This window comes from Staurois parvus, unplaced genomic scaffold (genome assembly GCF_062004578.1).
Source record: "Staurois parvus isolate SC_StPar_1 unplaced genomic scaffold, SC_StPar_1.0 ptg000721l, whole genome shotgun sequence".
NCBI lineage: Eukaryota > Metazoa > Chordata > Amphibia > Anura > Ranidae > Staurois > Staurois parvus.
This window is the reverse complement of record NW_028318517.1, coordinates 3,248,436-3,387,213: the sequence shown is the minus strand read 5'-3', so window position 1 is coordinate 3,387,213 and position 138,778 is coordinate 3,248,436. Positions and strand designations below refer to the sequence as shown.

At 46.5% G+C, this 138,778-nt stretch overlaps 4 protein-coding genes across 4 annotated transcripts; 2 read left to right on the top strand and 2 right to left on the bottom strand.

Annotated features, from left to right (window-relative positions):
• Positions 1-10,729: 10,729 nt before the first annotated feature.
• On the top strand, positions 10,730-15,057 carry LOC149445448 (uncharacterized). The gene has a single exon (XM_089653865.1). The coding sequence runs from the start codon at positions 11,485-11,487 to the stop codon at positions 14,200-14,202; it is 2,718 nt and encodes a 905-aa protein (XP_089509991.1). The 5' UTR covers positions 10,730-11,484; the 3' UTR covers positions 14,203-15,057.
• Positions 15,058-28,349: 13,292 nt separating this feature from the next.
• LOC149445445 (uncharacterized) lies at positions 28,350-88,200 on the top strand. The gene is given in 5 exon segments (XM_089653842.1): positions 28,350-28,374; positions 31,286-32,178; positions 42,738-43,576; positions 43,578-44,174; positions 85,963-88,200. Coding segments are annotated over 5 exon segments (3,567 nt in total). The 3' UTR covers positions 87,176-88,200.
• LOC149445447 (uncharacterized) lies at positions 52,772-55,151 on the bottom strand. Its single transcript, XM_089653859.1, has one exon. It carries the CDS (start codon positions 55,139-55,141, stop codon positions 54,185-54,187), a length of 957 nt encoding a protein of 318 aa, XP_089509985.1. The 5' UTR covers positions 55,142-55,151; the 3' UTR covers positions 52,772-54,184.
• Positions 63,048-76,903, bottom strand: LOC149445446 (uncharacterized). Its single transcript, XM_089653822.1, has 5 exons — positions 76,868-76,903; positions 65,437-65,643; positions 65,123-65,347; positions 64,837-65,043; positions 63,048-63,119 (listed from the first exon to the last, which is right to left on the bottom strand). Exons 1-5 carry the CDS (start codon positions 76,901-76,903, stop codon positions 63,048-63,050), a joined length of 747 nt encoding a protein of 248 aa, XP_089509948.1.
• Positions 88,201-138,778: the final 50,578 nt, after the last annotated feature.

Sequence of the window (138,778 nt, the reverse complement as noted above, 5' to 3'; positions counted from 1 at the left end):
TCCCTCCACTCTGCTGACATCCCCCCTGCGGCTGTCCCTCCACTCTGCTCACATCCCCCCTGCGGCTCTCCCTCCACTCTGCTCACATCCCCCGAGGCTCTCCCTTTACTCTGCTCACATCCCCCCTGCGGCTCTCCTCCGCTCTGCTCACATCCCCCATGCGGCTCTCCCTCCGCTCTGCTCACATCCCCCCTGCGGCTCTCCCTCCGCTCTGCTCACATCCCCCCTGAGGCTCTCCCTTTACTCTGCTCACATCCCCCCTGCGGCTCTCCTCCGCTCTGCTCACATCCCCCCTGCGGCTCTCCCTCCGCTCTGCTCACATCCCCCCTGCGGCTCTCCCTCCGCTCTGCTCACATCCTCCATGCGGCTCTCCCTCCGCTCTGCTCACATCCCCCCTGCGGCTCTCCCTCCGCCCTGCTCACATCCTCCATGCGGCTCTCCCTCCACCCTGCTCACATCCCCCCTGCGGCTCTCCCTGCACCCTGCTCACATCCCCCCTGCGGCTCTCCCTCCACTCTGCTGACATCCCCCCTGCGGCTCTCCCTCCACTCTGCTCACATCCCCCTGTGGCTCTCCCTCCACTCTGCTCACATCCCCCCTGAGGCTCTCCCTTTACTCTGCTCACATCCCCCCTGCGTCTCTCCCTCCACTCTGCTGACATCCCCCCTGCGGCTCTCCCTCCACTCTGCTCACATCCCCCTGCGGCTCTCCCTCCACTCTGCTCACATCCCCCCTACGGCTCTCCCTCCGCTCTGCTCACATCCCCCGAGGCTCTCCCTGCGCTCTGCTCACATCCCCCCTGCGGCTCTCCCTCCACTCTGCTCACATCCTCCCTGCGGCTCTCCCTGCACCCTGCTCACATCCCTCCTGCGGCTCTCCCTGCACCCTGCTAACATCCCCCCTGCGTCTCTCCCTGCACCCTGCTCACATCCCCCCTGAGGCTCTCAGTGCACTCTGCTCACATCCCCCCTGCGGCTCTCCCTCCGCTCTGCTCACATCCCCCCTGCGGCTCTCCCTCCGCTCTGCTCACATCCCCCCCTGCGGCTCTCCCTCCGCTCTGCTTACATCCCCCCTGCGGCTCTCCCTCTACTCTGCTCACATCCTCCACTGCGGCTCTCCCTCCGCTCTGCTCACATCCCCCCTGCGGCTCTCCCTCCGCTCTGCTCACATCCCCCTGCGGCTCTCCCTCCGCTCTGCTCACATCCCCCCTGCGGCTCTCCCTCCGCTCTGCTCACATCCCCCCTGCGGCTCTCCTTCCGCTCTGCTCACATCCCCCTGAGGCTCTCCCTCCGCTCTGCTCACATCCTCCACGCAGGCTCTCATCCACTCTGCTCACATCCCCCTCCACTCTGCTCACATCCCCCCTGCAGCTCTCCCTCCACTCTGCTCACATCCTCCACGCGGCTCTCCCTGCGCTCTGCTCACATCCCTCCTGCGGCTCTCCCTCCGCGCTCTGCTCACATCCAGCCCAGTGCATTGGAGAGCCTCTCCAGCACAACAAACACAGCTTTCTCCTTGCTCTGTTGCTGCAGGCGCCTTGGTCACTTGTCATCCTCTGCATCCGTGTCCTCGGATGAGAAGGCAAACTGCCTCCCATGCAGGGGAGACTCCAGCTCAGTCACCAACTCCATGACTCCTCCTGCTCCACCTGGGACATTCAATCTGCTTTCTCCAGCTGTTGCTATTGGGGAGGGATGGACTCCGATCCCTCACTCACCGTATCCCTGGGTGTAGATACTCCCGCCGGACCATACCAGCCGGTGCTCCTGTGGCAGGGTCAGATGACTCCTCAGATGAAAGGGTCTCCTGTGCCTGGCCTCTCGCTGCCGCCAAGGCTTTCTCCTGCACTTGCTTCACCCGGTCCTCATTAACATACTTCTCCCTTAGTATGCAGCTTGCTGCTTTCAGCGTGGAGACAAGGTCACTCTGCACACGGACCGCCCGCTCCATGCTCTCCAACTCTGGCTTCCTACTTTTCCTCTTTGTGCTCCAAAAATGATCAAAAGAGGCCTTAAACCTCTTCAGCTCAAGTTTCATTTGAGCCAACTTCTCCTCCTCCTCAGAAATTTTCCTCACATGCATAGTAATATGTCCCTGATAGGCTGTATAGGTCTCACCAGGCTTAGGGCCCTTTCCCAAGTCCTCTGTAGATGTCCCAGGACTGGTACTCGGCACCCCATGACTTCCACCGCCACCCGGGTCACGGCCGGGCTCCGCCATCTTTTTTGGATAGGCTCCAAAATTGAGCCCCAGGCTCCAGATAAGGCCTGTGGAGATCAGGACAGTCCACACACAGCAGTCTGTAACAACCACGCCCACTTCCTCCTAACAAGGTCCAGCTGTAGGTAGGTGGAGGAACCCTAGAAGGGTGTGATTGCTAAGATGCTCCTCAACTCTAATAAGTGCACCAGATTGTATATAAGATTTGTATCTGCCAGTGTGTGTGGTCAGCCATCTAGATTGGAGTGGAGTCTCCCTCTGGTGGTGGCCAAAACATAGTGTGGGCTGTGGAAGTACATCACTGCTGGTCTTATATATGGATTTATATATTCAGAGTTAAGTCCCCTTTATTCCCTCGTACCCCAAGTCACTGCCACACGTGCATGCCTCGGTTAGCTAGTCACTGTAGGCGTGGCGTGTGAGGAACCCATGACAAATTCCAACATATAAAAACCATATTTGTGGCTTAGGTAGAAGGCCAGGAAAATGCAGGAAATGGTTATGTGGTGCTGGAGTGCGACAGTCGAACAGTTTTTGGTACTGTCGCTATTGGACTCACGCGCTGGTGTCGGAAATCCAATCCCCGACTTGGTGTTTCAAGTCGGTCTTGGTCCAATTGACCCTGAGGGGTGTTCCTGTTCCTGCCCACAGGATGTTCTGGGTGCTGACCTGCCCAAGGTCAATCGGACCAAGACCGGCCTGAAACACCAAGTCGGGGATTGGATTTCCAAATCGAGCGCATCAGTCCGATTGCAACAGTACAAAACACTGTTTGCCTTTCGCACTCCAGCGCCACCTAACCATTTCCTGCATTTTCCTGGCCTTCTACCTAAGACACAAATATGGTTGTTATATGTTGGTGCGACCCACAGGGTGCCCCATCAAAAGGAAGTATTTTCATCTCTCTGCAACTAATATTTTAGCTGTTCTCAGCGATGAAACATTTCCTTTGATGTGTATATATATTATATTTGAGCTCCCGATGTCAGGGAGACAATCTGTCTACAGCCATTTCCATTGAACCGGTTTTCCCAGAAGGTGACAAAATCTTATTAGCCCCCCAGGTGCCACTTCCAGAGGAAGCCAGGCTTTTTAGATGTTAATTGATGACCATCTGTCTGAGTACCTATGACTGAATATTTCTTTAATAATAAAGACTGAGCTAAATTTACATTGTCATATTCTCTACAGGTCACATCTTATCTACTCAAATCTGTACATTCATGTCACATGTACGTCACAGCCACCACCTTTCCTATTCCCCCGTCTCTCCGAAAGAGAACCTAGCCAGGAATATGAATGGCCCAGTCATGTGAGGAATGAAGCCAAGATTCAGCAATACAAATTCAAACCTAGTTCTCTTCATGCACCAAACCTTCCAACTCACCTATTGTGCTGGGCACACTTCTGGCATTGGGGAACAAACACTTTCATTCACTGGCACCTTGTTCATTCACTGACACCTTGTTCATTCACTGACACCTTGTTCCTTCACCAACGCCTTGTTCATTCGCCGACACCTTGTTCATTCGCCGACACCTTGTTCATTCGCTGACACCTTGTTCACACGGATTTTGTGTATTTTTTATTTTCATACAAATGGTACCAATTCCACTGGTTGTTTGTAACATGGGAACCTTCTTACCATCTACCATAGCCCTCCCCCCATCTTTCCCCATTCCACCCCCCACTAAGTACTGACCCGTCTGATCTGTCTACCCCGTTATAATCGAATTCTCCCTCCCCCCTCCATCCTAGTTTATATACTCCTCCAGCCTTCCCAAAAACCCCTCCCCCAGCACAGCAGACCCCCTTCACTGTAGGTGCAAGCCATCCATAGTACATAGGCTGCACCCCAATGAAAAGTCAGCCCAGTGCTCTAGGTCAGGACTCCATTTTTATTCTTCTCCTGCCATCAATGGCCATCCCGGTCCCACACTTCATCCATGTCTTTGGTGACCTCTGATCTCCTTATGAACTGTTTCTTCCATGATGAAGATCAGCCATGGAGTATATCTGAGGTGTATATCAGGGTGTGCTTCTTCCCCACATGAGAGCTGGGATGTCCAGCAACATTCATCTAGAAAACATTTCCCACACTCAAGGCACTAATAGACCTTGAGGGTTGTGTGGGATCCCTGATGTACAGGAAGACAGGACTTCAGTGAGGAACATTTCCCTCACTCAAAGCAGGAACACTGCTACTCCCCTGTGTGTGATCTCTGATGTCTGTAAAGATTGGACTTTTCTGCAAAACATTTTCCGCACTCAGGACAGGAATACGGCTTCTCCCCCGTGTGATATCTCTGATGTGAGTGAAGAGTGGACTTCTGTGAAAAACTTTTCCCACACTCAGGACAGAAATATGGCATCTCTCCCGTGTGAGATCTCTGATGTGTGAAAAGATGGGACATCTGTGAAAAACTTTTACCACACTCAGGACAGGAATACGGCTTCTCTCCCGTGTGAGATCTCTGATGTCTGTAAAGATGGGACTTCCTTGAAAAACATTTCCCGCACTCAGGACAGGAATACGGCTTCTCCCCCGTGTGAGATCTTTTATGCCTATTAAGATTGGATTTAAAGTTGAAACATTTCTCACACTCAGTACAGGAGAAACTCTTCCCTGTTGGAAGGTCGGCCCGGTCCTGCACAGTATGAGGTTCCTCAGGATACGAGGAATCCGATGGTCCATCTACACTGGGTGGTGCCGGATGGACATTGGAGGGAGCCGGGTTTTCTCCTGGACTATACTGTGTGATGTCCTCATCTTCTACTTTCCAGTCTGGAGACAAAGTGAGACAATCCTCGGAGGTTTTCCTCATCTCCCGGCCATGGACTAAAATACAAAGACAAAGAGGATTACTAGACAGGAGCTGATTGGTTCCCCCAAACCAGGACTCCGCCCACATCAGGCAGCTTGGTCTCTGGAGCTTACAATTCCACCCTCAAGGGAACTAGGAAATGGCTCCTCTGATCTCCTACCAGGTCATTTCTTTATTCATGGACCTTAGTCAGAGAGTGAGTGTAATATTAATTTTTTAATATCCAAACTTTAATTCGGTCTTTAGTAGTTTTTGAAATATATGCTGGCAGAATATATATTCCCTCTTAATTGGATGTGAATGTGAGGTTTTGCATTTCAGTGGTCAGATGTGAATTATTTGTGTTTGAGCTAAGGGTAATCAGTAGAGGTTTAAAGTCATGTTTTCTTTTAAAATACTCATGTAATGTATACCATATTGTGAATTCTTTTAATGAGTCTGAGAGTTTAAATTGTAGTCATAAATCATGGATTTTGACAGTTGTATGTAATATAAGAACTTCAGAAACCTTTTTCATAGTTTGTATGTCAATCATGATAATGACTTGGTGGTTTGAATGGGAACACATGTTTCTATTCAAGTTGGGAATGATTATGGGAGTAGTTTAGAAGCCCGCGAATTTGAAACAAAGCTTAATGGGAGGACCTAATTTCTCATGCATTTTAAGTATGCAGCTTTTCAAAGAACGAAGCAGAAGCTTCTCAGATAGACTACACTTCACTTCATTCACTCACACACAGAGACATTCTTTTCACACACTCTTACTCAAAGCACATGCTTGGACAAAGAACAAAAGAATAGCACATGGTCATTTCTTAAACTAGGCCAAGAAAACTTCTATCTAAGCTATGCAAAGGAACTACATTATTTCCTAATATCCAAGGCAATTTATTCTTTATTTTTATTTCATTTTAAGCTACATATATCTGAATTTACTGTTTTTTATTGACTTTGTATTTTTGGTGTGTGATCAAATAAAGTCACACTGCTCATACTGACCTGGTTTTCATAAGGATTTCTTCCCACAACCATCTACAAGAACCTAGAAATATTAATAGAGTTTTTTCATAACTCTGGAAATCTAACATTATTGGCGAGTGCCAGCCATTCGATTTTTCCACGTTTTTTAAATTTTTCCTCGCTTCTTCAGAGGGGATTGAGATGAACTATTTCTATTGATTAAGCTTCGGAAAGATTGCAGAACCTGGAACGGAAAACGTTGGTTGTGGAGATCTGAGGATTCAAGTGGTGACCAGAAAAGTCTCTAAGTCAGGACAAAAGAGGAACTTTACTACATTCGGTGAGTAGAAAAATGGAATTTATTGATTCATTAGCTAATGAAAGTAAATTGGAATTTCAAGGTTTAGCTAGCCATGCTTCTGATACTGGTTTATGGAAAGCTATGTATGATCAATGTATGCAGGCTAATGTTGATATTGATAGCTCTAGATTTACGTTTAATAAGATGAAAAGAAAATTGCGTAACATTGTGAAGCTAGTTAGAGTTTTCAATTCTATGGTGTTTGAATTGCCAGAGAAAAATGTGGTTTGTGTTGTTAAGACAGATAGCAAAAATGTCTTACAGAGTACAGACATGCAGGATACTGTTGAATCCAATTGTGCAAACTGTGAAACTTTTTGTACCTATATTGAACATCTTGAGCAAGAAATTGAATCTCAAAATGTTGCAATATTAAAAAATAAGCAAATAGCTGTGGTGTCTAAGAAAAAACAATCAGAAACGGCCCAGGCCTCATTTATCCCGGACTCACCCAGGGGTGATGAGGAAGGCAGTGAGACTACTGTTCAGAGACAGAAATTACTTGCTAGAGCATCTAAGTTGAAGTTACAGATTCAGGATCAGTTAATGAAAATATTGAAGGATATACCAGCATATAACATGAGAGAAAATTATTTCCATAATTCCGATGTTTTTGAGAATTTTTGTGATAGGTTTCAATTAACTGATGAGCAAAGAAATCGCATTTTTGGGTTGTGGATCCCCAGTTTTATGGCTCGTAGGTTAGTCAAGACTCCTTTCATGAATGAGGATGATATAGAAATTCATAGCAATGCTACTGATAGACTACGACAGTTATTACTGTTCACAACAGGAGAGGAGACACCTAGTTTGGAAATTTTAGACTCCTTAAGAGCTACTATTAATGATGACCCTTATGATTTTAGGATTAGATATTCTAAGGCATACAGGATGATTTTTAATTTACAAGATGAGACCCCTGCTATGGTCAAGGATTTTGTAAAAAAATTTAAGTACCTTGATCCAGCATCTTTATTGATTGCTAATGAAAAGGATAATTTGGATGACGCTGCCTATATTATTGACAAAATTAGGAGACAATTAAAGCTAAATAATGTAAGACCAAAAATTGCTTTAATTGAGAATAATTATCCTAAGACTGACAGTCAGGATAAATTCAAGACAGGAAATGCTGCCCCCCGCAGGAATGACAGAGTAAGACAAGGGAATCAAAGACCACTCACTTGTTACTATTGTGCAAAACCAGGGCATTTGAAATGGCAGTGTAGGAAGTTTTTGAAAGACATTCAGATGAGAAATTTGGGTAAAGAAAATGGACTTATTTCTCCTGAACCGTCTGCTCCAATTCGTTCACAGGAAGTTAAGTCATCTTCACCCTACGCTCCTCTGATCAGAGAGATTAGTGAAATGTCAATTAGTAATGGAGGAAATGTGAACAACTCACATTCATCCAATACTTCAAGACAGCCACTATTACCTTCACCATGACTAGCAAAAGAAAAGGAAGTTGAACTCCATTGTCTGGAATATGTAGCTCCAATTTTCTTGGATAAGTGTGGCCGCCCTTATGTAAAAGCTAAAATTAATGGACAGAAATCTTCAATTCTTTTGGATAGTGGAGCTCAAATAAGTGTTTTAGGCATGAAAATACCAATTCCATCTAATGCAACAGTATGCACAGTTGTAGGTTTCAATGGAAAAGGTGATGTTCAAGCTAAAAAATGTAAAAATGTGTCTTTTGAAATACCAGGATGTTCGCAAATGGAGATAGACTTTTTGTATTGTCAAGGATCAGAGAACATTATTGGTGCTGATGTTTTGTCTCAAAGAGGGTGGATACTTGATTTAGCCAATGGCATTGTTTGGCAGGGCTCTGCTAATCGTAAGCCTATGGTAATTGACCCAGCAGATTATTGTGAAGTCGTTAGCATCTGTTTGACAGAAGCAATTGATGCTGACTATAAATGGCCAGATACTGGAGATAATCTGGAATTGAAACAGTTAGTACAACTACACAAAAAACTGTGGAGTCAAGGTAAAAATGAAGCTGGACTGTTCAAAAATATTGAAGTTAATATTCAAGGCAAAGACCATCCCCCATTAAAACAATACAAGTTGCCGCCAGAATCTAATGAACCTGTATCAGTAATCATACAAGAATTTTTGGAACAGGGTATCATCAGGAAAGCTAATTCAGTTACTAATAATCCTTTGTGGGTAGTGGCAAAGCGTGATGACCCTAGTGCATATAGATTATTGATAGATCTAAGAATGCTAAACAAATACACTCCAAGTTGTACACCCATTGTGGCAGAAACTCCAGACATCATGTCACAAATAAATGCCAATGCGAAAGTGTTCTCTGTTCTTGACATTGCAAATGGATTTTTTAGTATTAAATTGGCTGAGAGTTGCCAATACAAGTTTTCATTTGTCCACAAAAATGTGCAATATTGTCTCAAACGTCTTCCAAAAGGATATCATTCTGCTAAGTATATCTTACATCAGGCATTAGCAAATGTTTTGTCTAAATTTTCTAGACCTGATTGTTTAATACAATATGTGGATAATATTTTGCTTATGACGAATTCTGACACTGAACACAGGACTCTCTTAGCAGAATTGTTTACACTTCTGCAAGATGAAGGTCTCAAGCTGAATACACGCAAAGTTCAGCTCATGAAAAATGAAGTAAAATTTCTTGGAGTTTTGATTGGTCCAGGAAAGAGACAGCCTTTACAGGAAAGAATTGAGTCTATTGCGTCACTTCCTGTACCAACAACGTTCAAAGCACTGAGACAGTTTTTGGGTTTGGTAAATTTCTCTAGAGATTTTATCGAATCATTTGCAGAAAAAGCCAAACCATTGTATGATTTGTTGAAGTACAATGAGGAAAATGTATTTGGTCCCTGGACAGAAATACAGCAAAAAGCTTTTGAGATGTTGAAAAATGATTTGCAAACAGCTCCAGCTTTGGCTACTGTTGATAAGCAAGCACCATTTGCTTTGCAAGTGCATGCTTCAGAAACTGCAATCTCAGCTGTCTTGATTCAGAAACAGGGAGGAGTCTGGAGAAGTCTTGGATACTTCTCACGTCTGCTTACTCCAGTAGAGAAAGGTTTTGATGATTGTGTCAGACAACTTGTGGGAGTACATTATGCAGTAAAAGCAACAGAGCATATTGTAGGATTCAACAAAATTATTCTACAAACTCCACATAGCACATTGAAGTTTCTTTTTGAGAAAAATGTTCCGGGAGTTTCCAACCAAAGATTTTCTCAATGGTTGTTGGCTCTATCACCTAAACAAATACAGGTTGAACATAATGCCAAATATGTCCTACCTCAGTTGATGGAATACAACGGGTTAGAACATGAATGTCTATGTGAAGTCCAAGAAACTTCCTCTCCTCTTTTCCGTAGAGAGGCAGAGAAAATTGATGAACCTGTATTTGTTGATGGTTCTAGATACTGTATGTCAGGTAATTATTACAGTGGATATTCAATTTGGTATCCAGAGTGTAATTATTCCATACAGCACAAATTGCCAGGACATTTTTCAGCTCAAAGGGCAGAACTTGAAGCAGTAAAAACTGTGTTGACATTAGACAAGGAAGAGAACAGAAGTCCATTAGTGATCTACAGTGACAGTTCATATGTTGTACGTTCCCTGACAGATTATTTACCAATTTGGAAACGTAGAGGTTTTGTAGATGCATCTAACAAAGTCCTAGTGCACAAAGAGACACTTGAATCAATTTTTAAGCTAGCAGAGGAAAATCCTATTGCCTATGCAATTGTAAAAATTCCATCTCATAGGAAGGACAATGATGAGATGAGTGTAGGCAATAGAACAGCTGATCTCTTAGCCAAGGAAGCAGCTTTACATGGAGTACCAGTGATTCAGTCTGAACCAGTCTCAGTTAATGTTGTTAGGAAGACAGACACACAGATTCCCTCCTTTGCAGAAGAACAGAAAAGGGATCCATCTCTTTCTGCTTCTCAGGTTGATCCAAAATTTCCCTTTGTATGTGAATACGGAATTTTGTTTCATGACTTAAACGGGTTTCTGCGTCCTGTTATACCGCAGCATCTACAGGTAGAATTTACAAAGTACAATCACGAAAGCCTAGGTCACATAGGTAAACAAAGATTGCTTGAAATACTCAAGGAAAAATTTTACTGGGACACAATGGAAGAAACAGTAGACAGTGTAGTTCAATCTTGTCTAATCTGTGCTCAAGTAAATCCTCGACCAAAGGGTCAAAAACCTCCATTACAAAGAACTCCTCCAGCAGATGGACCATGGTCCACATTACAACTAGACTATATAGGACCATTACCTACAGGTAAAAATGGGTACAGGTATGCTTTAGTTGTAGTTGATGTTTTCTCGAAATGGATTGAAATCTTGCCTGTTCGCAAAGATGATGCATTAACAACTGCTAAAATGCTAATTAATCATGTTTTTCCAGTCTGGGGTATGCCAACAAACCTCAGTAGTGACAGAGGAACCCACTTCACAGGTAAAATAATGCAGGCAATGTGTAAAATCTTGGGTATACAACAGAGATTTCATGTGCCCTATCATCCACAATCTGCAGGTATTGTGGAAAGAATGAATAGGACTGTCAAATCAAGGATTGCAAAAATGTTATTAGACAGAGGAAATACTTGGGTTGATGCTGTACCATTGGTTCTGATGAGTGTCAGAAGTACAACATCTTCTGCAACACAGTATTCTCCTTTTGAGTTAATGACAGGAAGGAAAATGCGTATTGTTTTTCCCCATGAACCGTTTTTGTCAACGCCGCAAAAAGAGGCAATAGAAAAAACAAAGTGGTTACAGATGTTGCAAGACAATCTGAACACTATTGTACCACATGCAGCTACTCGCATGCAAAAAATGGTTCCTCCACATTCTTCTAAGTTCGAAAAAGGAGGACAAGTAATGGTAAAAACTTTCAGAAAAACTGGACCATGGCAAAGCAATTGGGAAGGTCCATTTGATATTTTGGATGTTCAAGGAGTAATGGTACAAGTGCAAAGACCTCTTAATTCAGTAAAAAATGCGCGCAGACAACAAACAATGTGGGTGCACAGTGACCAATGCAAATTGTTTATACCGAGATAATGATACTGCATTTCTTTTGCAGACATGGATTTCAATAATCCGGAAGAAACAAAGCATCGCAGATTTCAAAGAAAAATAAACATTGCAACAAAAGAACATAAGGAAAATCAAAGCAGTAGAAAGAAAAGACTTATTACAGGATTGATCTTTTTCTTAGTGACAATGACAATATTAGTAATCTACAACATAAACTTTTCCAGCAATGCAGAAGTTAACAAGACTGAAGCCCTACATAAGAAAAACACTACACTTATTAGGAACAAAAGATTTTTTCCTAAAGACAGTAACATTAATACAGCTGAAGACTTGCTAGGATATATGTGCATAGGTTATGGAAGAACTTGTTGTTCGGAATTGTATTTCGTTCATAATAATGATATTGAAGTTAGAGCTAAAATAGAGTCTAAATCAAAATTTGTTAAAATGCAAGGATCTTATAGGATCAATAACGAAACTAGTAACTTTGAATGTAATTTATCCGATATGGGATACTGGTTAATAGTTTTAAAGGGAAATGAACCTACTATTTGGTCAGGAGATATTTCCATAGACATGTTAAATACTGGAAATATAGGAAGTTCTAAAACAGATATTTGGTATCAATTACAAAGTTATTCACACTTTCTTGATCCTGAACATTTGAATATAAATGGTAATGAAAAAGAGGACATAGTGAAAATATGGGATTTCCAAGTGACAAGAGCTTTGGTTCAAACTAAAGTCAAAGTAATTGTTACTGTGGTAGATTTGATTGTCCCAGAGATAAAAATATCTCCTCAATCATTAAGACTTGTAGAAGGAAAGGATAATCTGAATTTGATGTGTAATATACAAATACACCTACCTCAAAATTCATTATTAACTTGGAAAAGGAATGGTGAATTTTTGGGAAGTTTTCTTCATGATAAAACTGATGTTATCCATAAAAGTATTTTTGGTAATTTGAACTGGGATAATGATAACTTTGTGTATCATCAAAACACTATATCTATTAATGATACAGGTATATATGAATGCTGCATATCAATAGAAAATTATCCGAAGAAATGTGTAAATACAAATGTAATTGTACTATCCCCTAAAAGAACACAGTGTACGGATAAGAAATTTATTCCAGCCAGTCCCTTCCAAATTAACCATTTCCAAACCAGACTTCTGTTGAGAGAAGGAAAGTTTGTTATTATATTGTGGAACTTTAACATTTCAGAATGGAAAATCTCAACAAGGTTTCCACAATGTAAAGAACATCTGGTTAACATGGAATTAGGTATTGAAAGATGGTTTGGTACTGATATTAGGAATCCTCACAGGAATAAACGTGGTATAGTTGAAGGTATTTTAGGAGGAATTGGTACTATTGGTAGTATTACAAATAGCATGGACATTAGTACATTAAAGTCTGATCTCGAGACAGCCGGTTTAGTGGGAAGCAATAGTATTAAAGTACAAAGAAACTTGAATCAAATATTGGAAAATATGGTGATTAAAACAGCCAATATTATGGGTCCATCTATATTACACTTAGAGAATATTACTCTTAATTTAATGACTAGTGAACAGCATTCCCATATAGCCAGAGCATGTTTAGAAATTCAGATGGAATATTCCACAAATTTTAAAATAATAGCTCAAGCTTTTCAAAGTGGAATAACTCCTATAGGTATTGTACAAAATTTACCAAGAGAGTATGTATATGCCATAAACCATACTGATCTGTGGGTAAATAAGTGGATTGGATGTTATCAGAACATATGCTATAGTTCTTCAATGATTCCTGTAGCAGGAAAAGAACAAATGTTGGTTCCAATCACTGTCTTGGGATTACCAGTTAGCAACACACAGTTACTATATTATCATCTGCAATATACAGATTTTGCATTTATTGATAATAATTTTGAGTTAGAACAATTAGATCTGTCTTCATGTTTACAATTTCAGTCTAAAGTGATTTGTCTACCTAATCAAGACAAAGGTATATTTCATTCTTGTTACCATAACCATACTCTATGTTCAGCAAGGATAGAAAAGGTTAAAACCACTTCTGAGTTAATCTCAATTGTAGATAAAAAGAAAGTTTGTTTTCAAGTTATGTCTGACTCAGAAAGGGTTCAATCCTTCTTCTCTTCGTGTACACATACAGAAAACTTAAGTCGAGGTTTGTTCTGTATAGAAGGAGATATTTCAGCAATAAGTGTTAATGGGATGAGAATGAATTTAACAAACATGCTTATGAAAAATATAAGTGCTCTTCCCATACAGTACAATATATCTCAAGTGGATGAATTCCCATGGAGAGATTGGGCAAATGTTATTCAAAAAGATGAAGGTTTACTGATAGCATTATCAGATGAACTTCAAAAAGCAGAAATATTATTTAAACATGAACAAGGGAATTTAAAAGATATAGAACATGAATGGTCTGAATTTTCAGGTCATTCTTGGTGGTCAAAATTTAAACGTACTGTATCAATGTTGGGAAAAACTTCAATTGCATCTGCAGCAGGAAATATTTTATTACATCCTGTAATAATTATTTTTATTATTATCGTATTATGTATTATATTTCAATTATGTTTGATGTGTAAAATGAACAGTTTCTATAAGCGAATTAGAAGTGAAATTAGGAAAGGAGATAATCTATTACAAGATATACTTCAGAGGAAACTACTTTCTGGTTATGCTGACTCAGTTACAAATAATGATACATTTGAGATTACTAAATCAAAACCTGAGTGTTTGTGATATAAATGATGTGTGCTTGTTATAAATTAATATGAATTTCATATTTCAGAGGGGAATGTAATATTAATTTTTTAATATCCAAACTTTAATTCGGTCTTTAGTAGTTTTTGAAATATATGCTGGCAGAATATATCCCCTATTAATTGGATGTGAATGTGAGGTTTTGTATTAGAGTGGTCAGATGTGAATTATTTGTGTTTGAGTCTAGGTAATCAGTAGAGGTTTAAAGTCATGTTTTCTTTTAAAATACTCATGTAATGTATACCATACTGTGAATTCGTTTAATGAGTCTGAGAGTTTAAATTGTAGTCATAAATCATGGATTTTGACAGTTGTATGTAATATAAGAACTTCAGAAACCTTTCTCATAATCTGTATGTCAATCATGATAATGACTTGGTGGTTTGAATGGGAACATCTGTTTCTATTCAAACTAGGAGTTGATTATGGGAGTGGTTTAGAAGCCCGCGAATTTGAAACAAAGCTTAATGGGAGGATCTAATTTCTCATGCATTTTAAGTATGCAGCTTTTCAAACAACGAGGCAGAAGTTTCTCAGATAGACTACACTTCACTTCATTCACTCACACACACAGAGACATTCTTTTCACACACTCTTACTCAAAGCACATGCTTGGACAAAGAACAAAAGAAATTGAATCTCACATGGTCATTTCTTAAACTAGGCCAAGAAAACTTCTATCTAAGCTATGCAAAGGAACTACATTATTTCCTAATATCCAAGGCAATTTATTCTTTATTTTTATTTCATTTTAAGCTACATATGTCTGAATTTACTGTTTTTTATTGACTTTGTATTTTTGGTGTGTGATCAAATAAAGTCACACTGCTCATACTGACCTGGTTTTCATAAGGATTTCTTCCCACAACCATCTACAAGAACCTAGAAATATTAATAGAGTTTTTTCATAACTCTGGAAATCTAACAGTCCTCTTTTGGGAGATCCTAAAACGGTTACAAACGTTCCTAATCTGCGCTCTCCCCGGAACCCTCGGTTCATCTTAATGCCTTTGCAGCCCCCAGGCCTCACAAGTTCCCAATATAAATGGTCACACATTCCATACCCTGGACTTTGTCTGCCCTTGTAGTACATAGCTGGGGGGAGATCTAGAGGAGATTGTCCAATCAGATTGTATAGGAAGGTATTATAATGAGGGAGGTGTGGTCCAGAGCGGTGAACACGCCCTGTCACACCCCCTTCTGTGATGCAACAAGGAAGTGAAGGCTTCTGGGAAGTGGCCTACAGGAAGTGAATGCTGAGAAATCATGGACAGGAAATGATGCAATCTGAAAATCCGTTCCAACGATCCAATAAACTGACAGACAAGTGATGGTCCTGTGGATGAGGGGAGAGGAAAGCCCATCGGGACGGCCGGGCCAGAGACGGCATCAGAGAACGCTTCTGTGTATTATGGGAAGGGAAATTCTGCCCGAAAAGGGGAACTTCTCCTTTAAGTATGGACCAAACTGGTCACGTCTGGGTGAATGACGGTCCATTCATTCAACAATTTATAGACTCAGCCAATCACAGGGCAGGACTCCATTGTTATTCTTCTCCTGCCAGCAATGGCCAACCCGGTCCCACACTTCATCCATGTCTTTGGGGACCTCTGATCTCCTAATGAACTGTTTCTTCCATGATGAAGATCAGCCATGGAGTATATCTGAGGTGTATATCAGGGTGTGCTTCTTCCCCACATGAGAGCTGGGATGTCCAGCAACATTCATCTAGAAGAAATTTCCCGCACTCAAGGCACTAATACACCTCCAGGGTTGTGTGGGACCCCTGATGTACAGGAAGACAGGACTTCAGTGAGGAACATTTCCCTCACTCAGGACAGGAAAGTGGCTTCTCCTCCGTGTGAGATTTCTTATGCCTGGAAAGATTGAAGCTCCTTGAAAAACATTTCCCAAACTCAGGATAGGAATACGGCTTCTCCCCGTGTGAGATCTCTGATGTGTAACAAGTGCTGATTTATATATGAAACATTTCCTGCACACAGAACAGGAATACAGCTTTTCCCCGTGTGAGATCTCTGATGTGTGTACAGATCAGACTTCTGTGAAAAACATTTACCACACTGAGAACAGGAAAGTGGCTACTCCCCCGTGTGAGATCTCTGATGTTTAGAAAGACTGGACTTGTCTGAAAAACATTTCCCGCACTCAGGACAGGAATACGGCTTATCCCCCATGTGAGATCTCTGATGTTTGTAAAGACTAGACTTGTCTGAAAAACATTTCCCGCACTCAGGACAGGAATACGGCTTCTCCCCTGTGTGAGATCTCTGATGTACATAAAGATTAGACTTCTGTGTAAAGCATTTCCCGCACTCAGGACAGGAAAAAGGCTTTTCACCCGTGTGAGATCTCTGATGTCTGGAAAGAATGGACTTGCTTGAAAAGCATTTCCAGCACTGAGAACAGGAATACGGCTTCTCCCCCGTGTGAGATCTCTGATGTCTGTAAAGACTGGATTTTTGTGAAAAACATTTCCCACACTCAGGACAGGAATATGCCTTTTCCCCCGTGTGAGATCTCTGATGTGTGTAAAGACTGGACTTCTGTGAAAAACATTTCCCACACTCAGGACAGGAATGTGGCTTCTCCTCCGTGTGAGATCTTTTATGCACATTAAGATGGGATTTAGAACTGAAACATTTCCTGCACCCAGGACAGGAATAAGGCTTCTCCCCTGTGCGAGATCTTTTATGCACATTAAGATGGTATGTAGAATGGAAACATTTCCCGCACTCAGTACAGGAGAAGCTCTTCTCTGTTGGAAGGCCGGCCCGGTCCCGCACAGTCTGAGGTTCCTCAGGATACGAGGAATCCGATGGTCCATCTACACTGGGTGGTGCCGGATGGACATTGGAGGGAGCCGGGTTTTCTCCTGGACTATACTGTGTGATGTCCTCATCTTCTACTTTCCAGTCTGGAGACAAAGTGAGACAATCCTCGGAGGTTTTCCTCATCTCCCGGCCATGGACTAAAATACAAAGACAAAGAGGATTACTAGACAGGAGCTGATTGGTTCCCCCAAACCAGGACTCCGCCCACATCAGGCAGCTTGGTCTCTGAGGAGTTTACAATTCCACCCTCAAGGGAACTAGGAAATGGCTCCTCTGATCTCCTACCAGGTCATTTCTTTATTCATGGACCTTAGTCAGAGAGTGAGGAAACAACCAGAACTGATACATAAATTGTGTCTGCAGCACAGAGAAGGAAGATTATCCGAGAGAAATCCAGGAATACAGGACGGGGAACACAGCTCAGGAAAGTGACCAGGGGATTACAGGCTGATATCACCCAGTCCCCGCCCTACTCTGGACCAATCAGTGAGCAGTATGGGTGGAGGAATGGATTTAGTGTTCATGACCCACCTGTGCTGATCTCTGTAGGAGTGTCCTCCTCTATAAATGTCCCCGTTATTCCATCCTCCTCCATAGACTGCTGATCATCCCTCACATACGCCTCTTCTTCTTCTGCTTTCACCTCAAATTCTATATCGATTGGATCTCCACTCTAAATCAAGGAAATGAGAGAAAATATCATCTGTAAAATATGAGCTTTATGATTGTGACATCACACACAAAATCCACACATTGTCTCTACAAGTCCATCTTATAGATGCTCCATCCCACCAGCCAGGCCCAGACTGGGCCAAAAAAATTGTCCCAGGCATTTTAGACTGAGCAGCCCAGTGTAATCCTCCGCACAATGTAGAAAAAGAAAACTTTCCACCCACATATCTCCATCTCTGAGGCACAACACTGCCGGGGGGTGTAGGTGAGGCAGACACAGGAGGAGAGGGAGGGAGGAGGAGGAACAGAACCAGCTCTCTCTCTCAACCCCTGTCCATGTGGGAAAAGGGGTGGAATGTCATTGATGGCTCTGGGCTGTAAGAGAGAGACTCTCTCAGCTCAGAGCCCTGCAGCCACTGGGCAGCCGCAGTCCAGCCTCCTGGGGCCACTAACAATGGAATCAGAGCAGCAAGGTTACCCTGCCCCCTGGCTCAGTCCCCCATGGCTCCAGAGCTGTCTGCCTCACTCCCTCTCCACACATCACAGGGTACTAAGGAAATGCAGCAGAGTTCCCAGAGTTCTGGCCCTGTCCGGAAGCCCCTGTCCACCAGGCAAATACCCAGTGTGCCCTATGGCCAGTCTGGACCTGACACAAACCTTGTAATGGTGAGGGATGGTGTGACCCCCCTGTGTGGAATCCTGGGAATACAGAGGACAGGGACATCTCTCTGGTAGATATTTGTAGCTGGATGACTCCACCATGGTGTCCTGGTACAGATCTTTGTGTTTTTCTGGAATCTCTGACTCCTCCATCACCCATTCCTCATCCTCCTCTTCTTCTATTTCTTCTATTTTCTCAGCTTTAGGATCTCTCAGGTTTCCACTCTGAATATATAATAAAAATGACATCAATGGTAACAATGCAGATAATGTACAGATCCTAATGATACTATCAGTGATTGTTCCTCATCTACCTGATGATGGTGAGGGATGGTGTGACCTTCCTGTGTGGAATCCCGGGAATACAGAGGACGGGGACATCTCTCTGGTGGGTTCCCATGACTGGATCCATCTGTAGGAAACACACACACTGACTGAATCCATTGTTTCTATGTGTTTATCAGATGATGGGGGATCTAGGTGGATCCTCCGTACTGCTCTCTCCTTTACAATAAAGTCTCCTCTTACCCGGTGATGTGAGGGGCGGCTGATTGTCCATCATGACGTCCTTGTAGAGATCCTTGTGTCCTTCTAAATACTCCCACTCCTCCATGGAGAAATAGACAGTGACACCCTGACACCTTATAGGAACCTGACACACACAATGATACAGTCACCATCCAGACACATCCCTTGTCTGTTACTGGAGAATGTCCCAGAATTCCCGGCACCGCTCACCTCTCCTGTCAGCAGCTCAGTGATCTCTCTGGTGACTTCTAGAATCTTCTGCATGTTGTGTCTCTCAGTGTTTAGGGAGTCACATGGAGGCACTGTGATGGTCATATGATCACCTGACTTCAGAAGAGGAAATCTCTGAGGAACCAATAGGAATATCATGTTAGACTCCCAGAATCCTCCTCACCTCTCCGGTCAGGTCTGTGTTTTATTATTAGAGATAAGAGTGATGTCATGTGACCTCCCAGAATCCTCCTCACCTCTCCGGTCAGGTCTGTGTTTTATTAATCGAGATAAGAGTGATGTCATGTGACCTCCCAGAATCCTCCTCACCTCTCCGGTCAGGTCTGTGTTTTATTAATAGAGATGAGAGTGATGTCATGTGACCTCCCAGAATCCTCCTCACCTCTCCGGTCAGGTCTGTGTGTTATTAATAGAGATAAGAGTGATGTCATGTGACCTCCCAGAATCCTCCTCACCTCTCCGGTCAGCAGGTAGATGATCTCCAGGGTGAGGTTTAGTATCTTCTCAGTCATGTGACTCCGGTCCTCCTCCATCCTCATTGGTGCCATCATGTGATCTATACAGGTCTCCTTGTAGACGGATAACTTTGGGAAATGAAAGTAAGAATGATTTGGATGGTATTGGTCACACAATAATAGGATGTGGATGTGAGGGGGGAATAGGAGGGTTGCTGGACAACCACTTGTTTCATTTTGGATAGAGTAAGGGAGGGTTATAACCTCTGTCAGTTGTTTTTGCCATCTGTGTCCCATTGGGGATATTTCCCTTCACTTCCTGTCCCATAGCCAAAACAAGTGAGAGGAAATCCCCACCAAAAGTGAGGGAATTTTGGTGTCACCAGAACTAGTTTCCCCATTGGACGATATACCCTCTATTAGTGTTCTGATGTCAACCCAAAATTTGGGGCTCTCTTTCACTCTTGGTTATAATGGTCACCGGGACAAATGGGGGCACAAACCGCAATAAAAACTGACAGATGCTCTAATTCCTCTCTAATCTAAACCTAAAAAAAAAAGTTTTACCTTTAGTTATACCTTAAGAACTACCGCCCCCCACGGGAACACGTTTACTTTAGACTGTTTAGTGTTTACACCCCAGAACTCTCTTAGTCTGCTGGATCAGAAATCCCCTTTTCTCTGTTGTGTTTGTTTTGTCTCTGAACTGGTTTTGATGAGTTTTAGATCTGCAGACAAGGAATGATAAATGGTTACATAGTCGGTAAGGTTGACTAAAGACACCCGTCCCTCCAGTTCAGCCGCAGTGTGTGTATCTGCGTGTCTATGGCACCATCCTCTTCCATATCCCTTTACATTGTGTTCCCTAAGAAAGGTTTGTGAATGTATCTACACTCCCCGCTGACACACCAACTGTGGAAGGGAGTTCCACATCCTTACCACTCTAACAGTAAAGAACCTAACACACAGTTTAACCACTTGACCTCCAGAAGGTATTACCTCTTCATGACCAGGTTATATTTTGCTGTTCAGCACTGAACTACTTTAACGGCAAATTGCTCGGTCATGCAACACTGAACCCAAATGCAATTGATATAATTTTTTCACACAAATGGAGCTTTCTTTTGGTGGTATTTGATCACCACTGGGGGTTTTTATGTATGTAACACACTGCATTGTTACTAATTGCAGATTGTTAAATGGCCACAAGATGGCTGTGCTCTGCAGTTCAGCTGACACAGGAAATTGTACAGCAACGCTGAGAATGCTGGGACTTGTATGCTGCAAGCAGGATTTCTTCATTCAGTTCAGCTGACATAGAACTACAGATCCCAAGTCAGTAAGTAAAGGGGCTGGAGTGTATAAAAGGAGAAAAGCCCAGGAGGAGAGGAGAAGAGAGGCAGGGTGCGTGTGAGAACAGAGTGCCGATCCAGGAGGCTTCAGGCTGGATCAGACTGAATCAGAGGATGGAGAAGGGAATTTCCAGATTGTTGATTGTTCAGAGAGGCAGGATAGTCAATCCTGCATGTAGGTGGATCGGGTCATCGTCATCGGCACTGCTATCTCCATGGGAAGACAGCCAGAAAAGGGCCCCCCAGCAACAAGGACATCATTTCACACCACTACCTCAAAGGATTGGGTGAGAGAGTTCCTAACCCACACCACACCACCATGTGATACAGGTTCCATAGATGTTGCTGGTTACTAAAGTCCAGGATTCTTACAATGCAGACTGTCACATAGAGACACAGTCTCTGTAGCCCAATCAGTGCTGCGGCCTATCTACACCAGAAGCCCATTGAAGTATCACACACAGTATATCAGCCCTAATAGATTCTGTTGTCTGATTGGCAGGAACTGGAAAAAGGTAAAATCATATTACCTCCGGCCTGTTCTACACAAAGTTCCACCAGCCAAGTCTCACACTAAAGGGACATACTTCTGCTGAAGTCTGCTCTCACCCTCCTCAGTTTGAGTAACCTCCATACCCAAGTAAACTCCTAGCTTGTTGCCTTTATTGAAGGGGAACTCTGCTTGCTGTGTCCTCATCACCAGGGAAGGGACATTTTCTCATGAAGAAAAGGGATGACCCCTCCACTGTACACCAACGTAAAGAGCTCCACCAAAGCCAGCAGAAGAGTCTTTCCTGCATTGTGTGATGGGGTTTATATGGGACTTTCTGCTTGTTGAAACCCTCAGAGAGTTAAGCACTGGTTCTGTTTACTGGGAGCCCACAAGGGAGCGAGCCTAACATTCCTAATCTCCCCTTTTCTGCCTGTTTGGGGAACGTTCTCTGGGTAGGAGAGAAACAATTAAACTCTGAGTCCTGGAGGACAATTCAGTCTATTTAACGTGGTATTGTGCTGTAATATGTTGTTTATTTCTCCTGAACGGTTCATAGTTTCTCACATCAGTCATCGATTCTTTGTGTGTATATTGCTGCTAATCTGACTCTAATACAGACTGATTTACTATTCATTCAATGCTATGTGATTATTGTGTGTTATAGCCAGGGGGGACACCTGACCAAGGTATTACAATGGTGTCAGCAGGGGATGTGCTCCAGCCAGGGCTCAGAAGTGAACAGGGAACCTAAAATACTCAGCGACTCTTGAGGGGGTAGCGCTACATATAAATGAGAAAGACCAAAATAAAAAAAAACAATATTTTCTACTTTCTGTTATTAAAAATATCTGATCAAATTTCTTCATAAATTTAGGCCAAAATGTATTCCACTACTTGTCTTTGGAAAACAATCCCCAGTAAGTGTATATTAATTGTTTTTTGTGAAAGTTATAGAGTCTACAAACTACGGGATATATACTAGAATCTACGCAGCTTTTAAGCAGCTCTGACTTTCCTACTGCCCATCACATTTCAAGCTAAAATGCCAGGACACCAAACACCTCCCAAATGACATCTTGTTTGGAAAGTAGACAGTCTAAGGTATGTGCAGGGGGTATGTTGAATCCATGGAAGATTTTATTTTTTGCCACAAGTTTTTGAAATATGACAATTTTTTTTTCTTTACAAAAGTTGTCACTTTAATGAGATATTTTGCACATATACCATTAGTATATGTGGAATTACACCCCAAAACAGGTACAGCCTATCCACATACAGGGGCCTAAAATCCAATCATCACCTGCAGGCTTTCAAGGGGCCTTAATTATGCATTGGATGTCCTGACTACCTATCACAGTTTTGGAGACTCTAAAATGCTCCGATAGAACAAGCACCCCCAAATGACCCCTTTTTTCCTTTTTGGAAAGTAGACACTCCAAGGTATTTAACCAGCGGCATGCTGAGTATTTTGCAGATCTCATTTTATTGTCACAAGGTTTTGAGGAATGAAAGATGAAAATAAAAAAATATATTTTTTTTCTTCATTTTCCAAAAGCCTGGGAGGTGTAGACTTCAACTACTGAATGATGAAGCCATTTTTAACCACCTGCAGAGCTAGACATTGGTACAAAAAAGTGTCTATATATTTATGTCAATTGGCTCTATACAATGCTTTTGTTATTTACAAAGCTACTGGAAGAACTGGATCCTTCCTAAAATATCAGGAAGAGATCATCACGGCCTTTTAGTATCCAGAAGGCACTGTGGCCCCAAAGCCCAAATCCAGATGCAGTTAGCCGGATGCATGAGAGGCATTTTCCTGTTGTCCTCCCACCTACCTCAACACAAAAGTCACCCCAAAAATTATGTGTCTGTGGTAAACATGGAATAAGGGGAGGAAATCCAGAGTACAGCATGGCACAGTGTAGGGGGCCACACAATTCAGCACAGGACAGGTCTCTAAAGATCATAGGTAGTCAGGAAAAAAAAATATATATTTTTTTAATTAATGTTATATTGTTACTTTGTTATTGTTAACTATTTGCTTTGCAGGAACACCAGTCAGCTGCAGCATTGATCGGTGTATTCTGACGCTGACACAGATAGGCCTTTCAACAACACCAGAGGCCATGTAAATTTGGACCGTTGTGTCTGAATGGAAGACAGGATAAATACATCACATTTGTCCTTCCATTTTACTCGAGTAGTTCTTCAATCAAAAGCAGAATTCTTCCCCTCTCTAAGTGGGGTGTTACCAAGCCACTGGGGAAAGCCTTTGTGATTAGATCGCATGGTGCCATAGCAGCCTATTTCTTGAAGGAACAAATGTCTAAAAAGTTGCATGCTAGCATAGAGGTTGTCCACATACAAATGGTACCCCATATTCAACAAGGGTGACAAGTCCCACACTATCTTACCACTGCTCTCCATGTAGTCTGGACATCGGGGGCCATTGCAGCAAAGAACACGGACATATGATGAATCGGGTCTGTGGACCAATATGAGCACAATTCATTCTTTGTAAGGGCCATGTCAAGGGTTAGGCCAAAAAAAGCTTTAAATTCAGAAACCGTGACAGGTTTGAACTCGAATAGGCTGGAAAACTTTGAATTTGCGTTGGCAGAGATGTATTGTATTATGGTATAAAGATTGCTGTTGTCCACAATCAAATTGTAGAGATCTTCAGTGAAAAACAGCTAAAAAAAATCAAGGGGCGTTGTTAAGTTTGCTGTTTCCACCTGAACCCTGGGCAGTGAATGGGGGGATGATGGATGCTGCTGAATCTGGGGGAAGCCAATTAAGGTTTGCAGGCACCTCTGGATGGACAGCATGGGCTCTACAGGCCTGTGCTTGAATTCTTGGTGGATGCAGTTGCATAATGCTACGAGTGCTAGCCACCTCACCAGCTTATACTGCACTTGGGACTCACCACATCACCATGAAATACTGCAGTGCTGATGTATAAAAGGCTAGGAAGTACTAGGACTCTGGTGCTTGTCAATCCACCAAAAGGTAGTGCAATGCTAGTACTGTCACTGTGCTGCATATGAGAATAATCCTGCATTTCTAGCACCTCAGCAACCTGGGAATGGGGTTGGGTGTGCCTGATCTTAGCAGGGACCTCTTCACCATCATCAGAGCTACCTGCTGGGGTGCCACTGCTCTCTACAGGTCCATAATCTGAGCCTGATTCTGATAGTGAGGCTTCCCCTTCACTCTCATCTGTCATGCTGGGAATCCCGTACGCCTCCCTAGGGAACCTTTTTTTGGACACTAAATTTACAGGTACTTAGTGGTGACTATGGGAAAAAGAGCTCCTGGCTAGCAATCAGGGACTGCTTGTGTGCTAGAATTAAAATGATCTGCTAGTGGTAGGAGAGATCAGGCTCAGATGTTGCTGACACTGTGTTTTGCAGACAATGTATCAGAGATGGCAGTGATCTGAAAAATTATACTGACATTGCATTTGTTGGGGGGGGCTAAACGCAAGTGGTGGCAGTGATTGGGGCTGATCCTGCTAACACTGCATTTATGGGGACACATTCCATCGGGAGATCCATGTGCTCAAATCCCAACAGCTAGTGCATGCATTTATCCATCAGGTGCTAAAGGGGTGTAACCACATATTAACACCAGAAATACTGAGACCCCTCTGTACTCTGGTATATACCCTTCCCAGCAGACTATGCAATAAATAGGGACATTTAGTTCACACATATTACAATACATGCTTAAACTGGCCAACTGTGTCAAAGTGATCCCTCTATGGCCAGTCCTACACAATGGGGAGAGCTACAAGGTTCAGGTCTGGCTACTGACCCAACAATACAACAAACAAGAGATCCATGTGCTCATATCCCAACAGCTAGTGCATGCACTAGCTGTTTGGATTTGAGCACACACTAGCTGTTTGGATTTGAGCACATGGATCTCTTGTTTGTTGTAATGTTGGGTCAGTAGCCAAACCTGAACCTTGTAGCTCTCCCCCCATTGTGTCTTTTCCCCTATGTTAGCATTGTGTCCACAGTAGCACTTGCGTAGGCAGAGCAGAGTAGGACTGGCCATAGAGGGATCACTTTGACGCAGTTGGCAGCTTAAGCATGTATTGTAATATGTGTGAACTAAATATCCCTATTTATTGCATAGTCTGCTTGAAGGGTATATAGCAGTGTGCAGAGGGGCCTCAGAATTTCTACCATTCCATCGGGGACACTAGTATAGTTCTGACCGTGACCAGGATACCAGTCCAGAGAAACACTATACTAGTGATCAGCGATTTATAGTGTGACTGTGATAATGTGGCAGCCAATCAGAGACTGACAGTAACTGACACTGACTGGGGGGGACACTAACTGATGTCACTAGTGATACTAATACAGAGATCTGTAATAATACTGTACACTGTCACTGTACTAATGACACTGGCTGGGTGATGGGTGATCAGGAATGCAATCAAGGGGTTCACTGTGTGCCTAACAAGTGTATGTGTGCTGATTGTACTCCCAGACTGGATGGATTTTCTTCCTGATCTCAGCTCTGACCGGTAAGTGAGATCAGGGAGAAGAAGCAGCCAGATCTTCATGTGTGATCACTAACACCCTGATCTCTGTGCTGTGGTTGGCCACAGTTATCAACAGGTTCACAGCCACAATCATTGGCTGCAAGCCTGACAACAAACTCATGCTGTGTCCAACCACAGCATGAGCAGCAAGGGGGGGCGTGCACTCCTGTAAACCAGGAAGATGCTGGCAGGCAAATGGATAAACACTATTTCCTTTGTAAGTGTCAGCGCTGCTGCAGCACATTCTGTACATGACAGAGATGTCCCTCCACAGGGGGGATTAGGACACCTCACAAGATTAGGACACCTCCCAGGATTAGGACACTCCCATGATTAGGACAACCCCCATGATTAGGACACCCCCCAGGATTAGAACAGGACAGACGTGACTATGGAGGAAGAGGACGGACATGACTATGGAGGAAGAGGACGGACATGACTATGGAGGAAGAGGAAGGACGTGACTATGGAGGAAGAGGACGGACGTGACTATGGAGGAAGAGGACAGACGTGACTATGGAGGAAGAGGACGAACGTGACTATGGAGGAAGAGGACGGACGTGACTATGGAGGAAGAGGACGGACGTGACTATGGAGGAAGAGGACGGACGTGACTATGGAGGAAGAGGACGGATGTGACTATGGAGGAAGAGGACAGACGTGACTATGGGGGAAGAGGACAGACGTGACTATGGGGGAAGAGGACAGACGTGACTATGGAGGAAGAGGACGGACGTGACTATGGAGGAAGAGGACGGATGTGACTATGGAGGAAGAGGACAGACGTGACTATGGAGGAAGAGGACAGACGTGACTATGGAGGAAGAGGACGGACGTGACTATGGAGGAAGAGGACAGACGTGACTATGGGGGAAGAGGACAGACGTGACTATGGGGGAAGAGGACAGACGTGACTATGGAGGAAGAGGACAGACGTGACTATGGAGGAAGAGGAAGGACGTGACCATGGAGGAAGAGGAAGGACGTGACTATGGAGGAAGAGGACGGACGTGACTATGGAGGAAGAGGACGGACGTGACTATGGAGGAAGAGGACGGACGTGACTATGGAGGAAGAGGATGGACGTGACTATGGAGGAAAAGGACGGAGATGACTATGGAGGAAGAGGATGGGTATGATGGGGGCGTTACTGGGTGTAAATAGAACATAACATCTTATTACCTCTTCTGCTGCCACTTCCACCAATGGCTCCTCTCTACTTCCTGCCTGTACCTGACATCACTTCCTGTCTGTCCCTGACATCACTTCTTGTCTGTCTTCTATAGAGACTTCCTGTGTGGGTAGAAGTGAGATCCCCACCTTGTGGAGCTCAGAGGAACTGCAGCCTCGAGAAGCGTCTGGTAGTGTGACCCCGGCCTTGTGCTGGGTGTGTATGGACTGTAGATCCTTATAGAGGGGTCACCTCCACTCCCACCAAGGGGGACAGAAATATATGACTGCTCGGGGGAGGGATTTTGGACCTCTCTGAGCTCCACAAGGTGGGGATCTCACTTCTACCCAGACAGGAGGTCTCTATGGAATACAGACAGGAAGTGATATCAGGTACAGACAGGAAATGATGTTGGGTACAGACAGGAAGTGATGTCAGGTATAGACAGGAAGTTCCATGAATAAGGCAGTAGAGAGGAGACATTCCTGGATCTGGCAGCAGAGGAGGTAACACTGGCTTCTGATTGCCCAATGCATAAAATTCAAAATACTAACACTGACGTACAAAGCTGTTCATAATACTGCCCCAAACTACATCACTGACCTGATATCCATCTACCACCCAAAACATACTCTCCGCTCCTCACAAGACCTCCTACTCTCCAGTTCCCTGGTCTCCTCCCATGCCCGTCTCCAGGACTTCTCCAGGGCTTCCACCATCCTCTGGAACTCACTACCCCAATCCATCAGACTGTCACCAACCCTCCTCACCTTTAGGCGCACCATGAAAACCCTCCTCTTCAGGGAAGCCTACCCCACCCTCACCTAACAGCCGATCTCCTCCACTCCTCCTACCACTCCATCCCCCACAGCCACTTCCTCCTGTACCACTATCCCCTCCCTCCTAGATTGTAAGCTCCAAGGATCAGGGCCCTCGAACCCCTCGTGTATTGTATTGTTACTGTATTGTCTCATGTACTATCTCACATTGTAATGTACAGCGCTGAGCGAACTGTTGGCGCTATATAAATACTGTATAATAATAATAATACGTAGATGAGCCCCTTCAGGGGGAGGAGTTGATGATAATATATTTTGCTCCCAAAGCTGGCTTAAAGGAAAAACAAAAAGACGTCTGTAAGTGAGTGCGGAATGTGTATGACCCCTCCACAGACACGTAGGTGCCGGCCTGATCTGTGGTCACGGGCAGTATGAAGACAAGGCGGTTGGCCCCACAAGCAGTGATGTAGGAGATAAAATCCTTTATTGGAATCCTTTACACACAATGTAGTAATAACATGACAGCTCCAGGACAGGACAGAGGAACAGAAGACGCGTCACACCAATACAGGCTTTCATGTTCTATGTAAATGGAAGGATTTGGATTTGTCATTTGCAGACACCTCCCTCCAGGGCTGAGTGCCGGGTGGGATGTTATCATCTTTATGGAGGATTGTTTCATTTATTGTCTCATTATATTGTGGGTGACTCCACCTCCCTGCTTGGACTGAACAAATAAAAGGTGTCACTCATCCTTCCTTATCATGCTGGTTTCCATTTCATATATCTGTGACCTGTCCGAGGAACCACATATATTACAGGGATTGTTGTCACTTTATGTGTCATGATATTAATGATGTCATGTTGTTGTATACTTTGTTATCCCGGATTCCAGACAAATCCTCATCAGCTGTTACAGGTTATTTAAAGCTGTTCTGGACAAATAAGAATCAGTAATGACTAAGCATGTATTGGTGTGACGCGTCTTCTGTTCCTCTGCTCTGTCCTGGAGCTGTCATGTGTTACTACATTGTGTGTAAAGGATTCCAATAAAGGATTTTATACACTACATCACTGCTTGTGCGGCCAACCGCCTTGTCTTCATACTTGTCTGTTGCTTGCCCTGACCTTTCTCCTGATTCCTGGATCTCCTCCTCATCTCTCCTCCATATCCTCTTACACAGCTTTTCTCCACACCTGCAGTGACCCTGGGGGGAGGAAACTTGGCACCAGCACGCCGCCAAATCCATCCCCACCATTAGGGGCTCTGGAGACAATTGTCTGCTATTTACACTCCGTTCCTCCGCACGTCACCTGATCACATGACAGCTTACTTCCACAGATTCCGGACAGATTTCTGGATGGTAAAGGTCAAAGTTCACTCTTCAGTTTAGGAGAGGTAGGACACACCCAGGAACAAGGATTTGGTTTATACAGGAGCCTCATATAGAGGACCCCTCAAATGTCCCCATCCAAATGTCCCTCCATCCAGAGTCTATATGTCCTATGACATCACACTGACCTCACAGCTCCTCCTCCCAATGTCCCTCCAACCAGAGTCTATGTCCTATGACATCACACTGACCTCACAGCTCCTCCTCCCAATGTCCCTCCATCCAGAGTCAGAGAATCCTATGACATCACACTGACATCACAGCTCCTCCTCCCAATGTCCCTCCATCCAGAGGCAGAATCCTATGACATCACACTGACCTCACAGCTCCTCCTCCCAATGTCCCTCCATCCAGAGTCAAGTGGGGCTATAATACATGGAGACCTGAATGGAGAGGTGAGGAGGATTCTGGGAATATCATTTGATTTTACTTTGTGTTCAGATGTAGAGTTTTCCTCCTGTGAAGTCTGGAGATCATATGACATCACATTGCCTCCACCTCCCTCCCTGATAGAAGAGAGAAAGAAGAAGAAGATTCTAGAAGTCACCAGAGAGATCACTGAGCTGCTGACAGGAGAGGTGAGCGGTGCCGGGAATTCTGGGACATTCTCCAGTAACAGACAAGGGATGTGTCTGGATGGTGACTGTATCATTGTGTGTGTCAGGTTCCTATAAGGTGTCAGGGTGTCACTGTCTATTTCTCCATGGAGGAGTGGGAGTATTTAGAAGGACACAAGGATCTCTACAAGGACGTCATGATGGACAATCAGCCGCCCCTCACATCACCGGGTAAGAGGAGACTTTATTGTAAAGGAGAGAGCAGTACGGAGGATCCACCTAGATCCCCCATCATCTGATAAACACATAGAAACAATGGATTCAGTCAGTGTGTGTGTTTCCTACAGATGGATCCAGTCATGGGAACCCACCAGAGAGATGTCCCCGTCCTCTGTATTCCCGGGATTCCACACAGGAAGGTCACACCATCCCTCACCATCATCAGGTAGATGATGACAATTATTGGTAGTTGTGATTTATACACAGCATGTTTGTTACAATGAATGTTTTATTATATCTTTCAGAGTGGAATCCTCGGGGATGAGAATATTGATGTTAAAGAAGAGTATAAAGAGGAGGATGAGGAGTATGGAGTGATGGAGGAGTTTTCAGAAGGACACAAGGATATGATGGAGCCACCTAATACCAGGAACCCACCAGAGAGATGTCCCCGTCCTCTGTATTCCCGGGATTCCACACAGGAAGGTCACACCATCCCTCACTATTACAAGGTTGGTGGGACGGAGCATCTAGAACATGGACTTGTAGGGGTGATGTGTGAATTTTTTTATGTGATATTCTCTCTCATTTCCTTGATTTAGAGTGGAGATCCAATCGATATAGAATTTGAGGTGAAAGCAGAAGAAGAAGAGGCGTATGTGAGGGATGATCAGCAGTCTATGGAGGAGGATGGAATAACGGGGACATTTATAGAGGAGGACACTCCTACAGAGATCAGCACAGGTGGGTCATGAACACTAAATCCATTCCTCCACCCATACTGCTCACTGATTGGTCCAGAGTAGGGCGGGGACTGGGTGATATCAGCCTGTAATCCCCTGGTCACTTTCCTGAGCTGTGTTCCCCGTCCTGTATTCCTGGATTTCTCTCGGATAATCTTCCTTCTCTGTGCTGCAGACACAATTTATGTATCAGTTCTGGTTGTTTCCTCACTCTCTGACTAAGGTCCATGAATAAAGAAATGACCTGGTAGGAGATCAGAGGAGCCATTTCCTAGTTCCCTTGAGGGTGGAATTGTAAGCTCCTCAGAGACCAAGCTGCCTGATGTGGGCGGAGTCCTGGTTTGGGGGAACCAATCAGCTCCTGTCTAGTAATCCTCTTTGTCTTTGTATTTTAGTCCATGGCCGGGAGATGAGGAAAACCTCCGAGGATTGTCTCACTTTGTCTCCAGACTGGAAAGTAGAAGATGAGGACATCACACAGTATAGTCCAGGAGAAAACCCGGCTCCCTCCAATGTCCATCCGGCACCACCCAGTGTAGATGGACCATCGGATTCCTCGTATCCTGAGGAACCTCAGACTGTGCAGGACCGGGCCGGCCTTCCAACAGAGAAGAGGTTTCCCTGTACTGAGTGCAGGAAAGGTTTCCATTTTAAATCCCATCTTAACGTACATATAAGATCTCACACGGGGGAAAAACCACATTCTTGTCCAGAGTGTGGGAAATGTTTCCATTTTAAATCGGGTCTTTATGTGCATAAAAGAACTCACATAGGTGAGAAGCCATTTTCGTGTCCTGAGTGCGGGAAATGTTTTTCACAAAAGTCCAATCTTGAAATACATCGGTTTCTGCATACAGGTGAGAAGCCATATTCCTGTCCTGAGTGCGGGAAATGTTTTTCCCAGATGTCCACTCTTTACAGACATCAGAGATCTCACATGGGGGAGAAGCCATATTCCTGTCTTGAGTGCGGTAAATGTTTTGCGCAGAAGTCCAATCTTCATATACATCAGAGATCTCACACGGGGGAGAAACCATATTCTTGTTATGAGTGTGGAAAATGTTTTGTACAAAAATCAGAACTTGCCAGACATCAGAGAACTCACACGGGGGAGAAGCCGTATTCCTGTCCATGCTGTGGGAAATGTTTTTCAATTAAGTCAAATCTTTACACACATCAGAGATCTCACACGGGGGAGAAGCCGTATTTATGTCCTGAGTGCGGGAAATGTTTTTCACAGAAGACCAGTCTTTCCAGACATCAGAGATCTCACACAGAGGAGACGCAAATTTCCTGTCCTGAGTGAGGGATATGTTCCTCACTGAAGTCCTGTCTTCCTGTACATCAGGGGTCCCACACAACCCTGGAGGTGTATTAGTGCCTTGAGTGTGGGAAATGTCTTCTAGATGAATGTTGCTGGACATCCCAGCTCTCATGTGGGGAAGAAGCACACCCTGATATACACCTCAGATATACTCCATGGCTGATCTTCATCATGGAAGAAACAGTTGATAAGGAGATGAGAGGCCCCCAAAGACATGGATGAAGTGTGGGACTGGGTTGGCCATTGATAGCAGGAGAAGAATAAAAATGGAGTCCTGCCCTGTGATTGGCTGAGTACATTTTGTGGTGGGAGATTTCACACTTGGAGGTGTGATTTATAAACAAATAACTGAACAGATGTGATTGGCATTCTCCAAGTTGGGATGAATGTTGGCTGGATTTTATTTTATATTCGGATTTCCTGGGTTCCTTCTAGTGGCAATATTTGTGCATTGTACTGAATTGTGGGAAACGTTCCCCATTATGGGGTACATGGAGGCGACCGTCATAGGAAATCCCGGAGTTACATTCCCTCCAGGATCTGGATGAATGTTGGTCACATACGCTCAGTGAATTCTTGGTACATAGACCCCTCCCTTGGTCTCCTGGGCCAGGCCAGGATCTGGTCACACAGACTCAGTGAATTCTTGGTACATAGACCCCTCCCTTGGTCTCCTGGGCCAGGCAGGGATCTGGTCACACGTGCTCAGTGAATTCTTGGTACATAGACCCCTCCCTTGGTCTCCTGGGCCAGGCCAGGACCTGGTCACATGGACTCAGTGAATTCTTGGTACATAGACCCCTCCCTTGGTCTCCTGGGCCAGGCCGGGTTCCATCCAAATCCCCGAGATCATTCTCCCGCACTTCTTAGTCCAGCACACACTGAGGGATGTCAGTCATTAACCCCGTCACACCTCAGGGGAAAACACATGTTAATGCCTAAGCACAATTTTACAACTTTGACCTGTTAGTAAACCCGTCCGTATCATCACACCTACTTTGTACATCGGGGTGGATTATACCGCGCTGTTCTCAGGACAAATTGGGATTTCATTTGGTGGGAAATGGTAATGGATATCTCCTGATTTTTTTTTATTAACAAAGGAAAACTGACCTAAAATTGTAAAGAAAACATGTTTATTTAATGTAGCTGTGTGTTTCTTGCTGCTACCATAACCAACTACCAAAGAACAACCCAAAATCATTCCTCCAGGTCCTGGTGATGGCAGGGATCCCACACATGTATGTTAGTTATTGTTTGTACCCGCAGTACAGCCCGCACACCATACGGAGCATTTTGCTGCGACTTTTATCCTGACACTAACTGACTCTGACACTAATTTCAACATGAAAATAAAAATCCTCACAAAATAATACTGATGCTCTTGTATTTGACCTTTGACCCTGACCTTGACCCAAACACTACCCCTGACACTGCCCTACATCAAACCTTCATCTAGGTATTTTTATTTATTTATCCCCCCCCCCGCCGACCAGGCCATTTTTTGCAATACGGCGCTGCGTTACTTTAACAGACAATTGCGCGGTCATGCAACGCTGCACCCAAATGAAATTTAGCTCCCTAAAAAAATCAAATTTCATCATACATTTTGGCCAAAATGTCTCCTGCTCCGTGTCTTTGCTAAAAATAATCCCAATACGTGTAAATTAATTGGCTTACATGAAAGTTATAGCGTCTACAAATGGCGGTGTAGATACTGGGATTTTTTTATTTTATTTAATACTAGTAATGGTCAGTGACTTATAGCGGGACTGCGGCAGACATTCTGGCACTGGAGGGAACTGACTTGGTGTCACTGACATCTCCAGTGACACCAATACAGTGATCAGTGCTAATAAAAAGCACTGACTCTGTACTAATGGCACTGAGCAGGAAGGGGTTAATAGCTGGGACGATCAAAGGGTTAAATGTGTGCTGTTTCACTATGGGGTCTGTGTGTGTTTCACTGTGCACACACTGCTATGCAGAGCCATGCAAAGCAGTGCACAGGAGCAGACAGGGGAGAGATCTTTATTGTTTATACACAGGTCTCTCACCCATCAGTGATACACAGCAATCACCGGGTGCCAGCAGGGAATCACTGTCTGGGATCCAGTGATTGACAGCTGAGGCCACCAATGGAGGCACGAGTAGGGCATGCACGTGTGGCTCAGGCGCACCCCCTACCCAGAAGTGCAAAATCATGTATACAGTGAGGAACAGAAGTATTTTAACACCCTGCGATTTTTCAAGTTCTCCCACTTAGAAATCATGGAGGGATCTGAAATTCACATTGTAGGTGCATTCCCACTCTGAGAGACAGAATTCAGGAGATCCCATTGTATGATTTGTAAAGAATTTATTTGTCTCGCACTGCTGAACAGAAGTATTTGAACCCCTGAGAAACAGCAAGAATTCTGGCTCTCAAAGACCTGTTACTGTACCTTTAAAAAGTCCACCTCTACTCCACTCATTCATCTAACTTAGTAGCACCTGTCTGAGCTCTATAAAGACACCTGTCCTCCCCACAGTCAGTCAGACGCCAACTACTACCATGGGCAAGACCAAAGAGCTGTCAAAAGACACCAGAGACAAAACTGTGGACCTCTACAAGGCTGGAAAGGGCTACGGGGCAATTGCCAAGCAGCTTGGTGAAAATAGATCAACTGTTGGAGCAATTGTTAGAAAATGGAAGAGGCTAAAGACGACTGTCAGTCTCCCTCGGACTGGGGCTCCATGCAAGATGTCACCTCGTGGGGTATCACTGATGATAAGAAAGGTGAGGAAGTAGCCCAGAACTACAAGGGAGGAGCTGGTCAATGACATGAAGAGAGCTGGGACCACAGTTTCACAGGTCACTGTCGGTAGAACACTACGCCGTCATGGTTTCAAATCATGCATTGCATGGAAGGTTCCCCGGCTCAAGTCATCACATGTCCAGGCCCGTGTGAAGGTTGCCAATGACCATCTGGATGATCCAGAGGAGGCATGGGAGAAAGTCATGTGGTCAGATGAGACCAAAGTAGAAGTTTTTGGTCTAAACTTCACTCATCGTGTTTGGAGGGAAAAAAAAGGATGAGTTGCATCCCAAGAACACCATCCCTACTGTGAAGCATGGGGGTGGTAACATCATGCTTTGGGGGTGCTTTTCTGAGAAGGGGACAGGACGACTGCACTGTATTAAGGAGAGGATGAATGGGGCCATTTATTGTGAGATTTTGAGCAACAACCTCCTTCCCTTAGTCAGAGCATTGAAGATGGGTCGTGGCTGGGTCTTCCAACATGACAACGACCCGAAGCACACAGCCAGGAGAACCAAGGAGTGGCTCTGTAAGAAGCATATCAAGGTTCTGGAGTGGCCTAGCCAGTCTCCAGACCTAAATCCAATAGAACATCTTTGGAGGGAGCTGAAACTCCGTGTTGCTCAGCGACAGCCCCGAAACCTGACAGATCTAGAGGAGATCCGTGTGGAGGAGTCGGCCAAAATCCCTGTTGTAGTGCAAACCTGGTCAGGAACTACAGGAAACGTCTGACCTCTGTAATTGCAGACAAAGGCTTCTGTACCAAATATTAACACGGATCTTCTCAGGGGTTCAAATACTTCTGTTCAGCAGTGCAAGACAAATACATTCTTTACAAATCATACAATGTGATTTCCTGAATTCTGTCTCTCAGAGTGGGAATGCACCTACAATGTGAATGTCAGACCCTCCATGATGGAGAAGTGGGAGAACTTGCAAAATTGCAGGGTGTTCAAATACTTCTGTTCCTCACTGTATGTACATGATTTTGTGCACCCCGGCTGCCGTGTAGCAGTATTTCTGCTATAAGTGGGCGGGAAAGAGGTTATTATATTTATTTATATACCATTTTAACACAGACATTTTTTTCTCTCAGAAAGGACAAAGAAAGATACAATGTATAATATAAAGTATATAATGATACAATGTATAATAGAATGTACAGGTGAAACTCGAAAAATTAGAATATCGTGCAATATTTCATTTATTTCAGTGTAGCAATTTAAAAGGTGAAACTAATATATGAGACTCATTCCATGCAAAGCAAGATAGTTCAAGCCGTGATTTGTCATCATTGGGATGATTATGGCTTACAGCTCATGAAAACCCCAAATCCACAATCTCAGAAAATGAGAATATTGTGAAAAGGTGGAATATTCTCGTCTCAAAGTGTCCCACTCTAATCAGATCATTCAGCCATAACACCTGCAAAGGGTTCCTGAGCCTTTAAATGGTCTCTCAGTCTGGTTCAGTAGGAATCACAATCATGGGAAGGACTGCTGACCTGACACCATCACTGACACCCTCCATAAGGAGGGAAAGCCTCAAAAGGGAATTGCAGAAGAAGTTGGATGTTCCCAAAGTGCTGTATCAAAGCACATTAATAGAAAGTTATGTGGAAGGGAAAAGTGTGGAAGAAAAAGGTGCACAAGCAGCAGGGATGACCGCAACCTGGAGAGGATTGTCAGGAAAAGGCCATTCAAAAGTGTTGGGGACTTTCACAAGGAGTGGACTGAGGCTGGAGTCAGTGCATCAAGAGCCACCACACAGACAGATCCTGGACATGGGCTTCAAATGTCGTATTCCTCTTGTCAAGCCGCTCCTGAACAACAAACAACGTCAGAAGCGTCTTACCTGGGCTAAAGAAAAACAGACCTGGCTGTTGCTCAGTGGTCCAAAGTCCTCTTTTCTGATGAGAACAACATCTCATTTGGAAACCAAGGACCCAGAGTATTGAAGAAGAATGGAGAGGCCCAAGGACCCCGAGTATGGAGGAAGAATGGAGAGGCCCAAGGACCCCGAGTATGGAGGAAGAATGGAGAGGCCCAAGGACCCCAAGTATGGAGGAAGAATGGAGAGGCCCAAGGACCCCGAGTATAGAGGAAGAATGGAGAGGCACAAGGACCTCGAGTATGGAGGAAGAATGGAGAGGCCCAAGGACCCCAAGAATGGAGGAAGAATGGAGAGGCACAAGGACCCCGAGTATGGAGGAAGAATGGAGAGGCCCAAGGACCCCAAGAATGGAGGAAGAATGGAGAGGCACAAGGACCCCGAGTATGGAGGAAGAATGGAGAGGCCCAAGGACCCCGAGTATGGAGGAAGAATGGAGAGGCCCAAGGACCCCGAGTATGGAGGAAGAATGGAGAGGCCCAAGGACCCCGAGTATGGAGGAAGAATGGAGAGGCCCAAGGACCCCAAGAATGGAGGAAGAATGGAGAGGCACAAGGACCCCGAGTATGGAGGAAGAATGGAGAGGCCCAAGGACCCCGAGTATGGAGGAAGAATGGAGAGGCCCAAGGACCCCGAGTATGGAGGAAGAATGGAGAGGCACAAGGACCCCGAGTATGGAGGAAGAATGGAGGGGCACACACTGCAAGATGTTTGAAGTCCAGTGTGAAGTTTCCACAGTCTGTGTTGATTTGGGGAGTCATGTCATCTGCTGGTGTTGGCCCACTGTGCTTCATTAAGTCCAGGGTCACCACAGCTGTCTACCAGGAGATTTTGGAGCACTTCATGCTTCCTTCCGCAGGCCAGCTTTATGGGGAGGCTGACTTCATTTTCCAGCAGAACTTGGCACCGCCCACACTGCCAAAAGCACCAAAACCTGGTTCAATGACCGTGGGATTACTGTGCTTGATTAGCCTGCAAACTCGCCTGACCTGAACCCCATAGAGAATCTATGGGACATTGCCAAGAGAAAGATGAGAGACATGAGACGGAACAATGCAGAAGAGCTGAAGGCTGCTATTGAAGCATCCTGGTCTTCCATAACACCTCAGCAGTGCCACAGACTGATAGCTTCCATGCCACGCCGCATTGAGGCAGTAATTGCTGCAAAAGGGGCCCAAACCAAGTACTGAGTACATATGCAGCTTCTACTTTTCAGAGGTGCAATATTGTTCTATGTACAATCCTTGTTTTATTGATTGCATGGAATATTCTCATTTTCTGAGATTGTGGATTTGGGGTTTTCATGAGCTGTAAGCCATAATCATCACAATGATGACAAATCACGGCTTGGACTATCTTGCTTTGCATGGAATGAGTCTCATATATTAGTTTCACCTTTTAAGTTGCTGCACTGAAATAAATGAATGAATGAATGAATGAATGCACCATATTCTCATTTTTCAAGTTTTACCTGTACACCATTCAGCACCCTAATCAATTCCTGGACATATCTTTCCGGGATTAATTCTAAATCACCTGACATAACTACCAAAGGACCTCTTGTCCAGGGGGTGGGGAATGGCCTGTCCATAAGAATTTCAAAGGGGGAAAGCTTGGTGCCTTTATGTGGTGTCATCCTCATCTCAGCCAGAACAGCTGGCAAGTACGCTTCCCATCACTTCAATGTCCCCCCCTGTTGCCTTCCTTAGTTTTTCCTTCAGGGTCCTATTTGCCCGTCCTACCTGACCAGAACTCTGTGTGGTAGAATATGTGGAACTTCCAGTCAATGCTCATCAGTTTGGCTACCTGTTGTGTAACCTTTGATGTAAATGCTGGTCCTTTGTCTGAGTCTATACTTACCAGACATCCCCATCGAGGGATGATTTCTTTGTAAAGGATTTTAGCAACGCTCCTTGCATCCTCTTTGTTACAAATGCTTCAGGCCAGCGACTAAAGCGATCCACTATCACCAGCAGAAACTTGCCTCGTCCACTATTAGGCATGTGTGTGAAATCAATTTGAAGTTCCTCAAATAGTCCACTAGGTGGCAATAGCTGATCATGTCTAACCTGATTGGGGTTTCCACCATTGTTTCTGATGCATGTAACACACGCCCTATTTGTTCTTGTGTCTGCTTAGTAAGATTTGGAACACAAAATCTTTTCTTTATTTCATCTTTCACTACCTGCCAACCCCGATGTCCTATGCCATGGAACTGCGCTATAATGAGAGGAGCTCTGTGACGTGGGAGTCCTGGTATACCTCCTTTTGACATTAGACCATTTGCGTCTATGTCAACTCCTTCTGTTGCCAGTATGCTACATCCTCTTCATTTCTGTATATTGCAGCTCCTTGAGAAGAGAATGTTCCGGTAACATAGGTGGATCTAAAATGGCCAATAGACATTTGTGAGTTTACAAGAGGTGTTGCTGTAGGCGGCATTTTTAGCAGTGCAATCAGCAAATGCCTTGCCTTTGGCTACAAAATCAGAGGAAGATGTGTGTGCCTTACATGTAATTCCTGCAATGGACCTAGGATTATGAATGGCTTCCAAAAGATTGTTTATTAGGTCCCCATGTGATACTCCTTTTCCATCTGCAGTGGAGAATTCCCTTCTCTGCCATATTTTACCAGAATCATGGACAACTCCAAAAGCATACCTAGAATCTGTGTAAACATTTACATCTTGATTCTCACAAAGTTCACAAGTCCTTGTTAGTGCAATCAATTCTGCAGCTTGGGCTGATTTGTGAGTGAGGGGTAATGCCTCATGAACAATGTCAGGTAACTGGACCACTGCATACCCTGGTATAGAGGTATCATCAGAAGGTCTGGGACAAGAACCATCTACAAATATGTCCAGAGCTTCCGGAATGGGTGTTGTATGTCTATTCTGGGAGAGGTATCTTCATGTATGACCTGAACACAATCATGTTCCTCGGGTGGGTTGTCAGTTTCACCGTTTATCCATAGCAAACAATTTAGCATAGCTAGGGGACCTGAGTTTGAACCTACATATTTCACTTCCAAATTTGTAGTTGATGTCAAAATCACTTGATAACCGCTTGCCCTTTGTGCTGTCATGTGCTGCGTAGTGAGGTTCTTAAGGACATGTAGTACATGATGTGTGGTGTATAGGATGGTTTTATGTCCCAGAGTGTAAGGGATTTCCAGCTAAAAGAATTGCGTTTGGGAATGTGCGAAAGAGAAGATTGCCGCAGCACATGAATCTGCGCATGTGCAGGATCCCGACAAGGCATACAGGCAGGCAGGCACTAGGACCCAGGCGCACCTGTCACAATGATTGCCATCTGATCTGTCTCCTTCCTCTCTTCCTCGGGTCTTCCATCTGATCTGTCTCCTTCCTCTCTTCCTCGGGACTGCCATCTGATCTGTCTCCTTCCTCGGGACTGCCATCTGATCTGTCTCCTTCCTCGGGACTGCCATCTGATCTGTTTCCTTCCTCTCTTCCTCAGGACTGCCATCTGATCTGTCTCCTTCCTCGGGACTGCCATCTGATCTGTTTCCTTCCTCGGGACTGCCATCTGATCTGTTTCCTTCCTCGGGACTGCCATCTGATCTGTTTCCTTCCTCTCTTCCTCGGGACTGCCATCTGATCTGTCTCCTTCCTCTTCCTCAGGACTGTCATCTGATCTGTCTCCTTCCTCTCTTCCTCAGGACTGCCATCTGATCTGTCTCCTTCCTCTTCCTCGGACTGCCATCTGATCTGTCTCCTTCCTCCCTTCCTCGGGACTGTCATCTGATCTGTCTCCTTCCTCTCTTCCTAGGGACTGTCATCTGATCTGTCTCCTTCCTCTCTTCCTCGGGACTGCCATCTGATCTGTCTCCTTCCTCTTCCTCGGGACTTCCATCTGATCTGTCTCCTTCCTCTCTTCCTCGGGACCGCCATCTGATCTGTCTCCTTCCTCTCTTCCTCTGGACCGCCATCTGATCTGTCTCCTTCCTCTCTTCCTCCTACAGCCCCTCCCTCCTCCTCCCAGACTGTACTATCCGGACTCTGTATCTCCACTGCTTGTTCTATGGGAGGCTGTATTGGTCTATCTGTTCTCAAAGATTTGAGGAAATCCTCATCCTCTGTCTTTGGTAATGCTGGATATACTTGTGTAGAAGTTGGCGGGGCAGATGCTGGGGGTTAAAGAGTGGAGATTAAAATTCCTTGGCTCCGGAGCGTAACCAGTCATTCTGAGCCAGTGAACACCCGCAGATTTCATGTATTTATAGTCCCAGCTCGGGCAAGTTGAAAACCAAGAAAAAGATGTCTTCTCTCCTAAACACAGTCCCCTTATCATGTCCATATGAATCTTATCATTAGACCCATCTCTAGGAAAGGGACCACTGCTTTTCATATCCAGGGACCATTCTGCAATATTGTCTGTGAAAGGAACCACATAGTAATCATCCCATGGTGATACTCTGATCACATATTCTTTACAAGTTAGCCTAGACAATTCCGGATTCTCTTGTCTTTCTTTCTTTTTCTCAGCAATATCACTTAACACTTTATGCGGAAGCCTTGGAATTTTTGGCAGAGATCCCTTACTTTGGATCTTTCCCATAGTGGAAGCAAAACAGCTGTTAGACAAAGCAATAAATGATTACAATATCAGTACTTATTCCCTGAAGCGGAGAGGTTGTCATGTCAGCAAAGCCTTCTCCACAGTTCAGGAGTTTAACCCCTAAAAGTACAAATCCTTGTAATAAACCTGTTCTGAAGAAACACAAATACTACATAGCAGTTCCATAACACACAGCAAATAGGCACTTCTACTTCTAAAATGCAGAAATAGCCGAGGACTCCTGTGAATTCACAATACATCTGCAGAGGCAATTTTTCCCCAGAGGCTTCCAAAACCTCTGAATTTCCTTTGAGGACCCACCTCAAGGACTCTCCGTGAGATCCAACAATCTCACATGGAAACTTTGGCTGCTGTCCCGGGGTCTTTAAAGGGGATTTGATCCGGCAAAACTAAGACAAAATAGCTCAGCTTACCTGACCAGCCTCGCCTTTAATCCCGACTTCTGACACCAGATTGCAAGGATTCAACCTATGTCTGTAGCCCTTTAAATGTCTTCGGTAATTTCTGCCCTCTGATCTCAGGAGGAATAAAACTCTGGACACCGAAGTGTGCAAACTAAATCTCTGAACGTTTAATGCGTGCGAGCAGGTTTTACAAATGCAGAATGACCAACGAAGTATTGTAATGACCAATAATATATTGTAATGACCAATGAAATATTGTAATGACCAACGAAATATTGTAATGACCAACGATATATTGTAACGACCAACGATGTATTGTAATGACCGACGATATATTGTAATGACCAATAAAATATTTTAATGACCAACGATACATTATAATGACCAACGATATATTGTAATGACCAATAAAATATTTTAATGACCAACGATGTATTGTAATGACCAACGATATATTGCAATCTTATCAAGAAATATAACGACCACAAATGACTGAAGACCACCATATAAGGCAGTTCCATCTACAGAATGGGAACTGAATTCATGAAACAAACAGTTGTCACAAGTGACATATAAACACCAAACTAACTTGTTCCCACATCTACAATGGAGGCATTAAACACAATGGATGCCAGTTAATAAGACATTTTTCCTTACAGGGGGAATTGTACCGTCCTGACATTTGGGGGTATTTGTACCATCCTGACATTTGGGGGATATCTGTACCGTCCTGACATTTGGGGGTATTTGTACCGTCCTGACATTTGGAGGGATCTGTCCTGACATTTGGGGGTATTTGTACCGTCCTGACATTTGGGGGGATTTGAACCAATCAGCTCCTGTCTAGTAATCCTCTTTGTCTTTGTATTTTAGTCCATGGCCGGGAGATGAGGAAAACCTCCGAGGATTGTCTCACTTTGTCTCCAGACTGGAAAGTAGAAGATGAGGACATCACACAGTATAGTCCAGGAGAAAACCCGGCTCCCTCCAATGTCCATCCGGCACCACACAGTGTAGATGGACCATCGGATTCCTCGTATCCTGAGGAACCTCAGACTGCGCGGGTCCAGGTCAGCGTTACAACAGGGAAAAAGTTCTCCTGTCTGGAGTGCGGGAAATGTTTCCATCATGAATACCGTCTTAATATGCATATAAGATCTCACACAGGAGAGAAGCCATATTCCTGTCCTGAGTGTGGGAAATGTTTTTCAGTGAAGTCCAGTCTTTACAGACATCAGAGATCTCACACAGGGGAGAAGCCATATTCCTATCCTGAGTGCGGAAAATGTTTTCCAGAGAAGTCCAGTCTGCACAAACATCAGAAATCTCTCAAGGGGGAGAAGCCATTTTCCTGTCCTGAGTGCGGGAAATGTTTTTCAGTGAAGTCTCATCTTTCCAGGCATCAGACATGTCACACAGGGGAGAAGCCGTATTCTTGTCCTGAGTGTGGGAAATGTTTTTCACAAAAGTCCAGTCTGCACAAACATCAGAAATCTCTCAAGGGGGAGAAGCCATTTTCCTGTCCTGAGTGCGGGAAATGTTTTTCAGTGAAGTCTCATCTTTCCAGGCATCAGACATGTCACACAGGGGAGAAGCCGTATTCTTGTCCTGAGTGTGGGAAATGTTTTTCACAAAAGTCCAGTCTGCACAAACATCAGAGATCTCACACGGGAGAAGCCGTATTCTTGTCCTGAGTGTGGGAAATGTTTTTCACAGAAGTCCAGTCTGCACAAACATCAGATGTCTCACACGGGGGAGAAGCCATTTTCCTGTCCTGAGTGCGGGAAATGTTTTTCACTGAAGTCCCATCTTTCGAGGCATCAGACATCTCACATGGGGGAGAAGCCGTATTCTTGTTCTGAGTGCGGGAAATGTTTTTCATTGAAGTCCTATCTTTACAGACACCAGAAATTTCACACAGGAGAGAAGCCGTATTCCTGTTCTGAGTGCGGGAAATGTTTTTCAGAGAAGTCCAGTCTGCACAAGCATCAGAGATCTCACACGGGGGAAAAACCATATTCTTGTCCTGATTGCGGGAAATGTTTTTCACAGAAGTCCAGTGTGCACAAACATCAGAGATCTCATACGGGGGAGAAGCCGTATTCTTGTCCTGAGTGTGGGAAATGTTTTTCACAGATGTCTCATCTTCACAAACATCAGAGATCTCACACAGGGGAGAAGCCGTATTCTTGTCCTGAGTGCAGGAAATTTTTTTCAGAGAAGTCAAGTCTTTACAGCCATCAGAGATCTCACACAGGGGAGAAGCCGTATTCCTGTCTTGAGTGCGGGAATTGTTTTTCACAAAAGTCCAGTCTTCACACACATCAGAGACTGCACACGGGGGAGAAGCCGTATTCCTGTCCTGAGTGCGGGAAATTTTTTTCACAGAAGTCCTATCTTTACACACATCAGAGATTGCACACAGGGAAAACGTCACTTTTCTGTTCTGAGTGCTGGAAATGTTTTGTAAATCAGGCAGATCTTGTCAAGCATCAAAGATCTCCCAAAAGGGAAAAGCTGTATTCCCGTCCAGAGTGTGGGAAAAGTTTTTCAGAAAAGTCCAATCTTTACAAACATCAGAGATCTCACATGGGGGAGAAGCCACTTTCCTGTCCTGAGTGAGGGAAATGTTCCTCACTGAAGTCCTGTCTTCCTGTACATCAGGGGTCCCACACAACCATGGAGGTTTATTAGTGCCTTGAGTGCGGGAAATGTCTTCTAGATGAATGTTGCTGGACATCCCAGCTCTCATGTGAGGAAGAAGCACACCCTGATATACACCTCAGATATACTCCATGGCTGATCTTCATCATGGAAGAAACCGTTCATAAGGAGATCAGAGGTCCCCAAAGACATGGATGAAGTGTGGGACCAGGTTGGCTATTGATATCAGCAGAAGAATAAAAATGGAGTCCTGCCCTGTGATTGGCTGAGTACATTTTGTGGTGGGAGATTTCACAAACACTTGGAGGTCTATGGAGAACAATGTTGGATGGATGTGACCGGCATTCTCCAGCAGGGAGGAGTTTTGGGTGTATTTTATTTCTTATGATCATTGGCTCCATCTAGTGGCCATAACATCATATTGGGCTAATTTTACTGATGGAGATATTTCAGAAAAATCACCTCATTGTGGCCACTAGATGGAGCTGGAGATCATAGGAAATCACTGTGTTACTTAACATACAGCAGGATGTTGTCACAGCTGGAGGAATGATTGTCTCATTGGTCCAATGAATGTTCTATAAATACAGCCCTTGGTTTCCTTCATCAGACACGCCCCCATACTAATCGCTGAGGTCACACTCCCGCACTCTGAGGTCACGCTCCCGCACCCTGAGGTCACGCTCCCGCACCCTGAGGTCACGCTCCCGCACCCTGAGGTCACACTCCCGCACCCTGAGGTCACACTCCCGCACCCTGAGGTCACACTCCCGCACTCTGATGTCATACTCCCACACCCTGAGGTCACACTCCCGCACTCTGAGGTCACGCTCCCGCACCCTAAGGTCACGCTCCCGCACCCTGAGGTCACACTCCCGCACTCTGAGGTCACACTCCCGCACTCTGAGGTCACACTCCCGCACCCTGAGGTCACACTCCCGCACTCTGAGGTCACACTCCCGCACTCTGATGTCATACTCCCACACCCTGAGGTCACACTCTGAGGTCATACTCCCACACTCGGAGGTCATACTCCCGCACTCTGAGGTCATACTCCCGCACCCTGAGGTCACACTCTGAGGTCACACTCCCACACTCTGAGGTCATACTCCCGCACTCTGAGGTCATACTCCCGCACCCTGAGGTCATACTCCCGCACTCTGAGGTCATACTCCCGCACCCTGAGGTCACACTCTGAGGTCACACTCCCACACTCTGAGATCACACTCCCGCACCCTGAGGTCACACTCCCGCACTCTGAGATCACACTCCCGCACCCTGAGGTCACACTCCCGCACTCTGAGGTCACACTCCCACACCCTGAGGTCGTACTCCCGCACTCTGAGACAGATAAAACTTTATTTTGGTGGTATTTATTCAACGCTGGAATTTTTATTTTTTGCTATATAAATTAAAATGTCCAAAAATTTGGAAAATAAAATGTTTTTCTTATAAAATTTTGCAAATAAATAATCTTTCTTCATAAATCGGCCAAAATGTATTCAGATATCTTTTTAGTAAAAAAAAAACAAATTAGTTTATAACCAAAAATTATAATTTTTCAAAAAAATTTTTTACATTTTTATTTTTTTTTTATATTATTATTTATGGGTTTTTTTACACCCATAAAGGCTGTAACAGCAATAATTTCACCTTCTCTCTGGCTGCATTCTTGCAGCCATTGAGAAATACTGTGAGAGCTGTGATTGGTCACAGCTTGTCACATGGTACAAGTCTGTTGGGAATAGCCCTGTACCATGTGACCTCGGTGATCATTCACAGATTTCACTAGTTGTAAACAATGATATCAGGAAGTGACATCTTGCTTACTATTGTTCATGTGATCACTTGTCTTCAGTTCACTGATCTTCCTAGTGAATGGCTGTGCAGGGAGGGGGATGTCAGGACAAGTCTGATGATTGGAGGAGAGCAGACTGAGCTCCCAGCAGTTAGAGAACTGACCACGCTGAGCTCTCATGCCTAGTGTGGTCAGTTTTAATAGGAAATCAGAGGGACTGTCAGGATCACCGGGGATCAAATATAAATAGGAGCTAATAGACGCCCCTGACTGTAAGCCCAGCACCCTATGATGATGTGCATTACACGAAACGTGTCAGAGGGGATATAGTTTCTGGACGTCTGACCACCAAGGGCTCTATTTATAGAACGTCTGACCGTCACTCAGCTGGTCCAGTCTGGGGAAAGATCACGCAGGCACAGGGAGAACATGCAAACTTCAGGCAGGTATGGCAGTGGTTGGGATTCAAACCAACAACCCCAGTTCTGCTAGGAGGAAGTGCTAACAATTTATATGTTTCTATAAAGGTGGGAAGTATGTAGCAGTGAATAGACCTCCCAGCAATGTTATTACCAGGCTGCAGCTAGGGGGCGCTCTAATGTGTACAGTGTGACCCCAGCAGAGTGATCCCATCTAGCCCACATTGACCCTCTCACTGCCAGAGCTGTTTCCTCATTATTTTGCACACATGGGAAATGCAGATTTTAGGCCTGAAGATGAGATAAACCCCCAAACATCTATTAGCAGAGGCCCTGGAGAATAAAGTTTTGGTAATTTTCGGGGAATTCCGGATCATCATATACTAAGCAGGATTTGGATCCCGGTGGAGAACTTTCACCCCAAGAAAAAATGAGGGTGAGGTCAGCAGAGGAGCCCATAGTAAAGGAGGAAACTCTGAAATGTTTTCTTCAGAAGGTCGGAGTTTACTGGACAAGTGAATGTAAAATACACCATCAACGCGTTTCATGGCTTCAAAGTGTGACTTCATCAGGACAGGTGTAAGAAGACGATATAAAAATAGGGAATGAAGTAACAGTCCAGTATATGGTATTATAAAGACCCGAGTCACATACAATTCATGGACAGGACTGAGATTTATAGCATTCAGGATTTGTATGATGTTAGACAAGGTGAAGAGATATATGGAGAGGATGATCAATACATGGAGAAATCAATCTATTCTATCATAGAAGGGAATCAATAGATCAATCAATGACATCAACCAATCAATAAGATCCATTTCATGGGATAGATTTATCATTCTGTGCACTGGTTATGTTGGAGGATCAAACCGTGATCACTGGATATTGGAAACATTCCTATTGATCTGATGATTGCTGGCATGGATTCCTGATTGATTATTGCTGGGAATAAAGTCCAATAAACACGCAGATTTGATGGGATTATTGATAGAAAAATCTCTTCATATTCCATGGAATAAATATGTGTAGAATAGTTTGGATTTGATGGAATAAATCTCTATAAAAAGACTTTGTGGGGTTTGTTGGTTCTTTTCTATTCCTCTCTAGGTCTGGATTTCAGGAAGAAGAAACAATTCCTCCAATTTCTAGTGGATGGTGAGGAGGGGAGAGATTTGGGGGAGTTTTGTACATACAGGAGGTAATAGAGAGAATCCGGCTAGTAATTGATGAGAGGAGATTTCACTGGAGAGTTCCATTGGAGAGAATTCAGGGCTGGGGGCACTGCTGGGGCCTGGAGGGTTCTGATTGGACCACCAGTACACGTGTTGTATTAATCCGGGGGTGTGCACTGCTGGGGCCTGGAGGGTTCTGATTGGACCATCAGTACATGTGTTATATTAATCTGGGGGTGTGCACTGCTGGGGCCTGGAGGGTTCTGATTGGACCACCAGTACACGTGTTGTAATAATCTGGGGTGTGCACTGCTGGGGCCTGGAGGGTTCTGATTGGACCACCAGTACATGTGTCGTATTAATCTGGGGGTGTGCACTGCTGGGGCCTGGAGGGTTCTGATTGGACCACCAGTAGACGTGTCATATAAATCTGGGGGTGTGCACTGCTGGGGTCTGCAGGGTTCTGATTGGCTGATTGGACCACCAGTACATGTGTCATATTAATCGGGGGTGTTTGTTTATCATTGTAATGATTCTGGAAAGATGCCCTCCAGATGTACACATGGGGGGTGTCCCGGGGGGGTTACAATGTAGAGGGCGGAGAGAGAATACTGTACAGTGTGTAATAATATATTTGGAAAGCTGCCCCTATATACGATGGTGTAAAATCTAGTTGCAGAGCGCCCCCTACATACAATGGTGTCATAGGGAGTCCTCTTTTCCTGATCCTGTTCTGGTGACACCCCAAATCTCAGGATTTTATATCACTTTCGGTAATAATTGTAAACAGGACAAATAGAGAGGCTGAATCTCCCTAAAGGAGGCCGAGGCAGCAATAAAAGCCAACAGGAGGTCTCATCCCTCTCCACTCTCCAGAAAATCAATGCCTTTAGTTCTTCTGTAAAACAACCCAGTGAAGGGATGGGGGGGAGGGAATATGTTTGTCTTTTCCAGAAGGTTGGATGCAGAATACTTTCATGTCCAGCATACTAAATGGGTCCAATACTGGGATCATCTGAGGAAATGTGTTCTGTATTCCTGGGAGGGAGGCACCTATGGGTTGGTGTTTGTAGAAAATGAACACAGTGAGGACAATGGCAAGTGCTGAATGGCAGAGGTGACTGCATGGAGTCTGTAGTGCCAGAAACCTACTCAAATGTATTCTGCTCCCATCCTCTCCATGGTCCTTCCCCACCCCATCCTTTCCCTCCCCAAACTCTCTAAGCTCAATTGCCTACAATTTCTCTAAGTTCCCTTCACTCTCCATCCTCTCTAGGCTTCTTCCCCTCCCCATCCTCTCTAGGCTCCTTCCCCTCCCCATCCTCTCTAGGCTCCTTCCCCTCCCCATCTTCTCTAGGCTCCTTCCCCTCCCCATCCTCTCTAGGCTTTTTCCCCTCCCCATCCTCTCTAGGCTTCTTCCCCTCCCCATCCTCTCTAGGCTCCTTCTCCTCCCCATCCTCTCTAGGCTTCTTCCCCTCCCCATCCTCTCTAGGCTCCTTCCCCTCCCCATCTTCTCTAGGCTCCTTCCCCTCCCCATCCTCTCTAGGCTTTTTCCCCTCCCCATCCTCTCTTGTCTCCTTCCCCTCCCCATCCTCTCTTGGCTCCTTCCCCTCCCCATCCTCTCTAGGTTTCTTCCACTCCTCATCCTCATTAGGCTCATTCCCCTCTCCATGCTGTCTAGGCTTCTTCCCCACTCCATCCTCTATAGGCTTCTCCTTCCCATCCTCTATAGGCTCCTCCTTCCCATCCTCTCTATGCTCCTTCTCACTATCCTCTTTAGGCTCCTTCCCATCCTCTCTAGGCTTCTTCCTTTCTAGGCTCCTTCCCCTACTGATCCTCTCTAGGCTCCGTCCTCTTTCCCATCCTCTCTAGGTTCCTTCCCCTCCCCATCCTCTCTAGGTTCCTTCCCCTCCCCATCCTCTCTAGGCTCCTTCCCCTCCCCATCCTCTCTAGGCTTCTTCTCCTCCTCATCCTCTCTAGGTTCCTTCCCCTCCCCATCCTCTCTAGGCTCCCATTCCCCCTAGGTTCCATTCCCTCCCAATCCTTTCTAGACTCCTTCCCCTCCCCATCTTCTATAGGCTCCTTCCCCTCCCCATTCTCTCTAGGCTCCATTCCCTCCCCATCCTCTCTAGGCTCCTTCCCCTCCCCATCCTCTCTAGGCTCCTTCCCCTCCCCATCCTCTCTAGGCTCCATTCCCTCCCAATCCTTTCTAGGCTCCATTCCCTCCCAATTCTTTCTAGACTCCTTCTCCTCCCCATCCTCTCTAACCTCCCTGGCGGTCTGATTATTTCAGATTTTTGGTGCTGAAAGCGGTACCATTATTTTGCATGGAAATATGTAGTTTTTTTATTGTAGAGGGTAATTTTTAGGAATAACTCACTGAAATCTGTCTGAACAAGAGTCTAGTAAACATCCCGGGGAGGATAAAACTTGAAACACGAAATCATAAATTATAATTTAATAAATACTCCTAAAAAATAATAATATAATAATAATAATAAATGTAATTCAATAATATAATCAAACCAAAAACACTGATATTGGAAATATAGCGCCAAGTTCGCACATCGCTGAGCAAAGTCGCAGAATCGTTTTCAGTGTCTGATGAGGAATTTCCCCCACCAATCATTATCACTCAATTCTGCAAGTGGTTCTGATTTACTATCGCTGTTCTCTAGCCGGTCTAAAGCCGCTTTTGACATAAAGGGACGCTTTTTGGACGCCATGGACGTTTCTGTTTCCAGGCAGAAAGAACAGTAAAAATGCAGGCAGGGCGCCGGACAAAGCACTCGGGACAAAATGTATGTGAAATGGTTTGTTACAGGAATGTTTTACTATGTAATATTTGTTTGCAAAAAAATGACATTTTTTTTAATTTGCCGCCGGTTCCGGCACCCGTACGTCCTGACGTCACAGTGACAGGAACACAGAAGCCGGCATCGGCAGGAGGAGATGGCCGGGGATGCTGAAGGGGACACATCGCGGGAGCGAAGGACAAGGTAAGCGCTGCAGCGACTCCCTGAACAACACCACATGGTAAGCCGCAGTGTAGCTCAGGGTTACCTCTCTTGATACTGAAATTTTACCCCGAGCTACACTCAGGAATACCGCTGGGGAGGCTAGGCTTCTTTCACTCCTCATCCTCGTTAGGCTCCTTCCCCTTCCCATCCTTTCTAGGCTTCTTCCCCTCCCCATCCTTTCTATGCTTCTTCCCCATCCTCTATACTTTCCTTCCCTTCCTTTTCCACCCTTCTCTCCAATTCTCCTTAGGTTTCTACCCCCCTCCCATCCTCTCTAGGCTCCTTCTCCTCCCATCCTCTCTAGGCTCCTTCTCCCCCCCATTCTCTATAGGCTCCTTCTCCTCCCCATCCTCTCTAGGCTCCTTCCCCTCCCCATCCTCTCTAGGCTCCATCCCCTCCCCATCCTCTCTAAGCTCCCTTCCCTCTCTAGGCTCCTTCTCCTCCTCATCCTCTCTAGGCTTCTTCACCTCTCCATCCTTTCTAGGCTTCTTCACCTCCCCTTCCTCTCTAGGTTCCTCCTGCTCCCCATCCTCTCAAGGTTCCTACTGCTCTCTATCTTCTCTTGGCTCCTTCTGCTTCCCATCCAAGTGCTGTTTACTAATACATTGTCTTCCCGCTGCATAGTGGAAGTGTAGAGGTATGCCGTGTAGTCATCCGTGGATAATTAGGTCTGCAAAGAGGTCTAGTGTGTCCGGTGTGCTGTGGGCTGAAGATGCTCACATGACTCAGTGGATGAAACACGTTGACATCACAACATCATGACGCCCGCATCCCCGGCATCCAGGCCTCTCCACACAGCCTCACCACCTGGCCGCATTGCTCTGGACACACTAGACCTCTTTGCAGACCTCCTCATCCACAGATGATTACACGGCGTGCCTCTACACTTCCACTATGCAGCGGGAGGACAATGCATTAGCAAACGGCACTTGGATGGGTGAGCGGACTCTGTTTTTTGGACTACGGCACTAATACACTGCGGGAGTCCCCATTCATGGAAATTGCTTGGCTGAGCTCCACCTGTCTGATGTCCTTGTTCCTATCGCTGGCACACAGGGCTCTATCAGTCTCATATTTCTGCTCACCCACTGCCTACTGCACTATCCTGTCATTATAACCCGCCATCCATATACTGACAACACTGCTATTACCACAATTATCCGTGGATGACTACGTGGATTACCCCCTATGGGATCTATATGGGTCTGCCATGTATGTATATGACCTCACTGAGGATTGAGGGACTCTCCTGTGCTGAAAGTGAATGGTGACCGCTGCCTCCTTTGACTCTACAAGTGCCCCGTTCCGTCATCTCTTTACATCCATCTACTGGCTGTCTTTGTGCCAAGTGTGAGATAGCAGCGTGTGGCTTTATCTGATATCTCAGTGACTATCATCTACATATGAGGATACCTGAGGATTGTCCTCCATGACACCACAAGGGTCTATTATACATGTATGTGACCCCCATGAGGACTGATCGGGTCTGCCTCTACTATCAAGGAGCTTGATTCTGCCCGTCCCTTCATCACCTTCCATTGACTACAATGTCCACATTATCTATCCATTCTATTCTATTTCATGTTGTGTCAGTAATAAAAGTCACGGAGGGTTGGGAACCCTGCAAGGGGGGCAGAGATATGTGACTGCCTAGTCCAGCCTTTCTCAGCCAGGGTTCCTCCAAAGGGTTCTAGGGCTTCCTTGTCACTTCATTGGGCTGTATATGGAAGTGTCACCGACCAGCCGTTTCTGGATACACAGCTTTGTCATCATTGCATACACACAGGATTTTGTTTTTCATTCAATACATTTTTATTATAATTTCACTTTCAACAGGATTACAAAAAAAAAATCAGGAAATAGTAAAGGCAGAAATCCGATTGGTCAGGATGATCCCTTGTCTGGAATGTGGGGGCGGAGTCATTATTATTGGTGTACATTACAATAACGTTGCTGGGAGGTCTATTCATTTCTCTGCTCCATACTTCCCGTCTTTATAGAAACGTCTCCTGACATTTGGGGGTCTATTCATAGAATGTGCAGAACCATTCACCTGGTGAAAGTGCATGTCCATTCCTTAGCAGATCCGAAGAGGTAAGTGTGCATGGATGGGGTGTAGGTCAGTCCTTACCCTAGATGAAATCTCTCATACAGACACAATGGGACTCATGGGACTTTATAAAGAGGAACTCCAGAAAAACATCAATAAAGATCTTCCAATGTTTTCTTCCCAATCAGCGTAGAAATCATAAAACCCTCCCAGCAGGTGTACAAGGCCATGAAATCTCTCACAAAGTCCATCAATGGACAATTCCTGGACAACAATCACCGTGGGACAGAATTCTGAGCACCATAAGGAGGATCCAGCAACGTCATCCATCTCCACGCGTTTCGTGGTGCAGCGCTCACTTCTTCAGGAGAAATGATTCCTGCTGATCAGAGTATACACCAATAATAAAACAAATGGCGGCAGGACCATCACTGGCTGGATGGAAAGTGGAGCAGGAAAGTGGCATCAGGTAAGTCTTCCCAGGAGTTCTGTGCTGGGCCAGCTCCCTTGTTTATGGCAGCTGGTGGACATGCTGGTGCTCGGGCCTAAGACACTTCCTGCCTACCATGGTAAGACAGCCCCCCTCTGTGTTCTCACTGGATGCCCCTGGGTCTGCCCCTCCCCTTATGTGTACGCAGATTGCACAGAACACATTGGAAGATTTGATTGATGTGATTTTCTGGTGTTCCTCTTTATAAAGTCACATGACCATTCTGTCTGTATGAGAGATTGTATCTCCTGTCCATTCCTTCTCTGTGAATGGGGCTAAAACACCGATGTCATTAGGAGATTTGCTGAGCCGGGGGAATGTTTTCCATCATTACAGAGCATTTCACACTCCATTTATATTCTTCTCCTGATCTCAATGGCCAACCCGGTCCCACACTTCATCCATGTCTTTGGGGACCTCTGATCTCCTTATGGACTGTTTCTTCCATGATGATGATCAGCCATGGAGTATATCTGAGGTGTATATCAGGGTGTGCTTCTTCCCCACATGAGAGCTGAGATGTCCATCAACATTCATCTAGAAGACATTTCCCGCACTCAAGGTACTAATACACCTCTAGGGTTGTGTGGGACCCCTGATGTACAGGAAGACAGGACTTCAGTGAGGAACATTTCCCTCACTCAGGACAGGAAAGTTGCTTTTACCCCATGTGAGATCTCTGATGGATGGAAAGATTGGACTTCTGTGAAAAACATTTTCCGCACTCAGGACAAGGATATGGTTTTTCCCCTGTGTGAGATCTCTGATGTATGTAAAGATTAGACATATGTGAAAAACATTTCCCGCACTCAAGACAGGAATACGGCTTCTCTCCCGTGTGAGATCTCTGATGTTTGTAAAGGTTGTACTTCACTGAAAAACATTTCCCGCACTCAGGACAGCAATATGGCTTCTTACCCGTGTGAGATCTCTGATGTATGCAAAGACTGGACTTCCATGAAAAACGCTTCCCACACTCATGACAAGAATATGGCTTCTCCCCCGTATGAGATCTCTGATGTGAAACAAGCTCTGATTTTTGAAAAAAACTTTTCCCACAATCAGAACAGGAAAATGGCTTCTCCCCTGTGTGCAGTCTTTGATGTGTGCTAAGGTGAACCTTCTGTGAAAATGTTTTCCCGCACTCAGGACAGGAATATGGTTTCTCAGCTAGGTGAAGCCTCTGATGTTTTTTAAGATTAAACTTTTTTGAAAAACATTTCCCGCACTCAATACAGGAATACGGCTTCTCCCCCGTGTGAGATCTCTGATGTGTGTAAAGATTGGACTTCACTGAAAAACATTTCCCACACTCAGGACAGGAATACGGCTTCTCCCCTGTGTGAGATCTTTGATGCCTATTAAGATAGGATTTACAACGGAAACATTTCCCACACTCAGTACAGGAGAAGCTCTTCCCTGTTGGAAGGCCGGCCCGGTCCCGCACAGTCTGAGGTTCCTCAGGATACGAGGAATCCGATGGTCCAGCTACACTGGGTGGTGCCGGATGGACATTGGAGGGAGCCGGGTTTTCTCCTGGACTATACTGTGTGATGTCCTCATCTTCTACTTTCCAGTCTGGAGACAAAGTGGGACAATCCTCGGAGGTTTTCCTCATCTCCCGGCCATGGACTAAAATACAAAGACAAAGAGGATTACTAGACAGGAGCTGATTGGTTCCCCCAAACCAGGACTCCGCCCACATCAGGCAGCTTGGTCTCTGAGGAGCTTACAATTCCACCCTCAAGGGAACTAGGAAATGGCTCCTCTGATCTCCTACCAGGTCATTTCTTTATTCATGGACCTTAGTCAGAGACTGAGGAAACAACCAGAACTGTCTTTTATAGGAGGGACAGTGATGAGGGGATTATAGGACGAGGGTCCCCACCCCGTCAATCACTCATCGCCATCTTCCCAACACAAGAAGGACTGCACTTCCTTATTTAGTCCATGACTTAGTCATGAAGAACAGCGGGGCTGAGCCCCACCAGAGGTCAGAGAGTGAGGATGGGGGGAGAACAACCAAGATGAAGACTGGACTGATCCTGAAGACCACCATCATTGGGGTATTGACTCCTCCCTCATTATCACTTTCTGTTTAAGGGTCCAAAGTTGGAGGATGTTATCACATTATTATCACCATGTAAAAGTCTGTGCTCCAATCACATCATCCGATATAAAACGTCCAGCTGGTAGGAAATGGGTGTAACAAAGGAGAATCCATATTATGTGTACATATAGCAGTGGGGGGAGAGCAGAAGTCAGGAGTATGTAATGTACAACATAGAGTATATAGTGCAGGGGTCAGGACTATGGAATGTACAACATAGAGTATATAGTGCAGGGGTCAGGAGTGTATAATGTACAACATAGAGTATATAGTGCAGGGGTCAGGAGTATGTAATGTACAACATAGAGTATATAGTGCAGGGGTCAGGAGTGTATAATGTACAACATAGAGTATATAGTGCAGGGGTCAGGAGTACGTAATGTACAACAGAGTATATAGTGCAGGGGTCAGGAGTACGTAATGTACAACAGAATATATAGTGCAGGGGTCAGGAGTATGTAATGTACAACATAGAGTATATAGTGCAGGGGTCAGGAGTATGTAATGTACAACATAGAGTATATAGTGCAGGGGTCAGGAGGATGTAATGTACAACATAGAGTATATAGTGCAGGGGTCAGGAGGATGTAATGTACAATATAAATTATACAGTGTAATGGTCAGGACTCATAATATTGGTATTCAGTAATCAGTGGAAGCTTAAATGTTTACTGTAGACAAGTTGCAGAGATCCCACACCGCTGCCTCCCATCTCCTGAGACTGCACTCAGTGACTTGGGTCTGAGACACTACAGACATATCCCTCCACCCGGCACAGCCAGCAGACCACAGAGCAAGGAACCCTGGGAGAAATATTCTGTCAGAAATATAACTAGATCTGGGCATGGGGAAGGACACCCAAGACACACACCCCAGGTGCCTAGGTCTAGTATCGCTTGTGCTGAAAAACATTTTTCTGCCAGCTGATCCCCAGAACCTCCATAAATCCAGTCTAGATACATAAATTGTGTCTGCAGCACAGAGAAGGAAGATTATCCGAGAGAAATCCAGGAATACAGGACGGGGAACACAGCTCAGGAAAGTGACCAGGGGATTACAGGCTGATATCACCCAGTCCCCGCCCTACTCTGGTGTTAAGGTCCTACCTTTTCCCAGAGGTTATATTACTCCATGTGCTGGCATCCATCTTGGATTTCTGCTGAGCATGGTGGGAAGCTTTTATGCCTTCAGGTCTCTGAGGTCCATCCCCCAGAGGGGTGTGGCTGAGCACATATAAGCCTGTGATCCGCACATGCTCTTTGCACTTGTGTCTTGTGTCTTTGTCTTGCTATAGCTCTGTGTATACTCTCGTGACTCTTCTGGTATCTGACTCAGCTTGTGACTAAGACCATTCTCTGTGTTTTCCTTCGATCTGACCTTCCGGTACTGAACCCGGCCCGTGACCTGTGATTCTCTGTCTACTGTTCTGTACCGTTTTGTCCCGTTGTTGTCGACCCGGCCTGCCTGACTACATGCCATTGGCGGCGGCCATTACTGCAGCCGGGGTGTCTCGGGGGCCGCGACTTTGTTCCTGGCTGCATCAAGTCCATCCCCACCATCAGGGGCCCTGGTGAAGGTCAGCCTGGGACTTAGACTCCGCGCCCTGAGGGACTTCGGTCTGTTGGTGGTGGTTGTCGCCAGCCAGTGCGTTACCCTGCCACTAGGCCTACCTGTCCGTTCCACAGCCCTGCCCTGACATTACACAAGTGCCATGAATCCTGACGGTGCAGGTACGCCTTCGCTTCCAATGTTGGTCGCCAGACTGGATCAACAGGATCTCCTGTTGGATCAGTTCGCTCAGGCGTTGCAAACTCTGCTTGCACGCACCTTACTCCTGGTGCTATTAGGCCGGTTGTCACTCCGGTGGTCGCTCCCGCTGCTGTTCCGCTTGTTGCGCCTACCGCCACGGCTGCTGCGGTGCCCAGAGGTATGACTGGTTCAGCCCCTCTTCCACAGCGCTTTGGGGGTGAGCCGAGTAGGTGTCGTGGGTTCCTCAACCAGGTGGGGATTTACTTCGAATTAATACCCCACGCTTTTCCGACTGAGAGGTCAAAGGTGGGTTTCCTAATATCGCTACTCTCAGACAAGGCCTTGGCCTGGGCAAATCCCTTATGGGAGAGGAATGACCCGGTGATTCATGAGTTTTCCGGTTTTGTCGATGCCTTCCGTAGGGTATTCGACGTACCGGCTCGCTCCACCTCGGCTGCCAAGCTGCTCATGTCTATGCATCAGGGGTCACGGACCGTTGCCGAGTACGCCATAGAGTTTCGTACCCTGGTGGCAGAGGTGGGTTGGAACAATGAGGCTCTGGTGGCTGCGTTTTCTCAGGGTCTTTCTGATGCATTGAAGGATGAGATCGCAGCCAAGGAATTGCCTGTGGAGCTGGAGGCACTAATTTCCTTCCTGATCCTGATTGATACCAGGCTCAGGGAGAGGCCTTCACTCAAGGAACGCCTGTGGAGGCCTTCCAATCGACTGGCACCTGTTTTCTGTCCCACCCGTTCCTCCCTCTCCTCCCATGCCTCCTGGGGATAGATTGTCTGGTGGTGAGCCCATGCAGCTGGGGTTTGCTCACCTTTCCGAGGGAGAGCGGGCCACTCGGCGTCGGGAGAGTCGCTGCCTGTACTGTGGACTTGGTGGGCACTTTCAGCAGTCCTGTCCGGTCCGTCTGGGAAACGCTCGCACCTGAGATCCTGTCGGGGACAGATCTTGGGTGGAGTCTCCTCGTCCCCGGCGTTCCGCAGAGATAAACCACTGATCACCATTGTCCTCTCTTGGGCGGAGGGCTCGGTGATGGCCCCGGCGTTGGTACATTCTGGGGCCGGCGGGTTGTTTATGGACAGCTCATTTGCTGCCCAGCACTCCATTCCCCTGCAGGCTCGAGTTACCCCATTGGTTCTCGAGGCGATAGATGGCAGGCCCCTGCAACCACCGCAGGTTACCCACGAGACCATGCCAGTTGAAGTAGCGATTGGGGCTGTTCACAGGGAGTTGGCCTGTTTCCAGGTGATTTCTTCTCCGCACTATTCGGTGGTTTTGGGGTATCCCTGGCTCCAGACGCACAATCCAACCTTTAATTGGCGAACGGCCGAGATTCTCTCGTGGTCTCCACAGTGTGGGGCCGGGTGCATCCGTGGGCTGGTTAAGGTGTTGTGTGCCTCCTCGGACTCTGCATTGCCCACCGATTATGGGGAGTACCAGGACGTGTTTGATAAGGTACGCGCTGGTGCCACTCCTCTGCGTGGCAGGGTGTATCCTCTCTCAGTTGCGGAGAATAAGGCCATGGAGGAGTACGTTGCGGATGCGCTTTCCCGGGGGCACATTTGTAAGTCTACTTCCCCAGCAGGAGCGGGCTTTTTCTTTGTAAAGAAGAAAGGTGGTGAAATGAGGCCTTGCATCGATTATAGGGGTCTCAATCGAATCACCACTAAGAATGCATACCCGATTCCCTTGATTACTGAGTTGTTCGACTGTCTTAAGGGAGCAACAGTCTTTACCAAACTCGACCTTAGGGCGGCGTACAACCTCGTACGGATCAAACAGGGGGATGAGTGGAAGACCGCGTTTAACACCAGAACCGGTCACTACGAATACCTGGTGATGCCCTTCGGGTTGTGTAACGCGCCCGCAGTTTTTCAGGAATTCATAAATGATGTCCTTCGTGACTTGTTGCAGCAGTGCGTGGTGGTTTACCTGGATGACATCCTGGTTTACTCTGCCTCCATGGAGTCCCATATCCAGGATGTCAAGCAGGTGCTGCAACGATTACGTGAGAACAAACTTTTTTGTAAACTTGAGAAGTGCGAATTCCATCGATCCCAAGTTGCCTTTTTGGGCTACATCATTTCTGCGGAGGGATTCTCCATGGACCCTCAGAAGGTTGCGGCGGTTCTGCAGTGGCCTCGTCCCAATGGTCTTTGGCCCATTCAGCGCTTTTTGGGTTTCGCCAACTACTATCGGAAGTTCATCAGGAACTTCTCCATGCTGGCAAAGCCTCTCTCAGACCTAACCAAGAAGGGCAGTAATCCTCACGAGTGGCCATCCGAGGCCATCGTAGCTTTCGAGGCTCTGAAATCCGCCTTTGCTTCGGCTCCGATACTGTCTCATCCCAATCCTGGATTGCCCTTCGTCCTTGAGGTTGATGCATCCGAGACGGGAGTAGGGGCTCTCCTGTCTCAACGTCAGTCACCCGATGGACCCCTACTTCCCTTTGGGTTCTACTCCAGGAAGCTTTCCTCTGCAGAGTGCAACTACCAGATTGGAGATAGGGAGTTGTTGGCAATCATTCTGGCTCTCAAGGAATGGAGGCACCTGCTCGAGGGCTCCGCGGTTCCGGTCCTCATTCTTACCGATCATAAGAACCTGACTTATCTTTCGGAGGCCAAAAGATTGACACCCCGTCAGGCCAAATGGGCCTTGTTCTTGTCGCGGTTCAACTCTGTGGTCTCCTATTTGCCTGGTTCCAAGAATGTCAGGGCTGATGCATTATCACGGCAATACTCTGAGTTGTCCAGGGAGGACTCTGAGCCAACCTCGGTCATACCTCCGGATCAGATCCTGGCTGCCATTCGCACCAGTCTGACTTCTCCCCTTGGGGAGCAGATTTTGGCGGCTCAAACTGACGCTCCTCCCGAGAGACCGGAGGGTAGATGTTTCGTACCCAAGGGGTTGCGCACCCGTCTGCTGCGTACCTACCATAACTCCAAAACTGCCGGGCATCCGGGGAGGAACCAGTTGTCTTGGGTCGTCTCTCGGTTGTTCTGGTGGCCAACTCTCCGTGCCGACATCGCCTCTTATGTAGCGGCATGTTCGATCTGTGCCCAGAATAAATCTCCACGGCATCTTCCAATGGGTCTTCTGCAACCCATTCCCAATGGGGAGCGTCCTTGGTCACACCTGGGCATGGACTTTATTGTAGACCTCCCTGTGTCTCGGGGTCATATGGTCATTCTCATGGTCGTCGATCGTTTTTCCAAAATGTGCCATTGTATTCCACTCAAGAAATTACCAACAGCGCAAGAACTGGCCACGGTCTTTTCCAGGGAGATTTTTCGCCTGCATGGGTTGCCCAAGGTGATTGTCTCGGACCGCGGGAGTCAGTTCGTGTCCAGGTTCTGGCGCGCCTTCTGCTCCCAGTTTTGTATTAGTCTCTCCTTTTCTTCAGCCTACCACCCACAGTCCAATGGGGCTGCGGAGCGTTCCAATCAGGCCTTAGAACAATTCCTTCGATGTTATATCTCGGACCATCAGGATGATTGGGCCGATCTCCTGCCTTGGGCAGAGTTTGCCAGGAACTCGGCGGTCAACTCCTCCTCCGGGATGTCTCCCTTCATGGCCAACTATGGGTACCAACCCGCGGTATTACCTGAGAGGTTCTCACCACAGGACATTCCAGCTGTGGAGAACCATCTTCATGGGGGCAGATCCAGAGGGCCTTGAGGGACTCAGCTCAGCGTCAGAAGTTCCAGGCTGATCGCAGACGGTTGCCCGCTCCTTCATACCAGGTCGGCGATCGGGTGTGGTTGTCTACTCGTAACCTCAATCTTCGGGTGCCCACACCCAAACTAGCTCCCCGTTTTGTCGGTCCTTTTCGCATTCTCCGCAAGGTGAATCCGGTGGCCTATGCCCTTGCCTTTCTGCCTGGGATGCGGATTTCCAATATCTTTCATGTATCACTGTTGAAACCTCTGATCTGCAATCGCTTCACTACCTCTCTGCCTCGGCCCCGTCCCATTCGGGTTGACGGTCATGAGGAGAATGAGGTGAGCCGGATCCTGGACTCTCGATTGGTGCACGGCCGATTACAGTTCCTGGTTCATTGGCGCGGTTATGGTCCCGAGGAGCGTTCCTGGGTTCCTTCCGCAGATGTCCATGCTCCTGCCCTTCTCCGCGCTTTTCATACCCGCTTTCCTCAGAAACCTTTTGTTGAGCCGCGGAGGGGGAGGGGCCCTTGAGGAAGAGGTACTGTCCAGGTCCTACCTTTTCCCAGAGGTTATGTTACTCCATGTGCTGGCATCCAACTTGGATTTCTGCTGAGCATGGTGGGAATCTTTTATGCCTTCAGGTCTCTGAGGTCCATCCCCCAGAGGGGTGTGGCTGAGTACATATAAGCCTGTGATCCACACATGCTCTTTGCACTTGTGTCTTGTGTCTTTGTCTTGCTACAGCTCTGTGTATACTCTCGTGACTCTTCTGGTATCTGACTCGACTTGTGACTAAGACCATTCTCTGTGTTTTCCTTCGATCTGACCTTCCGTTGCTGAACCCGGCCCGTGACCTGTGATTCTCTGTCTACTGTTCTGTACCGTTTTGTCCCGTTGTTGTCGACCCGGCCTGCCTGACTACGCTATTGTCATTCCTACCAGCTACACACCATTGGCGGCGGCCATTACTGCAGCCGGGGTGTCTCGGGGGCCGCGACCTGGTTCCTGGCTGTGTCAAGTCCATCCCTACCATCAAGGGCCCTGGTGAAGGGCAGCCTGGGACTTAGACTCCGCGCCCTGAGGGACTTCGGTCTGTTGGTGGTGGTTGTCGTCAGCCAGTGCGTTACCCTGCCACTAGGCCTACCTGTCCGTTCCACAGCCCTGCCCTGACATCTGGACCAATCAGTGAGCAGTATGGGTGGAGGAATTTAGTGTTCATGACCCACCTGTGCTGATCTCTGTAGGAGTGTCCTCCTCTATAATTAGCCTCATTATTCCATCCTCCTCCATAGACTGCTGATCATCCCTCACATACGCCTCTTCTTCTTCTGCTTTAACCTCAAATTCTATATCGATTGGATCTCCACTCTAAATCAAGAAAATGAGAGAAAATATCATCTGTAAAATGTAAGATTTATGATTGTGACATCACATAAAAAATCCACACATTGTCTCCACAAGCTCATGTTCTAGATGCTCCATCCCACCAACCTTGTAATAGTGAGGGATGGTGTGACCTTCCTGTGTAGAATCCCGGGAATACAGAGGACGGGGACATCTCTCTGGTGGGTTCCTGTAGCTGGATGACTCCACCATGATGTTCTGGTACAGATCTTTGTGTTCCTTTAGAAGTTCTGACTCCTCCATCCCCCCATCCTCATCCTCCTCCTCTTTTATCTCTTCTTTAACCTCAACTTTAGGATCTCTCAGGTTTTCACTCTGAATATATAATAAAAATGCCATCAATGGTAACAATGCAGATAATGTACAGATCCTAATGATACTAGAAGGAAAATAATAACCAGATATCTTTCTAATCAAACTAATAAGACATATAATATAGAGTGACAAATTCATCGGCTGTAATAGGAAATATGTAGTCTATTAGAATGCCCCAAACAGTATGTGGGTCGTACCACGAGAAGGTTGAGTGACCGTCTCCGGAGCACATTTATAATATTAAAAAAGGATATAAGGAGCATTCCCTCTCCTTACATTATAGGTGATGTCATAAGAGATCCCTCCTCACTTATGTTCATAGGGATAGATACTATCATCCCGCACTGGAGAGGGACATATAAGACTTGGGCAGTATCCCAACTGGAGACCAAACAAATTTACGAGTTAGGTACCCTGCACCCGGCAGGACTCAATATTGAGTTACATGTTAATTGTTTTATCGATAATAGTTAATTTCATTTGAACATTCTTTAATGTGTACTTTTAGCATAAATATTTTAATTCTTGTGTATTTTTCTTACAATACTGTTATATTCATATCATATGTGATTTCAGTCTTAGTACATTCGTTAACACTCATCGGATCTTTTGCCAAATCCTTCTGATGTCCATTTTTTGTTCTAAAAATTTTTTTTTATATAATTATTTATAATTTTACTATAATGGACACCAGTATATATTTTACTTATTTTATTATTTGAATACAAAAGGTGTTTTAATGGTATCATTATTTGACTTTATTATTTTTTTATTATGATTTTGCTGATATTCTTATACAACTTTTTTTCTTCTTTTACTTATTAATTATTAATATCCTTTATTGATATTAATATACAACAGTTGATCAATAATATTTAATGTAGAGCAATCACTTCCAACACTCATATAAGTGCTATACTTTTGACATCTGAAATGGTTTATCTAATCATATAAAGAATTACCACACCTGCATCACCAATATATTTCAATATATTAGGAGTTTTTAATATATTATACTCTTTTGACATTTAGAATTTAAGGTAATATACCGCATAAGTGAACAAATGTACATACTCTTTTTATCTATATAAAAAACCTCTAGTAAAATGGCGCATCAGCGCACAAGAGTAAGCAATCTGTTTAGGCTTCAGCAAAATGTCGCCGGCTTGATACGCATGCGCCATTCTGCCTATTTAAAGACTTATGTCACGTCATGGCGCCAATGGTATCTTCGTCTGATGATGTGCGTGCGCACGTAACGTGTAAGGAGGAACCAAGTCACGCCGTGATGTCACGCCATCGAAGCATCATGGAGCTCCGGTGGCCATCTTTATTCGGGGACGACGCCCAGTACCAGTTCATTACCTCCAGAGAAGGAACTTCCAGTTAACCCTTGTGAGCTGCACCCACCTATCCCTTAAGGGGAACTCTGGACACCCCTGGATCATAAACATTTAAAGTCCGAGGACCCATCCACCTTGAGAGGAAGCCTTTTTCCACAACTGGCTCAGATGACTACCTTGATGACACCAGGATATAAGATATAACACACGCTAATATTGCGCATCTGGTGAGTGAGCATTTCTTCTGTTTCCACGAGCACAAGCACCAATTGAAGCTTTTGGGACTATATGGGCACTATCTAGTCACTGACACAAATTATTTGCCCCATATATTTATAATTGTATATTTTCAGTCACTGATACGAACTATATGTCATATTTATTTATTTAGTGTGAGCACTGCACTTATATACTTTATGTTCATTTAAAGGTTTTATCTAGTTACCTTTGTGCTAATATGATAACTAGTCTCCATTTGAATTTTGTAAGTGCGTTCACATATATTGTTTATTTACATAAAATTTTATTATTTATTGTTTATTTTTACCTCCCTTTTATATGAATCATTATTTTAGCGCTGCACTATTTTATTTATTCTATTGTAAGGTTTATGTTGGTTACCTTGAGTGCTTAGCTGCTGACTGGATGGCACTCGCTTTGTACATTTTTTATAATGTACAGATCCTAATGATACTATCAGTGATTGCTCCTCATCTACCTGATGATGGTGAGGGATGGTGTGACCTTCCTGTGTGGAATCCCGGGAATACAGAGGACGGGGACATCTCTCTGGTGGGTTCCTGGTATTAGGTGGCTCCATCATATCCTTGTGTCCTTCTGAAAACTCCTCCATCACTCCATACTCCTCATCCTCCTCTTTATACTCTTCTTTAACATCAATATTCTCATCCCCGAGGATTCCACTCTGAAAGATATAATAAAACATTCATTGTAACAAACATGCTGTGTATAAATCACAACTACCAATAATTGTCATCATCTACCTGATGATGGTGAGGGATGGTGTGACCTTCCTGTGTGGAATCCCGGGAATACAAAGGACGGGGACATCTCTCTGGTTGGCTTCTGTAGCTGGATGACTCCATGAGGTCCAGGTACAGATCTTTGTGTTTTTTAGAAAACTCTGACTCCTCCATCACTCCATACTCCTCATCCTCCTCTTTATACTCTTCTTTAACAACAATATTCTCATCCCCGAGGATTCCACTCTGAATGCATAATACAAAACCCATCAATGGTAACAATGCAGATAATGTACAGATCCTAATGATACTATCAGTGATTGTTCCTCATCTACCTGATGATGGTGAGGGATGGTGTGACCTTCCTGTGTGAAATCCCGGGAATACAGAGGACGGGGACATCTCTCTGGTGGGTTCCTGGTATTAGGTGGCTCCATCATCTCCTTGTGTCCTTCTGAAAACTCCTCCATCACTCCATACTCCTCATCCTCCTCTTTATACTCTTCTTTAACATCAATATTATCATCCCCGAGGATTCCACTCTGAAAGATATAATAAAACATTCATTGTAACAAACATGCTGTGTATAAATCACAGCTACCAATAATTGTCATCATCTACCTGATGATGGTGAGGGATGGTGTGACCTTCCTGTGTGGAATCCCGGGAATACAGAGGACGGGGACATCTCTCTGGTGGGTTCCCATGACTGGATCCATCTGTAGGAAACACACACACTGACTGAATCCATTGTTTCTATGTGTTTATCAGATGATGGGGGATCTAGGTGGATCCTCCGTACTGCTCTCTCCTTTACAATAAAGTCTCCTCTTACCCGGTGATGTGAGGGGCGGCTGATTGTCCATCATGACGTCCTTGTAGAGATCCTTGTGTCCTTCTAAATACTCCCACTCCTCCATGGAGAAATAGACAGTGACACCCTGACACCTTATAGGAACCTGACACACACAATGATACAGTCACCATCCAGACACATCCCTTGTCTGTTACTGGAGAATGTCCCAGAATTCCCGGCACCGCTCACCTCTCCTGTCAGCAGCTCAGTGATCTCTCTGGTGACTTCTAGAATCTTCTTCTTCTTTCTCTCTTCTATCAGGGAGGGAGGTGGAGGCAATGTGATGTCATATGATCTCCAGACTTCACAGGAGGAAAACTCTACATCTGAACACAAATAGTCACATCAAATGATATTCCCAGAATCCTCCTCACCTCTCCATTCAGGTCTCCATTTTATTAAAGCCCCACTTCAGGCTGAGGTATAATTCCCCCCCACAGGACCCCCACACTACGCAGGGTATAGGCTTGTTGCAGCATTCTGATGTCATTACATACAATGCAGGACCAACAGTCCCACTTTACATGTGAGGATACCAAGGGGCCCCCACATCCTAAGAGCATCAGAAAAATGTCAGATGGAGGGACATTGGGAGGAGGAGCTGTGAGGTCAGTGTGATGTCATAGGATTCTCTGACTCTGGATGGAGGGACATTGGGGGAGGAGCTGTGAGGTCGGTGTGATGTCATAGTATTCTCTGACTCTGAATGGAGGGACATTGGGATGAGGAGCTGTGAGGTCGGTGCGATGTCATAGGATTCTCTGACTCTGGATGGAGGGACATTGGGAGGAGGAGCCGTGAGGTCGGTGCGATGTCATAGGATTCTCTGACTCTGGATGGAGGGACATTGGGAGGAGGAGCCGTGAGGTCGGTGCGATGTCATAGGATTCTCTGACTCTGGTTGGAGGGACATTGGGAGGAGGAACTGTGAGGTCAGTGTGATGTCATAGGATTCTCTGACTCTGGATGGAGGGACATTGGGAGGAGGAGCTGTGATATCAGTGTGATGTCATAGGACATATAGACTCTGGATGGAGGGACATTGGGATGAGGAGATTTGAGGGGTCCTCTATATGAGGCTCCCATGCAAACCAAATCCTTGTTCCTGGGTGCGTCCTACCTCTCCTAAACTGAAGAGTGACCTTTGACCTTTACCATCCAGAAATCTGTCTGGAATCTGTGGAAGTAAGCTGTCATGTGATCAGGTGACGTGCGGAGGAACGGAGTGTAAATAGCAGACAATTGTCTCCAGAGCCCCTAATGGTGGGGATGGATTTGGCGGCGTGCTGGTGCCAAGTTTCCTCCCCCCAGGGTCACTGCAGGTGTGGAGAAAAGCTGTGTAAGAGGATATGGAGGAGAGATGAGGAGGAGATCCAGGAATCAGGAGAAACGTCAGGGCAAGCAACAGACGAGCGCATCCAAGAGACCAAGCCGGGGTCACTACACAGAAAATCAATCCAAGGAAACAACAGGCAGGACGAGGAATAGCAAGAAGGAGCTGAGAGACAAATGAGAATATTGCTCAGCCAATGGGAGATGATCTCAGCATGACTTCCATCATGAAGGAGATGAGGGGGAGGGGAGGAAGTCACTGAAGGTGACCATAGATCCATGGAAATTCAGCTGGTTCAGCAGGGATCGCTCACATTTCCATCCATGTGTGGCCACTGCCGGATAAAAGCCACTCCCCCAGCGGCTGCAGCCAATAGCTTCAGTGCTGATCTGTGTATTCTGAGAGCGGAGGAGTCCCCCCATTGTCAGAATACAAGAGTGCAGCGGGGAGGATTCCCCCATCCACCTCCAATGTGTGGATGGGGGAATCGCTTCAGATATTATGGTCATCCCGCTGGCTGAACGATAAAACTGAACCATGTAGGCCAGCTTTGGGAGCAAATATATTATCATCAACTCCTCCCCCTGAAGGGGTTCATCTGTGTTCCCACACTATATTATTATTATACAGGATTTATGGCGCCAACAGTTTGCTCAGCGCTTTACAATATAACGGGAGACAATACAGCAACAATACAGTTCAATACAAGAGGGATAGGAGGGCCTGATCCTTGGAGCTTACAATCTAGGAGGGAGGGGCTAATGGTACAAAAGGTAGTAACTGTGGGGGATGGATTGGTTGGAAGAGTAGAAGATTCCAGTATTAGCTGAGGGCAGGAGAGGCTTCCCTGAAGAGAGAGGTTTTCAAAGATTGCCTAAAGTGAACCGAGTAGGTGATAGTCTGATAAATTGGGGTAGAGAGTTCTAAAGGATGGGGGAAGCTCTGGAGAAGTCCTGGCAATGAGCATGGGAGGAGGAGACAAGGGAGCTAGAGAGTAGGAGGTCTTGCAAGGAGCGTAGAATACGGTTTGGGTGATATTTAGAGATAAGATCGGTGATGTAATTTGGGGCGGAGTTATAAATGGCTTCATACGTTATTGTTAATGTTTTGAATTTTATCCTTTGGGCAATGGGAAGCCAGTGGAGGGATTGGCAGAGAGGGGTGGAGGACACTAAGTGGAGGCCAGTAGAGGAATTGGCAGAGAGAGTTGGAGGACACTGAAGGGAGGCCAGTGGAGGGATTGGCAGAGAGGGGTGGAGGACACTGAGTGGAGGCCAGTGGAGGGATTGGCAGAGAGGGGTGGAGGACACTGAAGGGAGGCCAGTGGAGGGATTGGCAGAGAGGGGTGGAGGACACTGAAGGGAGGCCAGTGGAGGGATTGGCAGAGAGGGGTGGAGGACACTGAGTGGAGGGCAGTGTAGGGATTGGCAGAGAGGGGTGGAGTACACTGAATGGAGGCCAGTGGAGGGATTGGCAGAGAGGGGTGGAGGACACTGAGTGGAGGGCAGTGGAGGGATTGGCAGAGAGGGGTGGAGGACACTGAGTGGAGGCCAGTGGAGGGATTGGCAGAGAGGGGTGGAGGACACTGAGTGGAGGCCAGTGGAGGGATTGGCAGAGAGGGATGGAGGACACTGAATGGAGGCCAGTGGAGGGATTGGCAGAGAGGGGTGGCAGATACAGTACGGTTAGTAAGGTGGATGAGTCTGGCAGCAGCATTCATGATAGACTGAAGAGGGGATAGCCTGCGGAGAGGTCAGCCAATGAGGAGGGAGTTACAATAGTCAAGGCGAGATATAACAAGGGAGTGAATGAGTTGCTTAGTGGTTTCCGAGGTTAGGAACGGCCGTATCTTGGAGATGTTGCGGAGGTGAAGTCTACAAGATTTGGACAGTGATTGGATTTGGGGCTGAAAGGACAGATGGGAGTCTAGGATTACACCTAGTGCCCTGGCATGAGGGGAGGGACTGATGGTTGTATTATTGATCTTGATGGAGAAGTCGGGGGAGGGGGCATGGGCTGGAGGGAATACTAAGAGCTCAGTTTTGGAAAGATTGAATTTGAGGAAGAGTGACATCCATGCCGATATGTCACTTAGTAGGTTAGTAATATATATGTGTGTATCATCATCTGCTGAAGATAAAAGACATCACAGTGACTATGGAGGAAGAGACACCGCTCTCTCCTGGTTCTCGTCCTATCTATCCCAACGCTCCTTCAGTGTCACCTACAATGGTGCCACCTCCCCTTCTCTCCCCCTCTCTGTTGGGGTCCCCCAGGGCTCTGTCCTTGGACCCCTTCTCTTCTCCATCTACACCTCCTCCCTTGGCAAACTCATACACTCCCACGGCTTCAATTACCACCTCTATGCTGATGATACTCAAATCTACCTATCCACCCCTCACCTCACCCCCTCATTCTCCGCCCGCATCACTTACCTCCTAAACGACATCTCTGACTGGATGTCGCTCAATTTCCTCAAACTCAACCTCTCCAAAACCGAGCTTCTCATCTTCCCCCCAGCCCGCGCCCCCCCCCCCATCCTTTCCATCACTACCAACAACACCACCATCAATCCCGCCCAGCAAGCCAAGGTCCTTGGCGTCATTCTGGACTCAAACCTTTCCTTTCAACCTCATATCAAATCCCTCACAAACACATGCAGGCTCCACCTCCGGAACATCGCCAGGATACGTTCCTTCCTTACCCCAGACACCACTAAACTACTAGTACACTCCCTGATTATCTCACGCCTGGACTACTGCAACTCCCTCCTCACCGGCCTACCCCAGTGCAGGCTCTCCCCGCTTCAGACCATCCTGAACTCAGCGGCCAGACTCATCCACCTCACCAGCCGCTCCACCTCTGCCACCCCCCTCTGCCTCTCCCTCCACTGGCTCCCCATTGCCCAACGCATTAAATTCAAATTGCTCACCCTGACCTATAAGGCCATTCACAACACTGCCCCTAACTACCTCACCGATCTGATCCCCAGGTACCACCCTACCCGTACCCTTCGCTCTTCACAGGACCTTCTTCTATCTTGCTCCCTGGTCTCCTCCTCCCACGCACGACTGCAAGACTTCTCCAGGTCCTCCCCCATCCTCTGGAACTCACTACCCCAATCCATCAGACTGTCACCGTCCCTCCTCACCTTCAGGCGCTCCCTGAAAACCCACCTCTTCAGGGAAGCCTACCCCACCCTCACCTAACAGCCGCTGCCCTTCCCTCCTCCTACCACTCCATCCCCCACAGCCGTTTCCTCCTGTGCCTCTACCCCCCCCCCTCCTAGATTGTAAGCTCGAAAGAGTAGGGCCCTCTAACCCCTTGTGTACTGTTTGATGTTACTGTTCTGTTTCATGTATTGTCCCCCCCTATTGTACAGCGCTGAGCAAACCCTTTGGCGCTATATAAACTCGATAAATAAATAAATAAATAAATAAGAGGACAGACATGACTATGGAGGAAGAGGACAGACATGACTATGGAGGAAGAGGACGGACATGATGGGGGGTTATTGGGTGTAAATAGAACATAACATCTTATTACCTCCTCTGCTGCCACTTCTAGCAGTGTCTCCTCTCTACAGCCTGTCTGTACCTGACATCACTTCCTGTCTGTACCTGACATCACTTCCTGTCTTTCTTCCATAGAGACTTCCTGTCTGGGTAGAAGTGAGATCCCCACCTTGTGGAGCTCAGCGGAACTGCAGCCCCGAGAAGCATCTGGTGGTGTGACCCGGCCTTGTGCTGGGTGTGTATGGACTGTAGATCCTTTTAGAGGGGTCACCTCCACTCCCACCAAGGGGGACAGAAATATATGACTGCTTGGGGAAGAACAATTTTGTCACCTTTGATTTTGCAGTAAAATGTAATTGCAGATTTAGTCCTGTCACAGATCTGTTATATGGATACAATGAACTCCGGTTGAGAAATGGCCCCTTATCCTCATATTAGATCAGATTTTTTTCTTTAGGAGGGCATTGGACTTCATGATTGACATTGATGTACAGTATAGGACACTTTTTATAATTTTGTTTCTTTACAATTTGCGTTTTTGTGAATAAATACAGTTATATGTAAGAGGAAGAAACCATTGTCCAAGTTACCCCCCCCCCCCCCCCTTATCCATGTTGAAGTCATGTCACCTGGTATGGTCCAAAAGGGAGGAAATACACCCCCTCCCCACCCTTTTCCTGGCCTGGCCAGCATGCTCAGATAAGGATCTGGCATGGAATGTTGGCAGGACCTTCTGGAACATAGCTCAGATACTCTCTGTAAGGTGACCATAGACATGGAGGACACCAGCAATGGTTGGATGTAACATCCCCTGTAAAGGTGGCATGATATGACAGATATTCCTGGAATTCAATGTTCAGTATTACAGATACAGTGTTCTCTTCATTTAGTGGTCAGTAGAAGACAAATGGTCACAATATAAAAATCTGAATAGTCGGCTCTGGAGTGTGAAGATTGGAGGAATGAACACCTAGATGGTAATAATGATCTGACATCCCTGTAGACATAGATACGGATGAATGATCTGTCACCTCACTGAGCCTCAAAGGAAATATTTTAATGCGCTGACTACGACCCCAGTGGGGAGAAGAGATTTGTGCACATTGGGCTCCCCACTGGCTGAAAAGGATTGTCCTTCTTATATAAAATGGTATGTTTCTGGAGTACAGAATCCCAGAGGGTCCCTAACATGGTTCTATGGGGTCTGCTCATGACAGCCATGCTGTGAATGAATATGTTGAGATCAGACTGAAGCAATGGTGTTGGAAATCACATCACCAACCCAGACACCAGAAACGGTGGGTCCATGTAGCCCATGGCACCTTCAGAAGACAGAACCAACCCCAGGGCTGAGGAGGGAACACCCCCCAGAGGTGACTGGATTGGGTTAGAGCCCACATATTATCTCTATAAATTAGGAAGCATGAGATATGGACTTGGTCTCCTGTGTTCTCATCTGTGACTATACCGTCTACAAGAAGATGAAGAGTCACACTCCGTAATCAGCCCATTCTTCATATTTTATTCTGTGTGTCACCCCAATGGGCTCGTTCACAAGGATAGAGTGGCCCTAACCCTACTCTATGTGAGCGAGCCCATTGGGGTGAAACATATTTCGGGAGTTTGGTTTATCAGGAGGAGATCATGTGTATGGAGTTATTTCATCATCAACAGAATGAAATATTAAGAGGGAGCTAATTACAATTATTAATTGCAGAGTGCAGCTTTTCATCTTTTTTGTTCCTATTCATGATTTCATGCTGGAGAAGAAACGGGGTACAAGTGCTATCACCTGGATGGTCCGTGGTCATTAGGGGGTACAGGTTGGAGCGGTGCCGTGGATTTGGGTATGTTCTTACTATACGGTCTACACTCATCATCTGTGATCTAGGAAAACCTCATTTACTGGGCTACCAGATGGTACGGCAAGGTAAATGTTCCCAGCCCAAAGGCTGAGCGGTAAAGACCTCCGGCAGCTGTTTATTGCAGTGTGAACCAGGCCTTAGAATTTTGGAACTGTTCCCCTCCTTACTTCATTCTTCATGTTTTTTCTTTGATTCTACACAAGTCCTTGGATCTCCAGATAGTCAAGCCCTGCTGTTACAAAGACTGATTTTTCCAGCCTTATGGTGTCAGTGGGCATACTGGATTGACTATTGCAGCCAAAAAGGTTTTGAGAGACAGATGTAGATAGGCCTTTTGTTGTTTCTGCTCTTTTGAAGGTTAGGAATTCTAAATTAGGGAGACTTCCCGCAAGTCCTTACAATCATATTTTGTGTTTTGCTGACCTAAGAGGTTTCCTCCTTGTTTTGGTCCATGTCTTGGTTTCCTTCTTGGGGTGGGGGGTGAATGTGTGCCTGGCCTTGTGTATAACCAAGAGTCAGATTTCAGCCTTGGCAGTCTCTTCTTTCAGGGGCTGATTGCATTACACTTTCTAGTTGCATGCGTTGGTACTAGATGTCCTGCATGTTGTTCCTCCGGTCAGCCTGTCATTGTTTCTATGTTTCTCTTTCTGTTTTTACAGAATTCTCTGTTTAAACCCATTCAGGACTTTCCTTTTGTTCCCTTTGTTCTTTCACAAAGATGGCTTTTTTACCTTAGCTTTTTATTTATTATTTTTATCTAAAGGGGTTTGTACCTTTCCATCTCAGCCGGGACAGCGTATTACCTCCCTTTACCCTCATCTCAGCCGGGACAGCGTATTACCTTCCTTTACCCTCATCTCAGCCGGGACAGCGTATTACCTCCCTTTACCCTCATCTCAGCCGGGACAGCGTATTACCTTCCTTTACCCTCATCTCAGCCGGGACAGGGTATTACCTTCCTTTACCCTCATCTCAGCCGGGACAGCGTATTACCTTCCTTTACCCTCATCTCAGCCGGGACAGCGTATTACCTCCCTTTACCCTCATCTCAGCCGGGACAGCGTATTTCCTTCCTTTACCCTCATCTCAGCCGGGACAGCGTATTACCTTCCTTTACCCTCATCTCAGCCGGGACAGCGTATTACCTTCCTTTACCCTCATCTCAGCCGGGACAGCGTATTACCTCCCTTTACCCTCATCTCAGCCGGGACAGCGTATTTCCTTCCTTTACCCTCATCTCAGCCGGGACAGCGTATTACCTCCCTTTACCCTCATCTCAGCCGGGACAGCGTATTACCTCCCTTTACCCTCATCTCAGCCGGGACAGCGTATTTCCTTCCTTTACCCTCATCTCAGCCGGGACAGTGTATTACCTTCCTTTACCCTCATCTCAGCCGGGACAGCGTATTACCTCCCTTTACCCTCATCTCAGCTGGGACAGCGTATTACCTTCCTTTGCCCTCATCTCAGCCAGGACAGTGTATTACCTTCCTTTACCCTCATCTCAGCCAGGACAGTGTATTACCTCCCTTTGCCCTCATCTCAGCCGGGACAGCGTATTACCTCCCTTTGTCCTCAGGCTCAGTAACTGGGGGAATAGGTTTTTATCATGTTGGGTATTTGTTTGTCTATCAGGTTACCTGTAGTTGACAGCCGCAATTTGGCAACAGGATTTCTCTTTGTGGCTCCTGAGGACCGAATAGAAGGATCCCGCAGCTTCCATGTCTACATTTATTCCCTGAATTTGTCGGCTTGTTGCTCCAGTTTCCAGGATGAAAGGACAGGTTCCCCCTTTATAAGGGATGACACTACCTACCTTCAGTGTATCATGTTGGTGAAGCCTCTACCTGGTCTTCGGTGCACTCTTTATGATGTTACCAGGTGGATGTTGGAGTCACTAAGGACTCTTCCCTTTGGACACATTGGTTTTTGCAGGCTGCTGCATGAGGTTCTTTCCTATTTCTGGTTGTTTTTGGGACCTGTTGGCTTGTTGTCCTCCCCTCATGTTCTAGGTGGGACATCCCTGATAGTAAGGAATGTAAAAGATGTTCTGTGTCCTGTGATGTGCAACAAAGAAAATGACATTTTGTGGTTTACCTGTAAAATCCATTTCTTGGAGTCCCTCAGGAATCCCAGAGATCCGTCCCCTCCTGTTATGGGCTATGGCTTGCTACAAACCTTTCCTATGTCGGAGATCTGCTCTACAAGGGGACGTCCTGTCTATTGTTTGCCAATGTCCGATCACCTGTAGGTGGGCATAACAGTGTTAGGAAGGATTTATAAAGATGCTTCGTGTCCTGTGATGTATTCCAAGAAATGGATTTTACAGATCATTGATGCCATTTGTTACTAAGAGACAGGAATTGTTCATTGCTGAAGGAGCCCCTAGAAACCTTTGGAGGAACCCTGGCTGAGAAAGGCTGGACTAGGCAGTCATATATTTCTGTCCCCCTTGGTGGGAGTGGAGGTGACCCCTCTATAAGGATCTACAGTCCATACACACCCCGCACAAGGCCGGGGTCACACTACCAGACGCTTCTCGGGGCTGCAAATCCTCTGAGCTCCACAAAGTGGGAATCTCACTTCTACCCAGACAGGAAGTCTCTATGGAAGACAGACAGGAAGTGATGTCAGGTACAGGCAGGAAACAGAGAGGAGACGTTGCTGGAAGTGGCAGCAGAGGAGGTAAGAAGATGTTATTTCCTATTTATACCCAGTAACCCCCCATCATGTCCGTCCTCTTCCTCCATAGTCACATCCGTCCTCTTCCTCCATAGTCATGTCTGTCCTCTTCCTCCATAGTCACGTCCATGGAGGAAGAGGACGGACGTGACTATGGAGGAAGAGGACGGACGTGACCATGGAGGAAGAGGACGGTCACGTCCGTCCTCTTCCTCCATAGTCACGTCCGTCCTCTTCCTCCATAGTCACTGTGATGTCTTTTATCTCCAGCAGATGATGATACACACATATATAGTGTGGGAACCCAGATTAACCCCTTCAGGGGCAGAACATTCCCCCACTTCCGGGGCCGGAACATTCTCCTCATTGTGGAGAGGTGTCACCTTCTCACCTCATCAGTCTATACTAATGGATTTTATGACTTTAATTAGTGGCGGGGGATGGGGGGATATTTAGGGGGATTGGAATATCTATGTCTTTGTTTTATAAGATTCAAATAGGAAGAAAGAGAGAAAACTGTCATTTGTAGTAAATGTCCTGAACACAATGGACACGTCCTCCACTCACTCTGATGGGAATACATTAGACCTTGTTTTCTCCCATCTTTGCACTCCCTACAACCTCACAAACACCCCCTTTCCTCTCTCTGATCCCAATCTCATCACCTTCACAGTCTCCTCGTCTTCAAACACCTATCCCTCCAAGCAGCCAACAATTACCCGCAGAAACCTTCACAACTTGAACCCGGCTCCTTTCCACTCTGCAACTGACCTCCTCTATGACAGAATCTCTCCCCTGTCCTGCCCTGACCTGGCCACTGCTGTCTACAACAGTTCACTGTCACCCCCATTGGACTCACTTGGTCCTCTAACAACACGAAGCATCAGGCCCCGACCATTACATCCGTGGCAGACTGACCACACCAGACATCTTAAGAGACATAGCCGTGCGCTGGAGCGATTGTGGCGTAAAACCAAATCCCAGCAAACAAATGAAGGTGTCCTCCTGCACTTTATATGGATAATGATCCCTATAATTATAGCTGCTGCCACTCGACTTAACCCAAGAAGCGTGAAATAAAAATACATAAAATAGTGAAGCGCTATATAAACCCAAATCCTAATCATAAATAAAAATGTATACTTAATTGTGCAAAATGTGTCAACATATTAGTGCTCAGTGGTAAAAAATGACCCGCAAACGGGAATAAACTATCCTTAATGTGACATCACTACACAAAGAATATATAGAAATAAATAAAGTGATATAAAGAAAAATATATCGAATGCATTAACAATATATTTTACAAAACTAATAACCACTCAATATTAAATGACATAAGAATGTGAATCAATGCAAAAAAAAAAATCTGAATATTCAAAATATAAAGTCCATGCAAGTGAAACTGTCAAAAGGTGATCTTCACTCTGGTGAATAAATCCTCAGATGTCAGCAATGCTGCTCACCTCCACACACTGACCACACAGGGCCAAAGGCTAGTAACCTCCTCTGTACCAGATCCTCATAAATATGCTCCTCATCCAGGGACATGCGTCACCTCGTAACCCGAAATGGCGTACCAATGCACGTGATGCAACGCGTCGGTACGCCATTTCTGGTTACGAGGTGACGCATGTCCGGATGCAGCGGCCATATTGCTTCCCCCAGATACCATGCAGTACACCCATAGGATGTGGTGACAGGCTGATGTGTCTGGGAATTACACGTGATGCAATAGAACTTTTATCCATTCTTACAATAAACAATACTGCACTATGGAAGGATCTTTCTGTGTCACTTATATGTCCTGGAGGGGAGGTGGAGTGGATAAGGTACGCTTGGGAGGATCCCCATTTATCCTGTGGTCCCTGGATGAGGAGCATATTTATGAGGATCTGGTACAGAGGAGGTTACTAGCCTTTGGCCCTGTGTGGTCAGTGTGTGGAGGGGAGCAGGCATTGCTGACATTTGAGGATTTGTTTGAGTGAAGATCACCTTTTGACAGTTTCACTTGCATGGACTTTATATTTTGAATATTCACGGATGTTTTTTTTTTTGCATTGATTCACATTCTTATGTCATTTAATATTGAGTGTGTAACGGGATTAGCTCAGCAGTGGGTGTGTGTGACCCCCTGGATGGGTGCACAACACAAAAAGACAGGCACAGCACAACAACAGTGGAGGTGAAAAAACAAAAAGGTGCAGTTTATTTACAATATGTACAAAAATGTCAAACCAAAAAGAAACATCAAATTAAATCCTGGCCAACTTGGCTACTTACTGTACCAACAGCTTTCCCTAGCTACCCACTAGGTACAGCCTGATGCAATACCTAGTGCTAGTAGTTGGAGGCTTATCCACACAGGCTGTTGTCTCCCTGCACACAGATAAGATGTTTGCTCCCCAGTCAGTTCAGGCATAGATCTGGTTCCAGGTTGGAGCAACTCCCTAAGCACTCTGGGAAGTTTTATACAGGTGTTAATGAGCCCACTACCTTCAGCTGGGCTCATTACCTCAGTACTAAAGGACTCAGCACTTCCCTCTAGTGGGACAAATCCCCATAAAGCCTGAACCTCGGACAAATGTATTGTCCATCCAGGACACAACCAGGTGATTTCACCTGCCTACTGTCACATACCCCCCCCTCTTGTTTCAACCTTGGGGTTGTAACACCAGTAGCCAGGCAGGCATGAACCCGGGATAAAGCATCCACATTTCCCATCTGGACTCCAGGGCGATGCTTCACCATGAAGGTAAATTCTTGTAGGGCCAGAAACCACCTATTTACCCTTCTATTGGTCTCCTTATTTTGAGCCATCCATTTCAGGGGAGCGTGATCTGTGATCAGGTCAAAGTGTCTGCCCAGCAGATAGTACCGAAGGGAATCTAGAGCCCACTTTACCGCTAAACACTCCTTCTCAATGGTGGCGTAATTTTCCTCGTGAGATTTTAGCTTTCTGCTGAGGTAGATAACCGGGTGCCCCTCCCCCTTCCAAACCTGGGACAGCACCGCTCCTAAGCCAACATTGGATGCATCCGTCTGGACCACAAAGTCTTTTGAGAAGTCTGGTGAGTATAGGACTGGCTGTGTCAGGGCTCCCAGGTATGACCAGAGGTGTGTGACTGAAGCAGGGAAACGCAGACCTCAGATATGTTATAAACAATATAATTTATTAACACTAACAGTACAAACATAAACGCAGTGCAATACTAAACATAACACAGTGCAAACAAACCAAACCACCCACAGATAACAGTATATACAAGCAAGCGTCGTCAGGCAGGCCGGGTCAATATCAATTGGGCAGGTAGGTACAGGGGGAGCAAGCGGAGAATGGTCGGGGTCACAGGCCAGGTTCAGCAGGTAGCAAGCAGCATAGTACAGAGGGTCAGGCAGCGGGATGGTCCGGGTCACAAGCCAGGGATCAGAACAGGTAGCAAGCAGCGTAGTACAGAGGGTCAGACAGAGGGATGGTCAGGGTCACAAGCCAGGATCAGAGCAGGAGAAGTCAGCAAAGGAACAGAAACAGGATGCAGGACAGATACAGGGCCCAGGACAAACACAACACCAAGGCAGAGTCTGCAAGTCTGGCCATCCCTTAAATACACCAGTATCATCAGTTCCAGGTGTTAGCTGGCTGAAAGGTTGAGTCTCTGATTGCTGGGAGCACCCGCTGGCCAGCCCTGGTACTGCAGATCAAAAGGCAGGTGAGTCCCACCATTGCTGGCCAGTCCATTCCTAACAGGCTGGCTACATAAGGCCCTTTTTAAAGACTGGAAGGCTGCTTCAGCATCAGGGGACCACTTAACCATGACAGACTCCTTCCCTTTTGTCAGGTTGGTCAGGGACACTGCCAGAGAAGCAAAATGGGGGATGAATCGCCGATAGTAGCCAGCAATTCCTAGAAAAGCCCGTACCTGCTTTTTGTTATTTGGGCGTGGCCAACTCTGTATCGCTTCCACTTTGTTTATCTGAGGTTTTATTACCCCTCTCCCAATAGTGTACCCAAGGTACCTGGCCTCCTCCTGTCCAATCGTACACTTTTGGGTTGGCCGTAAACCCAGCTTTCCGTATTGAGTCTAGCACAGCCTGAACTTTTGGCAAATGTGAGGCCCAGTCTGCGCTATGGATAATCACATCGTCCAAGTACGCTGCAGCATACTTCTGATGGGGACGAAGAATCTGATCCATTTTTCGCTGAAAGGTGGCCGGTGCATTCTGTAACCCGAACGGCATTCTTTTATACTGGAATGACCCTTCTGGGGTTACAAATGCAGTCTTCTCCTTTGCCGACTTAGCTAGGGGAATTTGCCAATAACCTTTTGTCAAGTCTAGTGTTGTCATGTACCGGGCTGCTCCCAGTCGGTCGATTAGTTCATCTATCCTTGGCATGGGGTAGGTGTCAAATTTTGTAACTTTATTCAACTGTCGAAAGTCGTTACAAAATCGCCAGCTCCCATCTGGTTTGGGCACCAACACTATGGGGCTGGACCAGTCACTTTGGGACTCCTCTATCACCCCCAAATCTAGCATTCTCTGTACTTCCCCACGTATTGCCTCCCGTCGAGCCTCTGGGATTCTATAGGGTTTCAGTTTTACTCTTTCACCCGGTGGGGTGATAATGTCATGCTCCACCCCTGAGGTTTGTCCCGGCAGCTCAGAAAAAACCTCTGTGTTGCGGAGCACAAACTCTTTAGCCTCCTGTTTTTGATTTGTAGACAACGTGACTGTTATTCCAACCTCCGGAACCAAGCAGTTAGATGGCGCTGGTGACAAACCCTCAGCAACTAGGGATTCCCTGTCCCTCCAGGCCTTTAGCAGATTAATGTGGTAGATCTGCTCCGGTTTCCGCCTTCCTGGTTGTCTGACCCTGTAATTCACCTCACTCACTTTCTCAATCACCTCGTATGGGCCATGCCATTTGGCCAGGAATTTGCTTTCAACCGTAGGGATTAGCACTAGCACTCTATCTCCTTCAGCAAACGACCTGGTCTGGGCGGGGGGGATTGTACACCCTCTGCTGCGCTAACTGTGCTTGGGACAAATGTTCCTTTACGATAGGCATGACCTGGGCAATTCTATCTTGCATTTGGGCGACGTGCTCAATCACACTCCGGTGGGGAGAACTCTCACTTTCCCAAGTTTCCTTGGCGATATCTAACAGCCCCCTTGGGTGTCTCCCATAGAGCAACTCAAACGGAGAAAACCCTGTGGAGGACTGGGGTACCTCCCGGATGGCAAACATCAAATAGGGTACTAAATAATCCCAACCCTTTCCATCCTTATCTACCACCTTCCTTAGCATTTGTTTCAGGGTTTTGTTGAACCTTTCCACCAACCCGTCAGTTTGGGGATGATACACAGAGGTGCGCAACTGTTTTACCTTGAACAGTTTGCACAGCTCTTTCATCACCCGGGACATAAAGGGGGTTCCCTGGTCCGTCAGCAGTTCCTTTGAAATACCCACTCGGCTGAAAACGAGGAATAGCTCCTTAGCTATTGTCTTGGCCGAGGTATTTCGGAGTGGAATTGCTTCTGGATAGCGGGTGGCATAGTCGAGTATGACCAACATGTACTGATGCCCCCTAGCGGATTTCACCAGCGGACCTACCAAATCCATGGCAATCCTTTCAAAGGGGACCTCAATGATGGGAAGAGGTACCAGTGGACTACGGAAATGGGGCATAGGGGCCGACTTCTGACACACAGGGCAAGAGGAACAGTAATTTTCCACCTCCTTAATGACCCCAGGCCAATAGAACCGCTGCAGTACTCTTTCCCGTGTTTTCTCCGCCCCCAAATGACCCCCAAGGATGTGTCCATGGGCCAACTCCAACACCAACTTCCTGTAAGGTCTGGGCACCACCAGTTGCTCAATGGTTTCTTCTGCCCCCTGAGCAACTCGATAGAGTAGGTCCCTTTCCACAAGGAAGTATGGATAAGCAGCAGTTTTCTCAGGACTCACTAGTTGGCCATCTACTTTTACTACATTTTCCCGGGCTTTTATCAGTGTGGGGTCTTTCAGCTGTTCGGTGGCAAAATTTTCCCTATGCACCTCTAAATCCGAGAAATCCACAACCGGCAGATTTTCAGCTGAGGAGGCGGGCTCCTCCCCAGTTCCTTGGGTCTCCCCAGCTAGTACCGACAAGGGGAACTTGGGAGAGACCTCACCACACTCAGACGCTTTCTGGGATTCACCTTCCTGGTCTGCAGGGGAGACAGTGGGGGGGTCAGAACAATCCCAGAGTTCCCAGAATTTTGGAAAATCCCTCCCCACAATGGCATCATGTGGTAAATGAGGTACCAATCCTACCTGATGAGACAGGTTACCTTTGGGGGTCTCAAAAAACACAGTAGCCACGGGATACTCCCTAGTGTCCCCATGCACACAAATCACTGCCACCTTTTTATGCCCAGAGACCTTGGTAGTGACCATCTCCTCTCTTATCAAGGTTACCAGGCTACCTGAATCCAGCAACCCCACAATATTATTTCCATTAACAGTCATTTTGCACAAATGTTTCTCAGTGCCTGGGCTGGCCGTGCATACCACTGTCGCAAACAGCGACTGACGTCTATTGCTCAGAAAGTCACACTGCATAGGCTCATCCACCACTGGGCAATTGGCTGCAATATGTCCCTCTTGCCGGCAGCGGTAACAAATAATTTTTTTCACCGCTTCTTGCGGCCTTGGCCTTCCTGGCCGCTCTTGCCAGACATTGGGTAATACTCCCACCCTCTCCACCCTCACCCCTTGTAGTCATCTTACCCGCCGCTGGGGATGGTCTGGTCTTAGGGTGGAAAGTCTGTGAGTCTCTGGAAGAGGAGGTCAGGTTCTCAGTAGCCAAGTATCTCTCCACTAGATCCACCAGCTTGTCTGCAGTTTCTGGGTCTCCATGGCTGACCCACTTTTGAATAGTATTAGGCAGAGACCTTAGGAACCGATCCATGACGACACGTTCCACAATTTATGGGGCGGTCAAAGTCTCTGGCTGCAGCCACTTCCTGCTCAGGTGAATGAGATCATACATCTGTGACCTGGGAGGTTTCCCAAGCCGAAAAGTCCAATTATGTACCCGCTGAGCACGGACAGCGAGGGTAACACCCAACCGGGCCAAAATTTCCACTTTTAGCACATCATAGTTTTTGGCTTGGTCCGGCTCCAGATCATAGCAAGCTTTTTGCGACTCTCCAGTTAATAATGGGGCCATCAATCCAGCCCACTGTTCTTTAGGCCACTTTTTCCTTTCAGCAGTCCTTTCAAAGGTGGTTAGAAACACCTCCGGATCATCCTCTCCCGTCATTTTTGGCAATAAACGGCCCGCAGAAAATGATGGTGTTTTACCAGAATCAGCCTCAGTCTGCTGCCTCTGCTGGAGCTGCTTCAAAACAGCCTCAATTTGTTTCTGGTGTTTCTGGTCCTGTTGCACCAGCAATTCCCTATGGCGGACCTCTGCTTGTTCCAAGGCCTTCTGCTGGGCTGCAATGCTCTGCTGGAAACTTGCATTTGCCTGCTGTTGATTGGCATTTGCCTGTTGTTGATTGGCATTTGCCAGAGCCAACTGTCTGATTATCTCCTCCATGCTGGCCTTTAGTTACCACAACTGCCCGCCGTCCTCCACCATATGCAACAGGGTTAGCTCGGCAGCGGGTGTGTGTGACCCCCTGGATGGGTGCACAACACAAAAAAAGATAGGCACAGCACAACAATAGTGGAGGTGAACACAAACAGGTGCAATTTATTTACAATATTTACAGAAAAAATGATAAACAAAAGAAACATCAAAATAAATCCTGGCCAACTTGGCTACTTACTGCAACAACAGCTTTTCCCTAGCTACCCACTAGGTACAGCCTGCTGCTATACCTAGTTGCTAGTACTGGGAGGTTAGCCACACAGGCTTTGGTCTTTCTGCACACAGGTAACAGGTCAGCTTCCCAGACAGTTCAGGCACAGATCTGGTTCCAGGGTGGAGCAACTCCCTAAGCACTCTGGGAAGCTTTATACAAGTGTTAATGAGCCCACTACCTTCAGCTGGGCTCATTACTTCAGTGCTGAAGGACTCAGCACTTCCCTCTAGTGGTACAAATCCCCATAAACCCTGAACCTCGGACAAATATATCGTCCATCCAGGACGCAACCAGGTGATTTCACCTGCCTACTGTCACACCATATAGTAATTCATCCCCCATATAGTAATTCATCCCCCATAGTAATTCATCCCCCATATAGTAATTCATCCCCCATAGTAATTCATCCCCCATAGTAATTCATCCCCCATAGTAATTCATCCCCCATATAGTAATTCATCCCCCATATTAATTCATCCCCCATATAGTAATTCATTCCCCATATAGTAATTCATCCCCCATATAGTAATTCACCCCCCATATAGTAATTCATCCCCCATAGTAATTCATCCCCCATAGTAATTCATCCCCCATATAGTAATTCATTCCCCATATTAAGTCCCCAAGTCCCCCCTGTCAAGTCACTTACCTTTGCTCCGCGCGTTCCTCTCACTGTTCCGGTGTAGCATGAAAATCTGTCTCCTATGAGGATCTGTCCCCCTCGACGTATCTGCGCATGTGCCAGTTTCAGGCATTAGCAGCCGATCGGCGATCTCCGGCACATGCGCAGATACGTCGAGGGGGACAGATCCTCATAGGAGACAGATTTTCATGCTACACCGGTCTTCAGGGCGGACTGTGAGAGGAGCCTAGCTCCCCTCACGTTCGTCACGCTGCCCCTCCTACACACATCCTGACAGCCATCCTGACAGTATCACGCTCCGCGAGCCGGATTAAAAGGTCCACCGGGCCGTAGTTTGCCCATTGCTGGTCTAGAACATGAACTCATGAAGACAATGTGTGGATTTTGTGTGTGATGTCACAATCATAAATCTTACATTTTACAGATGATATTTTCTCTCATTTCCTTGATTTAGAGTGGAGATCCAATCGATATAGAATTTGAGGTGAAAGCAGAAGAAGAAGAGGCGTATGTGAGGGATGATCAGCAGTCTATGGAGGAGGATGGAATAACGGGGACATTTATAGAGGAGGACACTCCTACAGAGATCAGCACAGGTGGGTCATGAACACTAAATCCATTCCTCCACCCATACTGCTCACTGATTGGTCCAGAGTAGGGCGGGGACTGGGTGATATCAGCCTGTAATCCCCTGGTCACTTTCCTGAGCTGTGTTCCCCGTCCTGTATTCCTGGATTTCTCTCGGATAATCTTCCTTCTCTGTGCTGCAGACACAATTTATGTATCTAGACTGGATTTATGGAGGTTCTGGGGTTCAGCTGGCAGAAATATGTTCATTTTCACTATAGACTTTACTAGATCTGGGCACCTGGGGTGAGTGATTTGGGTATTCTGTCCCATGTCCGGGTCTAGTAAGATCTCTGACAGAACATTTCTCCCAGGGTTCCTTGCTCTGTGGTCTGCTGGCTGTGCCGGGTGGAGGGATATGTCTGTAGTGTCTCAGACCCAAGACACTGAGTGCAGTCTCAGGAGATGGGAGGCAGCGGTGTGGGATCTCTGCAACTTGTCTACAGTAAACATTTAATGTTCCACTGATTACTGAATACCAATATTATGAGTCCTGACCCTTACACTGTATAATTTATATTGTACATTACATACTCCTGACCCCTGCACTATATACTCTATGTTGTACATTACATACTCCTGACCCTTACACTGTATACTCTGTTGTACATTACATCCTTCTGATACTGTATAGTCCTAACATTTGTATCCTATATAATAGGTTGTACATTACATAGGCGTTACTTCTTTTACACCCATTTCCTCCCAGCTGGACATTTTATATCGGATGATGTGATTGGAGCACAGACTTTTACATGGTGATAATAATGTGATAACATCCTCCAACTTTGGACCCTTAAACAGAAAGTGATAATGAGGGAGGAGTCAATACCCCAATGATGGTGGTCTTCAGGATCAGTCCAGTCTTCATCTTGGTTGTTCTCCCCCCATCCTCACTCTCTGACCTCTGGTGGGGCTCAGCCCCGCTGTTCTTCATGACTAAATCATGGAGTAAATAAGGAAGTGCAGTACTTCTTGTGTTGGGAAGATGGCGATGAGTGATAGAGGGGGTGGGGACCCTCGTCCTATAATCCCCTCATCACTGTCCCTCCTATAAAAGACAGTTCTGGTTGTTTCCTCACTCTCTGACTAAGGTCCATGAATAAAGAAATGACCTGGTAGGAGATCAGAGGAGCCATTTCCTAGTTCCCTTGAGGGTGGAATTGTAAGCTCCTCAGAGACCAAGCTGCCTGATGTGGGCGGAGTCCTGGTTTGGGGGAACCAATCAGCTCCTGTCTAGTAATCCTCTTTGTCTTTGTATTTTAGTCCATGGCCGGGAGATGAGGAAAACCTCCGAGGATTGTCTCACTTTGTCTCCAGACTGGAAAGTAGAAGATGAGGACATCACACAGTATAGTCCAGGAGAAAACCCGGCTCCCTCCAATGTCCATCCGGCACCACCCAGTGTAGCTGGACCATCAGATTCCTTGTATCCTGAGGAACCTCAGACTGTGCGGGACCGGGCCGGCCTTCCAACAGGGAAGAGCTTCTCCTGTACTGAGTGCGGGAAGGGTTTCAGTTCTAAATCCCTTGTTAATAGGCATAAAAGATGTCACACAGGAGAGAAGCCGTATTCCTGTCCTGAGTGCGGGAAATGTTTTTCACAGAAGTCCAGTCTTTACACTCATCAGAGATCTCACACGGGGGAGAAGCCGTATTCCTGTCCTGAGTGTGGGAAATGTTTTTCACAGAAGTCCCAGCTTTTCAAGCATCAGAGATCTCACAAGGGCGAAAAGCCATATTCCTGTCCTGAGTGTGGGAAATGTTTTTCAGAGAAGTTCAGTCTGCACAAACATCAGAGATCTCACACGGGGGAGAAGCTGTATTCTTGTCGTGAGTGTGGGAAATGTTTTTCACAGAAGTCTCATCTTTCCACACATCAGAGATCTCACACAGGTGAGAAGCCACATTCCTGTCTTGAGTGTGGGAAATGTTTTTCAAGGAAGTCAAATCTTTCCACACATCAGAGATCTCACACAGGGGAGAAGCCATTTTCCTGTCCTGAGTGTGGGAAATGTTTTTCAGAGAAGTCCCATCTTTACACACATCAGAGATTTCACACAGCTGAAAAGCCATATTCCTGTCCTGAGTGTGGGAAATGTTTCTGTTTTCAATCCGGTCTTACAGTGCATAAAAGATCTCACACAGGGGAGAAGCCATATTCCTGTCCTGTGTGCGGGAAATGTTTTTCACAGAAGTCATCTCTGTATACACATCATAGATTTCACACAGGGGAAAATTCATATTCTTGTTCTGAGTGCGGGAAATGTTTTTCAGATAAATTCAAGCTTTACATACATCAGAGATTTCACATGGGGCAGAAGCCATATTCCTGTCCTGAGTGCGGGAAATGTTTTTCACAGACGTCTGATCTTTACAGACATCAGAGATCTCACACAGGTGAAAAGCCATATTCCTGTCCTGAGTGCGGAAAATGTTTTTCACGGAGGTCCAATCTTTACACACATCAGAGATCTCACACGGGTGAGAGGCCGTATTCCTGTTCTGAGTGCGGGAAATGTTTTTCACAGAAGTCCCATCTGTACACACATCAAAGATCTCACACGGGGGAGAAGCCGTATTCCTGTCCTGAGTGTGGGAAATGTTTTTCATGGAAGTTCAGTCTTCACAAACATCAGAGATCTCACACGGGGAGAAGCCTCTCTCCTGTCCTGAGTGAGGGAAATGTTCCTCACTGAAGTCCTGTCTTCCTGTACATCAGGGGTCCCACACAACCCTGGAGGTGTATTAGTGCCTTGAGTGCGGGAAATGTCTTCTAGATGAATGTTGCTGGACATCCCAGCTCTCATGTGGGGAAGAAGCACACCCTGATATACACCTCAGATATACTCCATGGCTGATCTTCATCATGGAAGAAACAGTTGATAAGGAGATGAGAGGCTCCCAAAGACGTGGATGAAGTGTGGGACCGGGTTGGCCATTGATATCAGGAGAAGAATAAAAATGGAGTCCTGACCTGTCATTGGCTGAGTACCTTTTGTGGTGGGAGATTTCACAAACACTTAGAGGTCTGATTTTTATATAAAAACCTGCTGATCGGCTCAGTGAATTCCAGTAAAGGGCTCTGTGTTTACTAACAACACAGGACTCTGTACACAGAGCAGAAATCTGGCAATTTATTCTCTTTGTAAAGCAGAAAGAGAAATCAGCCCCATTAGTATGAGCAGCACGGATCACACACAGGACACAGATCGCACACAGGACACGGATCGCACACAGGACACGGATCGCACACAAGACACAGATCACACAGAGGACACAGATCGCACACAGGACACAGATCACACACAGGACACAGATCACACACAGGACACAGATCACACACAGGACACAGATCACACACAGGACACAGATCACACACAGGACACGTATCACACTAGTGAACAAACACAACAATTTCCATGTTAAATCGATGTAAAATGTTTGATCAGCTCAGCAAATCTCCCGAGGACATTTGGTTAATCCCCCATTACACAGAAGGGGCGTACAAGAACTTTCCCGGGGGGGGGGGGGATTGCTATGCCGTGTTTTTCAAGAAGTCAGGAGATGGGAAGTATGTAGCAGATATATTACAATCCAAATTTTAGGCCTGAAGATTAGTTAAACCCCCAAACATATATTTCTGAAATCAGAGGACGTGCAGAATAAAATGGCGGTAGGTACAATCTTTATGTCACATGATATTAAATCAATAGTTCATCAATGTTACATTTCAGTACAAATACATTCATTGTAATCTTAGAGCACATAGATGACATTTGTTACTTAGTTTTTTCTGCAAATAATGAGGTTGTGCCGAGTAAATAGATACCCAACATGTCCAGCCCTAGAATTGTGTGTGCGGATGACAAAACTTCAATAATGGCCCATAGGGGGTGCTATAAATGCCTTTCCTGGTCCTCGGTGTAGAGGTGACCCTGAATAATGGATGGAGAATGATTGCTCTCACTCTGCCATGCATGGCGTGATGTAATGTGTGTGGTGCAAGCCATGTTTTGGTTGTATGTAAGAGGGGATTCAAAGATTTTGATTCTGTGTTTGGGTGTAAGTTTCATTGTTTTCACATATCTTTATTGCTATCATAATTGACCATTATCCCCCTATAGGATTTTATGGTGAGGGGTTCTCTGTAATGAGACATCAGGACCCTGATTTACTAAGACGTGCGTCTACCAGCAGACTCTGACCATTCAGGCAGACTCAGTTAAATCAGTCAAGACCTGTCAGTCTTCTGAGCGACGTCTAGCAATCTCATTGACGAACGTCTACTTTGCTATTAGTAAATGTGGAATCGCGTCTGGCACATTTTTAGGTGCAATACCGGATATGTTCACTAGATGGCGCACAAGTGCGGGCTTTGTACCATTGGTGTTTTCCTGTTAGCAAAAGAGAATACTTAGAATGTAACATAATTAGTACTCCTATATATTTATTTTTTTTTTTGCTGTTTCTCCAAAATGATGAGACAACTGATGCATTTACTAATGAATGTCTTACATTCTATTTTCAGATGTTAAACATTTACACTTATATCTCAAATAATTGGGAATGTCTAGTTCTAAGTTCCCAATATAATTATATATCTTCATTCTCTGTAATCATGTAACTATTCTATGTTAAAGACAAGTGCAGCGCTATAAATGCATGTGGTCAATAATGAACGCATGGAAAAACCAAAAAGTGCAAAGAATTGCAATAATGATGTAAACTGGTAAATGGTGCTAAAATAAGTTCCTATAATCATTCGTGAATAATGGAATGTCCTTGGTGTGAGAGTACCAACTCAGGGAGTGCCTATGAATGGCACGTGTGGTCTCTCCAAGACGGACAGTAGTGCATGAACTCGTGAAAGGTAAACCACCCTTGGGACTGGTCTACACTCACCAGAACAAAAGTATTAATGTGCATGGGTTATACACATCACACATCTGGGGGTGCAGCGGTATGCTGGCAGCTATGGGTTAGTCATCCAGCTCCATCCATCCATCAGGGTGGGTGCCCAAATGGTCCTGGGGAGGAATTAGCTCAGCCACAGGAGCCAGAAAGGTGCTTAATAGTGTAGTACACTGTCACAGGGGTGGATGACCTTTCACGAGTTCATGCACTACTGTTCGTGGTTATATTTATCTTGTGTAATACCATTTTAGTAGTCTATATCATTTGACCAGCGCTCGCTCTATCATTTTTAAACAATGTAACTATTTTACATTGTGTCTCAATTTGCGTCTCCCACAGTGGTTTAGTGGTTAGAGCTCAGAACTTACAGCACTTGGGTCATGGGTTCTAATCCCAGTTATGGCTACATCCCAGTTTGCATGCTTTCCCTGTATGGATGTGTTTCTGCCAACACTCAGAAGACATGCTGTTAGGTTAATTGGGCCTAGTACATGGCTGAGTTTCTGCCCTTAGATTATAAGCTCCTTGACATTTATGAATGTTCAAAAAATGGAGATCAATTTTCTGGGTTGTGTCAGCGCCAGGAATATTGATCAATCAACTTTTTTATCTTCTTTTAAATCTGTCTCCTTATACAACTTAACCCCCTCCCCCACCCCATCATCACCTGTCCCATATGCAAATCTATGGATCACCGCCCCACTCTTTTTAACTATTTACTGATCAAGTGAATGTGTCTCATTTTCTATCAGCTACAGCTCAGATCTCACATTATTATACGATTGCTGATTGTATATCACCACTAGTCTGTTTGAATTCACAATTCCTGGTCAGTCCTGTTCCCTTACCTCTAATAATCTTTAGGGCCAGTTCACACTACATGTGTTTCAGTTGCTTTTTCGGCATCACAAATGCACAGAAAGAAGGTTATATGGTTGTCAATGTCATAGTTCACATCAGCGCTTGCATTTTCGGTGCATTGCAGGTGCTGTAAACAAAGTTGACCACGCTGCATTGTTTCTGCACAGAACTGTACTGGAACACATTGAAACGTCCTTGAATGTACTAAAACGCACATGTCCCTAACTACATTGAATAAAAAGAAAGTAGAAAAAACTAACTGGAAGGGATACAAAAATGCAATGTAAACATGTCCAAAACGCATCCAAAATGTACTGGAACACACTAAACATGCATGCCAAAAGGGCATGAAAAAAAATGCATCAGGAACACATCTAGACTGTTTCTATAGTGTGAACCGGCCCTTGGGACTTGTTCACACCATTGGTGGTGCAGAAATGCATGCAAGAACACACATTTTCCAGCACAGCAAAGAAATGCAATGCCCTCTGTAGATGTGCGCAGGTACCATGATGAAACGTTATTGCACCTACACACGTCTATTAAAAACAGCCCCATTCACAGCCACAAATACGCATGGCACCACACTGCTGTGCGGTTAGGTGCGACGCACTTGGAAAATAACATGCCTGCAGTATTGTGGCATGTTTCCACATGTTAAGCAGCCCATTGAATTTAATGGGCTTTGGGAAAAAATAAATATAACAAACACAAAATGCCACATTCACACAGGTCCTCTGACCTGTACAGCATGAATGAGGGGGTTGTTTATGAGGCTAGAGCCACCTGTTACACTATGGGGACACAGCAGCTGTATGAACACAGGTTTTAATCTGACAAGTGTGAAGGCGTGGGGAAGTGGCCCTGAATGCTCACTGTGTGTTCAGGGCTGTACACCTGCAACCATATGCTTGTCAAATTATGACCTGCAGCATTCCCATAGTGTAACATAGGTTGCATGCTAATGGCGACAGCCACAAAAACCAACCACTGATTCCCACGCTACAGGCCACAGCACCCATGTGAATGAGCCCTCAATTACACAACGTTTGATTTATTAACTCAGTACAGTTTTATCATTTGGATTGAACAGGAATTTGTTTGTGATTGTGTCCATGAAGAAAATACACATCATCATCAGAGGGGCTGATGATGATGTGTATTCACACGATACGCGTTAGGGAAGTGCCAAGCTATGTTATCCTATGTACATGTACCTCCGGGTCTGGCCGTTTATGAGCAGCTGTACCTTTGTTAAGTAAGTCCTTTTTTGATTGCTTATTGACCTAATAAACGATATCACACTATTTGAGGCCTTTTTCCACGGCTCTTTATTTCTGGGGAGCCTGAATCCAGAAGGTCCTGGTGCGGTGCCTAGCAAGAACACATCTGCAGTGACATCCCTGGATCCCTGATACAGCTTCTCCTGGAACCGATGACATCTAGTGGTCACCCTATAGATGACACCCTCCTGATCCATTATTACAGTGGCTGGATACACCCGGATAGATGACATCTAGTGGTCACCCTATAGATGACACCGCCTTGTTCCAGTGATACAGTGGCTGAGTACCAGGGACAGGTCTTAAATGTCCCATGCGCTTTAACATGCGCTATCTGGTTAGTGCATTACTTGGCTATTTTCTGATATTCGCTATTTCTGGTTCCTCACTTGTTGCAGACTGTATGCTCATGCAGCACATCTGATGAACTTACGCAGTCATTTTACTGATCCACAATCATATGTGATCTATTATTGTGTAACTATTGTTTAATACGTAGATGAATCCCTTCAGGGGGAGGAGTTGATGATAATATATTTGCCCCCAAAGCTGGCCTACATGGTTCAGTTTTATCGTTCAGCCAGCGGGATGACCATAAAAACTGAAGCGATTCCCCCATCCACACATTGGAGGTGGAGGGGGGAATCCTCCCCGCTGCACTCTTGTATTCTGACAATGGGGGGACTCCTCCGCTCTCAGAATACACAGATCAGCACTGAAGCTATTGGCTGCAGCCGCTGGGGGAGTGGCTTTTATCCAGCAGTGGCCACACATGGATGGAAATGTGAGCGATCCCTGCTGAACCAGCTGAATTTCCATGGATCTATGGTCACCTTCAGTGACTTCCTCCCCTCCCCCTCATCTCCTTCATGATGGAAGTCATGCTGAGATCATCTCCCATTGGCTGAGCAATATTCTCATTTGTCTCTCAGCTCCTTCTTGCTATTCCTCGTCCTGCCTGTTGTTTCCTTGGATTGATTTTCTGTGTAGTGACCCCGGCTTGGTCTCTTGGATGCGCTCGTCTGTTGCTTGCCCTGACCTTTCTCCTGATTCCTGGATCTCCTCCTCATCTCTCCTCCATATCCTCTTACACAGCTTTTCTCCACACCTGCAGTGACCCTGGGGGGAGGAAACTTGGCACCAGCACGCCGCCAAATCCATCCCCACCATTAGGGGCTCTGGAGACAATTGTCTGCTATTTATACTCCGTTCCTCCGCACGTCACCTGATCACACGACAGCTTACTTCCACAGATTCCGGAGAGATTTCTGGATGGTAAAGGTCAAAGTTCACTCTTCAGTTTAGGAGAGGTAGGACACACCCAGGAACTAGGATTTGGTTTATAGGGGAGCCTCATCTAGAGGACCCCTCAAATCTCCTCATCCAAATGTCCCTCCATCCAGAGTCTATATGTCCTATGACATCACACCTCACAGCTCCTCCCCCCATTGTCCCTCCATCCAGAGTCAGAGAATCCTATGACATCACACTGACCTCACAGCTCCTCCCCCCAATGTCCCTCCATCCAGAGTCAGAGAATCCTATGACATCACACTGACCTCACAGCTCCTCCTCCCAATGTCCCTCCATACAGAGTCAGAGAATCCTATGACATCACACTGACCTCACAGCTCCTCCTCCCAATGTCCCTCCATCCAGAGTCAGAGAATCCTATGACATCACACTGACCTCACAGCTCCTCCTCTCAATGTCTGTCAGGGATCGCGGTGGCACACGGGTCTGTGCATGCACAGAACGCCGATGCGCATTAGCCGGCGGGCACTAGGGCATAGGCAACAGCGGCAGCTGCGCATGCGCACTCGCAATCGCGGACGCGTGCCTGGCACCAATGATAGCACAGGGCACACTATTTAAACCAGCCCTGTGCATTACCAAATTGCTGTATGGTCTTCTTCCTGTGTTCTTGCTCGTTTCTGTCCTGTGATTGCCTTGTTGCCGACCCAGCCTGTCCCTGATCCTGTTGACCATCTCCTGCTCTGACCTTTGGCTCGTTCTGACGATTCTCTGCCTGATCCTGATTGTCTGACCTCCTGTTGCTGAACTTGTCCTGTGACCCGTTTATCCTTTTGCCTGCCGCTCTGTAGTGTGTAGAGTGCAGTGGTCAGAAACATGTCATATACAGCCCTGTGTATAGAGTGCAGTGGTCAGAAACATGTCATATATAGCCCTGTGTATAGAGTGCAGTGGTCAGGAGTATGTCCGATACAGCCCTGTGTATAGAGTGCAGTGGTCAGGAACATGTCATATACAGCCCTGTGTATAGAGTGCAGTGGTCAGGAGTATGTCCGATACAGCCCTGTGTATAGAGTGCAGTGGTCAGGAGTATGTCCGATACAGCCCTGTGTATAGAGTGCAGTGGTCAGGAGTATGTCATATGCAGCCCTGTGTATAGAGTGCAGTGGTCAGGAGTATGTCCTATACAGCCCTGTGTATAGAGTGCAGTGGTCAGGAACATGTCCTATACAGCCCTGTGTATAGAGTGCAGTGGTCAGGAGTATGTCATATACAGCCCTGTGTATAGAGTGCAGTGGTCAGGAGTATTTCATATACAGCCCTTTGTATAGAGTGCAGTGGTCAGGAGTATGTCATATACAGCCCTGTGTATGGAGTGCAGTGGTCAGGAGTATATAATATACAGCCCTGTGTATAGAGTGCAGTGGTCAGGAGTATGTCATATACAGTCCTGTGTACAGAGTGCAGTGGTCAGGAGTATGTCAGATACAGCCCTGTGTATAGAGTGCAGTGGTCAGGAGTATGTCCTATACAGCCCTGTGTACAGAGTGCAGTGGTCAGGAGTATATCATATACAGCCCTGTGTATAGAGTGCAGTGGTCAGGAGTGTGTCATATACAGCCCTGTGTATAGAGTGCAGTGGTCAGGAGTGTGTCCTATACAGTCCTGTGTACAGAGTGCAGTGGTCAGGAGTGTGTCAGATACAGCCCTGTGTATAGAGTGCAGTGGTCAGGAGTGTGTCATATACAGCCCTGTGTATAGAGTGCAGTGGTCAGGAGTGTGTCTTATACAGCCCTGTGTATAGAGTGCAGTGGTCAGGAGTGTGTCAGATACAGCCCTGTGTATAGAGTACAGTGGTCAGGAGTATGTCAGATACAGCCCTGTGTATAGAGTGCAGTGGTCAGGAGTATGTCCTATACAGCCCTGTGTATAGAGTGCAGTGGTCAGGAGTATGTCATATACAGCCCTGTGTATAGAGTGCAGTGGTCAGGAGTGTGTCAGATACAGCCCTGTGTATAGAGTACAGTGGTCAGGAGTATGTCAGATACAGCCCTGTGTATAGAGTGCAGTGGTCAGGAGTATGTCCTATACAGCCCTGTGTATAGAGTGCAGTGGTCAGGAGTATGTCATATACAGCCCTGTGTATAGAGTGCAGTGGTCAGGAGTGTGTCAGATACAGCCCTGTGTATAGAGTGCAGTGGTCAGGAGTGTGTCAGATACAGCCCTGTGTATAGAGTGCAGTGGTCACGAGTATGTCAGATACAGCCCTGTGTATAGAGTGCAGTGGTCAGGAGTATGTCATATACAGCCCTGTGTATAGAGTGCAGTGGTCAGGAATATGTCATATACAGCCCTGTGTATAGAGTGCAGTGGTCAGGAGTATGTCATATACAGCCCTGTGTATAGAGTGCAGTGGTCAGGAATATGTCAGATACAGCCCTGTGTATAGAGTGCAGTGCGTCAGGAATATGTCAGATACAGCCCTGTGTATAGAGTGCAGTGGTCAGGAACATGTCATATACAGCCCTGTGTATAGAGTGCAGTGGTCAGGAATACGTCAGATACAGCCCTGTGTATAGAGTGCAGTGGTCAGGAGTATGTCATATACAGCCCTATGTATAGAGTGCACTGGTCAGGAATATGTTATATACAGCCCTGTGTATAGAGTGCACTGGTCAGGAATATGTCCTATACAGCTCTGTGTATAGAGTGCAGTGGTCAGGAATATGTCCTATACAGCCCTGTGTACAGAGTGCAGTGGTCAGGAGTTTTTCCTATACAGCCCTGTGTATAGAGTGCACTGGTCAGGAATATGTCCTATACAGCCCTGTGTACAGAGTGCAGTGGTCAGGAGCATGTCATATACAGCCCTGTTTATAGAGTGCAGTGGTCAGGAGTATGTCCTATACAGCCCTGTGTACAGAGTGCAGTGGTCAGGAGTATGTCATATACAGCCCTGTGTATAGAGTGCAGTGGTCAGGAATATGTCATATACAGCCCTGTGTATAGAGTGCAGTGGTCAGGAACATGTCATATACAGCCCTGTGTATAGAGTGCAGTGGTCAGGAGTATATCATATACAGATTTGTGTACAGAGTGCAGTGGTCAAGAACATGTCATATACAGCCCTGTTTAGAGTGTGCAGTGATCAGGAGTATATCATATACAGCTCTGTGTACAGATTGCAGTGGTCAGGGTTATATCTTAGGCCTGATTACAGAGTGCAGTGGTCAGGAACATGTCCTATACATGCCCTGTGTATAGAGTGCAGTGTTCAGAAGTATATCATAAGCAGCTCTGTGTACAGAGTGCAGTGGTCAGGAACATGTCATATACTTATATCTTAGGTCCATATACAGAGTGCAGTGGTCAGGAGTATATCTTAGGCCTCTGTGTCGTGTGCAATGGTCAGGAGTATGTCATATACTGCCCTGTGTACAGAGTGCAGTGGTCAGGAGTATATCATATACAGCTCTGAGTACAGAGCGCAGTGGTCAGGATTATATCTTAGGCCTGTGTACAGAGTGCAGTGGTCAGGAGTATATCTTATGCCTGTGTACAGAGCGCAGTGGTCAGGAGTATATCTTATGCCTGTGTACAGAGTGCAGTGGTCAGGAGTATATCTTAGGCCTGTGTACAGAGTGCAGTGGTCAGGATTATATCTTAGGCCTGTGTACAGAGCGCAGTGGTCAGGAGTATGTCATATACAGCCCAGCATGCATAGTACAATGGTCAGGATGTTGTGGTATACAGCCCGGTATACAGAGTACACTGGTGAAGAATATAAACCCTTGTAAGGAATGCAGGTATCCAGTGACAGCAGGGATGACCAGATCGGTGGGCTATGCCTATGAAATGTGTAATAAGATGAGTAGGAGGAGTGTGATTACAGGGGGTGTAAAGTCAGGAGGTTTGTTACCTCCATGCATTCTATATATGAAAGTAAATACCCTTCTCTGTGCAGCAGCCCCCCCAATACTCACCTGAGTCCCATCCTGATCCAGCAATGTGCACAAGATCCTTGGCAGTCTGGGGACTCTCCCTCCTCTTTGGCTGAGACAAGAGCAGAGGCCATTGGCTCCTGCTGCTGTCAATCACAGCCAATGAGGAGGGAGAGGGGACTCTGTGGAGACACAGAGCAGCGAATCGCTCCCGAGCCTGCTTGGATGCCCCCATAACAAGCTGCTTGTTGTGGGGGCATTCAACAGGAGAAGGGACCAGGAGTGCATGTGGGGGACTCGAGAAGAGGAGGATCCAGGCTGCTCTGTGCAAACCCATCACACACAGCAGTAAGTATGACATGTTTGTTTTAAAAGAAAAAAAATGTTGCCTTTACAATCGCTTTAAGTCTCATTTACTAATGGACACGACACCCTCCGACACCCACAGACCATAAACAAAGCAAAAGTGACAAATAAATGTGACAGCAAATAACCAACCCAACAACCTGACTATAATACACTGTGTACAATGGAGGGAAGCTGACATACACCGGGCAGACCCAGGACTGGGAATCAGAGGAGCAGAGATGGGGAACAGGATGCAGGAAACCAGAATCAGGGGAAAGTATACAAGATACAGGACGCAGGATCCAGCAGGGAAGCGGCTCACAGGCAGAACACTGAGGCACTGATGAAAACTACGGAGGGATTATATACCTTCCCAGCAGCCAGCATCAGGTGGAGCCTCATTACTGACATCTTCTGTCTGCTGGGAGACACAGCAATGTCTCCTCTCCACTTCCTCCTGACTCACCCCTCACCCAGAGCTTCCTGTCTGTACCTGACATCACTTCCTGTCTATACCTGACATCACTTCCGGTTTGTGCCTGACATCACTTCCTGTCTGTATCTGACATCACTTCCCATCTGTACCTGACATCGCTTCCTGTCTCGTAGAAGAGCACTCACCACCTGGTGGAGCTCAGAGGAACTGCAGCTCCAAGAAATGTCTCATAGTTTGAACCTTGTTTCCAAATGTTCTTGAATGATCATGTCTATGTCTGGCAGGTTCCAGGACTCTTCAGAGTGGCAGTGAGGTGATGACTCCGGAACACTCTCTGGGTTCCTTCACCAGGCACTGCAATTATACCCGACTGCTGGGAGCCGTCATCTCCTATCCTACAGTGAAAGTATAATTGTGACATCAGCAGAGAGGCAGAGGGAGGGTGGGATCCGGTAAGTACCACCACTGACCACCAATGCTGGGCTGGGGGTACACTTTATTCTCACTGACACCACCAATGGGGCTTATTTTATCTCACTGACACCAACAATGTTTTTATCTCACTGACACCAGGGATGGGGCTTATTTTATCTCACTGACACCAGGAATGGGGCTTATTTTATCTCAATGACACCAACAATGTTTTTTTTAGCTCACTGACACCAACAATAAGGCTTATTTTATCTCACTGACACCAACAATAAGGCTTATTTTATCTCACTGACACCAACAATAAGGCTTATTTTATCTCACTGACACCAACAATGGGGCTTATTTTATCTCACTGACACCAACAATGGGGCTTATTTTATCTCACTGACACCAACAATGGGGCTTATTTTATCTTACTGACACCAACAATGGGGCTTATTTTATCTCACTGACACCAACAATGGGGCTTATTTTATCTCACTGACACCAACAATGGGGCTTATTTTTATCTCACTGACACCAACAATGGGGCATATTTTATCTCACTGATACCAATGATGGATGTCAAGGAAATCATGCCCACAGTGACTGGCTAACTGGAGTGAGATCCTTGATTGGTGGAGAAGGAATGAGGGTGGGGCTTTCTCTGAATTCTCATCTGCTGACAATTGATGGACTGATCTGAATTCTGTGTGAAATATATCTGGTTGTTAATGATTGGCTGGAAATCAGGTGGTCACACCCCTAACCGATGACTCCTCATCTGTCGGCAGGTTTCCCCACTGACAGCTGAATGTCCACAAAAGAATTGTCAGCAATTACAAATTGTGGAAAACCCCTCAGAATGTCTCTGAGAAGAAATGATATTTTATCTTCTCTCCAACTCAGACTATATTTGTCTTAGACGTAAGAGGCCCAAAATCCCGAGTCCCTGTCAGGTCTGAGCTCCAGCCGGATACAATCACCTTCTCCACTCACATAGTTTGCTTTTGTAAATGAAGTGAGTACAGAATTGAGGAAAGCGAGGACACCCGGCAACAATGGGATTCTGTCCTATCTCCTGCACCCGGAGCAAATGAACAACATGTACCAGCCTTCCCAGCCCCATCAATGTACACTGTGGAGGCATCTTGTATGTAGACTCTGGATTCAACAAACCAGCAGCCTGGCCATTCAGGAACGTACCATTGTTCAGCTCTGGGGGGGGAACAAACATCTCTCATGGAAAGAAACTCTGGGGAGTCAACAGACCAATCTTTCATCTATACATATGTTTCCATCTCTCCACATCACTCCATTCTTTTTCTGGACAAAACCATTATAAATATCAGCGACAGATTTACAAATCTAGGATTTTACAATGAGAACACAATGTCACAAGGGATCTATAAAAGATTTTATCTGGACACAAGATCCCATTGTAAGAAAGGAATTCTGAATATGAACAGCGACTCTTTTACCTTTCATAAATCATTGCACTAATATTGTGTAAAATAATAAAAATCATAAAACATCAGAACTACTAACAATTTATCCTCTAGTGTGTCTGCTGTTGTGAAGAAATATATATAATATTTGGGGGTTTTAAGTAATTTTAAGGTAGAAATTATTTTTAAAACATGTAAACAAAAGAATTAAAAATATCTCCAGGACTCCATGGACCCCTTCATTCCACACAGTCTCCAGGAACCGGGAAACCACAGAGAAACCAAGTGTCCCCCGACTTCCTCTCCAGGCTGGGATGTCGCCCTGGTTGGGTGCCCCCTACAGTAGAAGAAGCAGACTGCACCTGCCTACATCTTCTTTATGCTTTGTCTGATCAGGATGGCGGTCATTTCTCCCTGAACACGGAGCCCCCACAACACGAGGTAAACGTGGTGCAGCATTGAGCCCCGTCCAGCTGTAGTGTAGACTTTGACAGGCTGCAGGCAGCGGGGCTGGACGCTGTACCTGTGCCTACCAGGTGTATTATAATGCCAGCATTGCACCCACAGGGGCTGGACCCCCCATGTACAAGGGGCCTAAGAGATACCATCAGCTGGTGTCCCATTCCACCAGACCCCTATAACTGGAAGAGGACATGTTTGGGGGAATGTGTTGTAGAAGAACCCAGACCACGGTATTGTGTGATGAAATTATAATTCAACTTTATTAATCATATATATGTGACACTTTAACAACAGAAGAAAAGAGATAGATTGTTTACATTTCAAGGATCTATTTATACCATTTATATCATCTATGCTAAGAAACTGATTAACATATGACACACCCCTCATTAATACCAGCCCCACCCACTTATGTGACCCTCTAAACATCCAAATCCCTGTAAATTCCCAGAAGACACTTTCATCTTTTATCCATAACAAGCTGATTGGGTACAAGAGAACCCCGAGCCCCTCCTGCTCATTCCCACACAAGTCCATGTCACCATCTACAAGGTGAGAGGACCTGAAGGAGAACAAGACCAGGACCACCAGGACCATCGCCTGACTGAAGCCAAGCTCACATTTCTTTCTAATGCTGCTTCTATGGTCTCCTCAGATACAGATTTGGCAGATGTACATTAGTGGAACCCTTTCACTCCGGCCAATGTAAGGTTTACATCAGAAGCAGCACGGCCTTATAGCTACAGCACCCGGGGGTTGTCTACATTTGTTAGGCCAACTGTCGGATTTCTGGTGGAAGTGATTCAGCTGCACTGATTGTCCTCCCCCCACCATGTATACCGGGCTCAGCTGTCTCTCCTGCAAGCCCAAGACAGACATGGTGGGTGTCAGTGGTGAGAGCAGGAGATCAGCAAACATCTGATCTCTGATCTCCCCTTCAGTGAATGAATGTGGAAGGTGGGAGATTGTCATTTCTGGGTTCAGCGCTGTCATTCTCCAGTCACTATGGTTTGGGAAGGAGCTGATTAGGCATGATCTGTGCTTGACCATCTTTTTTGGGGTACAGAGGTGACATTGGGGGTCTAATAATGTTCTGATGTCTCTTTAAAGAGGACCTGTGACCAGAAATATGTACCAACCCCCTATCTGATAGAAGCCATTTTAAGTGAAAAAGAGCTGAACAAAAATTAAAGTAACACTATAAAAATAAAAACCCACAAAACAAATCACACGACACATTTTACATATCATTGCACAAGTGAGAGTGAGAACAATCATTCTGAGGCCATCGTTCACGGATAACTATCTGAACTGATAACCTATAAAGGCTCTTAAAGCGTCACCTTTGAACAATTTTTGGTTCTGAAGTTTGTCACCATTTCACAAGTACGCACAATTTGTAAAGTTTGACATGTTTGGTATCTATATACTTGATGACAACCCCATATTTTATATTTCACCAAACAAATTGGGTCATATATTGTGTTCTTTGTGCACTAACATTATCTTTATTTGTTTTTACAGGAAATATGCATTTGATAAACAGCTGTGCTAATGTTATGGGGCATAAAAAATGGCAACTACCACCATTATATTCTCCAGAGTCTCTGCTTTCAGAAAGTAAAAGAAATGTTTGGGGTTTTATCTAATCATATGGCCTAAAATGTGAATTTAACTTTAAAAAAAGCAAAATAAACTCTGGCAGTGAAAGAAAATACAGCAATATATAACATTTCAAAATCAAATCTATGGCAGCAACTAATGGCTTAAGAAGCAAACCCACCATATTACTCAACCAGGTTCCAACTAAACCCACCCAAAACATTGGATCCCACCTACTCCCACCCAGGTTCCTGTTGGAACTCCTTTTCCTTGTGTAGATATCCCCTTCTGAGATCCTCATGATCTAATATAAATGTACAACACTCTCCATCTGACATCAGTTTGTAGACTCCACCTTGGTCTTCCAAGAGATAGTCAGCTGCCAAGCAGTTCTGTGACACCACCCTAGATGGTGGAGCCACTTCTGCTGTCAGCTCTGCTTATAACATCAATGGTGTCATTGGTTATCTGATCCATGACTCCAGTACACAATTTCAACTTACTTATCTTAGATTCCCCATCCCGTCTATGAAGGGGTCACTGCATAAAGCATCTCCAATCCAGAGAAAATGTTTCTTCTCACTGAAAGGCCAGGGGAGTATTGGGAGAAATTGAGGCTTTCCCTTGCAGATATGAGGGGGGAGGGGCAACATAACCTAAAGCCATTGGACCCCATCCTAGACTCTGGTACTGAGGCATTGTTGGTCATGTATTGGTTGGTCAGATTCTGGCAATGAAGAAAACACATGGGAACATAGCTCAGTTAGTGAATGATGAAAATGAATTACATGTTTAGTCAATGCTCCATAAAAAAGGATAAAGATGAGAATGATGAGGAAAACAGTTCAGTCATTGCTGCTTATCTTTAAAAATGTCCAAAGGTAAAATATTCACAGGCCTTCTAGGTGTGTTTCTGATGGACATAAGCACTAAACCTAATGCATCCGATCATTAGAGTCCTGTTTGTTCAAAGGTTTTTTTTTTTTTAAGTAGCATCATGTCTTCCCTAGTTTGTGGGAAGACATTGGGCCTGTGAGCCCAATGGGACAGCTGCAACGTCTTTATTATTGCCCCTTCTTCTGGAGTTTCCTCTATGCAGCTCAAGCTTGTGAATCCTCTGGTGATAGATTAGCCCAGCATTACCTGTAAAAGCTTTGTCACATTCTGAACATTGATATGGCTTCTCTCCAGTGTGGACCCTTTGGTGTGCTATGAGATCTGACTTCCATGTAAAAGCTTTGCCACATTCAGAACATTGATATGGCTTCTCTCCAGTGTGCACCTTCTGGTGTGCTATAAGAGCTGACTTCTGTGTAAAAGCTTTGTCACATTCAGAACACTTATGTGGTTTCTCTCCAGTGTGGATCCTCTGGTGTCTGATAAGATCTGACTTATGTGTAAAAGCTTTGCCACATTCACAACACTGATATGACTTCTCTCCAGTGTGAATCCTCTGGTGTGTGATAAGATGTGACTTCTGTGTGTAAGCTTTGTCACATTCAGAACATTGATATGGCTTCTCTCCAGTGTGAACCTTCTGGTGTAGGATAAGCTCGCTCTTAGTTAAAAAAGCTTTGTCACATTCAGAACACTGATGTGGTTTCTCTCCAGTGTGCCTCCTCTGGTGTATGATAAGATTTGACTTCTGTGTAAAAGCTTTTTCACATTCAGAACATTGATATGACTTCTCTCCAGTGTGAATCCTCTTGTGACTGATAAGACATGACATCCATGTAAAAGCTTTTCCACATTCAGAACACTGATATGGTTTCTCTCCAGTGTGAATCCTCTTGTGTCTGATAAGATGTGACCTCTTTGTAAAAGCTTTGTCACATTCAGAACATTGATATGGCTTCTCTCCAGTGTGCCTCCTCTGGTGTATGATAAGATTTGACTTCCTTGTAAAAACTTTGTCACATTCAGAACACTGATATGACTTCTCTCCAGTGTGAACCTTCTGGTGTCTGATAAGATTTGACTTGCATGTAAAAGCTTTGTCACATTCAGAACACTGATATGGCTTCCCTCCAGTGTGAACCTTCCGGTGTGTGATATGTTTTGCCTCCATTGTAAAATCTTTGTCACGTTCCAAACAAGAAATCACTTGAAATGACTCCTCTTATGTATACATGGGTTGGACTTTACTGTAAAGCAATTGTCACTTCCAGAACACTGAAATGACTTTTCTCATGTTGTCCTCTGAGGTTGGATCAGTGTTGAAGAGGACCCAAAGCACTTATGACATTTAGAACACGGATATGACTTATGTCCTGTGTGACTCCTCCAGTGAACTGCAATAAAAACTTTCAGTCAATTACAACACCCAGATGTTTGGTTTCCCATGTGACTGAGTTGTATTCACAAAGACCAATATGACCGAAAACGTGATTCGTCAATCCACCTGTACAAAAAATAAAAATCAGAATTCTATATAAAGGGGCTAAAGTTGTTTTTTATTTTTAATGATCATTAATAAATATATCTTATATATCATCGCAGGCTGTGTCAGCATTATGGTTGCCCTCAAAGGGCCAGTTGTAACTGTAAGACTAGATCTCCAGAGCACCTCACCCCCCCCATTACATCAGATGCCAAGAACCCCACACCCTCTCTAACATCACCGTGCACCTCCTTTGGAGGCAGAGCGGGAAAGCAGAAAGTGCAGGGTCTGGAGGAGGACCAGAGGAGGAGTTGAGCCAATTACCTGCTGGGTCTGCTGAATGCTGAGACTAAGGGAGGTGAGGATGAGGGGGTGCTGCAACTTCACTGAGAGGTGCAGGATTTAGCAGAGGAGTTCCATTCTCTTCTCTGCTGCCGACTGCTGAGACAAGGTGGGGGAGGAGACAAGGGGGTACCTGCAGGAGAGGTGCAAGGGCTACATGAAATAACCTAGAGAGCCAGATCCAGATATATATAGAAAGCATATGTACATCATTGTGTGTATATATATATATATATATATATATATATATATATATATATATATATGTGTGTATTATATTTTTTTTATTAAATTAAATAGTATTTAAGACATTTTTTTTAATGCACACAGTATATCCAACATTCAGCCCAGACAATGGAGTCATACATTCTAATGTATAAGCAGTTGTGGCAATGTTACAGATCATACAGAACAATAACTTGCTTTGTCTCTGGTTTCACTTTTACTTTCTATAAACAAATGAAAAGAGAAAAAAGAACGTAGAACAATTCACCTGTACATGGCAAGTAACTCTCTCCAGTACATACATAGATAGCTGACACCGTTCAAGTAGGCCTGTGTCTACAGGATCATACACCAAGTATCGGCCTCCAATGTAGTTACCATTTAGTAGGGTACAATTGGCTGGTCCATTTTTAGGGGCCTAAAAAAGTTAAACCTATAAAAACCTATGACAAATGAAGTATGGGGAGTGAGTACCGGAGTATCCAGCCAGTTCTGCCAGAGAGCCATAAGTCTCCTAGGAGAAGTTAGGTTTTCATGTATTATTATGGGGTTCACCTGCTCAATCCATGCCTGGTGGGAGTATGAGTTGATAACCAGAATGCTTGGATTCGATTTGCAGGTTCGTTCAGAAAGTGCATCTAAGGATCCAAAAATTGCAAGCTTAATCTCAGCTAGGGAGAGACTTTGTTCAATTAAAAGAAAAACTTCAAAAACAAGTGAGAAAATGTAAATGAGAAGCTGAGAGAGGAGCTAAAAACACTAAAAATACCCCACAGATCTATCCTAGAAATTCAGTCTAAAATGTAACAATTACACCAAGAAAACCCTCAACTGAGGGAAGAGATAATGACACCAAAGATACAAATGGAGCTCAACAACCAGGAAAGAGAATCAAAGAGGATGATTTATACAAAGTACCCATCAAGGAACAACAGACCGGTGAGACCAATCAGCTTCCGAAATGTAACAAAGAGCAGCAATAGCCAAGACAACTCTACTAATCCTGAGACCACAAATAGTGATGGACGAACACCCCCCTGTTCAGGTCGCGGTCAAACATCCGAACCTAGAGAATGTTCTACAGTGAATGTCGAACACGAAGGACTGAGAGGTGTCTTACCGCATCTGAGTATGAAGATCCCGCTCAGTTACTAACATCCGGCATGAGTTATATGATGAAGTCACGCCGTATTTTAGTAGTGAGACATTCATTCATGTTCCTGGTGTCAGTGCGGTTTCCTGCCGACAGAAGAATGTCAAAAGAATTGTCAGCATTTCCCAACAATTAAAAAAAAAAACAGCTTGTTGTCCCCCTCTCATCCATACCAAGCACTTCGAGACTGGTATGGATTTTGAGAGGAACCCTCTATGCCAATAATATTTTTATAAATGGCATGGGGGTCCCCCAAAAATCCATATCAGGAGGTGAGCACCCCCTCTCCTGAACCATACCAGGCCACATGCCCGCAACATGGTGGGGTGCCTTGGGTCGGGAGCCCCCCAAAGCACCTTGTCCACATATTGATGGGGACAAGGGCCTCTTTCCCACAACCGTAGCCTGTGGTTGTGGGGGTCTGTAACCTGGGGGGCTTATTGGAATCTGGAAGCCCCCTTTAACAAGGGGGCCCAAAGATCCTGGCCCCCCCGCCTATGTAAATGAGTAGGCAGTATATGGTACTGCTACCCATTCACAAAAAAAGTGTAGAAAATGACAGGAGACAGTCTATAACAAGTCCTTTATTGAAAATAAACATTTTAAAAAATGTCCCCCAAAGTAGATCCAACATCAATCACGATGCTGCCACCACCGCTACCCAAAAAAGGGGAAAAAAGCTATGCTGGCTCCTGGCTGTCTGACAGTTGCACCTGTGACAACAGTTTTTATATACCCCGCCCCCTTGTGACATCACCACGCACTGCGATTGGTCAAAGTATTACACCTGACTTGTGGTTAGGTGCATTGCTTTGTCCTATCACAATGCACTATCAGGGCGCAGTGCATTGTGGGGCATGGTGGGCAAACAGCCCACTGAATACCCATACTGTTTGTGTTTGCCGAACACACGAACGGCCCATGTTCAAATCAAACTTAGGTTCAACTCGAACATGAAGCCCATCCCTACAAACAAACAATCATCAAACCACAAGAACAGCCAACAAACTCCGGATTCTTTTTGTTATTAATAGACTCCAATGGGAAATATCTAAACACCAAACGGCTCTTCCCAGGAACAAGACAACAAAATTCAAGTCCAACAACTGAACAAGCGATAGGAGTCATCAATGATCCGTATTTCACCGACCCCAAACATATCATCATACACACCGACCCAAACATATCATCATACACACCGACCCAAACGTATCATCATACACACCGACCCAAACATATCATCATACACACCGACCCAAACATATCATCATACACACCGACCCAAACATATCATCATACACACCGACCCAAACGTATCATCATACACACCGACCCAAACGTATCATCATACACACCAACCCAAACATATCATCATACACACCGACCCAAACATATCATCATACACACCGACCCAAACATATCATCATACACACCGACCCAAACGTATCATCATACACACCGACCCAAACATATCATCATACACACCGACCCAAACATATCATCATACACACCGACCCAAACATATCATCATACACACCGACCCAAACATATCATCATACACACCGACCCAAACATATCATCATACACACCGACCCAAACATATCATCATACACACCGACCCAAACATATCATCATACACACCGACCCAAACATATCATCATACACACCGACCCAAACATATCATCATACACAACGACCCAAACATATCATCATACACATCGACCCAAACATATCATCATACACACCGACCCAAACGTATCATCATACACACCGACCCAAACATATCATCATACACACAGACCCAAACGTATCATCATACACACCGACCCAAACATCCTCCAGGGACAAAAGGAAGCCTCTGAGAATAAACTATTACAACTAACAGAGACCGCACAACAAAAATGTCCTCACTCCAACATCATACTGTCCTCCCTAATTCCAAGGATGGACATAACAAACAATAGAAAACTCAGCAAATCAACACAGAGCTGGCAGATAAAACCAGGTCAGAGCCTACCATTCACCTGACACAACATCATTCCATCATGACCCAACACCTCTATGACTACAAACACCTCAACTAACAAGGGGGCAGTCAACTAGCAAGAGAACCCAAAGACATTGTACTGAATGGAACTCACAACCCGGGATCTGCCACAAACCATCTCAGATGGACACAATGGGGATGATTTACTAAAACTGGAGTGTGAAAAATCTGGGGCAGCTGTGCATGGGAGCCAATCAGGTTCTGACTTCAGCTTGTTCAATTAAGCTTTGACATAAAACCTGGAAGCCAATTGGTTCCTATGCAGAGCTGCACCAGACTTTGCACTCTCCAGTGTCTCATTGTCATCACATGCTGTGTCCATAATGACCACCCATCCCCCTTATTAGCTGGCTTCAATGTTATATCTCCCCTTGCTGCTAATGATGGCAATGCGCCTTTCTCCTCAATGGTCCCATTATTAGGATATGACCCCAGAGTTCCTGATTATAGACTGTCATACGTCACCATCTTTATCATCCAAATGAAGGAACATTTCTGCTGCTGCATATGTAGTGGGTGGTGGAAACTTCCATTTTGTCTGTAAACCTCAGACAGACCTACTCAGTGGTGTGACTACAGATGATCCCTCAATATCACCTCTCCAAGAATAATGTCCCTTCAATCTAATATTCCTAAAACATCTATACAAGTCCTGAGCCAACAACTTCTTCATGATACCTTTAGGGCTAAAACCCAAACCTTTCCCCAGAAGGTCCATCTTACCCGATGTCAGTCCAGCTGAGGAGAAGGTGAGAATTCTGTCTATTTCTGTTGATGAGGAATCATCTGTTGGGATGGTTGGGTGAGTGGGAGATCCCTTGTTGCAGCGTTGATGTTTCCTACCTCCCCTGTGGCCGGATCTCTGCTGTTTCCTTGATTCTGATGGACAATACGAGGTCGGTGTTGTCCCTCTATAGATCCTAATAATGTGCCTCCAGCAGAGGATGGAAGTGATGGGTCAGAGGCTGTAGAAGAAGCTCTAGTGAGCAGTCTAGATGGACGAGGTGAGTCTTGTGTAGGTGGTGCTCCAAGAGTACGCCTGATTAGTAGACGGTTAGATGTTGGACTCCTTCAGCTGCTCGGCTGACAATGCAGACTGCAATGTAGACTCCACCTGTGTGATCTGTACAGCCAGAGCAGCTTCTTCCTTCTGGAGAAAGGAAACTCCGAGAACAATGGAGCTCTTGTTTAGGACTTGTGTAAACAGACCACTGGACTCCTCCCTGTCCGCAAACAGACCACTGGACTCCTCCCTGTCCACAAACAGACCACTGGACTCCTCCCTGTCCGCATACAGACCACTGGACTCCTCCCTGTCCGCAAACAGACCACTGGACTCCTCCCTGTCTGCAAACAGACCACTGGACTCCTCCCTGTCCGCAAACAGACCACTGGACTCCTCCCTGTCCGCAAACAGACCACTGGACTCCTCCCTGTCCGCAAACAGACCACTGAACTCCTCCCTGTCCACAAACAGACCACTGGACTCCTCCCTGTCCACAAACTAAGCTGGGGCCAGTTTACCTCCTAGACCCCTCAGAATACACTGTGCTTTCTAATATTCAGCTAAAGTTATATTTACATAGACAAGACAGTTGTTTTTTTAGGAACTTCTCAGGAGGACTTTGATCTGGTGTCATTTACCCAACAAACCCTTCCCCTCCTCCACTAAGAACTCCCCCTTTCCCACCCACAGAGGACACTCCTCCCCCACTAAAGACACCCTCTCCACTGAAGATACTCCATTCCCCTCTTTTCCTCCTTTGAAGACACCCCTTCCCCTTCCTTTCCTGCACTGGGGACACCCTTCCCCCTCCCCTTCCGAGGACACTCTCTCCCCTAGTGTTGTCACCCCTCCCCCACTCAAGACACTCTTTCCACTGAGATCACCCCCTCCAGTTTAACACGTTGCCACCCAGCCTATAGCCAGATGGTGGCTGGATGAACAGCTCATCCATCCGGGTGGATATCATATGGCGTCCTTTACGGAGCACACATTGCGCATGCCCACTGCGGTGCGATCTGTCACCAGCTGTGTACCTCAGATACGGCCGATGACAGATCTGTGTACCGGCCCCTTTGCCAGTACCATGTGACCTGCTGTGACCAATCACTGCAGGTCACATGCCAGTTATATACAATGGATGGCTTCATTTCACGCCATCCATTGTATACAAGTGTGTCTAGCTGTGAATGGTCAGAGATCACATGCACAAGCTGGGCCAATCACAGCCCAGCTGTGTCATGTGATTAGCCTTGGCCAAATCACAGCTAAGCACAAAAAAAAACCCTGAATTAATCGATGTCATTCAGGTAAATACTTGCTTATAGCAAAGTAATTCTTTGCTATAAGCAAATTGTGTAAAAAAAAAAAATACTGATCACTTCCCCAAAGTAGTACAATGTTACTATGGTAATATTATACTACTTTGGTCATAGTGAAATATGAAAAAAAATCATAAAGAGAAAAAAATGTAATAAAAAATTAAAAATAATAAAACAATTAAAAAAAATTATAAATTTTTTTTTCGTGCTGTCACCAGTCAGTGTCCCTGATCACCGCCATGTCAGTTATATGATGACACTGTACTGCACTGGTGACAGGATGTAAAAAAAAATAGTGAAAATCATTTTTTTCATTTTTTCATTTTCTGAAAATTATGACAAAAAAATTACAACTTCAAAAAACTTGCCATGCCTCTTATGAAATACGTCAGACTACTTTGAAAAAAGAGGTCATTTGGGGGATATCTGTACCGTCCTGACATTTGGGGGGATATCTGTACCGTCCTGACATTTGGGGGGATATCTGTACCGTCCTGACATTTGGGGGGATATCTGTACCGTCCTGACATTTGGGGGGATATCTGTACCGTCCTGACATTTGGGGGATATCTGTACCGTCCTGACATTTGGGGGATATCTGTACCGTCCTGACATTTGGGGGATATCTGTACCGTCCTGACATTTGGGGGATATCTGTACCGTCCTGACATTTGGGGGATATTTTATTTATTTATTTATCTAGTTTATATAGCGCCAAAGGGTTTGCTCAGCGCTGTACAATAGAGGGGGGACAATACATGAAACAGTACAGTAACATCAAACAGCACACAAGGGGTGCGAGGGCCCTACTCTTTCGAGCTTACAATCTAGGAGGGAGGGGGTAGTGGTACAGGAGGAAATGGCTGTGGAGGATGGAGTGGTAGAAGGAGGGAAGGGCATCGGCTGTTAGGTGAGGGTGGGGTAGGCTTCCCTGAAGAGGTGGGTTTTCAGGGAGCGCCTGAAGGTGAGGAGGGAAGGTGACAGTCTGGTGGATTGGGGTAGTGAGTTCCAGAGGATGTGGGAGGACCTGGAGAAGTCTTGCAGTTGTGCGTGGGAGGAGGAGACCAGGGAGCAAGATAGAAGGAGGTCCTGTGAAGAGCGAAGGGTACGGGTAGGGTGGTACCTGGGAATCAGGTCGGTGAGGTAGTCAGGGGCAGTCTTGTGAATGGCCTTATAGGTCAGGGTGAGCAATTTGAATTTAATGCGTTGGGCAATGGGGAGCCAGTGGAGGGAGAGGCAGAGGGGGGTGGCAGAGGTGGAGCGGCTGGTGAGGTGGATGAGTCTGGCAGCTGAGTTCAGGATGGTCTGAAGCAGGGAGACCCTGCACTGGGGTAGGCCGGTGAGGAGGGAGTTGCAGTAGTCCAGGCGTGAGATAATCAGGGAGTGTACGAGTAGTTTAGTGGTGTCTGGGGTAAGGAAGGAGCGTATCTTGGAGATGTTCCGGAGGTGGAGCCTGCATGTGTTTGTGAGGGATTTGATATGAGGTTGAAAGGAAAGGTTTGAGTTCAGAATGACGCCAAGCACCTTGGCTTGCGGGGCGGAATTGATGGTGGTGGTGTTGGTAGTGATGGAAAGGATGGGGGGGGGGGCATGGGCTGGGGGGAAGACGAGAAGCTCGGTTTTGGAGAGGTTGAGTTTGAGGAAATGGAGCGACATCCAGTCAGAGATGTCATTTAGGAGGTGAGTGATGCGGGCGGAGAATGTGGGGGTGAGGTGAGGGGTGGATAGGTAGATTTGAGTATCATCAGCGTAGAGGTGGTAATTGAAGCCATGGGAGTGTATGAGTTTGCCAAGGGAGGAGGTGTAGATGGAGAAGAGAAGGGGTCCAAGGACAGAGCCCTGGGGGACCCCAACAGAGAGGGGGAGGGAGGGGGAGGTGGCATCGTTGTAGGAAACGCTGAAGGAGCGTTGGGATAGATAGGACGAGAACCAGGAGAGAGCGGTGTCTCTGATGCCAAGGGAGAGTAGTTTATTAAGGAGGAGGGGGTGGTCAACTGTGTCGAAGGCCGCGGAGAGGTCTAGGAGAAGGAGGACAGAGTAGTCGCCTTTGGCTTTGGCGGTTAGTAGATCGTTGGTGATTTTGAGGAGGGCAGTTTCGGTGGAGTGTAGGGGACGGAAGCCGGACTGAAGCGGGTCAAGGAGGTTGCTGTCAGTTAGGTGGGCGCTTAGGCGATCGAAGACCAAGCGCTCAAGGAGCTTGGAAGTGAGTGGCAGCAGGGAAATTGGTCTGAGGTTGTTGAGGTCAGTGGGGTCCAGGGAGGGCTTTTTGAGTATGGGGGTGATGTGCGCATATTTTAGGGGGGAGGGGAAGACGCCAGTAGAGAGGGAGAGATTGAAGATGTGGGTAAGGGAGCGGATGAGGGAAGAGGGGGGTGACCGGAGGAGTTGAGAGGGGATAGGGTCCAGGGGGCAGGTAGTGAGGCGGGCTTCTGAGAAGACTCTGGTGACTTCCTCAGTGGTAGTAGGGCAGAAGGAGTGCAGTGATGGGGGGGTTACGGTAGGCAGGGTCTTGGGTGTGGTGGGGGGCAGTGCCGTTGCGAGGTCAGAGGAGGGGAGAGATGAGGGGGTGATGGAAGGGGGGAGGCTAGATGGGGAGGTAGATTGCAAGTTGACTATGTCCTTGCGGATTGTTTCATTTTTGTTGTGGAGATGAGTGGCAATCTCGTGGGCGGTAAGTGAGGTACTGAGTGGAGGAGGGGGGGAGAGAGCAGGGAGTTGAAGGTGGAGAAGAGTCGGCGAGGGCAGGTGGAGAGGGTGTTGATCAGGTCAACGAAGTAGGCCTGCTTGGCGGCGTGGAGGGAGGAGGTGTAGGTGAGGAAGGCAGATTTGTAGAGGGAGAATGCATGAGGGGACCTGGTTTTGCGCCATAGTCTCTCCAGCGCATGACTGCGACGTTTGAGGCATTTAGTGCTGTCATTCTGCCATGGTTGGAGCGGTCTGGGTTTGATGTTGCGTGTGGTTAGGGGTGCCAGAGAGTCTAGGGTAGCTGACAGTGAGTCGTTGTACGCGGTCGTGGCTAGGTCAGGACATGACAGTGGGAGGATGCTGTCGTGTAGGCAGTCGGCAGCCGAGTGGAGGGGGGCCCGGGTGCAGGTTGCGGCTGGTGATGGTTTGGCGCACTGGGGGGGGGGGGGGGGGAGTTAGGGGAAGGGGAGATGGAGAACATGAGGAGGTGGTGGTCGGAGAGAGGGAAGGGGGTGTTAGAGAACTGGTTAAGGGTACAGAGGTGGGAGAAGACGAGGTCCAGGGTGTTCCCATTGATGTGGGTGGAGGATTGAGTGTATTGTGTGAGCGCGAAGGAGGAGGTTAGGTGGAGGAGTTGGGAGGTAGCTGGGGTGTTATCATTGATGGGGATGTTGAAGTCCCCGAGGATGATGGTCAGTAGCTCAGAGGAGAGGAAGAAGGGAAGCCAGGCGGTGAAGTCATCCAGGAAGCGGGCTATGGATCCGGGGGGCCTGTAGATCACTGCGATCCTTAGGGGGGTGGGTGAGAAGAGCCGGATGCAGTGAGCCTCGAAGGAGGAGAAGGTTAGGGAGGGGGGGTTAGGGAGGACCTGGAAGGTGCTCAGCGGTGATAGGAGCAGGCCGACCCCACCACCTTTGTGACCGCTCAGTCTTGGTGAATGGGACCAGACGAGACCTCCATGGGAGAGTGCCGCAGGGGAGGTAGTGTCAGTGGCCTGTACCCAGGTTTCGGTGATGGCTAGGAGGTTGAGGGAGCGGGAGATAAAGAGGTCATGGATGGCAGTTAGTTTGTTGCAAACCGAACGGGCGTTCAGAAGTGCAACCGAGAGAGGAGGGATGGATGCGGGGAGGAGGTGCACAGGTATGAGGTTGAGGGGGTTGCGGCGGCTGGCGGGGGCAGGGGGGTCCTTGGAGGGGGGGTTCCTGGAGGGGGGGAGAGGTGGTGAGGGGCCAGAGTTCGGGGAGATGTCCCCAGCGGATAGGAGAAGGAGAAGGGTGAGGAGGGTGACATGGGAATGGGAGGTGCAGGAGCGTGTGGGTCTGGTAGTGGTGGCACGTGGGTCGACCAGGGAGTGGAGTACCAGGAGGAGGTGGTGAGTGCCGTAGTGGGGAGAGGGCAGAAGTGAAGGGGCAATGTAGAGCTGTTTTGGGGGGGTGGGCGGGTAGAGGGAGGCGATTTTTGGGATGGAGGAGAGGAAAACGAGGAGGAGAAGTGCAGGTGGCATGCTGGGGTGAGTGCAGTGCTGTTCGGGTCAGGGGAGGTGAAGGGATACGGGTCAGGGCGAGGTGATGTGGAGAGTCTGTATCGTGGAGGAGTCCACTAGAGTCCTTCTGTAGCTGCAATCTGTGGGTGCAGTATGCTGGCGTCCGAGGGGTCTTCAGTGGTTCCGGTGGATCGGCGAGTGGAGGGGTCGTAGGGTGCGATGTCTGGGGGTGTTGGTAGGCACGGCGTCTGGTGATGCTGGCGGCTCGGTGACTGGAGATTCGCTGGGTGGTCCGGGAGATTCGCTGGGCGACGTCTTGATTCGCTGGGTGGTCCGGGTGTTGGGTGTCCAGAGGTGGTAGCCGGGTGCCCGGTAGCTGGGTGTCCAGGGGTGGTAGCTGGGTGCCCGGTAGCTGGGTGTCCAGGGGTGGTAGCTGGGTGCCCGGTTGCTGGGTGTCCAGGGGTGGTAGCTGGTTGCCCGGTAGCTGGGTGCAGGGTGTCCAGGGGTGGGCCCAGAACCAATGTATGGGTTGGGCAGCGGAGCAGCGATCAGTGGGCCTGAGCTGGTTCCTGGTGGTCAGGGATGGACACAGGGCTAGTGGGGAGGGCCCTGCGGAGGCTGGCAGGTCTGTGGGGATCGGTGGTGGCAGCTTACCTGTTCTGGTGCTGCTGCCGTGCAGGTATCCTGGGGTGGTCCTGGGCTGCTGTCAGCTTGGTGGTCCTTGCTTGCTGTTCCAGGTGGTCCAGGGTAGTAAACGAGGACCCAGGGCTGATGGGGAGGGCCCTGGGCAGGCAGGCAGGTCGGTGTTACCCGGTGGGCAGAGTGGAGACGGTCCGGGCGGATGTCCGGCGATGCGGACCGGTCGCGGCTCGGCCGCGGCAAAAATTGAGGCCCCGGCTTCAGGTGCGCGGGTAGGCCGCGATTCCCGGAGCTCCGGGAAAAGGTCCAGAAGCCTTCCCTGGTGGTCGGGCTGGGCCGGGAGTGTCTTAGGGGCCCCGCTGGGGTCCGCTGCGGGCCGGATGGCAGCGGATTGGGGCTAGGAGCGCAGGAGCTCCTAGCGCATGTCTGCTCCCGCCGCCATCTGCTCCTGCCGATATCTGTACTGTCCTGACATTTGGGGGATATCTGTACCGTCCTGACATTTGGGGGATATCTGTACCGTCCTGACATTTGGGGGATATCTGTACCGTCCTGACATTTGGGGGATATCTGTACTGTTCTGATATTCTTGGACCTCAAGAAAATAGATTGGCTGTCAGTACTTCAGGATTGATCAATTTTCAGATATCTCCCATAGTTTGTGAACTCTATAACTTTCCTACAGAATAAATCGTAAATACTAATTTGGGTTATTTTCACCAAAGACATGTAGCAGAATACATCGCGGCCTAAATTTATGAAGAACAATTATTTATTTGCAAACTTTTATAACATAAACAAAAAAACGTTTTTTTTTCAAAATGTTCAGTCTTTTTTTGTTAATTTAGCAAAAATTAAAAACCCCGGCGGTGATTAAATACCACCAAAAGAAAGCTCTAGTTATGTGAAGAAAATGATAATATTTTATCAACATTGGGTACAATGTTGTATGACCGCGCAATTGTCATTCAAAGTGTGAGAGCGCTGAAACCTGAAAATTGGCCTGGGCAGGAAGGGGGTAAAAGTGCCCGGTATGGAAGGGGTTAAGAAGCTCCGGGTAGTTCTGGTTATTAAGGATACGTGTGAGATTGGAACCTTGAGATTGGAAATAATATTTGGCCTTGCTCCACATTCTGTCAATCAGTGCTAGAGTGGGGAACTGTGCTAGGGCTTTGAACTCACCTGCTTCCAGGCATTCCACTAAATGATCTGTGGACACAATCCCTAGAAGAAGTGACCTGACCGGGTCTGGGTGTGGATTGTCCCGCCAGGCTGGAAAGTGTTGTAACTGGGCCACAATATAATAAAGAGAAGGATTGGGAACCTCAGGGCCTCCCATATCTTTAGCCTCCTGTAGAGTTTCTAGTTTATTCCGAGGCGTGGCATCCACCAGATTAAGGAGCCAAACACCATATCAAATCTTCTAAAGATCCGTATAGGAATCCAAACAGGGATGTTGTGCAGAATATAAAGTCATTGAGGGGCCCAGATCATTCTGATGAAGTTACACCTCCCTACCACGGATCGAGGGAGTTTAGTCCAGCTAGTTGTTTTCTGTTGAAATGTTTTAATGAATGGAAGTCAGTTTAGATCTGTATATTCGATAGAGTGGGGTGAATGATAATACCCAGATATATAAAGGAGGCCACTATTTCAATCTGCGCAGCTTCAGGTGGTATGGGATGTGTAAGGGTGTCCAGTGGGAGAAGGGTGGACTTATCCCAATTTATTGAGAAGCCGGAGAAGGAGCCAAATTCACTGATTAATGTCATTGGGTGTGTCAATGAGGCAAATGTATCACCCAAAAACAGAAGGGGGTCATCGCCATAGAACGCTACTTTCTCCATCTGCTCTCCTCTACAAAAACCATAAACCCGGATCCTCTCCAATGGCAGCCACCAGAGGTTCTATCACTATAGCGAATAACAGCGGGGAGAGAGGACAGCCCTGCCGTGTCCCTCTGCCTAGTGTGAATGAGATGGACAGGGCATTGTTAACCCGAATGCGGGCCGACGGGGCACGATAGAATCATTGAATCCATGAAATGAAAGTGTCCCCCAGGGTTACATTTCACAAGGACTTGCCAAAGGTATCTCCATTCTACACTGCCAAACACCTTAGGAGCGTCAGGAGACAAAATCGCCATCACCCATATTATCAGAAGGAATTTGAAGGTTAAGATAAAGCCTATGACTATTGATTGCTGTAGATCTGAATGAAACCCGACTGATCCGGGTGAATAAGTGTAGAGATAACCCTAGTCAGTCTGGTCACCAGTACTTCAGTAATAATTATGAGGCGTGAGCTCAATAGTGATATGGGCCGGTAGGATTCTGCTAAGGTTGGGTCCCTCCCCGGCTTCAAAAGTACGACTATTATTGCCTCATACATGGGGAGGGAGTTCTGTTCCAATGCCACCTGGAGTATTTTAAGTAGTTCAGGTAGAAGTATTCCCCCAATTATTTGTAAATTTCCATGGGCAGCCCATCTCCGCCGGGAGCCTTGGAATTGGAGTATGAAGCTCCAGCCATCTGCAAGTCTTCAGGAGTGAGTGGTGTATTAAGCTTTTGCCTTTGTTGAATAGTAAGTTGAGGAAGTGTTAAAAACTCCCGCATGGTAGAGTCATCCGAAGACACTTTGGTAGAGTAGAGCGTTTCATGAAAAGATCTAAAGCCTTGTAAGATGGAGGGGGTATCTGTGACCAATTGAGTCGAAGACAGTTTTGAAGAAGAGATATGAGAAGATGGTTACTGAGCTTTTGCAATGATTGCGAGAATATGACCCGTCTTTTCCCCCTCCTCAAGGTTTGAGAAGAAAAAATGTTTATTTTCAGCATGCTGAAGTTGGACAGTGCGCAGAAACTGTTGTGCTGCAAGCACCACCTCTCTGTATCAGGGTTGGTATTGCTAAGATAGGCTCGTTCTGCCTTAGCTACAGATTGGCCGGCCTCAACCTCCCACTGTCTGGAGTTAGTCTTCATTCTGGAAATGTCTTTGATACACGTGCCTCTAATATATGCTTTCAAAGCATCCCAAACAATCATAGGAGATGTTGAATGTCTGTATCCAAGTAGAAAGCCCTGTAATTGTTTATGCATTAAGTCAGTGAAGAGAGTTATCCAGAATGGATTGAGCTTCCACAATGTAAATGTAGAGGACCTTTTCAGGGACAAGGATATACGCATTGGGAAATGATCAGATAGGCTCCTGGCTAAAGAGGTCACCTGAGGTGTATATGGTAGAATCAGATCGGAACCCAATGCCAAATCTATATGGGATAGTGAGGAGTGACATGAAAATTGAGCATCTAGTGGGTGGAGGGATCGCCATAAGTCCCGGAGTCCAATTTCCTTCATGTGGTGGACAAAAGGAGTGATTTGTCTAGGGCCAAGTGGGGAGAATTTTTTTTAAGAGATCTAAGGAAGTATCCAAAACTGTGTTAATGTCCCCCATTACCAATAATGGTGTTTGTGGATGGGTGGCTATAAATTGAAACAGACATCTCACCGTCTCCATATGAAATGGTGGAGGTACATACATATTTGCAAGAACACATAAATGAGAGTCCCAACTGTATAACAGAAATATATAACGACCCAACGGATCTATTTTGGATGAGATAACCATGAAAGGTACTCCTCTGACAACCATGATACTCATGCCCCTAGAGTACTGAGAGTGTGCAGCATGGAACTGAAGGGGGAACTCAGAGCGTTTCAAAAGGTGAAGAGTATTCAAAGTCATGTGAGTCTCCTGAAGGCGTACAATGGAAGGGTTTTGATGGCTGAGGAATGTGGAGACAGACGTTCTCTTCTTTGGGTCATGCAGGCCACGGACATTCCAAGAAAGGACAATATCCTTTTGATTACTCATAGTTATGAAGGAGGTTATGAAGACTAGGAGTGTGATTCCTCCGGGGTAGTGTTCCGTGTCCCAAGGAAGTGTTTGGTGGGATATCGTCAGCACGATATATACAATTATAGGGAACACCCAGAGACGATAGATCTCCTCTCACACTCCGGTAGGCGATAATTGGTGTAGGATGTTTTCCGGTCCAGAGACAGCATAGCAAGTGAAAAAAATAGAAAAAATACCAACTTAGGCCAAAACATGGGCAAACCTGAGTCAACTCAAAAACGCCCCGCAGGGTAACAGAAGGGGAAAGCAAAGGGACTATATGTGACATTCCAAAGGGTGTAGCCATGAGAGTCATCTGTTACTAAAGCAAAACAGGCAATCTACTCATCCCTGAACTCCGCTTTCATACTAAGGGAGAGACAAGGAGAAATTTGAGTTGGGAACGCCGGGCAATGGATAAGTCATACTGGAGCTGGACATAAGCGCCTTTCATTCCTATCCAGCCAGGTAGCTGCTGCTGCAGGGGAGTCATAGAATTGTACGGAGCCATCTGTTATGACTCGTAGCTTCTCAGGATAAATCATGGAGTAAGACACTTGGATCACACGTAGGCGGCATTTAACATCAGTAGATCTGGCTCACTTACGCTGGAATTCAGCTGAGAAATCTGGAAATATAGATATTTTTGCACCTTGTATTTCCATGGCAGGTGGTTGTCTAGCAAGATGGAGGATGACATCTCTATCCTTGTAATGTAAAAGTTTCAGTAGACAAGGTCTGTCAGGGGCCCCCGTTGGAGGAGGATGGGGTGGGACCCGATAGGCTCTTTCCACTGAGAAAAAAGGTGTTAGGTCATCATTGCCGAATGTATTCAGTAACCAAGTCTCAATAAATCCCACAGGATTCTTTCCCTCAGCTTTCTCAGGCAAGCCTACCAGGCGAAGGTTGCTCCTACGTAGGTGATTCTCCATGTCCTCTGATCTGGCCAGGTGCTCAGATGTTTTCATGGTGTTAGAATGTACATGTTGTTACAATGGAGGGAGTTCATCCTCCAATGTGCTCACCCTGCCTTCAATGGTGGTCGCCCTCTCTCTCATCTTGTGCATATCATGGCGGATAAATAAAATGTCCTCTTTTATGCGTTTATATTCCACAGTAAGCTGTGTGAGCGATGTGCCATGAGTGTGGACTGCTGTTAATGTCTCTTTCAGCGATGGTTCTGGGGGTTCAGGAACCTCTGCATGGCTGTCAGAGTGGGGAATAGGAGAACAGGTACTCACTGTGCCGGAGGACGGAGAAGGCTTTGCAGAGGCCTGAGGGAGCTGCCACCCCCTCTATCACTCATTGCCATCTACCCAACACAAGAAGTACTGCACTTCCTTATTTAGTCATGAAGAACAGTGGGGCTGAGCCCCACCAGAGGTCAGAGAGGAAGGAAACAACCAGAACTGTCTTTTATAGGAGGGACAGTGATGAGGGGATTATAGGACGAGGGTCCCCACCCCCTCTATCACTCATCGCCATCTTCCCAACACAAGAATTACTGCACTTCCTTATTTACTTCATGATTTAGTCATGAAGAACAGTGGGGCTGAGCCCCACCAGAGGTCAGAGAGGAAGGAAACAACCAGAACTGTCTTTTATAGGAGGGACAGTGATGAGGGGATTATAGGACGAGGGTCCCCACCCCCTCTATCACTCATCGCCATCTTCCCAACACAAGAAGTACTGCACTTCCTTATTTACTGCATGATTTAGTCATGAAGAACAGCGGGGCTGAGCCCCACCAGAGGTATTGTAGCCCCACCTGGCAAGTATTGTTTTTAATCTTTATCCCTGCTGTGGGCAAGCTGCAGGGCTCTCCTTTCAGGTGCCAGCCTCTGCCACCCCGTGTGTGTGAACCTCCCCTGTACCTACTATGCTTCCCTGACTCTGCTTGCCGATTTGTGGACCCGGTTCAGTGGGTCCCGGAGGGTAGAGGGGACGGAGGAGATGTTCACTCCCTTCTTGTCCTGACCCAGAAGTGATGTTATGACAGATTTCCCGACCACCGAGGATGGCAAAGAATGTAATGCGATGCGATGTGCGCTACATTACATCCAATGGAGTACAGGGGAGACATTGGGGGTCTTTAAAAACCCTGGATGTCTCAATAAAGAGAACCTCTCATCAAAAGTCATCTCATAGAGGACTTTGTCCCCTTAAGTAAAATGTTTTTCTTTAATTGTAAAGAATTAAAGTTACACCCAAGTATATAACTCCTCCCCTTGAAAAATTTTAAGGCACCCCCACATATATGCATGGCAAAAGGTATCCAACAAGTCAACTTAAGGTCTGACATGTTGGATATCTATTTACTCGCTGCAACCTCGGCTTTTATATTTTTACAAATAAATGGGTAATTTATTGCTTTTTTGTGCCCTGAAATTAACTTAAGTGTATCCTCCTTCGCACTCACACAATACACTCAATCCTCCACCCACATCGATGGGAACACCCTGGTCCTCGTCTTCTCCCACCTCTGTACCCTCAACCAGTTCACTAACACCCCCTTCCCTCTCTCCGACCACCACCTCCTCACGTTCTCCGTCTCCCCTTCCCCCAACTCCCCCCCAAAAGCGGCAAACCATCACCAGCCGCAACCTCCGCAACCTGAACCCGGCCCCCTCCACTCGGCTGCCAACCGCCTACACGACAGCATCCTCTCACTGTCATGTCCTGACCTAGCCACCACCATGTACAACGACTCTCTGTCAGCTGCCCTAGACTCTCTGGCACCCCTAACCACACGCAACATCAAACCTAGACCGCTTCAACCATGGCAGAACGACAGCACTAAACACCTCAAACGTCGCAGTCGTGCGCTGGAGAGACTATGGCGCAAAACCAGGTCCCCTCATGCATTCTCCCTCTACAAATCTGCCTTCCTCACTTACACCTCCTCCCTCAACGCCACCAAGCAGGCCTACTTTGTAAACCTGATCAACACCCTCTCCACCTGCCCTCGCCGACTCTTCTCCACCTTCAACTCCCTGCTCCCCCCCTCCTCCACTCAGTACCTCACTCACCGCCCACGAGATTGCCACCCATTTCCACAACAAGATTGACGCAATCCGTAAGGACATCTCAAGGTCAACTCGCAATCTACCTCCCCACCTAACCTCCCCCCTATCACCCCCTCTTCTCTCCCCTCCCCTCGCAACCACACTGCCCCCCACCACACCCAAGGCCCCGCTTACCGTAACCCCCCCAGCACTGTACTCCTTCAGCCCTACTACCACTGAGGAAGTCACCAGGGTCTTCTCAGAAGCCCGCCTCACTACCTGCCCCCTGGACCCTATCCCCTGTCGACTCCTCCAGTCACCCCCCTCTTCCCTCATCTGCTCCCTCACCCATATCTTCAATCTATCCCTCTCTACTGGCACATTACCCTCCCCCCTAAAGCATGCGCACATCACCCCCATACTCAAAAAGCCCTCCCTGGACCCCACTGACCCAAACAACCTCAGACCCATCTCCCTGCTGCCACTCATGTCCAAGCTCCTTGAGCACCTAGTCTACGACCGCTTAAGCGCCCACCTAACTGACAACAACCTCCTTGATCCACTACAGTCCGGCTTCCGCCCCCTACACTCCACTGAAACTGCCCTCCTCAAAATCACTAACGACCTACTAACCGCCAAAGCCAAAGGCGACTACTCTGTCCTCCTCCTCCTGGACCTCTCTGTGGCCTTCGACACAGTCGACCACCCCCTCCTCCTTAATAAACTACTCTCCCTTGGCATCAGAGACACCGCTCTCTCCTGGTTCTCATCCTACCTATCCCGACGCTACTTCAGCGTTTCCTACAACGGTGCCACCTCCCCCTCCCTCCCCCTCTCTGTTGGGGTCCCCCAAGACTCTGTCCTTGGACCCCTTCTCCATTTACACCTCCTCCCTTGGCAAACTCATACACTCCCACGGCTTCAACTATCACCTCTACGCTGATGACCCTCAAATCTACCTCTCCACCCCTCTCCTCACCCCCACAATCTCCGTCCGCATCACTCACCTCCTAAATGACATCTCAGACTGGATGTCGCACCATCTCCTCAAGCTTAACCTCTCCAAAACCGAGCTCCTCGTCTTCCCCCCTCCCCACGCCCCCCCCCCATCCTATCCATCACTACTAACATCACCACCATCAATCCCGCCTAGCAAGCCAAAGTCCTTGGCGTCATTCTGGACTCAAACCTTTCCTTCCAACTTCATGTCCAATCACTTACAAACACATGCAGGCTCCACCTCCGGAACATCGCCAAGATACGTACCTTCCTTACCCCAGACACCACTAAACTACTCGTACACTCCCTGATTATCTCACGTCTGGACTACTGCAACTCCCTCCTCACCGGCCTACCCCAGTGCAGGCTCTCCCCGCTCCAGACCATCCTGAACTCAGCGGCCAGACTCATCCACCTCACCAACCGCTCCACCTCTGCCACCCCCCTCTGCCTCTCCCTCCACTGGCTCCCGATTGCCCAACGCATCAAATTCAAACTACTCACCCTGACCTACAAAGCCCTTCACAACACTGCCCCTGACTACCTCACCAACCTGATTCCCAAGTACCACCCTACCCGTACCCTTCGCTCCTCACAGGACCTCCTTCTATCCTGCTCCCTGGTCTCCTCCTCTCACGCACGTCTGCAAGACTTCTCCAGGTCCTCCCCCATCCTCTGGAACTCACTACCCCAATCCATCAGACTGTCACCTTCCCTCCTCACCTTCAGGTGCTCCCTGAAAACCTATCTCTTCAGGGAAGCCTACCCCACCTTCACCTAACAGCCATTCTTCATTCCTCCTACCACTCCATCCCCCACAGCCACTTCCTCCTGTACCACTACCCCCTCCCTCCTAGATTGTAAGCTCCTAAGAGTAGGGCCCTCTAACCCCTCGTGTGCTGTTTGTAGTTGCTGTTCTGTGCCGTGTATTGTCCCCCCTCTATTGTACAGCGCTGAGCAAACCCTTTGGCGCTATATAAACTCCATGTAATAATAATAATAATTTTTTACTGAAATTTGGCATTTCCTAGACTTTGTGATATTTTGTGACATAAAAATTAGAACTGCCGCTATTTTATTCTCTAAAGTCTCTACTTTCAGAAAATCGATATTTGGGGGTTTTGTGTCATCTTCAGGATAAAATGATTTTTTAAATGTGCAAAACAGGCAAAAACGTCTCTGGGAGTGAAAGGGAGAAAAATAAGCAGGACACTCCCCTTTCCTGAGGAGCAGCCAATCAGTTCTCATTACACTGTAAGGAGTCTCCCCTCCCTGCTAGTCCCCGGATGCGGTGCTGGAGACAGGCGGGGGAGGGGAGGAGGAGATACACAGAACAATGTTACACATATTACACATTTAAGTTGCTATAAAGCCCCTTTCATTTTTTTAAAGCCCCCAACATTCCTAAAAGAGCCTCAGATTTATATACATTTGTTGTAAATAGGAAATAACATCTTATTACCTCCTCTGCTGCCACTTCCACCAACGTCTCCTCTATACCTCTTCCCGCCTCACCTCTCAGCTGGAACTTCCTGTCTATACCTGACATCACTTCCTGTCTGTACCTGACATCACTTCCTGTCTGCATTCCATAGAGACTTCCTGTGTGAGTATAGGTGAGATCAGCACCTTGTGGAGTTCAGAGGAACTGCAGCCCCGAGATCCATCCCATAATCCCCCTTCCTGTATAATATGTACCTTACAGGGATACTACGGGAGATGAAACATTACTGAATAAAGGAAGAAGAAATAAATGTAACTCTTATGTAACCAACTGTTCAACAAACATCTCTTATTACATATAGAAAAGTCTTACAAACACAGAACACAAAATACAAATGTATAGCTAATGAGAGCGATCCCGCCAAACCTGATCCTTCTGGGGGGACAATGCAAAATATATATCAATCCACTCATAATGACATCATCTTCTGGGAGTGTCTGCACATCCATCCATTTCATACACATTTCATTGTCTCAGCAAATCTCCTGCAGCCTATTAGCACCCATTTCCCTCTCTATGTCTCTGTGGATCTTCTGCAGGCTATTAGCACCCATTTCTCTCTCTATGTCTCGGCAGATCCCCTGCAGCCTATTAGCACCCATTTCTCTCTATATGTCTCAGCAGATCTCCTGCAGCCTATTAGCACCCATTTCCCTTTCTATGTCTCAGCGGATCTCCTGCAGCCTATTAGCACCCATTTCCCTTTCTATGTCTCAGCGGATCTCCTGCAGCCTATTAGCACCCATTTCCCTTTCTATGTCTCAGCGGATCTCCTGCAGCCTATTAGCACCCATTTCCCTCTTTATGTCTCAGCGGATCTCCTGCAGCCTATTAGCACCCATTTCCATCTCTATGTCTCAGGGGATCTCCTGCAGCCTATTAGCTCCCATTTCCCTTTCTATGTCTCGGCAGATCTCCGGCAGCCTATTAGCACCCATTTCTCTCTCTATGTCTCAGCAGATCTCCTGCAGCCTATTAGCACCCATTTCTCTCTCTATGTCTCAGCAGATCTCCTGCAGCCTATTAGCACCCATTTCCCTCTCTATGTCTCGGCAGATCTCCTGCAGCCTATTAGCACCCATTTCCCTCTTTATGTCTCGGCAGATCTCCTGCAGCCTATTAGCACCCATTTCCCTTTCTATGTCTCAGCGGATCTCCTGCAGCCTATTAGCACCCATTTCCCTTTCTATGTCTTGGCAGATCTCCTGCAGCCTATTAGCACCCATTTCCCTCTCTATGTCTCAGCAGATCTCCTGCAGCCTATTAGCTCCCATTTCTCTCTCTATGTCTCAGCAGATCTCCTGCAGCCTATTAGCACCCATTTCCCTCTCTATGTCTCAGCGGATCTCCTGCAGCCTATTAGCACCCATTTCCATCTCTATGTCTCAGGGGATCTCCTGCAGCCTATTAGCACCCATTTCCCTTTCTATGTCTTGGCAGATCTCCTGCAGCCTATTAGCACCCATTTCCCTCTCTATCTCTCAGCGAATCTCCTGCAGCCTATTAGCACCCATTTCCCTCTCTATATCTCAGCAGATCTCCTGCAGCCTATTAGCACCCATTTCCATCTCTATGTCTCAGCAGATCTCCTGCAGCCTATTAGCACCCATTTCCCTCTCTATGTCTCAGCGGATCTCCTGCAGCCTATTAGCACCCATTTCCCTCTCTATGTCTCAGCGGATCTCCTGCAGCCTATTAGCACCCATTTCCATCTCTATGTCTCAGCGGATCTCCTGCAGCCTATTAGCTCCCATTTCCCTCTCTATGTCTCAGCGGATCTCCTGCAGCCTATTAGCACCCATTTCCATCTCTATGTCTCAGGGGATCTCCTGCAGCCTATTAGCTCCCATTTCCCTCTCTATCTCTCAGCGAATCTCCTGCAGCCTATTAGCACCCATTTCCCTCTCTACGTCTCAGCGGATCTCCTGCAGCCTATTAGCACCCATTTCCCTCTCTATATCTCAGCAGATCTCCTGCAGCCTATTAGCACCCATTTCCCTCTCTATATCTCAGCAGATCTCCTGCAGCCTATTAGCACCCATTTCCATCTCTATGTCTCAGCAGATCTCCTGCAGCCTATTAGCACCCATTTCCCTTTCTATGTCTCAGCGGATCTCCTGCAGCCTATTAGCTCCCATTTCCCTTTCTATGTCTCAGCGGATCTCCTGCAGCCTATTAGCACCCATTTCCCTTTCTATGTCTCAGCGGATCTCCTGCAGCCTATTAGCGCCCATTTCCCTTTCTACGTCTCAGCGGATCTCTTGCAGCCTATTAGCGCCCATTTCCATCTCTATGTCTCGGCAGATCTCCTGCAGCCTATTAGCACCCATTTCCCTCTTTATGTCTCGGCAGATCTCCTGCAGCCTATTAGCACCCATTTCCCTTTCTATGTCTCAGCGGATCTCCTGCAGCCTATTAGCACCCATTTCCCTTTCTATGTCTTGGCAGATCTCCTGCAGCCTATTAGCACCCATTTCCCTCTCTATGTCTCAGCAGATCTCCTGCAGCCTATTAGCTCCCATTTCTCTCTCTATGTCTCAGCAGATCTCCTGCAGCCTATTAGCACCCATTTCCCTCTCTATGTCTCAGCGGATCTCCTGCAGCCTATTAGCACCCATTTCCATCTCTATGTCTCAGGGGATCTCCTGCAGCCTATTAGCACCCATTTCCCTTTCTATGTCTCAGCAGATCTCCTGCAGCCTATTAGCACCCATTTCCCTCTCTATCTCTCAGCGAATCTCCTGCAGCCTATTAGCACCCATTTCCCTCTCTATATCTCAGCAGATCTCCTGCAGCCTATTAGCACCCATTTCCATCTCTATGTCTCAGCAGATCTCCTGCAGCCTATTAGCACCCATTTCCCTCTCTATATCTCAGCAGATCTCCTGCAGCCTATTAGCACCCATTTCCCTCTCTATGTCTCAGCGGATCTCCTGCAGCCTATTAGCACCCATTTCCCTCTCTATATCTCAGCAGATCTCCTGCAGCCTATTAGCACCCATTTCCCTCTCTATGTCTCAGCGGATCTCCTGCAGCCTATTAGCACCCATTTCCATCTCTATGTCTCAGCGGATCTCCTGCAGCCTATTAGCTCCCATTTCCCTCTCTATGTCTCAGCGGATCTCCTGCAGCCTATTAGCACCCATTTCCATCTCTATGTCTCAGGGGATCTCCTGCAGCCTATTAGCTCCCATTTCCCTCTCTATCTCTCAGCGAATCTCCTGCAGCCTATTAGCACCCATTTCCCTCTCTACGTCTCAGCGGATCTCCTGCAGCCTATTAGCACCCATTTCCCTCTCTATATCTCAGCAGATCTCCTGCAGCCTATTAGCACCCATTTCCCTCTCTATATCTCAGCAGATCTCCTGCAGCCTATTAGCACCCATTTCCATCTCTATGTCTCAGCAGATCTCCTGCAGCCTATTAGCACCCATTTCCCTCTCTATATCTCAGCAGATCTCCTGCAGCCTATTAGCACCCATTTCCCTCTCTATATCTCAGCAGATCTCCTGCAGCCTATTAGCACCCATTTCCATCTCTATGTCTCAGCAGATCTCCTGCAGCCTATTAGCACCCATTTCCCTTTCTATGTCTCAGCGGATCTCCTGCAGCCTATTAGCTCCCATTTCCCTTTCTATGTCTCAGCGGATCTCCTGCAGCCTATTAGCACCCATTTCCCTTTCTATGTCTCAGCGGATCTCCTGCAGCCTATTAGCGCCCATTTCCCTTTCTACGTCTCAGCGGATCTCTTGCAGCCTATTAGCGCCCATTTCCATCTCTATGTCTCAGCAGATCTCCTGCAGCCTATTAGCACCCATTTCCCTTTCTATGTCTCGGCAGATCTCCTGCAGCCTATTAGCACCCATTTCCCTCTCTATATCTCAGCGGATCTCCTGCAGAGTATTAGCACCCATTTCCCTCTCTATGTCTCAGCAGATCTCCTGCAGCCTATTAGCTCCCATTTCCCTCTCTATGTCTCAGCGGATCTCCTGCAGCCTATTAGCACCCATTCCCTCTCTATGTCTCAGTAGATCTCCTGCAGCCTATTAGCACCCATTTCCCTCTCTATGTCTCAGCGGATCTCCTGCAGCCTATTAGCACCCATTTCCATCTCTATGTCTCAGCGGATCTCCTGCAGCCTATTAGCACCCATTTCCCTTTCTATGTCTCAGCAGATCTCCTGCAGCCTATTAGCACCCATTTCCCTCTCTATATCTCAGCGGATCTCCTGCAGCCTATTAGCACCCATTTCCATCTCTATGTCACACATTACAACAAGCAGTCACAAAGGTAAATGTAAAATAAAAGCAGAGAGGGAGAGAAGGCTGATAAAGCAGCTCATCGATGAGAGGTACATAAGAACATACAATGTCAATACAAAACAGTGACATGGCCATCAATCACAAACGATCGGAGCAGACAGATCGGTGTCATAGGTGTCCCGTGGGTCCTGAACTGCCTCCAGCGCAGGGACAGTAGCAGGGTGTAAAGCAGGTAGGTACTCCAACTTTCTCATTTCTGCTCTGACCTTCATCAGTGCCGGTAACATGGGGGACATAGAAGACAGCCAATGCATGGGAATGGTTCTCCTGGCTGCCCTCAGAATGGAGGTGGAAAGTTTCCTCGCACATTTAGAGAGACCCAAAAAGGTAGACCCAACAGAAAGTAAATGGGCTCAAAAGGGACAGGAGCCAGGAAAAGTAACCACAATGGGGTAAGGACCTCCCCCAAAAGGGCGCAATGGACCGGCAATCCCAAAAAATGTGGAAAAGAGTCGCAGTTTCCGTCCCACAACACCAGCAAACAGAAGAAACATTCAGGTTACTATCATGGAGAACCTCAGGGGTCCGATACCAAAACATGGGGGTCTTAGAAGGATTTTCTGTACACATTACACACACAGAAGATTTAGAAGAGGCCTCCCAAATCCTACTCCATTGATCCAACCCAATATCACATTGAAGGAAACGGGACCATTTACACATATAAAGGGGAGAACCAATAGAAAAAGGGCGACATCTACAAGCAATGTATACGTAGCGGAAATGATGTCCCGGTGGTGTGGGCCTTGGATGCAGATATGATCTAAAGGGGTAGGTTGTTCAAGAGTCAGAGAAGAGGCTTTGGAGGCAAAAATGTGTTGTATCTGTAGATAAAATACTGATGGGGTGGAATGCGAGCAGCTTTTTGAATGTCAGGGAAGGATTTAAGGTTGTGAATTACGGGATTGACCAAATGTCACAATTGGAATAGATTAACCTCAGCCCAAGGAGGGACTCGACCAATGGCCAGACTATCTGGGAGACTTGGATTAAAAATGATGTTGGTCAAGGGGGAACACTTAGAGCCTAGGATGAATCCAACCCTACACCTCCTCCATATAGGCAACATAAACTGCATGGGTCCTAATATGAGAGGAGAGGTAGTGAGGGCTGTGACAAAATAAGTCCCCCTCATTCCCTCTTTACACCAAGTCATGGCCAGACATGCACGCCTCTGTTAGCTAGTCGCTGTGGGCGTGTGCATGTGGGTGGGATCTGTGACAGCCTCTGATGACTCCTCTGTCATCCAATAAAGCTGATGGACCTCTGATGTCTTCCTTGTCCTACGATGAAGCTGATGGACCTCTGATGTCTCCCTTGTTCTCTGATGAAGCTGATGGACCTCTGATAACTCCCCTGTCCTCCAATAAAGCTGATGGACCTCTGATGTCTCCCTTGTCCTACGATGAAGCTGATGGACCTCTAATGTCTCCCCTGTCCTCTGATTAGGCTGATAGACCACTGATTTCTCCTCTGTCCTCTGATAAAGCTAATGGACCTCTGATGTCTCCCCTGTCTCCAATGAGGCTGATGGACCTCTGATGTCTCCCCTGTCCTCTGATGAAGCTGATAGACCTTTGATTTCTCCTCTGTCCTCTGATGAAGCTGATAGACCTTTGATTTCTCCTCTGTCCTCTAATGAAGCTGATGGACCTTTGATTTCTCCTCTGTCCTCTTATGAAGCTAATGGTCTCTGATGTCTCCCGTCTCCAATGAGGCTGATGGACCTCTGATGTGTGCCTATCCTCTGATGAAGCTGATGGACCTCTGATGACTCCCCTGTCCTCTGATAAAGCTGATGGACCTCTGATGTCTCCCTTGTTCTACAATGAAGCTGATGGACATTTTGATGTCTCCCCATTCTCAGATGAATCTGATGGACCTCTGACATCTCCCCATCCTCTGATATCCACCAGTCAATGTTCACTGAAGGAAGGGGTATCCAGGAGTGAACATTCACTGAAGGAAGGGGAGATCCATGAACGAATGCTCACTCCAGGAGGGAGAAATCCAGGAGTGAATGTTCACCATGGGAAGTTGAAATCCAGGAGTAAATGTTCAATGAAGGAAGGGGGGATCCAGGAGAGAATGTTCACTAATATCCCACCCCTCTAACTGGCATCACCCCCGTGTCAATCCTAGGTGTGTTAATGGGCCCATGGCAGGGTTGTGTGGGGGGACCTACCTTTACCAGGGTGTGTGGGGAAAACCCCCATTGCTGGGCTATGCAGGGGGACCTACTATTACTTATATGTATGCAGGAATCCACCATAACCTGGGTGTGTGCGGGAGGGCTCACCATTACCAGGGTGTGTGCGCGGGGGAGCACCATTGCTGGGGTGTGTGGGGGAACCCACCATTACAATGGAGTTCAGGGGAGCCAACCATTACAATAGAGTTCGGGGGAGCCAACCATTACTGGGGTATATGGGGACCCACCATTTGTCAATAAGATAACACCGTGTTATCATTAGTTCATTTTGAAGTGGAGTTCCCCTTCATCTTCATACTTCTCCTAATGCTGGATGAGGGTCTGGTATGGATATTAAAGGGGAACCCCACACTTATTTAGTTTTGAAGCAGAGTTTTCCTTTATATTGTTAGACCTCACAGTTGAGCTGAACTTTTACTGCCCCCTATATCTGCAGAGGCAGTGGGCAGTGTCTACACATATCCCAGTAGTGATGGTTGTCTTCGCAGTCACAGCAGGAATTATCCCCAAGATGTCACTTTTGATGGGTGTATCTCCTGCTGAATGTGACCCATTGAAGTGAATGAGGCTGTTCTTTGACCCCAACAAGTGCAGGCAATGCATGTGACTCACAAACTGCACCAAAAACACAAGGCAGGTGCATTTTTGATGTGGTTTGCCATGTTTTCCATTGATTTCAATGGGGAGGTGCATTTTTTGTGTGGCTTTTTTTTTACCACACCAAACCTGCACTAAAAATGTGACAAGCAGGACTTCGAAAAATGCAGCGGCCCCGCATCGGCTGAGTGTGAATCTGGGAGGGAAATGTAATTTGTTGGCAATTTAAAACTCTTCTCTAGATTTGTAAATGTCAGGGACGTGCGATGATTGACACCCCCTTACCCAGATAATGGGGACTTGTAATCTGACAGATTCACACAGGAATTGTTCATTGCTGAAGGAGCCCCGAGAACCCTTTGAAGGACCCCTGGCTGAGAAAGGCTGGACTAGGCAGTCATATATTTCTGTCCCCCTTGGTGGGAGTGGAGGTGACCCCTCTATAAGTGTAGCGATCCCCCCGAAGAGGGTAAGTTTGTTCACTCCAGCACTCCGCCTCCCAACCCCAAGAACTGTCTCAGCCCCAACTGACACCCCTGACAATAGTGAAGTACAAGGACCAATGAAAAGCACACACGGTATAATAAACACAGAGATCAGCTTTACTGTAAGACCTCTATGGGAAGTAATAAACATGAACAACAGGTATACGTTCGGTGAATCAAGAGAACAGCAAATCCTGAGACCGGAAGCAATATAACTCACTTTTACACTCAGGCTGCTTTCAGGGGATTCCAACCGTGAATAACCCCAAGAGCAGAGGAAACACTTACATGGCGCCCTCAAAGTGGGTCTAAACCCCTTTACATAAACTCAGCTCTATGATGTCCAAGCAGGAGGAGAGCAGAAGGATGACTCTCTGTGGTGTCAGACTTCTCCCTTCTAACCCCCGACACCACAAGCCCAATAGGCAAACACTGCGCCCAACTGATGCTTCATAGCTACTTTCCAAGGTAGAGCTATTCCCTCCCACACCATGCAATATAGAGGCCTGAATACGCATGCGCGTGCCCGTATGGCACCAGTAACTTCAGTCTCTTGGTAACAGGATGAATGTTGGGGTCTTCAGCGAGACACTTTCATTGGTGCACTTACACTCCTATGGTAAAGTATCATTGTAATCCCGTGGCAGGATTTGTATAGCAAAGCAAACACTGTGTCTGTATAGCAGAGCCATCTACACAACCCAGTGCCTGGTGAGTATGGGAGAAGTGTCATGTCTCTGTGTGCCGTGTTCCTGTCATCTGCCAGGGGGCAAAATCCCTCTCACCAGATCCTGGGACTAAGGCCCAAACCATGGTCCTGGAAATGACCGGCTCCTGTGGTCACCTCACGATGAGCCCTTCACACTGTCGGTGTAGGCACTGTACTGTAGGCCACATCTCTCAGGTTGGATGTTCCCTGACTGATGCAGATACCTAAACATGGAGTGAACTGACCCTGAGCACTTCTCTGCCAGGTCCAGACTGTCTCCTGCCACATGCAGACTGCCTCCCCTCAGGAAAAACAAGATGGAGTCCTTCACTCTGCTCTCACTAAGCATGCTGGTCTCTGTAGTTCCATCCCTCATATCAGCCTATCAGGCCATTTCTGTTCAGGACTGCATATCCCACAATGCTTTGCAGCTGCACCTCCTGCTTGAGAAAGTCCCTGTCATTGGCTCCTTTAATACCTCTTCTGATTGGCTCTCTCTGTATTACAGTCTGAGAGGAGAAGGGAGGGGCTGAAATCCCTGACTGCCTTGTGTGTATCCAGTGCCAGTGTCAGATTTCACAGGAGATGCCAGTCAGCAGGTTACAGCAGTCACAGATAGGAGTCATTTCCTCCCCTACACAAGGATCTACAGTCCATACACACCCAGCACAAGGCCGGGGTCACACTACCAGACGCTTCTCGGGGCTGCAGTTCCTCTGAGCTCCACAAGGTGGGGATCTCACTTCTACCCAGACTGGAAATCTCTATGGAAGACAGGAAGTGATGTCAGGCACAGACAGGAAGTGATGTCAGATACAAACAGGAAGTTTTGGGTGAGAGGTGAGTTGGGAGGAAGCAGAGAGGAGACGTTGGTGGAAGTGGCAGCAGAGGAGGTAATAAGATGTTATTTCCTATTTACACCAAGTAACCCCCCGTCATGTCCATCCTCTTCCTCCATAGTCACGTCCATTCTCTTCCTCATAGTCATGTCCGTCCTCTTCCTCCATAGTCACGTCCGTCCTCTTCCTCCATAGTCACTGTGACGTCTTTTATCTCCAGCAGATGATGATACACACATATATAGTGTGGGAACCCAGATTAACCCCTTCAGGGGCAGAACATTCCCCCACTTCCGGGGCCGGAACATTCTCCTCATTGTGGAGAGGTGTCACCTTTCCCACCAATCACTTTCTCACCTCATCAGTCTATATCAAAGGATTATACCACTTTTATAAATGGCGAGGGATGGAGAATCCTATGACATCACACTGACCTCACAGCTCCTCCCCCAATGTCCCTCCATCCAGAGTCAGAAAATCCTATGACATCACACTGACCTCACAGCTCCTCCTCCCAATGTCCCTCCATCCAGAGTCAAATGTCCCTCCATCCGGAGTCAGAGAATCCTATGACATCACACTGACCTCACAGCTCCTCCCCCCAATGTCCCTCCATCCGGAGTCAGATAATCCTATGACATCACACTGACCTCACAGCCCCTCCCCCCAATGTCCCTCCATCCGGAGTCAGAGAATCCTATGACATCACACTGACCTCACAGCCCCTCCTCCCAATGTCCCTCCATCCGGAGTCAGAGAATCCTATGACATCACACTGACCTCACAGCCCCTCCTCCCAATGTCCCTCCATTTGGCTCCTTTCTTTTTATTCTATGGTCTTAGGATGTGGGGACCCTTGGCCTCCTCATAAGCAAAACAGAACTGTTGGTCCTGCGTTGTGTGTAATGACGTCAGAATTCCTTATACCCTGCATAGTGTGGGGGTCCTGTGGGGGGGAATTATACCTCAGCCTGAAGTGGGGCTTTAATAAAATGGAGACCTGAATGGAGAGGTGAGGAGGATTCTGGGAATATCATTTGATGTGACTATTTGTGTTCAGATGTAGAGTTTTCCTCCTGTGAAGTCTGGAGATCATATGACATCACATTGCCTCCACCTCCCTCCCTGATAGAAGAGAGAAAGAAGAAGAAGATTCTAGAAGTCACCAGAGAGATCACTGAGCTGCTGACAGGAGAGGTGAGCGGTGCCGGGAATTCTGGGACATTCTCCAGTAACAGACAAGGGATGTGTCTGGATGGTGACTGTATCATTGTGTGTGTCAGGTTCCTATAAGGTGTCAGGGTGTCACTGTCTATTTCTCCATGGAGGAGTGGGAGTATTTAGAAGGACACAAGGATCTCTACAAGGACGTCATGATGGACAATCAGCCGCCCCTCACATCACCGGGTAAGAGGAGACTTTATTGTAAAGGAGAGAGCAGTACGGAGGATCCACCTAGATCCCCCATCATCTGATAAACACATAGAAACAATGGATTCAGTCAGTGTGTGTGTTTCCTACAGATGGATCCAGTCATGGGAACCTACCAGAGAGATGTCCCCGTCCTCTGTATTCCCGGGATTCCACACAGGAAGGTCACACCATCCCTCACCATCATCAGGTAGATGATGACAATTATTGGTAGTTGTGATTTATACACAGCATGTTTGTTACAATGAATGTTTTATTATATCTTTCAGAGTGGAATCCTCGATGATTATATTATTGTTGTTAAAGAAGAGTATAAAGAGGAGGATGAGGAGTATGGAGTGATGGAGGAGTTTTCAGAAGGACACAAGGATATGATGGAGCCACCTAATACCAGGAACCCCCCAGAGAGATGTCCCTGTCCTCTGTATTCCCGGGATTCCACACAGGAAGGTCACACCATCCCTCCCCATTACAAGGTTGGTGGGATGGAGAATCTAGAACATGGACTTGTAAAGGTGATGTGTTGATATTTTCTGTGAATTAATATATTTTATAGATGATATGAAAGTTTTAATTGATGTCACAATATTAAAGCTTATATTTTACAGATGTTATTGCTGATCTTTCTCTTGATTTAGAGTGAAGATCTGATAAATATAGAATTTGAGGTGAAAGCAGAAGAAGAAGAGGCGTATGTGAGGGATGATCAGCAGTCTATGGAGGAGGATGGAATAACGGGGACATTTATAGAGGAGGACACTCCTACAGAGATCAGCACAGGTGGGTCATGAACACTAAATCCATTCCTCCACCCATACTGCTCACTGATTGGTCCAGAGTAGGGCGGGGACTGGGTGATATCAGCCTGTAATCCCCTGGTCACTTTCCTGAGCTGTGTTCCCCGTCCTGTATTCCTGGATTTCTCTCGGATAATCTTCCTTCTCTGTGCTGCAGACACAATTTATGTCTCTAGACTGGATTTATGGAGGTTCTGGGGTTCAGCTGGCAGCAAAATGTTGATTTTCACCATAAATGTTACTAGACCTAGACACCTGGGGTGTGAGTCTTGTATCTGCTTCCCCATTAGTGGGTCTAGCAAGTTTACTGAGAGAGCAATGTCCCAGGGTTCCTTGCTCTGTGCTCAGCTGGCTGTTCTGGGTGGAGGGATATGACTGTATAGTCTCAGACCCAAGTCAAGACCCCAGAGTGCAGTCTGACCCTTACACTGTATAATTTATATTGCACATTACATACTCCTGACCCCTGCACTATATACTGTACTACCCTAATATTTGTATCCTATATAAAAAGCTGTACAATACATTATTTTACACCCATTTCCTCCCAGCTGGACATTTTATATCGGATGATGTGATTGGAGCACAGACTTTTACATGGTGATAATAATGTGATAACATCCTACAACTTTGGACCCTTAAACAGAAAGTGATAATGAGGGAGGAGTCAATACCCCAATGATGGTGGTCTTCAGGATCAGTCCAGTCTTCATCTTGGTTGTTCTCCCCCCCATCCTCACTCATGTGCCATGAGTCACTGCAATTTTATATTATTTTATTTATTTCAGGTACTTTATATAGTGCAATCAATTTACGCAGCGCTTTACATTCACATCGGTCCAAAACCCTCAAGGGGTGTACAATCTATGGTCCCTAACTTACATTCATACATACACATACTAAGGAACAATTTAGACAGGAGCCAATTAACCTACCAGCATGTCTTTGGAGTGTGGGAGGAAACCGGAGTACCCGGAGGAAACCCATGCAGGCACAGGGAGAACATGTAAACTACAGGCAGGTGGTGCCATGGTTGGGATTTGAACCGGCGACACTAGTACTGCCAGGCAGAAGTGCTAACCACTGAGCCACTGTGCTGCCCTAATTCTTATGCAGCACAACTCCCATAGACTTCAATGTAAAGTCACCAGTACGTTGTGTTTTTCTTAATTGCTGCACATTTTCTGCTACTTCTGAAGCATGATGTGTTTTGTTTTTTTTTAACCCTGACCTCTTCTCCCTGGTCATCCTTGCTTTCTAAAAACGTTCTCCCTAGTATATCCCATTCTCACCTGAATGTAGCATAAACACATATTCCCATTTATTTTTTGTGTGTGTTTTTTATGTGTAATCTGGGCTGTTCCTCCTTAGCAGAAAAGTCTAATAAATCCTCAGTCTCTGGAATTGCTGAAAATCCAGGGCACCGGCTTGCAGCACTTCGGTGGGTAACTCATAATCCATCCCATCCATGGGTGTTGGCCATACTGATGAGCAGTCTTTTATATGCTTGTTCCACCCCCCATTCCTGAAGGCCTAGAAACTCCATATCTTCCTGTGCCCAGCGCACTTCTGAGATGTTCAGCATGTAGTCCCTGTAATCCATGATTTCCTCCAAATGCCATTCCAGATCATTCCTGAAGTCAGGATCCTGTGACAGCCTCCAGTACAACAGCCCCAAGCCATCATAGCCAAAGCCTTCCATCAGGCTGTTGTCTTCTGTCCGAGGGCACCCCTGGGCTACATGCCAGCGGAAGGCTCTGAAGCTCTCAATCAGCAGCATTTCTGCTTGGACCAGCCTTCTTAACCCAACTGTCCACTCCTTGTGCAGCTGTTCACCCAATAACAGCACCCGCACTTCATACTGCGACCAGTACCTGTGCTGGATGGAGAGGAGACTTACCTTGGCAGCGCTGCTCTCAGTCTAGCTCTTCCTTCCACAGCTGCCAGCGGACAGAGTCATCTCATCCCTGCAGGACCTGCACTGGCACCGGTCCTCTGTGCTGCATCCGCATCTCTTGCACCCTCCTTACGTATTCCTCTTCCATGGCGGCTGGTGTCCATACCTCTCCTCTTCTGCTAACCGGACCTCAGATCCCAGTGGTGGTTTGGATGTCCCAGACTGCAGGAAACATCCCACTGCTTGTCACTAAATGTGACGGAATGCCTATCACCCCAAATGGGTGATTCCATCATAGAACCACTTCCTCACCTCCAGGACATAGGCCCAAGGTATTGTAGCCGGGCATTGCACCCAAGACTAGACGAGACTAGCTTAGATGTCAAACAAGAACGACTTTACTGAACAGAAATACAGTTTTTATACACTCCAGAAATAGGGGCAGTGCCACCAAATATTATCTATCAGGATAAACATCCCACACTGGTTAGATAACGAGGTGAAGCTGACATCGGTCTAATCCTATCACGTGGGCACCTCCAGAAGGACCTCCATCAGGATAAACATCCCACACTGGTTAGATAACGAGGTGAAGCTGACATCGGTCTAATCCTATCACGTAGGCACCTCCAGAAGGACCTCCATCAGGATAAACATCCCACACTGGTTAGATAACGAGGTGAAGCTGACATCGGTCTAATCCTATCATGTAGGCACCTCCAGAAGGACCTGCATCAGGATAAACATCCCACACTGGTTAGATAACGAGGTGAAGCTGACATCGGTCTAATCCTATCATGTAGGCACCTCCAGAAGGACCTCCATCAGGATAAACATCTCACACTGGTTAGATAACGAGGTGAAGCTGACATCGGTCTAATCCTATCATGTAGGCACCTCCAGAAGGACCTCCATCAGGATAAACATCCCACACTGGTTAGATAACGAGGTGAAGCTGACATCGGTCTAATCCTATCACGTAGGCACCTCCAGAAGGACCTCCATCAGGATAAACATCCCACACTGGTTAGATAACGAGGTGAAGCTGACATCGGTCTAATCCTATCACGTAGGCACCTCCAGAAGGACCTCCATCAGGATAAACATCCCACACTGGTTAGATAACGAGGTGAGGCTGACATCGGTCTAATCCTATCACGTAGGCACCTCCAGAAGGACTTCCATCAGGATAAACATCCCACACTGGTTAGATAACGAGGTGAAGCTGACATCGGTCTAATCCTATCATGTGGGCACCTCCAGAAGGACCTCCATCAGGATAAACATCCCACACTGGTTAGATAACCAGGTGAAGCTGACATCGGTCTAATCCTATCATGTAGGCACCTCCAGAAAGACCTCCATCA

Coding starts and splice junctions, on each gene's coding strand:
- LOC149445446 (XM_089653822.1), bottom strand. CDS start 76,903: ATGTCCCTGGATGAGGAGCATATTTATGAGGATCTG. Junction 65,644..76,867: donor AGCATATTTATGAGGATCTG/GTACAGAGGAGG, acceptor TATATCTTTCAG/AGTGGAATCCTCGGGGATGA. Junction 63,120..64,836: donor CCATCCCTCACCATCATCAG/GTAGATGAGGAG, acceptor GTCCCTCTCCAG/TGCGGGATGATAGTATCTAT.
- LOC149445447 (XM_089653859.1), bottom strand. CDS start 55,141: ATGAGGAAAACCTCCGAGGATTGTCCCACTTTGTCTCCAGACTGGAAA.
- LOC149445448 (XM_089653865.1), top strand. CDS start 11,485: ATGGATTTCAATAATCCGGAAGAAACAAAGCATCGCAGATTTCAAAGA.